Consider the following 144,179-nt stretch of genomic DNA (forward strand, 5'->3'; position numbering starts at 1 on the left):
AGAAAAAGATTTTTTTGAAAAATGCCTAAGCCGCGCGGTCACAATTTCATTAAAAATCGTCCGTTTTCCACTTTGCTCAAAAATGGTGCCAAACTGTTGGAAACTCTCCCCTGAAATGTTTGGCAGTGGAAACGGAAGGCTTTTGATTATAGGCCAAGAAATCAGCCCTCGACTACTTCACCTGCGAAAAAAAAATTCTGAAAAAATCCCTTAGGCGCGCGGTCACAATTTCATCAAAAATCGGCCGTTTTACACTTTGCTCAAAAGTGGTGCAAAACTGTTGCAAACTCTGCCCTGAAAGGTTTGGCGGTGGAAACGGAAGTCTTGTGATCATAGGCCAAGAAATAAACCCTCGAATACTTCACCTACGGAAAATGATTTTTCTGAAAAATCCCTAAGGCGCGCAGTCACACTTTCACAAAAATCGTCCGTTTTCCACTTTGCTCAAAAGTGGCGCCAAAATGTTGCAAACTCTTCCCTGAAAGGTTTGATGGTGAATACGGAAGGCTTTTGATTATAGGCCAAGAAATCAGCCCTCGACTACTTCACCTGCGGAAAAAGATTTTTCTGAAAAATCCCTAAGGCGCGCGGTCACACTTTCATCAAAAATCGGCCGTTTTCCACTTTGCTCAAAAGTGGTGCCAAACTGTTGCAAACTCTCTCCTGAAAGGTTTGGGGGGGAATACGGAAGGCTTTTTATCATAGGCCAAGAAATCAGCCCTCGACTACTTCACCTGTAGAAAAAGATTTTTTTGAAAAATGCTTAAGCCGCGCGGTCACAATTTCATCAAAAATCGGCCGTTTTCCACCTTGCTCAAAAATGGTGCCAAACTGTTGCAAACTCTCCCCTGAAACGTTTCGCGCTGGAAACGGAAGTCTTTTGATCATAGGCCAAGAAATAAACCCTCGACTACTTCAACTGCGGAAAAAAAATTCTGAAAAAATCCCTTAGGCGCGCGGTCACAATTTCATTAAAAATCGTCCGTTTTCCACTTTGCTCAAAAATGGTGCCAAACTGTTGCAAACTCTCCCCTGAAGGGTTTGGCAGTGGAAATGGAAGGCTTTTGATTATAGGCCAGGAAATCAGCCCTCGACTACTTCACCTGCGGAAAAAGTTTTTTCTGAAAAATCCCTAAGGCACGCGGTCACACTTTCATCAAAAATCGTCCGTTTTCCACTTTGCTCAAAAATGGTGCCAAACTGTTGCAATCTCTCTCCTGAAAGGTTTGGCGGTGGAAACGGAAGTCTTTTGATCATAGGCCAAGAAATAAACCCTCGACTACTTCACCTGCGGAAAAAGATTTTTTTGAAAAATCCCTAAGGCACGCAGTCACACTTTCATCAAAAATCGGCCGTTTTCCACTTTGCTCAAAAGTGGTGCCAAACTGTTGCAAACTCTCCCCTGAAAGGTTTGGGGGGGGAATATGGAAGGTTTTTTATCATAGGCCAAGAAATCAGCCCTCAACTACTTCACCTGTAGAAAAAGATTTTTTTGAAAAATGCCTAAGCCGCGCGGTCACAATTTCATTAAAAATCGTCCGTTTTCCACTTTGCTCAAAAATGGTGCCAAACTGTTGGAAACTCTCCCCTGAAATGTTTGGCAGTGGAAACGGAAGGCTTTTGATTATAGGCCAAGAAATCAGCCCTCGACTACTTCACCTGCGGAAAAAGTTTTTTCTGAAAAATCCATAAGCCGCGCGGTCACAATTTCATCAAAAATCGTCCGTTTTCCACTTTGCTCAAAAGTGGTGCCAAACTGTAGCAAACTCTCCCCTGAAAGGTTTGGCGGTTTAAACGGGTTGCTTTTGATCATAGGCCAAGAAATCAGCCCTCGACTACTTCACCTGCGAAAAATGATTTTTTTAAAAAATCCCTAAGGCGCGCAGTCACACTTTCATCAAAAATCGTCCGTTTTCCACTTTGCTCAAAAATGGTGCCAAACTGTTGCAAACTCTTCCCTGAAAGGTTTGGCGGGGAATACGGAAGGCTTTTGATCATAGGCCAAGAAATCAGCCCTCGACTACTTCACCTGCGAAAAAAAAATTCTGAAAAAATTCCTTAGGCGCGCGGTGACAATTTCATTAAAAATTGTCCATGTTCCACTTTGCTCAAAAATTGTGCCAAACTGTTGCAAACTCTCCCCTGAAAGGTTTGGCGGTGAACACAGAAGGCTTTTGATTATAGGTCAAGAAATCAGCCCTCGACTACTTCACCTGCGAAAAATGGTTTTTTTGAAAAATCCCTAAGGCGCGCGGTCACACTTTCATCAAAAATCGTCCGTTTTCCACTTTGCTCAAAAGTGGTGCCAAACTGTTGCAAAGTCTCCCCTGAAAGGTTTGGCGGTGGAAACGGAAGTCTTTTGATCATAGGCCAAGTAATCAGCCCTCGACTACTTCACCTGCGGCAGAAAAAAATCTGAAAAAATCCCTAAGGCGCGCGGTCACAATTTCATAAAAAATCGGCCGTTTTCCACTTTGCTCAAAAATGGTGCCAAACTGTTGCAAACTCTCCCCTGAAAGGTTTGGCGGTGGAAACGGGAGGCTTTTGATCATAGGCCAAGTAATCAGCCCTCCACTACTTCACCTGCGGAAAATGATTTTTCTGAAAAATCCCAAAGGCGCGCGGTCACAATTTCATCAGAAATCGGCCGTTTTCCACTTTGCTCAAAAGTGGTGCCAAACTGTTGCAAACTCTCCCCTGTAAGGTTTGGCGGTGGAAACGGAAGTCTTTTTATCATAGGCCAAGAAATCAGCCCTCGACTACTTCACCTGCGGAAAAAGATTTTTCTGAAAAATCACTAAGGCGCGCGGTCACACTTTCATCAAAAATCGGCCGTTTTCCGCTTTGCTCAAAAATGGTGCCAAACTGTTGCAAACCCTTCCCTGAAAGGTTTGGCGGTGAATACGGAAGGCTTTTGATCATAGTTCAAGAAATCAGCCCTCGACTACTTCACCTGCGGAAAATGATTTTTCTGAAAAATCCCTAAGTCGCGCGGTCACAATTTCATGAGAAATCGGCCGTTTTCCACTTTGCTCAAAAGTGGTGCCAAACTGTTGCAAACTCTTCCCTGAAAGGTTTGGCGGTGGAAACGGAAGGCTTTTGATCATATGCCAGGAAATCAGCCCTCGACTACTTCACCTGCGAAAAAAAATTCTGAAAAAATTCCTTAGGCGCGCGGTGACAATTTCATTAAAAATCGTCCATTTTCCACTTTGCTCAAAAGTGGTGCCAAACTGTTGCAAACTCTACCCTGAAAGGTATGGCGGTGGAAGCGGATTGCTTTTGATCATAGCCCAAGAAATCAGCCCTCGACTACTTCACCTGCGGAAAAAGATTTTTTTGAAAAATCCCTAAGCCGCGCGGTCACAATTTCACAAAAAATCGGCCGTTTTCCACTTTGCTCAAAAATGGTGCCAAACTGTTGCAAACTCTCCCCTGAAAGGTTTGGCAGTGGAAACGGAAGACTTTTGATTATAGGCCAAGAAATCAGCCCTCGACTACTTCACCTGCGGAAAAAGTTTTTTCTGAAAAATCCCTAAGCCGCGCGGTCACAATTTCATCAAAAATCGACAGTTTTCCACTTTGCTCCAAAATGGTGCCAAACTGTTGCAAACTCTCTCCTGAAAGGTTTGGCGGTGGAATACGGAAGGCGTTTGATCAAAAGCCAAGAAATCAGTCCTCGACTACTTCACCTGCGGAAAAGACTTTTCTGAAATATCCCTAAGGTGCGCGGTCACAATTTTATCAAAAATCGGCCGTTTTCCACTTTGCTCAAAAAAGGCGCCAAACTGTTGCAAACTCTCCCTTGAAAGGTTTCGCGATGGAAACGGAAGTCTTTTGATCATAGGCCAAGAAATAAACCCTCGACTACTTCACCTGCGGAAAATGATTGTTCTGAAAAATCCCTAAGGCGCGCCGTCACACTTTCCTCAAAAATCGGCCATTTTCCACTTTGCTCAAAAGTGGCGCCAAACTGTTGCAAACTCTCCCCTGAAAGGTTTGGCGGTGGAAACGGATTGCTTTTGATCATAGGCCAAGAAATCAGCCCTCGACTACTTCACCTGCGGAAAAAGATTTTTCTGAAAAATCCCTAAGGTGCGCGGTCACACTTTCATCAAAAATCGTCCGTTTTCCACTTTGCTCAAAAATGGTGCCAAACTGTTGCAAACTCTTCCCTGAAAGGTTTAACGGTGAATACGGAAGGCTTTTGATCATAGGCCAAGAAATCAGCCCTCGACTACTTCACCTGCGCAAAAAGATTTTTCTGAAAAATCCCTAAGGCGCACGGTCACAATTTCATCAGAAATCGGCCATTTTCCACTTTGCTCAAAAGTGGTGCCAAACTGTTGCAAACTCTCCCCTGAAAGGTTTGGCGGTTTAAACGGGTTGCTTTTGATTATAGGCCAAGAAATCAGCCCTCGACTACTTCACCTGCGAAAAAAAAATTCTGAAAAAATCCCTTAGGCGCGCGGTCACAATTTCATTAAAAATCGTCCATTTTCCACTTTGCTCAAAAATGGTGCCAAACGGTTGCAAACTCTTCCCTGAAAAGTTTGGCGGGGAATTCGGAAGGCTTTTGATCATAGGCCAAGAAATCAGCCCTCGAGTACTTCACCTGTAGAAAAAGATTTTTTTGAAAAATCCCTAAACCGCGCGGTCACAATTTCATCAAAAATCGGCCGTTTTACACTTTGCTCAAAAATGGTGCAAAACTGTTGCAAATGCTCCCCTGAAAGGTTTGCGGATGGAAAAGGAAGTATTTTGAACATAGGCCAAGAAATAAACCTTCGACTACTTCACCTGCGTAAAATGATTTTTCTGAAAAATCCCTAAGGCGCGCGGTCACACTTTCATTAAAAATCGTCCGTTTTCCACTTTGCTCCCAAATGGTGTCAAACTGTTGCAAACTCTCCCCTGAAAGGTTTGGCAGTGGAAACCGAATGCTTTTGATTATAGGCCAAGAAATCAGCCCTCGACTACTTCACCTGCGGAAAAAGTTTTTTCTGAAAAATCCCTAAGGCGCGCGGTCACAATTTCATCAAAAATCGGCAGTTTTCCACTTTGCTCAAAAATAGTGCCAAACTGTTGCAAACTCTCTCCTGAAAGGTTTGGCGGTGGAATACGGAAGGCGTTTGATCATAAGCCAAGAAATCAGTCCTCGACTACTTCACCTGCGGAAAAGATTTTTCTGAAAAATCCCTAAGGTGCGCGGTCACAATTTTATCAAAAATCGGCCGTTTTCCACTTTGCTCAAAAAAGGCGCCAAACTGTTGCAAACTCTCCCTTGAAAGGTTTCGCGGTTGAAACGGAAGTCTTTTGATCATAGGCCAAGAAATAAACCCTCGACTACTTTACCTGCGTAAAATGATTGTTCTGAAAAATTCCTAAGGCGAGCGGTCACACTTTCATCAAAAATCGGCCATTTTCCACTTTGCTCAAAAGTGGCGCCAAGCTGTTGCAAACTCTCCCCTGAAAGGTTTGGCGGTGGAAACGGATTGCTTTTGATCATAGGCCAAGAAATCAGCCCTCGACTACTTCACCTGCGGAAAAAGATTTTTCTGAAAAATCCCTAAGGTGCGCGGTCACACTTTCATCAAAAATCGTCCGTTTTCCACTTTGCTCAAAAATGGTGCCAAACTGTTGCAAACTCTTCCCTGAAAAGTTTGGCGGTGAATACGGAAGGCTTTTGATCATAGGCCAAGAAATCAGCCCTCGACTACTTCACCTGCGGAAAAAGATTTTTCGAAAAATCCCTAAGGCGCGCGGTCACACTTTCATCAAAAATCGTCCGTTTTCCACTTTGCTCAAAAGTGGTGCCAAACTGTTGCAAATTCTCCCCTGAAAGGTTTGGCGGTGGAAACGGAAGTCTTTTGAGCATAGGCCAAGTAATCAGCCCTCGACTACTTCACCTGCGGGAAAAAAAAATCTGAAAAAATCCCTAAGGCGCGCGGTCACAATTTCATTAAAAATCGGCCGTTTTCCACTTTGCTCAAAAATGGTACCAAACTGTTGCAAACTCTGCCCTGAAAGCTTTCGCGGTGGAAACGGAAATCATTTGATCATAGTCCAAGAAATAAACCCTCGACTACTTCACCTGCGAAATAAAAATTCTGAAAAAATCCCTTAGGCGTGCGGTCACAATTTCATTAAAAATCGTCCGTTTTCCACTTTGCTCAAAAATTGTGCCAAACTGTTGCAAACTATTCCCTGAAAGGTTTGGCGGGGAATACGGAAGGCTTTTGATCATAGGCCAAGAAATCAGCCCTCGACTACTTCACCTGTAGAAAAAGATTTTTTTGAAAAATCCCTAAGCCGCGCGGTCACAATTTTATCAAAAATCGGCCGTTTTACACTTTGCTCAAAAATGGTGCCAAACTGTTGCAAACTCTCCCCTGAAAGGTTTGCGGATGGAAAAGGAAGTATTTTGAACATAGGCCAAGAAATAAACCCTCGACTACTTCACCTGCGGAAAATGATTTTTCTGAAAAATCCCTAAGGCGCGCGGTCACACTTTCATCAAAAATCTGCCCTTTTCCCACTTTGCTCTAAAGTGGTGCCAAACTGTTGCAACCTGTCCCCTGAAAGGTTTGGCGGTGGAAACGGAAGTCTTTTGATCATAGGCAAAGAAATCAGCCCTCGACTAATTCACCTACGGAAAAAAAATTCTGAAAAAATCCCTTAGGCGCGCGGTCACAATTTCATTAAAAATCGTCCGTTTTCCACTTTGCTCAAAAATGGTTCCAAACTGTTGCAAACTCTCCCCTGAAAGGTTTGGCAGTGGAAACGGAAGACTTTTGATTATAGGCCAAGAAATCAGCCCTCGACTACTTCACCTGCGGAAAAAGTTTTTTCTGAAAAATCCCTAAGCCGCGCGGTCACAATTTCATCAAAAATCGACAGTTTTCCACTTTGCTCCAAAATGGTGCCAAACTGTTGCAAACTCTCTCCTGAAAGGTTTGGCGGTGGAATACGGATTGCTTTTGATCATAGGCCAAGAAATCAGCCCTCGACTACTTCACCTGCGGAAAAAGATTTTTCTGAAAAATCCGTAAGGCGCACGGTCACAATTTCATCAGAAATCGGCCGTTTTCCACTTTGCTCAAAAGTGGTGCCAAACTGTTGCAAACTCTCCCCTGAAAGGTTTGGCGGTTTAAACGGGTTGCTTTTGATCATAGGCCAAGAAATCAGCCCTCGACTACTTCACCTGCGGAAAAAAAATTCTGAAAAAATCCCTTAGGCGCGCGGTCACAATTTCATTAAAAATCGGCCGTTTTCCACTATGCTCAAAAATGGTGCCAAACTGTTGCAAACTCTTCCCAGAAAGGTTTAACGGTGAATACGGAAGGCTTTTGATCATAGGCCAAGAAATCAGACCTCGACTACTTCACCTGCGCAAAAAGATTTTTCTGAAAAATCCCTAAGGCGCACGGTCACAATTTCATCAGAAATCGGCCGTTTTCCACTTTGCTCAAAAGTGGTGCCAAACTGTTGCAAACTCTCCCCTGAAAGGTTTGGCGGTTTAAACGGGTTGCTTTTGATCATAGGCCAAGAAATCAGCCCTCGAGTACTTCACCTGTAGAAAAAGATTTTTTTGAAAAATCCCTAAACCGCGCGGTCACAATTTCATCAAAAATCGGCCGTTTTACACTTTGCTCAAAAATGGTGCAAAACTGTTGCAAACGCTCCCCTGAAAGGTTTGCGGATGGAAAAGGAAGTATTTTGAACATAGGCCAAGAAATAAACCTTCGACTACTTCACCTGCGTAAAATGATTTTTCTGAAAAATCCCTAAGGCGCGCGGTCACACTTTCATTAAAAATCGTCCGTTTTCCACTTTGCTCCCAAATGGTGTCAAACTGTTGCAAACTCTCCCCTGAAAGGTTTGGCAGTGGAAACGGAATGCTTTTGATTATAGGCCAAGAAATCAGCCCTCGACTACTTCACCTGCGGAAAAAGTTTTTTCTGAAAAATCCCTAAGGCGCGCGGTCACAATTTCATCAAAAATCGGCAGTTTTCCACTTTGCTCAAAAATAGTGCCAAACTGTTGCAAACTCTCTCCTGAAAGGTTTGGCGGTGGAATACGGAAGGCGTTTGATCATAAGCCAAGAAATCAGTCCTCGACTACTTCACCTGCGGAAAAGATTTTTCTGAAAAATCCCTAAGGTGCGCGGTCACAATTTTATCAAAAATCGGCCGTTTTCCACTTTGCTCAAAAAAGGCGCCAAACTGTTGCAAACTCTCCCCTGAAAGGTTTGGCAGTGGAAACGGAAGACTTTTGATTATAGGCCAAGAAATCAGCCCTCGACTACTTCACCTGCGGAAAAAGTTTTTTCTGAAAAATCCCTAAGCCGCGCGGTCACAATTTCATCAAAAATCGACAGTTTTCCACTTTGCTCCAAAATGGTGCCAAACTGTTGCAAACTCTCTCCTGAAAGGTTTGGCGGTGGAATACGGAAGGCGTTTGATCATAAGCCAAGAAATCAGTCCTCGACTACTTCACCTGCGGAAAAGACTTTTCTGAAATATCCCTAAGGTGCGCGGTCACAATTTTATCAAAAATCGGCCGTTTTCCACTTTGCTCAAAAAAGGCGCCAAACTGTTGCAAACTCTCCCTTGAAAGGTTTCGCGATGGAAACGGAAGTCTTTTGATCATAGGCCAAGAAATAAACCCTCGACTACTTCACCTGCGGAAAATGATTGTTCTGAAAAATCCCTAAGGCGCGCTGTCACACTTTCCTCAAAAATCGGCCATTTTCCACTTTGCTCAAAAGTGGCGCCAAACTGTTGCAAACTCTCCCCTGAAAGGTTTGGCGGTGGAAACGGATTGCTTTTGATCATAGGCCAAGAAATCAGCCCTCGACTACTTCACCTGCGGAAAAAGATTTTTCTGAAAAATCCCTAAGGCGCACGGTCACAATTTCATCAGAAATCGGCCGTTTTCCACTTTGCTCAAAAGTGGTGCCAAACTGTTGCAAACTCTCCCCTGAAAGGTTTGGCGGTTTAAACGGGTTGCTTTTGATCATAGGCCAAGAAATCAGCCCTCGACTACTTCACCTGCGGAAAAAAAATTCTGAAAAAATCCCTTAGGCGCGCGGTCACAATTTCATTAAAAATCGGCCGTTTTCCACTATGCTCAAAAATGGTGCCAAACTGTTGCAAACTCTTCCCAGAAAGGTTTAACGGTGAATACGGAAGGCTTTTGATCATAGGCCAAGAAATCAGACCTCGACTACTTCACCTGCGCAAAAAGATTTTTCTGATAAATCCCTAAGGCGCACGGTCACAATTTCATCAGAAATCGGCCGTTTTCCACTTTGCTCAAAAGTGGTGCCAAACTGTTGCAAACTCTCCCCTGAAAGGTTTGGCGGTTTAAACGGGTTGCTTTTGATCATAGGCCAAGAAATCAGCCCTCGAGTACTTCACCTGTAGAAAAAGATTTTTTTGAAAAATCCCTAAACCGCGCGGTCACAATTTCATCAAAAATCGGCCGTTTTACACTTTGCTCAAAAATGGTGCAAAACTGTTGCAAACGCTCCCCTGAAAGGTTTGCGGATGGAAAAGGAAGTATTTTGAACATAGGCCAAGAAATAAACCTTCGACTACTTCACCTGCGTAAAATGATTTTTCTGAAAAATCCCTAAGGCGCGCGGTCACACTTTCATTAAAAATCGTCCGTTTTCCACTTTGCTCCCAAATGGTGTCAAACTGTTGCAAACTCTCCCCTGAAAGGTTTGGCAGTGGAAACGGAATGCTTTTGATTATAGGCCAAGAAATCAGCCCTCGACTACTTCACCTGCGGAAAAAGTTTTTTCTGAAAAATCCCTAAGGCGCGCGGTCACAATTTCATCAAAAATCGGCAGTTTTCCACTTTGCTCAAAAATAGTGCCAAACTGTTGCAAACTCTCTCCTGAAAGGTTTGGCGGTGGAATACGGAAGGCGTTTGATCATAAGCCAAGAAATCAGTCCTCGACTACTTCACCTGCGGAAAAGATTTTTCTGAAAAATCCCTAAGGTGCGCGGTCACAATTTTATCAAAAATCGGCCGTTTTCCACTTTGCTCAAAAAAGGCGCCAAACTGTTGCAAACTCTCCCTTGAAAGGTTTCGCGGTTGAAACGGAAGTCTTTTGATCATAGGCAAAGAAATAAACCCTCGACTACTTTACCTGCGTAAAATGATTGTTCTGAAAAATTCCTAAGGCGCGCGGTCACACTTTCATCAAAAATCGGCCATTTTCCACTTTGCTCAAAAGTGGCGCCAAACTGTTGCAAAATCTCCCCTGAAAGGTTTGGCGGTGGAAACGGATTGCTTTTGATCATAGGCCAAGAAATCAGCCCTCGACTACTTCACCTGCGGAAAAAGATTTTTCTGAAAAATCCCTAAGGTGGGCGGTCACACTTTCATCAAAAATCGTCCGTTTTCCACTTTGCTCAAAAGTGGTGCCAAACTGTTGCAAACTCTCCCCTGAAAGGTTTGGCGGTGGAAACGGAAGGCTTTTGATCATAGGCCAGGAAATCAGCCCTCCACTACTTCACCTGCGGAAAACGATTTTTCTGAAAAATCCCTAAGGCGCGCGGTCACACTTTCATCAAAAATCGTCCGTTTTCCACTTTGCTCAAAAGTGGTGCCAAACTGTTGCAAACTCTCCCCTGAAAGGTTTGGCGGTGGACACGGAAGGCTTTTGATCATAGGCCAAGAAATCAGCCCTCGACCACTTCACCTGCAGAAAACGATTTTTCTGAAAAATCCCTAAGGCGCGCGGTCACAATTTCATCAAAAATCGGCCGTTTTCCACTTTGCTCAAAAATGGTGCCAAACTGTTGCAAACTCTTCCCAGAAAGATTTAACGGTGAATACGGAAGGCTTTTGATCATAGGCCAAGAAATCAGCCCTCGACTACTTCACCTGCGCAAAAAGATTTTTCTGAAAAATCCCTAAGGCGCACGGTCACAATTTCATCAGAAATCGGCCGTTTTCCACTTTGCTCAAAAGTGGTGCCAAACTGTTGCAAACTCTCCCCTGAAAGGTTTGGCGGTTTAAACGGGTTGCTTTTGATCATAGGCCAAGAAATCAGCCCTCGACTACTTCACCTGCGGAAAAAAAATTCTGAAAAAATCCCTTAGGCGCGCGGTCACAATTTCATTAAAAATCGGCCGTTTTCCACTATGCTCAAAAATGGTGCCAAACTGTTGCAAACTCTTCCCAGAAAGGTTTAACGGTGAATACGGAAGGCTTTTGATCATAGGCCAAGAAATCAGACCTCGACTACTTCACCTGCGCAAAAAGATTTTTCTGAAAAATCCCTAAGGCGCACGGTCACAATTTCATCAGAAATCGGCCGTTTTCCACTTTGCTCAAAAGTGGTGCCAAACTGTTGCAAACTCTCCCCTGAAAGGTTTGGCGGTTTAAACGGGTTGCTTTTGATCATAGGCCAAGAAATCAGCCCTCGAGTACTTCACCTGTAGAAAAAGATTTTTTTGAAAAATCCCTAAACCGCGCGGTCACAATTTCATCAAAAATCGGCCGTTTTACACTTTGCTCAAAAATGGTGCAAAACTGTTGCAAACGCTCCCCTGAAAGGTTTGCGGATGGAAAAGGAAGTATTTTGAACATAGGCCAAGAAATAAACCTTCGACTACTTCACCTGCGTAAAATGATTTTTCTGAAAAATCCCTAAGGCGCGCGGTCACACTTTCATTAAAAATCGTCCGTTTTCCACTTTGCTCCCAAATGGTGTCAAACTGTTGCAAACTCTCCCCTGAAAGGTTTGGCAGTGGAAACGGAATGCTTTTGATTATAGGCCAAGAAATCAGCCCTCGACTACTTCACCTGCGGAAAAAGTTTTTTCTGAAAAATCCCTAAGGCGCGCGGTCACAATTTCATCAAAAATCGGCAGTTTTCCACTTTGCTCAAAAATAGTGCCAAACTGTTGCAAACTCTCTCCTGAAAGGTTTGGCGGTGGAATACGGAAGGCGTTTGATCATAAGCCAAGAAATCAGTCCTCGACTACTTCACCTGCGGAAAAGATTTTTCTGAAAAATCCCTAAGGTGCGCGGTCACAATTTTATCAAAAATCGGCCGTTTTCCACTTTGCTCAAAAAAGGCGCCAAACTGTTGCAAACTCTCCCCTGAAAGGTTTGGCAGTGGAAACGGAAGACTTTTGATTATAGGCCAAGAAATCAGCCCTCGACTACTTCACCTGCGGAAAAAGTTTTTTCTGAAAAATCCCTAAGCCGCGCGGTCACAATTTCATCAAAAATCGACAGTTTTCCACTTTGCTCCAAAATGGTGCCAAACTGTTGCAAACTCTCTCCTGAAAGGTTTGGCGGTGGAATACGGAAGGCGTTTGATCATAAGCCAAGAAATCAGTCCTCGACTACTTCACCTGCGGAAAAGACTTTTCTGAAATATCCCTAAGGTGCGCGGTCACAATTTTATCAAAAATCGGCCGTTTTCCACTTTGCTCAAAAAAGGCGCCAAACTGTTGCAAACTCTCCCTTGAAAGGTTTCGCGATGGAAACGGAAGTCTTTTGATCATAGGCCAAGAAATAAACCCTCGACTACTTCACCTGCGGAAAATGATTGTTCTGAAAAATCCCTAAGGCGCGCTGTCACACTTTCCTCAAAAATCGGCCATTTTCCACTTTGCTCAAAAGTGGCGCCAAACTGTTGCAAACTCTCCCCTGAAAGGTTTGGCGGTGGAAACGGATTGCTTTTGATCATAGGCCAAGAAATCAGCCCTCGACTACTTCACCTGCGGAAAAAGATTTTTCTGAAAAATCCCTAAGGCGCACGGTCACAATTTCATCAGAAATCGGCCGTTTTCCACTTTGCTCAAAAGTGGTGCCAAACTGTTGCAAACTCTCCCCTGAAAGGTTTGGCGGTTTAAACGGGTTGCTTTTGATCATAGGCCAAGAAATCAGCCCTCGACTACTTCACCTGCGGAAAAAAAATTCTGAAAAAATCCCTTAGGCGCGCGGTCACAATTTCATTAAAAATCGGCCGTTTTCCACTATGCTCAAAAATGGTGCCAAACTGTTGCAAACTCTTCCCAGAAAGGTTTAACGGTGAATACGGAAGGCTTTTGATCATAGGCCAAGAAATCAGACCTCGACTACTTCACCTGCGCAAAAAGATTTTTCTGATAAATCCCTAAGGCGCACGGTCACAATTTCATCAGAAATCGGCCGTTTTCCACTTTGCTCAAAAGTGGTGCCAAACTGTTGCAAACTCTCCCCTGAAAGGTTTGGCGGTTTAAACGGGTTGCTTTTGATCATAGGCCAAGAAATCAGCCCTCGAGTACTTCACCTGTAGAAAAAGATTTTTTTGAAAAATCCCTAAACCGCGCGGTCACAATTTCATCAAAAATCGGCCGTTTTACACTTTGCTCAAAAATGGTGCAAAACTGTTGCAAACGCTCCCCTGAAAGGTTTGCGGATGGAAAAGGAAGTATTTTGAACATAGGCCAAGAAATAAACCTTCGACTACTTCACCTGCGTAAAATGATTTTTCTGAAAAATCCCTAAGGCGCGCGGTCACACTTTCATTAAAAATCGTCCGTTTTCCACTTTGCTCCCAAATGGTGTCAAACTGTTGCAAACTCTCCCCTGAAAGGTTTGGCAGTGGAAACGGAATGCTTTTGATTATAGGCCAAGAAATCAGCCCTCGACTACTTCACCTGCGGAAAAAGTTTTTTCTGAAAAATCCCTAAGGCGCGCGGTCACAATTTCATCAAAAATCGGCAGTTTTCCACTTTGCTCAAAAATAGTGCCAAACTGTTGCAAACTCTCTCCTGAAAGGTTTGGCGGTGGAATACGGAAGGCGTTTGATCATAAGCCAAGAAATCAGTCCTCGACTACTTCACCTGCGGAAAAGATTTTTCTGAAAAATCCCTAAGGTGCGCGGTCACAATTTTATCAAAAATCGGCCGTTTTCCACTTTGCTCAAAAAAGGCGCCAAACTGTTGCAAACTCTCCCTTGAAAGGTTTCGCGGTTGAAACGGAAGTCTTTTGATCATAGGCAAAGAAATAAACCCTCGACTACTTTACCTGCGTAAAATGATTGTTCTGAAAAATTCCTAAGGCGCGCGGTCACACTTTCATCAAAAATCGGCCATTTTCCACTTTGCTCAAAAGTGGCGCCAAACTGTTGCAAAATCTCCCCTGAAAGGTTTGGCGGTGGAAACGGATTGCTTTTGATCATAGGCCAAGAAATCAGCCCTCGACTACTTCACCTGCGGAAAAAGATTTTTCTGAAAAATCCCTAAGGTGGGCGGTCACACTTTCATCAAAAATCGTCCGTTTTCCACTTTGCTCAAAAGTGGTGCCAAACTGTTGCAAACTCTCCCCTGAAAGGTTTGGCGGTGGAAACGGAAGGCTTTTGATCATAGGCCAGGAAATCAGCCCTCCACTACTTCACCTGCGGAAAACGATTTTTCTGAAAAATCCCTAAGGCGCGCGGTCACACTTTCATCAAAAATCGTCCGTTTTCCACTTTGCTCAAAAGTGGTGCCAAACTGTTGCAAACTCTCCCCTGAAAGGTTTGGCGGTGGACACGGAAGGCTTTTGATCATAGGCCAAGAAATCAGCCCTCGACCACTTCACCTGCAGAAAACGATTTTTCTGAAAAATCCCTAAGGCGCGCGGTCACAATTTCATCAAAAATCGGCCGTTTTCCACTTTGCTCAAAAATGGTGCCAAACTGTTGCAAACTCTTCCCAGAAAGATTTAACGGTGAATACGGAAGGCTTTTGATCATAGGCCAAGAAATCAGCCCTCGACTACTTCACCTGCGCAAAAAGATTTTTCTGAAAAATCCCTAAGGCGCACGGTCACAATTTCATCAGAAATCGGCCGTTTTCCACTTTGCTCAAAAGTGGTGCCAAACTGTTGCAAACTCTCCCCTGAAAGGTTTGGCGGTTTAAACGGGTTGCTTTTGATCATAGGCCAAGAAATCAGCCCTCGAGTACTTCACCTGTAGAAAAAGATTTTTTTGAAAAATCCCTAAACCGCGCGGTCACAATTTCATCAAAAATCGGCCGTTTTACACTTTGCTCAAAAATGGTGCAAAACTGTTGCAAACGCTCCCCTGAAAGGTTTGCGGATGGAAAAGGAAGTATTTTGAACATAGGCCAAGAAATAAACCTTCGACTACTTCACCTGCGTAAAATGATTTTTCTGAAAAATCCCTAAGGCGCGCGGTCACACTTTCATTAAAAATCGTCCGTTTTCCACTTTGCTCCCAAATGGTGTCAAACTGTTGCAAACTCTCCCCTGAAAGGTTTGGCAGTGGAAACGGAATGCTTTTGATTATAGGCCAAGAAATCAGCCCTCGACTACTTCACCTGCGGAAAAAGTTTTTTCTGAAAAATCCCTAAGGCGCGCGGTCACAATTTCATCAAAAATCGGCAGTTTTCCACTTTGCTCAAAAATAGTGCCAAACTGTTGCAAACTCTCTCCTGAAAGGTTTGGCGGTGGAATACGGAAGGCGTTTGATCATAAGCCAAGAAATCAGTCCTCGACTACTTCACCTGCGGAAAAGATTTTTCTGAAAAATCCCTAAGGTGCGCGGTCACAATTTTATCAAAAATCGGCCGTTTTCCACTTTGCTCAAAAAAGGCGCCAAACTGTTGCAAACTCTCCCTTGAAAGGTTTCGCGGTTGAAACGGAAGTCTTTTGATCATAGGCCAAGAAATAAACCCTCGACTACTTTACCTGCGTAAAATGATTGTTCTGAAAAATTCCTAAGGCGCGCGGTCACACTTTCATAAAAAATCGGCCATTTTCCACTTTGCTCAAAAGTGGCGCCAAACTGTTGCAAAATCTCCCCTGAAAGGTTTGGCGGTGGAAACGGATTGCTTTTGATCATAGGCCAAGAAATCAGCCCTCGACTACTTCACCTGCGGAAAAAGATTTTTCTGAAAAATCCCTAAGGTGCGCGGTCACACTTTCATCAAAAATCGTCCGTTTTCCACTTTGCTCAAAAGTGGTGCCAAACTGTTGCAAACTCTCCCCTGAAAGGTTTGGCGGTGGAAACGGAAGGCTTTTGATCATAGGCCAGGAAATCAGCCCTCCACTACTTCTCCTGCGAAAAAAAAATTCTGAAAAAATCCCTTAGGCGCGTGGTCACAATTTCATTTAAAATCGTCCATTTTCCACTTTGCTCAAAAATAGTGCCAAACTGTTGCAAACTCTCTCCTGAAAGGTTTGGCGGTGGAATACGGAAGGCGTTTGATCATAAGCCAAGAAATCAGTCCTCGACTACTTCACCTGCGGAAAAGATTTTTCTGAAAAATCCCTAAGGTGCGCGGTCACAATTTTATCAAAAATCGGCCGTTTTCCACTTTGCTCAAAAAAGGCGCCAAACTGTTGCAAACTCTCCCTTGAAAGGTTTCGCGGTTGAAACGGAAGTCTTTTGATCATAGGCCAAGAAATAAACCCTCGACTACTTTACCTGCGTAAAATGATTGTTCTGAAAAATTCCTAAGGCGCGCGGTCACACTTTCATCAAAAATCGGCCATTTTCCACTTTGCTCAAAAGTGGCGCCAAACTGTTGCAAAATCTCCCCTGAAAGGTTTGGCGGTGGAAACGGATTGCTTTTGATCATAGGCCAAGAAATCAGCCCTCGACTACTTCACCTGCGGAAAAAGATTTTTCTGAAAAATCCCTAAGGTGCGCGGTCACACTTTCATCAAAAATCGTCCGTTTTCCACTTTGCTCAAAAGTGGTGCCAAACTGTTGCAAACTCTCCCCTGAAAGGTTTGGCGGTGGAAACGGAAGGCTTTTGATCATAGGCCAGGAAATCAGCCCTCCACTACTTCACCTGCGGAAAAAGATTTTTCTGAAAAATCCCTAAGGCGCGCGGTCACACTTTCATCAAAAATCTTCCGTTTTCCACTTTGCTCAAAAGTGGTGCCAAGCTGTTGCAAACTCTCCCCTGAAAGGTTTGGCGGTGGACACGGAAGGCTTTTGATCATAGGCCAAGAAATCAGCCCTCGACCACTTCACCTGCAGAAAACGATTTTTCTGAAAAATCCCTAAGGCGCGCGGTCACTATTTCATCAAAAATCGGCCGTTTTCCACTTTGCTCAAAAATGGTGCCAAACTGTTGCAAACTCTCCCCTGAAAGGTTTGGCGGTGGTAACGGAAATCTTTTGATCATAGGCCAAGAAATCAACCCTCGACTACTTCACCTGCAGAAAATGATTTTTCTGAAAAATCACTAAGGCGCGCGGTCACACTTTCATCAAAAATCGTCCGTTTTCCACTTTGCTCAAAAATGGTGCCAAACTGTTGCAAACTCTCCCCTGAAAGTTTTGGCGGTGGAAACGGAAGTCTTTTGATCATAGGTGAAGAAATCAGCCCTAGACTACTTCACCTGTGAAAAAAAAAATTCTGAAAAAAACCCTTAGCCGCGCGGACACAATTTCATCAAAAATCGGCCGTTTTCCACTTTGCTCAAAAATGGTGCTAAACGGTTGCAAACTCTCCCCTGAAAGGTTTGGCGGTGGAAACGGAAGTCTTTTGATCATAGGCCAAGAAATCAACCCTTGACTACTTCACCTGTGGAAAATGATTTTTCTGAAAAATCACTAAGGCGCGCGGTCACAATTTCATCAAAAATCAGCCGTTTTCCACTTTGCTCAAAAATGGTGCCAAACTGTTGCAAACTCTCCCCTGAAAGGTTTGGCGGTGGAAACGGAAGTCTTTTGATCATGTGCCAAGAAATCAGCCCTCGACTACTTCACCTGTGAAAAAAAAAAATTATGAAAAAATCCCTAAGCCGTGCGGTCACAATTTCATCAAAAATCGGCTGTTTTCCACTTTGTTCAAAAATGGTGCCAAACTGTTGCAAACTCTCCCCTGAAAGGTTTGGCAGTGGAAACGGAAGTCTTTTGACCATAGGACAATTAATCAACCCTCGACTACTTCACCTGTGGAAAATGATTTTTCTGAAAAATCACTAAGGAGCGCGGTCACAATTTCATAAAAAATCGGCCGTTTTCCACTTTGCTCAAAAATGGTGACAAACTGTTGCAAACTCTCCCCTGAAAGGTTTGGCGGTGGAAAAGGAAGTCTTTTGATCATAGGCCAAGAAATAAACCCTCGACTACTTCACCTGCAGAAAATGATTTTTCTGAAAAATCACTAAGGCGCGCGGTCACACTTTCATCAAAAATCGGTTGTTTTCCACTTTGCTCAAAAATGGTGCCAAATTGTTGCAAACTCTTCCCTGAAAGGTTTGGCGGTGGAAACTGAAGTCTTTTGATCATAGGCCAAGAAATAAACCCTCGACTACTTCACCTGCGGAAAATGATTTTACTGAAATATCATTAAGGCGCGCGGTCACACTTTCATCAAAAATCGGCCATTTTCCACTTTGCTCAAAAATAGTGCCAAATTGTTGCAAACTGTCCCCTGAAAGGCTTCGCAGTGGAAACGGAAGTCTTTTGATCATAGGCCAAGAAATGAGCCCGCGACTACTTCACCTGCGAAAAATTATTTTTCTGAAAAATCACTAAGGCGCGCGGTCACAATTTCATCAAAAATCAGCCGTTTTCCACTTTTCCCAAAAGTGGTGCCAAACTGTTGCAAACTCTCCCCTGAAATGCTTGGCGGTGGAAACGGAAGTCTTTTGATCATAGGCCAAGAAATCAGCCCTCGACTACTTCACCTGAGGAAAAATATTTTTCTGAAAAATCCCTAAGGCGCGCGGTCACAATTTCATCAAAAATCGGCCGTTTCCCACTTTGCTCAAAAATGGTGCCAAACTGTTGCAAACTCTCCCCTGAAAGGTTTGGCGGTGGAAACGGAAGAATTTTGATAATAGGCGAAGAAATCAGCCCTAGACTACTTCACCTGTGAAAAAAAAAATTCTGAAAAAATCCCTAAGCCGCGATGTCACAATTTCATAAAAAATCGGCCGTTTTCCACTTTGTTCAAAAATGGTGCCAAACTGTTGCAAACTCTCCCCTGAAAGGTTTGGCAGTCGAAACGGAAGTCTTTTGACCATAGGACAATTAATCAACCCTCGACTACTTCACCTGCGGAAAATGATTTTTCTGAAAAACCACTAAGGAGCGCGGTCACAATTTCATCAAAAATTGTCCGTTTTCCACTTTGCTCAAAAATGGTGCCAAACTGTTGCAAACTCTCCCCTGAAAGGTTTGGCAGTGGAAACGGAAGTCTTTTGAACATAGGACAATTAATCAACCCTCGACTACTTCACCTGCGGAAAATGATTTTTCTGAAAAATCACTAAGGCGCGCGGTCACACTTTCATCAAAAATCGTCCGTTTTCCAATTTGCTCAAAAATGGTGCCAAAATGTTGCAAACTCTCCCCTGAAGGGTTTGGCGGTTAATACGGAAGGCTTTTGATCATAGGCCAAGAAATCAGCCCTCGACTACTTCACCTGCGAAAAAAAAATTCTGAAAAAATCCCTAAGGCGCGCGGTCACAATTTCATCATAAATCGTCCGTTTTCCACTTTGTTCAAAAATGGTGCCAAACTGTTGCAAACTCTTCCATGAAAGGTTTGGCGTGGAATATGGAAGGAGTTTGATCATAGGCCAACAAATCTGCCCTCGACTACTTCACCTGTGGAAAAAGATTTTTCTGAAAAATCCCTAAGGCGCGCGGTCACACTTTCATCCTAAATCAGCCGTTTTTCACTTTGCTCAAAAATGGTGCCAAACTGTTGCAAACTCTTCCCTGAAAGGTTTGGCGGTGGAAACGGAACTCTTTTTATCACAGGCGAAGAAATCAGCCCTCGACTATTTCACCAGCGGGGAAAAAAAATCTGAAAAAATCCCTAAGGCGCGCGGTCACGATTTCATGAAAAATCAGCCGTTTTCCACTTTGTTCAAAAATGGTGCCAAACTGTTGCAAACTCTCCGCTGACAGGTTTGGCGGTGGAAACGGAAGTCTTTTTATCATAGGCCAAGAAATAATCCCTCGACAACTTCACCTGCAGAAAATGATTTTTCTGAAAAATCCCTAAGGCGCGCAGTGACAGTTTCATAAAAAATCGGCCATTTTCCACTTTGCTCAAAAGTGGTGCCAAACTGTTGCAAACTCTCCCCTGAAAGGTTTGGCGGTGGAAACGGAAGGCTTTTGATCATAGGCCAAGAAATCAGCCCTCGACTACTTCACCTGCGGAAAAAGATTTTTCTGAAAAATCATTAAGGCGCGCGGTCACAGTTTCATCAAAAATCGTCCGTTTTCCACTTTGCTCAAAAATGGTGCCAAACTGTTGCAAACTCTTCCCTGAAAGGTTTGGCGGTTAATACGGAAGGCTTTTGATCATAGGCCAAGAAATCAGCCCTCGACTACTTCACCTGTGGAAAATGATTTTTCTGAAAAATCGCTAAGGAGCGCGGTCACAATTTCATAAAAAATCGGCCGTTTTCCACTTTGCTCAAAAATGGTGACAAACTGTTGCAAACTCTCCCCTGAAAGGTTTGGCGGTGGAAAAGGAAGTCTTTTGATCATAGGCCAAGAAATAAACCCTCGACTACTTCACCTGCAGAAAATGATTTTTCTGAAAAATCACTAAGGCGCGCGGTCACACTTTCATCAAAAATCGGTTGTTTTCCACTTTGCTCAAAAATGGTGCCAAATTGTTGCAAACTCTTCCCTGAAAGGTTTGGCGGTGGAAACTGAAGTCTTTTGATCATAGGCCAAGAAATAAACCCTCGACTACTTCACCTGCGGAAAATGATTTTACTGAAATATCATTAAGGCGCGCGGTCACACTTTCATCAAAAATCGGCCATTTTCCACTTTGCTCAAAAATAGTGCCAAATTGTTGCAAACTGTCCCCTGAAAGGTTTGGCAGTGGAAACGGAAGTCTTTTGATCATAGGCCAAGAAATGAGCCCGCGACTACTTCACCTGCGAAAAATGATTTTTCTGAAAAATCACTAAGGCGCGCGGTCACAATTTCATCAAAAATCAGCCGTTTTCCACTTTGCCCAAAAGTGGTGCCAAACTGTTGCAAACTCTCCCCTGAAATGCTTGGCGGTGGAAACGGAAGTCTTTTGATCATAGGCCAAGAAATCAGCCCTCGACTACTTCACCTGTGAAAAAAAAAATTCTGAAAAAATCCCTAAGCCGCGATGTCACAATTTCATCAAAAATCGGCCGTTTTCCACTTTGTTCAAAAATGGTGCCAAACTGTTGCAAACTCTCCCCTGAAAGGTTTGGCAGTGGAAACGGAAGTCTTTTGACCATAGGACAATTAATCAACCCTCGACTACTTCACCTGCGGAAAATGATTTTTCTGAAAAACCACTAAGGAGCGCGGTCACAATTTCATCAAAAATTGTCCGTTTTCCACTTTGCTCAAAAATGGTGCCAAACTGTTGCAAACTCTCCCCTGAAAGGTTTGGTGGGGATACGGAAGGCTTTTGATCATAGGCCAAGAAATCAGCCCTCGACTACTTCACCTGCGGAAAAATATTTTTCTGAAAAATCCCTAAGGCGCGCGGTCACAATTTCATCAAAAATCGGACGTTTTCCACTTTGCTCAAAAATGGTGATAAACTGTTGCAAACTCTCCCCTGAAAGGTTTGGCGGTGGAAACAGAGGTCTTTTGATAATAGGCGAAGAAATCAGCCCTAGACTACTTCACCTGTGGAAAAAAAAATTCTGAAAAAATCCCTAAGCCGCGCGGTCACAATTTCATCAAAAATCGGCCGTTTTCCACTTTGCTCAAAAATGGTGCCAAACGGTTGCAAACTCTCCCCTGAAATGCTTGGCGGTGGAAACGGAAGTCTTTTGACCATAGGCCAAGAAATCAGCCCTCAACTACTTCACCTGCGAAAAACGATTTTTCTGAAAAATCCCTAAGGCTCTCCGTAACAATTTCATCAAAAATCGGCCGTTTTCCACTTTGCTCAAAAATGGTGCCAAACTGTTGCAAACTCTCCCCTGAAAGGTTTGGCGGTGGAAACGGAAGTCTTTTCATCATAGGCCAAGAAATCAACCCTTGACTACTTCACCTGTGGAAAATGATTTTTCTGAAAAATCACTAAGGCGCGAGGTCACAATTTCATCAAAAATCGGCCGTTTTCCACTTTGCTCAAAAATGGTGCCAAACTGTTGTAAACTCTCCCCTGAAAGGTTTGGCGGTGGAAACGGAAGTCTTTTGATCATGTGCCAAGAAATCAGCCCTCGACTACTTCACCTGTGAAAAAAAAAAATTCTGAAAAAATCCCTAAGCTACGCGGTCACAATTTCATCAAAAATCGGCCGTTTTCCACTTTGCTCAAAAATGGTGCCAAACTGTTGCAAACTCACCCCTGAAAGGTTTGGCAGTGGAAACGGAAGTCTTTTGACCATAGGACAATTAATCAACCCTCGACTACTTCACCTGCGGAAAATGATTTTACTGAAATATCATTAAGGCGCGCGGTCACACTTTCATCAAAAATCGGCCATTTTCCACTTTGCTCAAAAATAGTGCCAAATTGTTGCAAACTGTCCCCTGAAAGGTTTGGCAGTGGAAACGGAAGTCTTTTGATCATAGGCCAAGAAATGAGCCCGCGACTACTTCACCTGCGAAAAATGATTTTTCTGAAAAATCACTAAGGCGCGCGGTCACAATTTCATCAAAAATCAGCCGTTTTCCACTTTGCCCAAAAGTGGTGCCAAACTGTTGCAAACTCTCCCCTGAAATGCTTGGCGGTGGAAACGGAAGTCTTTTGATCATAGGCCAAGAAATCAGCCCTCGACTACTTCACCTGTGAAAAAAAAAATTCTGAAAAAATCCCTAAGCCGCGATGTCACAATTTCATCAAAAATCGGCCGTTTTCCACTTTGTTCAAAAATGGTGCCAAACTGTTGCAAACTCTCCCCTGAAAGGTTTGGCAGTGGAAACGGAAGTCTTTTGACCATAGGACAATTAATCAACCCTCGACTACTTCACCTGCGGAAAATGATTTTTCTGAAAAACCACTAAGGAGCGCGGTCACAATTTCATCAAAAATTGTCCGTTTTCCACTTTGCTCAAAAATGGTGCCAAACTGTTGCAAACTCTCCCCTGAAAGGTTTGGTGGGGATACGGAAGGCTTTTGATCATAGGCCAAGAAATCAGCCCTCGACTACTTCACCTGCGGAAAAATATTTTTCTGAAAAATCCCTAAGGCGCGCGGTCACAATTTCATCAAAAATCGGACGTTTTCCACTTTGCTCAAAAATGGTGATAAACTGTTGCAAACTCTCCCCTGAAAGGTTTGGCGGTGGAAACAGAGGTCTTTTGATAATAGGCGAAGAAATCAGCCCTAGACTACTTCACCTGTGGAAAAAAAAATTCTGAAAAAATCCCTAAGCCGCGCGGTCACAATTTCATCAAAAATCGGCCGTTTTCCACTTTGCTCAAAAATGGTGCCAAACGGTTGCAAACTCTCCCCTGAAATGCTTGGCGGTGGAAACGGAAGTCTTTTGACCATAGGCCAAGAAATCAGCCCTCAACTACTTCACCTGCGAAAAACGATTTTTCTGAAAAATCCCTAAGGCTCTCCGTAACAATTTCATCAAAAATCGGCCGTTTTCCACTTTGCTCAAAAATGGTGCCAAACTGTTGCAAACTCTCCCCTGAAAGGTTTGGCGGTGGAAACGGAAGTCTTTTCATCATAGGCCAAGAAATCAACCCTTGACTACTTCACCTGTGGAAAATGATTTTTCTGAAAAATCACTAAGGCGCGAGGTCACAATTTCATCAAAAATCGGCCGTTTTCCACTTTGCTCAAAAATGGTGCCAAACTGTTGTAAACTCTCCCCTGAAAGGTTTGGCGGTGGAAACGGAAGTCTTTTGATCATGTGCCAAGAAATCAGCCCTCGACTACTTCACCTGTGAAAAAAAAAAATTCTGAAAAAATCCCTAAGCTACGCGGTCACAATTTCATCAAAAATCGGCCGTTTTCCACTTTGCTCAAAAATGGTGCCAAACTGTTGCAAACTCACCCCTGAAAGGTTTGGCAGTGGAAACGGAAGTCTTTTGACCATAGGACAATTAATCAACCCTCGACTACTTCACCTGTGGAAAATGATTTTTCTGAAAAATCACTAAGGAGCGCGGTCACAATTTCATCAAAAATCGGCCGTTTTCCACTTTGCTCAAAAATGGTGACAAACTGTTGCAAACTCTCCCCTGAAAGGTTTGGTAGTGGAAACGGAAGTCTTTTGACCATAGGACAATGAATCAACCCTCGACTACTTCACCTGCGAAAAATGATTTTTCTGAAAAATCACTAAGGCGCGCGGTCACAATTTCATCAAAAATCGGCCGTTTTCCACTTTGCCCAAAAGTGGTGCCTAACTGTTGCAAACTCTCCCCTGAAAGGTTTGGCGGTGGAAACGGAAGTCTTTTGATCATTGGCCAAGTAATCATCGCTCGACTACTTCACCTGCGGAAAAAAAAAATCTGAAAAAATCCCTAAGGCGCACGGTCACAATTTCATCAAAAATCGGCCGTTTTCCACTTTGCTCAAAAATGGTGCCAAACTGTTGCAAACTCTCCCCTGAAAGGTTTGGCGGTGGAAACGGAAGTCTTTTGATCATAGGCCAAGAAATCAGCCCTCAACTACTTCACCTGCGAAAAACGATTTTTCTGAAAAATCCCTAAGGCTCGCGGTCGCAATTTCATCAAAAATCGGCCGTTTTCCACTTTGCTCAAAAATGGTGCCAAACTGTTGCAAACTCTCCCCTGAAAGGTTTGGCGGTGGAAACGGAAGTCTTTTGATCATAGGCCAAGAAATCAACCCTTGACTACTTCACCTGTGGAAAATGATTTTTCTGAAAAATCACTAAGGCGCGCGGTCACAATTTCATCAAAAATCAGCCGTTTTCCACTTTGCTCAAAAATGGTGCCAAACTGTTGCAAACTCTCCCCTGAAAGGTTTGGCGGTGGAAACGGAAGTCTTTTGATCATGTGCCAAGAAATCAGCCCTCGACTACTTCACCTGTGAAAAAAAAAATTATGAAAAAATCCCTAAGCCGTGCGGTCACAATTTCATCAAAAATCGGCTGTTTTCCACTTTGTTCAAAAATGGTGCCAAACTGTTGCAAACTCTCCCCTGAAAAGTTTGGCAGTGGAAACGGAAGTCTTTTGACCATAGGACAATTAATCAACCCTCGACTACTTCACCTGTGGAAAATGATTTTTCTGAAAAATCACTAAGGAGCGCGGTCACAATTTCATAAAAAATCGGCCGTTTTCCACTTTGCTCAAAAATGGTGACAAACTGTTGCAAACTCTCCCCTGAAAGGTTTGGCGGTGGAAAAGGAAGTCTTTTGATCATAGGCCAAGAAATAAACCCTCGACTACTTCACCTGCAGAAAATGATTTTTCTGAAAAATCACTAAGGCGCGCGGTCACACTTTCATCAAAAATCGGTTGTTTTCCACTTTGCTTAAAAATGGTGCCAAATTGTTGCAAACTCTTCCCTGAAAGGTTTGGCGGTGGAAACTGAAGTCTTTTGATCATAGGCCAAGAAATAAACCCTCGACTACTTCACCTGCGGAAAATGATTTTTCTGAAATATCATTAAGGCGCGCGGTCACACTTTCATCAAAAATCGGCCATTTTCCACTTTGCTCAAAAATAGTGCCAAATTGTTGCAAACTGTCCCCTGAAAGGTTTGGCAGTGGAAACGGAAGTCTTTTGATCATAGGCCAAGAAATCAGCCAGCGACTACTTCACCTGCGAAAAATGATTTTTCTGAAAAATCACTAAGGCGCGCGGTCACAATTTCATCAAAAATCGGCCGTTTTCCACTTTGCCCAAAAGTGGTGCCAAACTGTTGCAAACTCTCCCCTGAAATGCTTGGCGGTGGAAACGGAAGTCTTTTGATCATAGGCCAAGAAATCAGCCCTCGACTACTTCACCTGAGGAAAAATATTTTTCTGAAAAATCCCTAAGGCGCGCGGTCACAATTTCATCAAAAATCGGCCGTTTCCCACTTTGCTCAAAAATGGTGCCAAACTGTTGCAAACTCTCCCCTGAAAGGTTTGGCGGTGGAAACGGAAGAATTTTGATAATAGGCGAAGAAATCAGCCCTAGACTACTTCACCTGTGAAATAAAAAATTCTGAAAAAATCCCTAAGCCGCGATGTCACAATTTCATCAAAAATCGGCCGTTTTCCACTTTGTTCAAAAATGGTGCCAAACTGTTGCAAACTCTCCCATGAAAGGTTTGGTAGTGGAAACGGAAGTCTTTTGACCATAGGACAATTAATCAACCCTCGACTACTTCACCTGCGGAAAATGATTTTTCTGAAAAACCACTAAGGAGCGCGGTCACAATTTCATCAAAAATTGTCCGTTTTCCACTTTGCTCAAAAATGGTGCCAAACTGTTGCAAACTCTCCCCTGAAAGGTTTGGCAGTGGAAACGGAAGTCTTTTGACCATAGGACAATTAATCAACCCTCGACTACTTCACCTGCGGAAAATGATTTTTCTGAAAAATCACTAAGGCGCGCGGTCACACTTTCATCAAAAATCGTCCGTTTTCCAATTTGCTCAAAAATGGTGCCAAAATGTTGCAAACTCTCCCCTGAAGGGTTTGGCGGAGGACACGGAAGTCTTTTGATCATAGGCCAAGTAATCAGCGCTCGACTACTTCACCTGCGGAAAAAAAAAATCTGAAAAAATCCCTAAGGCGCACGGTCACAATTTCATAAAAAATCGGCCGTATTCCACTTTGCTCAAAAATGGTGCCAAACTGTTGCAAACTCTCCCCTGAAAGGTTTGGCGGTGGAAACGGAAGTCTTTTGACCATAGGACAATTAATCAACCCTCGACTACTTCACCTGCGGAAAATGATTTTTCTGAAAAATCACTAAGGCGCGCGGTCACAATTTCATCAAAAATCGTCCGTTTGGGACTTTGCTCACAAAAGGTGCCAAACTGTTGCAAACTCTTCCCTGAAAGGTTTGGTGGGGATACGGAAGGCTTTTGATCATAGGCCAAGAAATCAGCCCTCGACTACTTCATCTGTGGAAAAAGATTTTTTTGAAAAATCCCTAAGGGACGCGGTCACAATTTCATAAAAAATCGGCCGTTTTCCACTTTGCTCAAAAATGGTGCCAAACTGTTGCAAACTCTCCCCTGAAATGCTTGGCGGTGGAAACGGAAGTCTTTTGATCATAGGCCAAGAAATCAGCCCTCGACTACTTCACCTGCGGAAAAATATTTTTCTGAAAAATCCCTAAGGCGCGCGGTCACAATTTCATCAAAAATCGGACGTTTTCCACTTTGCTCAAAAATGGTGCCAAACGGTTGCAAACTCTCCCCTGAAATGCTTGGCGGTGGAAACGGAAGTCTTTTGACCATAGGCCAAGAAATCAGCCCTCAACTACTTCACCTGCGAAAAACGATTTTTCTGAAAAATCCCTAAGGCTCTCCGTAACAATTTCATCAAAAATCGGCCGTTTTCCACTTTGCTCAAAAATTGTGCCAAACTGTTGCAAACTCTCCCCTGAAAGGTTTGGCGGTGGAAACGGAAGTCTTTTGATCATAGGCCAAGAAATCAACCCTTGACTACTTCACCTGTGGAAAATGATTTTTCTGAAAAATCACTAAGGCGCGAGGTCACAATTTCATCAAAAATCGGCCGTTTTCCACTTTGCTCAAAAATGGTGCCAAACTGTTGTAAACTCTCCCCTGAAAGGTTTGGCGGTGGAAACGGAAGTCTTTTGATCATGTGCCAAGAAATCAGCCCTCGACTACTTCACCTGTGAAAAAAAAAAATTCTGAAAAAATCCCTAAGCCACGCGGTCACAATTTCATCCAAAATCGGCCGTTTTCCACTTTGCTCAAAAATGGTGCCAAACTGTTGCAAACTCACCCCTGAAAGGTTTGGCAATGGAAACGGAAGTCTTTTGATCATAGGCCAAGAAATCAGCCCTCGACTACTTCACCTGCGAAAAATGATTTTTCTGAAAATTCACTAAGGCGCGCGGTCACAATTTCATCAAAAATCGGCCGTTTTCCACTTTGCCCAAAAGTGGTGCCTAACTGTTGCAAACTCTCCCCTGAAAGGTTTGGCGGTGGAAACGGAAGTCTTTTGATCATTGGCCAAGTAATCAGCGCTCGACTACTTCACCTGCGGAAAAAAAAAATCTGAAAAAATCCCTAAGGCGCACGGTCACAATTTCATCAAAAATCGGCCGTTTTCCACTTTGCTCAAAAATGTTGCCAAACTGTTGCAAACTCTCCCCTGAAAGGTTGGGCGGTGGAAACGGAAGTCTTTTGATCATAGGCCAAGAAATCAGCCCTCAACTACTTCACCTGCGAAAAACGATTTTTCTGAAAAATCCCTAAGGCTCGCGGTCGCAATTTCATCAAAAATCGGCCGTTTTCCACTTTGCTCAAAAATGGTGCCAAACTGTTGCAAACTCTCCCCTTAAAGGTTTGGCGGTGGAAACGGAAGTCTTTTCATCATAGGCCAAGAAATCAACCCTTGACTACTTCACCTGTGGAAAATGATTTTTCTGAAAAATCACTAAGGCGCGCGGTCACAATTTCATCAAAAATCAGCCGTTTTCCACTTTGCTCAAAAATGGTGCCAAACTGTTGCAAACTCTCCCCTGAAAGGTTTGGCGGTGGAAACGGAAGTCTTTTGATCATGTGCCAAGAAATCAGCCCTCGACTACTTCACCTGTGAAAAAAAAAAATTCTGAAAAAATCCCTAAGCCAAGCGGTCACAATTTCATCAAAAATCGGCCGTTTTCCACTTTGTTCAAAAATGGTGCCAAACTGTTGCAAACTCTCCCCTGAAAGGTTTGGTAGTGGAAACGGAAGTCTTTTGACCATAGGACAATTAATCAACCCTCGACTACTTCACCCGCGGAAAATGATTTTTCTGAAAAACCACTAAGGAGCGCGGTCACAATTTCATCAAAAATTGTCCCTTTTCCACTTTGCTCAAAAATGGTGCCAAACTGTTGCAAACTCTTCCCTGAAAGGTTTGGCGGTGGAAACGGAAGTCTTTTGATCATAGGCCAAGAAATCAGCCCTAGACTACTTCACCTGAGGAAAAATATTTTTCTGAAAAATCACTAAGCCGCGATGTCACAATTTCATCAAAAATCGGCCGTTTTCCACTTTGTTCAAAAATGGTGCCAAACTGTTGCAAACTCTCCCCTGAAAGGTTTGGCAGTGGAAACGGAAGTCTTTTGACCATAGGACAATTAATCAACCCTCGACTACTTCACCTGCGGAAAATGATTTTTCTGAAAAATCACTAAGGAGCGCGGTCAAAATTTCATCAAAAATTGTCCGTTTTCCACTTTGCTCAAAAATGGTGCCAAAATGTTGCAAACTCTTCCCTGAAAGGTTTGGCGGTGGAAACGGAAGTCTTTTGATCATAGGCCAAGAAATCAACCCTCGACTACTTCACCTGCAGAAAATGATTTTTCTGAAAAATCACTAAGGCGCGCGGTCACACTTTCATCAAAAATCGTCCGTTTTCCAATTTGCTCAAAAATGGTGCCAAATTGTTGCAAACTCTCCCCTGAAATGCTTGGCGGTGGAAACGGAAGTCTTTTGATCATAGGCCAAGAAATCAGCGCTCGACTACTTCACCTGAGGAAAAATATTTTTCTGAAAAATCCCTAAGGCGCGCGGTCACAATTTCATCAAAAATCGGCCGTTTCCCACTTTGCTCAAAAATGGTGCCAAACGGTTGCAAACTCTCCCCTGAAAGGTTTGGCGGTGGAAACGGAAGTCTTTTGATAATAGGCGAAGAAATCAGCCCTAGACTACTTCACCTGTGGAAAAAAAAATTCTGAAAAAATCCCTAAGCCGCGATGTCACAATTTCATCAAAAATCGGCCGTTTTCCACTTTGTTCAAAAATGGTGCCAAACTGTTGCAAACTCTCCCCTGAAAGGTTTGGCAGTGGAAACGGAAGTCTTTTGACCATAGGACAATTAATCAACCCTCGACTACTTCAGCTGCGGAAAATGATTTTTCTGAAAAATCCCTAAGGCTCTCGGTCACAATTTCATCAAAAATCAGCCGTTTTCCACTATGCTCAAAAATGGTGCCAAACTGTTGCAAACTCTCCCCTGAAAGATTTGGCGGTGGAAACGGAAGTCTTTTGATCATGTGCCAAGAAATCAGCCCTCGACTACTTCACCTGTGAAAAAAAAAAATTCTGAAAAAATCCCTAAGGCGCGCGGTCACAATTTCATCAAAAATCGGCCGTTTTCCACTTTGCTCAAAAATGGTGCCAAACTGTTGCAAACTCACCCCTGAAAGGTTTGGCAATGGAAATGGAAGTCTTTTGACCATAGGACAATTAATCAACACTCGACTACTTCACCTGTGGAAAAATATTTTTCTGAAAAATCACTAAGGAGCGCGGTCACAATTTCATCAAAAATTGTCCCTTTTCCACTTTGCTCAAAAATGGTGCCAAACTGTTGCAAACTCTTCCCTGAAAGGTTTGGCGGTGGAAACGGAAGTCTTTTGATCATAGGCCAAGAAATCAACCCTTGACTACTTCACCTGTGGAAAATGATTTTTCTGAAAAATCACTAAGGCGCGCGGTCACAATTTCATCAAAAATCAGCCGTTTTCCACTTTGCTCAAAAATGGTGCCAAACTGTTGCAAACTCTCCCCTGAAAGGTTTGGCGGTGGAAACGGAAGTCTTTTGATCATGTGCCAAGAAATCAGCCCTCGACTACTTCACCTGTGAAAAAAAAAATTCTGAAAAAATCCCTAAGCCGCGCGGTCACAATTTCATCAAAAATCGGCCGTTTTCCACTTTGTTCAAAAATGGTGCCAAACTGTTGCAAACTCTCCCCTGAAAGGTTTGGCAGTGGAAACGGAAGTCTTTTGACCATAGGACAATTAATCAACCCTCGACTACTTCACCTGCGGAAAATGATTTTTCTGAAAAATCACTAAGGCGCGCGGTCACACTTTCATCAAAAATCGTCCGTTTTCCAATTTGCTCAAAAATGGTGCCAAACTGTTGCAAACTCTCCCCTGAAAGGTTTGGCGGTGGACACGGAAGGCTTTTGATCATAGGCCAAGAAATCAGCCCTCAACTACTTCACCTGTGGAAAATGATTTTTCTGAAAAATCACTAAGGCGCGCGGTCACAATTTCATCAAAAATCAGCCGTTTTCCACTTTGCTCAAAAATGGTGCCAAACTGTTGCAAACTCTCCCCTGAAAGGTTTGGCGGTGGAAACGGAAGTCTTTTGATCATGTGCCAAGAAATAAACCCTCGACTACTTCACCTGCGGAAAATGATTTTTCTGAAATATCATTATGGCGCACGGTCACACTTTCATCAAAAATCGGCCATTTTCCACTTTGCTCAAAAATAGTGCCAAATTGTTGCAAACTCTCCCCTGAAAGGTTTGGCAGTGGAAACGGAAGTCTTTTGATCATAGGCCAAGAAATCAGCCCTCGACTACGTCACCTGCGAAAAATGATTTTTCTGAAAAATCACTAAGGCGCGCGGTCACAATTTCATCATAAATCGGCCGTTTTCCACTTTGCCCAAAAGTGGTGCCAAATTGTTGCAAACTCTCCCCTGAAATGCTTGGCGGTGGAAACGGAAGTCTTTTGATCATAGGCCAAGAAATCAACCCTTGACTACTTCACCTGCGGAAAATGATTTTTCTGAAAAATCACTAAGGCGCGCGGTCACAATTTCATCAAAAATCAGCCGTTTTCCACTTTGCTCAAAAATGGTGCCAAACTGTTGCAAACTCTCCCCTGAAAGGTTTGGCGGTGGAAACGGAAGTCTTTTGACCATAGGACAATTAATCAACCCTCGACTACTTCACCTGCGGAAAATGATTTTTCTGAAAAATCACTAAGGAGCGCGGTCAAAATTTCATCAAAAATTGTCCGTTTTCCACTTTGCTCAAAAATGGTGCCAAAATGTTGCAAACTCTTCCCTGAAAGGTTTGGCGGTGGAAACGGAAGTCTTTTGATCATAGGCCAAGAAATCAACCCTCGACTACTTCACCTGCAGAAAATGATTTTTCTGAAAAATCACTAAGGCGCGCGGTCACACTTTCATCAAAAATCGTCCGTTTTCCAATTTGCTCAACAATGGTGCCAAATTGTTGCAAACTCTCCCCTGAAATGCTTGGCGGTGGAAACGGAAGTCTTTTGATCATAGGCCAAGAAATCAGCGCTCGACTACTTCACCTGAGGAAAAATATTTTTCTGAAAAATCCCTAAGGCGCGCGGTCACAATTTCATAAAAAATCGGCCGTTTCCCACTTTGCTCAAAAATGGTGCCAAACGGTTGCAAACTCTCCCCTGAAAGGTTTGGCGGTGGAAACGGAAGTCTTTTGATAATAGGCGAAGAAATCAACCCTTGACTACTTCACCTGTGGAAAATGATTTTTCTGAAAAATCACTAAGGCGCGCGGTCACAATTTCATCAAAAATCAGCCGTTTTCCACTTTGCTCAAAAATGGTGCCAAACTGTTGCAAACTCTCCCCTGAAAGGTTTGGCGGTGGAAACGGAAGTCTTTTGATCATGTGCCAAGAAATCAGCCCTCGACTACTTCACCTGTGAAAAAAAAAATTCTGAAAAAATCCCTAAGCCGCGCGGTCACAATTTCATCAAAAATCGGCCGTTTTCCACTTTGTTCAAAAATGGTGCCAAACTGTTGCAAACTCTCCCCTGAAAGGTTTGGCAGTGGAAACGGAAGTCTTTTGACCATAGGACAATTAATCAACCCTCGACTACTTCACCTGCGGAAAATGATTTTTCTGAAAAATCACTAAGGCGCGCGGTCACACTTTCATCAAAAATCGTCCGTTTTCCAATTTGCTCAAAAATGGTGCCAAACTGTTGCAAACTCTCCCCTGAAAGGTTTGGCGGTGGACACGGAAGGCTTTTGATCATAGGCCAAGAAATCAGCCCTCAACTACTTCACCTGTGGAAAATGATTTTTCTGAAAAATCACTAAGGCGCGCGGTCACAATTTCATCAAAAATCAGCCGTTTTCCACTTTGCTCAAAAATGGTGCCAAACTGTTGCAAACTCTCCCCTGAAAGGTTTGGCGGTGGAAACGGAAGTCTTTTGATCATGTGCCAAGAAATCAGCCCTCGACTACTTCACCTGTGAAAAAAAAAAATTCTGAAAAAATCCCTAAGCCGCGCGGTCACAATTTCATCAAAAATCGGCCGTTTTCCACTTTGTTCAAAAATGGTGCCAAACTGTTGCAAACTCTCCCCTGAAAGGTTTGGCAGTGGAAACAGAAGTCTTTTGACCATAGGACAATTAATCAACCCTCGACTACTTCACCTGCGGAAAATGATTTTTCTGAAAAATCCCTAAGGCGCGCGGTCACACTTTCATCAAAAATCGGCCGTTTTCCACTTTGTTCAAAAATGGTGCCAAACTGTTGCAAACTCTCCCCTGAAAGGTTTGGCGGTGGAAACGGAAGTCTTTTGATCATAGGCCAAGAAATCAACCCTTGACTACTTCACCTGTGGAAAATGATTTTTCTGAAAAATCCCTAAGGCGCGCGGTCACAATTTCATCAAAAATCGGCCGTTTCCCACTTTGCTCAAAAATGGTGCCAAACGGTTGCAAACTCTCCCCTGAAAGGTTTGGCGGTGGAAACGGAAGTCTTTTGATAATAGGCGAAGAAATCAGCCCTAGACTACTTCACCTGTGAAAAAAAAAATTCTGAAAAAATCCCTAAGCCGCGATGTCACAATTTCATCAAAAATCGGCCGTTTTCCACTTTGTTCAAAAATGGTGCCAAACTGTTGCAAACTCTCCCCTGAAAGGTTTGGCAGTGGAAACGGAAGTCTTTTGACCATAGGACAATTAATCAACCCTCGACTACTTCACCTGCGGAAAATGATTTTTCTGAAAAATCCCTAAGGCGCGCGGTCACAATTTCATCAAAAATCGGCCGTTTCCCACTTTGCTCAAAAATGGTGCCAAACGGTTGCAAACTCTCCCCTGAAAGGTTTGGCGGTGGAAACGGAAGTCTTTTGATCATGTGCCAAGAAATCAGCCCTCGACTACTTCACCTGTGAAAAAAAAAAATTCTGAAAAAATCCCTAAGCCGCGCGGTCACAATTTCATCAAAAATCGGCCGTTTTCCACTTTGTTCAAAAATGGTGCCAAACTGTTGCAAACTCTCCCCTGAAAGGTTTGGCAGTGGAAACGGAAGTCTTTTGACCATAGGACAATTAATCAACCCTCGACTACTTCACCTGCGGAAAATGATTTTTCTGAAAAATCACTAAGGCGCGCGGTCACACTTTCATCAAAAATCGTCCGTTTTCCAATTTGCTCAAAAATGGTGCCAAACTGTTGCAAACTCTCCCCTGAAAGGTTTGGCGGTGGACACGGAAGGCTTTTGATCATAGGCCAAGAAATCAGCCCTCAACTACTTCACCTGCGAAAACCGATTTTTCTGAAAAATCCCTAAGGCGCGCGGTCACAATTTCATCAAAAATCGGCCGTTTTCCATGTTGCTCAAAAATGGTGCCAAACTGTTGCAAACTCTCCCCTGAAAGGTTTGGCGGTGGAAACGGAAGTCTTTTGATCATAGGCCAAGAAATCAACCCTTGACTACTTCACCTGTGGAAAATGATTTTTCTGAAAAATCACTAAGGCGCGCGGTCACAATTTCATCAAAAATCAGCCGTTTTCCACTTTGCTCAAAAATGGTGCCAAACTGTTGCAAACTCTCCCCTGAAAGGTTTGGCGGTGGAAACGGAAGTCTTTTGATCATGTGCCAAGAAATCAGCCCTCGACTACTTCACCTGTGAAAAAAAAAAATTCTGAAAAAATCCCTAAGCCGCGCGGTCACAATTTCATCAAAAATCGGCCGTTTTCCACTTTGTTCAAAAACGGTGCCAAATTGTTGCAAACTCTCCCCTGAAAGGTTTGGCAGTGGAAACGGAAGTCTTTTGACCATAGGACAATTAATCAACCCTCGACTACTTCACCTGCGGAAAATGATTTTTCTGAAAAATCCCTAAGGCGCGCGGTCACACTTTCATCAAAAATCGGCCGTTTTCCACTTTGTTCAAAAATGGTGCCAAACTGTTGCAAACTCTCCCCTGAAAGGTTTGGCGGTGGAAATGGAAGTCTTTTGATCATAGGCCAAGAAATCAACCCTTGACTACTTCACCTGTGGAAAATGATTTTTCTGAAAAATCACTAAGGCGCGCGGTCACAATTTCATCAAAAATCGGCCGTTTCCCACTTTGCTCAAAAATGGTGCCAAACGGTTGCAAACTCTCCCCTGAAAGGTTTGGCGGTGGAAACGGAAGTCTTTTGATAATAGGCGAAGAAATCAGCCCTAGACTACTTCACCTGTGAAAAAAAAAATTCTCAAAAAATCCCTAAGCCGCGATGTCACAATTTCATCAAAAATCGGCCGTTTTCCACTTTGTTCAAAAATGGTGCCAAACTGTTGCAAACTCTCCCCTGAAAGGTTTGGCAGTGGAAACGGAAGTCTTTTGACCATAGGACAATTAATCAACCCTCGACTACTTCACCTGCGGAAAATGATTTTTCTGAAAAATCCCTAAGGCGCGCGGTCACAATTTCATCAAAAATCGGCCGTTTTCCATGTTGCTCAAAAATGGTGCCAAACTGTTGCAAACTCTCCCCTGAAAGGTTTGGCGGTGGAAACGGAAGTCTTTTGATCATGTGCCAAGAAATCAGCCCTCGACTACTTCACCTGTGAAAAAAAAAAATTCTGAAAAAATCCCTAAGGCGCACGGTCACAATTTCATCAAAAATCGGCCGTTTTCCACTTTGCTCAAAAATGGTGCCAAACTGTTGCAAACTCTCCCCTGAAAGGTTTGGCGGTGGACACGGAAGGCTTTTGATCATAGGCCAAGAAATCAGCCCTCAACTACTTCACCTGCGAAAACCGATTTTTCTGAAAAATCCCTAAGGCGCGCGGTCACAATTTCATCAAAAATCGGCCGTTTTCCATGTTGCTCAAAAATGGTGCCAAACTGTTGCAAACTCTCCCCTGAAAGGTTTGGCGGTGGAAACGGAAGTCTTTTGATCATAGGCCAAGAAATCAACCCTTGACTACTTCACCTGCGGAAAATGATTTTTCTGAAAAATCACTAAGGCGCGCGGTCACAATTTCATCAAAAATCAGCCGTTTTCCACTTTGCTCAAAAATGGTGCCAAACTGTTGCAAACTCTCCCCTGAAAGGTTTGGCGGTGGACACGGAAGGCTTTTGATCATAGGCCAAGAAATCAGCCCTCAACTACTTCACCTGCGAAAACCGATTTTTCTGAAAAATCCCTAAGGCGCGCGGTCACAATTTCATCAAAAATCGGCCGTTTTCCATGTTGCTCAAAAATGGTGCCAAACTGTTGCAAACTCTCCCCTGAAAGGTTTGGCGGTGGAAACGGAAGTCTTTTGATCATGTGCCAAGAAATCAGCCCTCGACTACTTCACCTGTGAAAAAAAAAAATTCTGAAAAAATCCCTAAGCCGCGCGGTCACAATTTCATCAAAAATCGGCCGTTTTCCACTTTGTTCAAAAATGGTGCCAAACTGTTGCAAACTCTCCCCTGAAAGGTTTGGCAGTGGAAACGGAAGTCTTTTGACCATAGGACAATTAATCAACCCTCGACTACTTCACCTGCGGAAAATGATTTTTCTGAAAAATCACTAAGGAGTGCGGTCACAATTTCATCAAAAATCGGCCGTTTTCCACTTTGTTCAAAAATGGTGCCAAACTGTTGCAAACTCTCCCCTGAAAGGTTTGGCGGTGGAAACGGAAGTCTTTTGATCATAGTCCAAGAAATCAACCCTTGACTACTTCACCTGTGGAAAATGATTTTTCTGAAAAATCACTAAGGCGCGCGGTCACAATTTCATCAAAAATCAGCCGTTTTCCACTTTGCTCAAAAATGGTGCCAAACTGTTGCAAACTCTCCCCTGAAAGGTTTGGCGGTGGAAACGGAAGTCTTTTGATCATGTGCCAAGAAATCAGCCCTCGACTACTTCACCTGTCAAAAAAAAAAATTCTGAAAAAATTCCTAAGCCGCGCGGTCACAATTTCATCAAAAATCGGCCGTTTTCCACTTTGTTCAAAAATGGTGCCAAACTGTTGCAAACTCTCCCCTGAAAGGTTTGGCAGTGGAAACGGAAGTCTTTTGACCATAGGACAATTAATCAACCCTCGACTACTTCAGCTGCGGAAAATGATTTTTCTGAAAAATCACTAAGGAGCGCGGTCACAATTTCATCAAAAATTGTCCGTTTTCCACTTTGCTCAAAAATGGTGCCAAAATGTTGCAAACTCTTCCCTGAAAAGTTTGGCGGTGGAAACGGAAGTCTTTTGATCATAGGCCAAGAAATCAACCCTCGACTACTTCACCTGCAGAAAATGATTTTTCTGAAAAATCACTAAGGCGCGCGGTCACACTTTCATCAAAAATCGTCCGTTTTCCAATTTGCTCAAAAATGGTGCTAAATTGTTGCAAACTCTCCCCTGAAATGCTTGGCGGTGGAAACGGAAGTCTTTTGATCATAGGCCAAGAAATCAGCGCTCGACTACTTCACCTGAGGAAAAATATTTTTCTGAAAAATCCCTAAGGCGCGCGGTCACAATTTCATCAAAAATCGGCCGTTTCCCACTTTGCTCAAAAATGGTGCCAAACGTTGGAAACTCTCCCCTGAAAGGTTTGGCGGTGGAAACGGAAGTCTTTTGATAATAGGCGAAGAAATCAGCCCTAGACTACTTCACCTGTGAAAAAAAAAATTCTGAAAAAATCCCTAAGCCGCGATGTCACAATTTCATCAAAAATCGGCCGTTTTCCACTTTGTTCAAAAATGGTGCCAAACTGTTGCAAACTCTCCCCTGAAAGGTTTGGCAGTGGAAACGGAAGTCTTTTGACCATAGGACAATTAATCAACCCTCGACTACTTCAACTGCGGAAAATGATTTTTCTGAAAAATCACTAAGGAGCGCGGTCACAATTTCATCAAAAATTGTCCCTTTTCCACTTTGCTCAAAAATGGTGCCAAACTGTTGCAAACTCTTCCCTGAAAGGTTTGGCGGTGGAAACGGAAGTCTTTTGATCATAGGCCAAGAAATCAACCCTTGACTACTTCACCTGTGGAAAATGATTTTTTCTGAAAAATCACTAAGGCGCGCGGTCACAATTTCATCAAAAATCAGCCGTTTTCCACTTTGCTCAAAAATAGTGCCAAACTGTTGCAAACTCTCCCCTGAAAGGTTTGGCAGTGGAAACGGAAGTCTTTTGACCATAGGACAATTAATCAACCCTCGACTACTTCACCTGCGGAAAATGATTTTTCTGAAAAATCACTAAGGAGTGCGGTCACAATTTCATCAAAAATCGGCCGTTTTCCACTTTGTTCAAAAATGGTGCCAAACTGTTGCAAACTCTCCCCTGAAAGGTTTGGCGGTGGAAACGGAAGTCTTTTGATCATAGTCCAAGAAATCAACCCTCGACTACTTCACCTGCGGAAAATGATTTATCTGAAAAATCCCTAAGGCGCGCGGTCACAATTTCATCAAAAATCGGCCGTTTTCCATGTTGCTCAAAAATGGTGCCAAACTGTTGCAAACTCTCCCCTGAAAGGTTTGGCGGTGGAAACGGAAGTCTTTTGATCATAGGCCAAGAAATCAACCCTTGACTACTTCACCTGTGGAAAATGATTTTTCTGAAAAATCACTAAGGCGGGCGGTCACAATTTCATCAAAAATCAGCCGTTTTCCACTTTGCTCAAAAATGGTGCCAAACTGTTGCAAACTCTCCCCTGAAAGGTTTGGCGGTGGAAACGGAAGTCTTTTGATCATGTGCCAAGAAATCAGCCCTCGACTACTTCACCTGTGAAAAAAAAAAATTCTGAAAAAATCCCTAAGCCGCGCGGTCACAATTTCATCAAAAATCGGCCGTTTTCCACTTTGTTCAAAAATGGTGCCAAACTGTTGCAAACTCTCCCCTGAAAGGTTTGGCAGTGGAAACGGAAGTCTTTTGACCATAGGACAATTAATCAACCCTCGACTACTTCACCTGCGGAAAATGATTTTTCTGAAAAATCACTAAGGAGTGCGTTCACAATTTCATCAAAAATCGGCCGTTTTCCACTTTGTTCAAAAATGGTGCCAAACTGTTGCAAACTCTCCCCTGAAAGGTTTGGCGGTGGAAACGGAAGTCTTTTGATCATAGGCCAAGAAATCAACCCTTGACTACTTCACCTGTGGAAAATGATTTTTCTGAAAAATCCCTAAGGCGCGCGGTCACAATTTCATCAAAAATCAGCCGTTTTCCACTTTGCTCAAAAATGGTGCCAAACTGTTGCAAACTCTCCCCTGAAAGGTTTGGCGGTGGAAACGGAAGTCTTTTGATCATGTGCCAAGAAATCAGCCCTCGACTACTTCACCTGTGAAAAAAAAAAATTCTGAAAAAATCCCTAAGCCGCGCGGTCACAATTTCATCAAAAATCGGCCGTTTTCCACTTTGTTCAAAAATGGTGCCAAACTGTTGCAAACTCTCCCCTGAAAGGTTTGGCAGTGGAAACGGAAGTCTTTTGACCATAGGACAATTAATCAACCCTCGACTACTTCACCTGCGGAAAATGATTTTTCTGAAAAATCACTAAGGCGCGCGGTCACACTTTCATCAAAAATCGTCCGTTTTCCAATTTGCTCAAAAATGGTGCCAAACTGTTGCAAACTCTCCCCTGAAAGGTTTGGCGGTGGACACGGAAGGTTTTTGATCATAGGCCAAGAAATCAGCCCTCAACTACTTCACCTGCGAAAACCGATTTTTCTGAAAAATCCCTAAGGCGCGCGGTCACAATTTCATCAAAAATCGGCCGTTTTCCATGTTGCTCAAAAATGGTGCCAAACTGTTGCAAACTCTCCCCTGAAAGGTTTGGCGGTGGAAACGGAAGTCTTTTGATCATAGGCCAAGAAATCAACCCTTGACTACTTCACCTGTGGAAAATGATTTTTCTGAAAAATCACTAAGGCGCGCGGTCACAATTTCATCAAAAATCAGCCGTTTTCCACTTTGCTCAAAAATGGTGCCAAACTGTTGCAAACTCTCCCCTGAAAGGTTTGGCGGTGGAAACGGAAGTCTTTTGATCATGTGCCAAGAAATCAGCCCTCGACTACTTCACCTGTGAAAAAAAAAATTCTGAAAAAATCCGTAAGCCGCGCGGTCACAATTTCATCAAAAATCGGCCGTTTTCCACTTTGTTCAAAAATGGTGCCAAACTGTTGCAAACTCTCCCCTGAAAGGTTTGGCAGTGGAAACGGAAGTCTTTTGACCATAGGACAATTAATCAACCCTCGACTACTTCACCTGCGGAAAATGATTTTTCTGAAAAATCACTAAGGAGTGCGGTCACAATTTCATCAAAAATCGGCCGTTTTCCACTTTGTTCAAAAATCGTGCCAAACTGTTGCAAACTCTCCCCTGAAAGGTTTGGCGGTGGAAACGGAAGTCTTTTGATCATAGTCCAAGAAATCAGCCCTCGACTACTTCACCTGTCAAAAAAAAAAATTCTGAAAAAATCCCTAAGCCGCGCGGTCACAATTTCATCAAAAATCGGCCGTTTTCCACTTTGTTCAAAAATGGTGCCAAACTGTTGCAAACTCTCCCCTGAAAGGTTTGGCAGTGGAAACGGAAGTCTTTTGACCATAGGACAATTAATCAACCCTCGACTACTTCACCTGCGGAAAATGATTTTTCTGAAAAATCACTAAGGAGGAAAAATCACAATTTCATCAAAAATTGTCCGTTTTCCACTTTGCTCAAAAATGGTGCCAAACTTTTGCAAACTCTCCCCTGAAAGGGTTCGCGGTGGAAACGGAAAACTTTGGATCATAGGCCAAGAAATCAGCCCTCGACTACTTCACCTGCGAAAAATGATTTTTCTGAAAAATCCCTAAGGCGCGTGCTCACAATTTCATCAAAAATCGGCCGTTTTCCCACTTTGCCCAAAAGTGGTGCCAAACTGTTGCAAACTCTCCCCTGAATGGTTTGGCGGTGGAAACGGAAGTCTTTTGATCATAGGCCAAGAAATCAACCCTCGACTACTTCACCTGTGAAAAAAAAAATTCTGAAAAAATCCCTAAGGCGCGCGGTCACAATTTCATCAAAAATCGTCTGTTTGGGACTTTGCTCACAAAAGGTGCCAAACTGTTGCAAACTCTTCCCTGAAAGGTTTGGTGGGGAATACGGAAGGCTTTTGATCATAGGCCAAGAAATCAGCCCTCGACTACTTCATCTGTGGAAAAGATTTTTTTGAAAAATCACTAAGGCGCGCGGTCACAATTTCATCAAAAATCGGCCGTTTTCCACTTTGCTCAAAAATGGTGCCAAACTGTTGCAAACTCTCCCCTGAAAGGTTTGGCGGTGGAAACGGAAGTCTTTTGATAATAGGCGAAGAAATCAGCCCTAGACTACTTCACCTGTGAAAAAAAAATTCTGAAAAAATCCCTAAGCCGCGCGGTCACAATTTCATCAAAAATCGGCCATTTTCCACTTTGCTCAAAAATGGTGCCAAACGGTTGCAAACTCTCCCCTGAAAAGTTTGGTGGTGGAAACGGAATTCTTTTGATCATAGGCCAAGAAATCAGCCCTCAACTACTTCACCTGCGAAAAACGATTTTTCTGAAAAATCCCTAAGGCTCGCGGTCACAATTTCATCAAAAATCGGCAGTTTTCCACTTTGCTCAAAAATGGTGCCAAACTGTTACAAACTCGCCCCTGAAAGGTTTGGCGGTGGAAACGGAAGTCTTTTGATCATAGGACAATTAATCAACCCTCGACTACTTCACCTGCGGAAAATGATTTTTCTGAAAAATCACTAAGGCGCGCGGTCACACTTTCATCAAAAATCGTCCGTTTTCCAATTTGCTCAGAAATGGTGCCAAACTGTTGCAAACTCTCCCCTGAAAGGTTTGGCGGTGGACACGGAAGGCTTTTGATCATAGGCCAAGAAATCAGCCCTCAACTACTTCACCTGCGAAAAACGATTTTTCTGAAAAATCCCTAAGGCTCGCGGTCACAATTTCATCAAAAATCGGCCGTTTTCCACTTTGCTCAAAAATGGTGCCAAACTGTTACAAACTCGCCCCTGAAAGGTTTGGCGGTGGAAACGGAAGTCTTTTGACTATAGGACAGTTAATCAAACCTCGACTACTTCACCTGCGGAAAATGATTTTTCTGAAAAATCACTAAGGAGCGCAGTCACAATTTCATCAAAAAATCAGCCGTTTTCCACTTTGCTCAAAAATGGTGCCAAACTGTTGCAAACTCTCCCCTGAAAGGTTTGGCGGTGGAAACGGAAGTCTTTTGATCATAGGCCAAGAAATAAACCCTCGACTACTTCACCTGCGGAAAATGATTTTTCTAAAATATCACTAAGGCGCGCGGTCACAATTTCATAAAAAATCGGCCGTTTTCCACTTTGCTCAAAGATAGTGCCAAATTGTTTCAAACTCTCCCCTGAAAGGTTTGGCAGTGGAAACGGAAGTCTTTTGATCATAGGCCAAGAAATCAGCCCTCGACTACTTCACCTGCGAAAAATGATTTTTCTGAAAAATCACTAAGGCGCGTGCTCACAATTTCATCAAAAATCGGCCGTTTTCCACTTTGCCCAAAAGTGGTGCCAAACTGTTGCAAACTCTCCCCTGAATGGTTTGGCGGTGGAAACGGAAGTCTTTTGATCATAGGCCAAGTAATCAGCGCTCGACTACTTCACCTGCGGAAAAAAAAATTCTGAAAAAATCCCTAAGGCGCACGGTCACAATTTCATCAAAAATCAGCCATTTTACACTTTGCTCAAAAATGGTGCCAAACTGTTGCAAACTCTCCCCTGAAAGGTTTGGCGGTGGAAACGGAAGTCTTTTGATCATAGGCCAAGAAATCAACCCTCGACTACTTCACCTGTGAAAAAAAAAATTCTGAAAAAATCCCTAAGGCGCGCGGTCACAATTTCATCAAAAATCGTCCGTTTGGGACTTTGCTCACAAAAGGTGCCAAACTGTTGCAAACTCTTCCCTGAAAGGTTTGGTGGGGAATACGGAAGGCTTTTGATCATAGGCCAAGAAATCAGCCCTCGACTACTTCATCTGTGGAAAAAGATTTTTTTGAAAAATCACTAAGGCGCGCGGTCACAATTTCATCAAAAATCGTCCGTTTTCCAATTTGCTCAGAAATGGTGCCAAACTGTTGCAAACTCTCCCCTGAAAGGTTTGGCGGTGGACACGGAAGGCTTTTGATCATAGGCCAAGAAATCAGCCCTCAACTACTTCACCTGCGAAAAACGATTTTTCTGAAAAAATCCCTAAGCCGCGCGGTCACAATTTCATCAAAAATCGGCCGTTTTCCACTTTGTTCAAAAATGGTGCCAAACTGTTGCAAACTCTCCCCTGAAAGGTTTGGCAGTGGAAACGGAAGTCTTTTGATCATAGGCCAAGAAATCAACCCTTGACTACTTCACCTGTGGAAAATGATTTTTCTGAAAAATCACTAAGGCGCGCGGTCACAATTTCATCAAAAATCAGCCGTTTTCCACTTTGCTCAAAAATGGTGCCAAACTGTTGCAAACTCTCCCCTGAAAGGTTTGGCGGTGGAAACGGAAATCTTTTGATAATAGGCGAAGAAATCAGCCCTAGACTACTTCACCTGTGAAAAAAAAATTCTGAAAAAATCCCTAAGCCGCGCGGTCACAATTTCATCAAAAATCGGCCGTTTTCCACTTTGCTCAAAAATGGTGCCAAACGGTTGCAAACTCTCCCCTGAAAAGTTTGGTGGTGGAAACGGAATTCTTTTGATCATAGGCCAAGAAATCAGCCCTCAACTACTTCACCTGCGAAAAACGATTTTTCTGAAAAATCCCTAAGGCTCGCGGTCACAATTTCATCAAAAATCGGCAGTTTTCCACTTTGCTCAAAAATGGTGCCAAACTGTTACAAACTCGCCCCTGAAAGGTTTGGCGGTGGAAACGGAAGTCTTTTGACTATAGGACAATTAATCAAACCTCGACTACTTCACCTGCGGAAAATGATTTTTCTGAAAAATCACTAAGGAGCGCAGTCACAATTTCATCAAAAATCAGCCGTTTTCCACTTTGCTCAAAAATGGTGCCAAACTGTTGCAAACTCTCCCCTGAAAGGTTTGGCGGTGGAAACGGAAGTCTTTTGATCATAGGCCAAGAAATCAACCCTGGACTACTTCACCTGCAGAAAATGATTTTTCTGAAAAATCACTAAGGCGCGCGGTCACACTTTCATCAAAAATCGTCCGTTTTCCACTTTGCTCAAAAATGGTGCCAAACTGTTGCAAACTCTTCCCTGAAAGGTTTGGCGGTGGAAACTGAAGTCTTTTGATCATAGGACAATTAATCAACCCTCGACTACTTCACCTGCGGAAAATGATTTTTCTGAAAAATCACTAAGGCGCGCGGTCACACTTTCATCAAAAATCGTCCGTTTTCCAATTTGCTCAGAAATGGTGCCAAACTGTTGCAAACTCTCCCCTGAAAGGTTTGGCGGTGGACACGGAAGGCTTTTGATCATAGGCCAAGAAATCAGCCCTCAACTACTTCACCTGCGAAAAACGATTTTTCTGAAAAATCCCTAAGGCTCGCGGTCACAATTTCATCAAAAATCGGCCGTTTTCCACTTTGCTCAAAAATGGTGCCAAACTGTTACAAACTCGCCCCTGAAAGGTTTGGCGGTGGAAACGGAAGTCTTTTGACTATAGGACAATTAATCAAACCTCGACTACTTCACCTGCGGAAAATGATTTTTCTGAAAAATCACTAAGGAGCGCAGTCACAATTTCATCAAAAATCAGCCGTTTTCCACTTTGCTCAAAAATGGTGCCAAACTGTTGCAAACTCTCCCCTGAAAGGTTTGGCGGTGGAAACGGAAGTCTTTTGATCATAGGCCAAGAAATCAGCCCTCGACTACTTCACCTGCGAAAAATGATTTTTCTGAAAAATCACTAAGGCGCGTGCTCACAATTTCATCAAAAATCGGCCGTTTTCCACTTTGCCCAAAAGTGGTGCCAAACTGTTGCAAACTCTCCCCTGAATGGTTTGGCGGTGGAAACGGAAGTCTTTTGATCATAGGCCAAGTAATCAGCGCTCGACTACTTCACCTGCGGAAAAAAAAATTCTGAAAAAATCCCTAAGGCGCACGGTAACAATTTCATCAAAGATCAGCCATTTTACACTTTGCTCAAAAATGGTGCCAAACTGTTGTAAACTCTCCCCTGAAAGGTTTGGCGGTGGAAACGGAAGTCTTTTGATCATAGGCCAAGAAATCAACCCTCGACTACTTCACCTGTGAAAAAAAAAATTCTGAAAAAATCCCTAAGGCGCGCGGTCACAATTTCATCAAAAATCGTCCGTTTGGGACTTTGCTCACAAAAGGTGCCAAACTGTTGCAAACTCTTCCCTGAAAGGTTTGGTGGGGAATACGGAAGGCTTTTGATCATAGGCCAAGAAATCAGCCCTCGACTACTTCATCTGTGGAAAAAGATTTTTTTGAAAAATCACTAAGGCGCGCGGTCACAATTTCATCAAAAATCGTCCGTTTTCCAATTTGCTCAGAAATGGTGCCAAACTGTTGCAAACTCTCCCCTGAAAGGTTTGGCGGTGGACACGGAAGGCTTTTGATCATAGGCCAAGAAATCAGCCCTCAACTACTTCACCTCCGAAAAACGATTTTTCTGAAAAATCCCTAAGGCTCGCGGTCACAATTTCATCAAAAATCGGCCGTTTTCCACTTTGCTCAAAAATGGTGCCAAACTGTTACAAACTCTCCCCTGAAAGGTTTGGCGGTGGAAACGGAAGTCCTTTGACCATAGGACAATTAATCAAACCTCGACTACTTCACCTGCGGAAAAGGATTTTTCTGAAAAATCACAAAGGAGCGCGGTCACAATTTCATCAAAAATCAGCCGTTTTCCACTTTGCTCAAAAATGGTGCCAACCTGTTGCAAACTCTCCCCTGAAAGGTTTGGCGGTGGAAACGGAAGTCTTTTGATCATAGGCCAAGAAATCAGCCCTCGACTACTTCACCTGTGAAAAAAAAAAATTCTGAAAAAATCCCTAAGCCGCGCGGTCACAATTTCATCAAAAATCGGCCGTTTTCCACTTTGTTCAAAAATGGTGCCAAACTGTTGCAAACTCTCCCCTGAAAGGTTTGGCGGTGGAAACGGAAGTCTTTTCATCATAGGCCAAGAAATCAACCCTCGACTACTTCACCTGCAGAAAATGATTTTTCTGAAAAATCACTAAGGCGCGCGGTCACACTTTCATCAAAAATCGTCCGTTATCCACTTTGCTCAAAAATGGTGCCAAACTGTTGCAAACTCTTCCCTGAAAGGTTTGGCGGTGGAAACTGAAGTCTTTTGATCATAGGCCAAGAAATAAACCCTCGACTACTTCACCTGCGGAAAAATATTTTTCTGAAAAATCCCTAAGGCGCGCGGTCACAATTTCATCAAAAATCTGCCGTTTCCCACTTTGCTCAAAAATGGTGCTAAACTGTTGCAAACTCTCCCCTGAAAGGTTTGGCGGTGGAAACGGAAGTCTTTTGATAATAGGCGAAGAAATCAGCCCTAGACTACTTCACCTGTGAAAAAAAAAATTCTGAAAAAATCCCTAATCCGCGCGGTCACAATTTCATCAAAAATCGGCCGTTTTCCACTTTGCTCAAAAATGGTGCCAAACGGTTGCAAATTCTCCCCTGAAAAGTTTGGCGGTAGAAACGGAAGTCTTTTGACCATAGGACAATTAATCAACCCTCGACTACTTCACCTGCGGAAAATGATTTTTGTGAAAAATCACTAAGGCGCGCGGTTACACTTTCATCAAAAATCGTCCGTTTTCCAATTTGCTCAAAAATGGTGCCAAACTGTTGCAAACTCTCCCCTGAAAGGTTTGGCGGTGGACACGGAAGGCTTTTGATCATAGGCCAAGAAATCAGCCCTCAACTACTTCACCTGCGAAAAACGATTTTTCTGAAAAATCCCTAAGGCTCGCGGTCACAATTTCATCAAAAATCGGCCGTTTTCCACTTTGCTCAAAAATGGTGCCAAACTGTTACAAACTCTCCCCTGAAAGGTTTGGCGGTGGAAACGGAAGTCTTTTGACCATAGGACAATTAATCAAACCTCGACTACTTCACCTGCGGAAAAGTATTTTTCTGAAAAATCACAAAGGAGCGCGGTCACAATTTCATCAAAAATCAGCCGTTTTCCACTTTGCTCAAAAATGGTGCCAACCTGTTGCAAACTCTCCCCTGAAAGGTTTGGCGGTGGAAACGGAAGTCTTTTGATCATAGGCCAAGAAATCAGCCCTCGACTACTTCACCTGTGAAAAAAAAAAATTCTGAAAAAATCCCTAAGCCGCGCGGTCACAATTTCATCAAAAATCGGCCGTTTTCCACTTTGTTCAAAAATGGTGCCAAACTGTTGCAAACTCTCCCCTGAAAGGTTTGGCGGTGGAAACGGAAGTCTTTTCATCATAGGCCAAGAAATCAACCCTCGACTACTTCACCTGCAGAAAATTATTTTTCTGAAAAATCACTAAGGCGCGCGGTCACACTTTCATCAAAAATCGTCCGTTATCCACTTTGCTCAAAAATGGTGCCAAACTGTTGCAAACTCTTCCCTGAAAGGTTTGGCGGTGGAAACTGAAGTCTTTTGATCAAAGGCCAAGAAATAAACCCTCGACTACTTCACCTGCGGAAAAATATTTTTCTGAAAAATCCCTAAGGCGCGCGGTCACAATTTCATCAAAAATCTGCCGTTTCCCACTTTGCTCAAAAATGGTGCTAAACTGTTGCAAATTCTCCCCTGAAAGGTTTGGCGGTGGAAACGGAAGTCTTTTGATAATAGGCGAAGAAATCAGCCCTAGACTACTTCACCTGTGAAAAAAAAAATTCTGAAAAAATCCCTAAGCCGCGCGATCACAATTTCATCAAAAATCGGCCGTTTTCCACTTTGCTCAAAAATGGTGCCAAACGGTTGCAAATTCTCCCCTGAAAAGTTTGGCGGTAGAAACAGAAGTCTTTTGACCATAGGACAATTAATCAACCCTCGACTACTTCACCTGCGGAAAATGATTTTTGTGAAAAATCACTAAGGCGCGCGGTTACACTTTCATCAAAAATCGTCCGTTTTCCAATTTGCTCAAAAATGGTGCCAAACTGTTGCAAACTCTCCCCTGAAAGGTTTGGCGGTGGACACGGAAGGCTTTTGATCATAGGCCAAGAAATCAGCCCTCAACTACTTCACCTGCGAAAAACGATTTTTCTGAAAAATCCCTAAGGCGCGCGGTCACAATTTCATCAAAAATCGGCCGTTTTCCACTTTGCTCAAAAATGGTGCCAAACTGTTGCAAACTCTCCCCTGAAAGGTTTGGCGGTGGAAACGGAAGTCTTTTGATCATAGGCCAAGAAATCAACCCTTGACTACTTCACCTGTGGAAAATGATTTTTCTGAAAAATCACTAAGGCGCGCGGTCACAATTTCATCAAAAATCAGCCGTTTTCCACTTTGCTGAAAAATGGTGCCAAACTGTTGCAAACTCTCCCCTGAAAGGTTTGGCGGTGGAAACGGAAGTCTTTTGATCATGTGCCAAGAAATCAGCCCTCGACTACTTCACCTGTCAAAAAAAAAAATTCTGAAAAAATCCCTAAGCCGCGCGGTCACAATTTCATCAAAAATCAGCCGTTTTCCACTTTGCTCAAAAATGGTGCCAAACTGTTGCAAACTCTCCCCTGAAAGGTTTGGCAGTGGAAACGGAAGTCTTTTGACCATAGGACAATTAATCAACCCTCGACTATTTCACCTGCGGAAAATGATTTTTCTGAAAAATCACTAAGGAGGAAAAATCACAATTTCATCAAAAATTGTCCGTTTTCAACTTTGCTCAAAAATGGTGCCAAACTGTTGCAAACTCTCCCCTGAAAGATTTGGCAGTGGAAACGGAAGTCTTTAGACCATAAGACAATCAACCCTCGACTACTTCACCTGCGGAAAATGATTTTTCTGAAAAATCACAAAGGAGCGCGGTCACAATTTCATCAAAAATCAGCCGTTTTCCACTTTGCTCAAAAATGGTGCCAACCTGTTGCAAACTCTCCCCTGAAAGGTTTGGCGGTGGAAACGGAAGTCTTTTGATCATAGGCCAAGAAATCAGCCCTCGACTACTTCACCTGTGAAAAAAAAAAATTCTGAAAAAATCCCTAAGCCGCGCGGTCACAATTTCATCAAAAATCGGCCGTTTTCCACTTTGTTCAAAAATGGTGCCAAACTGTTGCAAACTCTCCCCTGAAAGGTTTGGCGGTGGAAACGGAAGTCTTTTCATCATAGGCCAAGAAATCAACCCTCGACTACTTCACCTGCAGAAAATGATTTTTCTGAAAAATCACTAAGGCGCGCGGTCACACTTTCATCAAAAATCGTCCGTTATCCACTTTGCTCAAAAATGGTGCCAAACTGTTGCAAACTCTTCCCTGAAAGGTTTGGCGGTGGAAACTGAAGTCTTTTGATCAAAGGCCAAGAAATAAACCCTCGACTACTTCACCTGCGGAAAAATATTTTTCTGAAAAATCCCTAAGGCGCGCGGTCACAATTTCATCAAAAATCTGCCGTTTCCCACTTTGCTCAAAAATGGTGCTAAACTGTTGCAAATTCTCCCCTGAAAGGTTTGGCGGTGGAAACGGAAGTCTTTTGATAATAGGCGAAGAAATCAGCCCTAGACTACTTCACCTGTGAAAAAAAAAATTCTGAAAAAATCCCTAAGCCGCGCGGTCACAATTTCATCAAAAATCGGCCGTTTTCCACTTTGCTCAAAAATGGTGCCAAACGGTTGCAAATTCTCCCCTGAAAAGTTTGGCGGTAGAAACAGAAGTCTTTTGACCATAGGACAATTAATCAACCCTCGACTACTTCACCTGCGGAAAATGATTTTTGTGAAAAATCACTAAGGCGCGCGGTTACACTTTCATCAAAAATCATCCGTTTTCCAATTTGCTCAAAAATGGTGCCAAACTGTTGCAAACTCTCCCCTGAAAGGTTTGGCGGTGGACACGGAAGGCTTTTGATCATAGGCCAAGAAATCAGCCCTCAACTACTTCACCTGCGAAAAACGATTTTTCTGAAAAATCCCTAAGGCGCGCGGTCACAATTTCATCAAAAATCGGCCGTTTTCCACTTTGCTCAAAAATGGTGCCAAACTGTTGCAAACTCTCCCCTGAAAGGTTTGGCGGTGGAAACGGAAGTCTTTTGATCATAGGCCAAGAAATCAACCCTTGACTACTTCACCTGTGGAAAATGATTTTTCTGAAAAATCACTAAGGCGCGCGGTCACAATTTCATCAAAAATCAGCCGTTTTCCACTTTGCTCAAAAATGGTGCCAAACTGTTGCAAACTCTCCCCTGAAAGGTTTGGCGGTGGAAACGGAAGTCTTTTGATCATGTGCCAAGAAATCAGCCCTCGACTACTTCACCTGTCAAAAAAAAAAAATTCTGAAAAAATCCCTAAGCCGCGCGGTCACAATTTCATCAAAAATCAGCCGTTTTCCACTTTGCTCAAAAATGGTGCCAAACTGTTGCAAACTCTCCCCTGAAAGGTTTGGCAGTGGAAACGGAAGTCTTTTGACCATAGGACAATTAATCAACCCTCGACTACTTCACCTGCGGAAAATGATTTTTCTGAAAAATCACTAAGGAGGAAAAATCACAATTTCATCAAAAATTGTCCGTTTTCAACTTTGCTCAAAAATGGTGCCAAACTGTTGCAAACTCTCCCCTGAAAGATTTGGCAGTGGAAACGGAAGTCTTTAGACCATAAGACAATCAACCCTCGACTACTTCACCTGCGGAAAATGATTTTTCTGAAAAATCACTAAGGAGCGCGGTCACAATTTCATCAAAAATCGGCCGTTTTCCACTTTGCTCAAAAATGGTGCCAAACTGTTGCAAACTCTCCCCTGAAAGGTTTGGCGGTGGAAACGGAAGTCTTTTGAACATAGGCCAAGAAATCAACCCTCGACTACTTCACCTGCAGAAAATGATTTTTCTGAAAAATCACTAAGGCGCGCGGTCACACTTTCATCAAAAATCGTCCGTTTTCCACTTTGCTCAAAAATGGTGCCAAACTCTTGCAAACTCTTCCCTGAAAGGTTTGGCGGTGGAAACTGAAGTCTTTTGATCATAGGCCAAGAAATAAACCCTCGACTACTTCACCTGCGGAGAAAGATTTTTCTGAAAAATCCCTAAGGCGCGCGGTCACAATTTCATCCAAAATCGGCCGTTTTCTACTTTGCTCAAAACTGGTGCCAAACTGTTTCAAAATCTCCGCTGAAAGGTTTGGCGGTGGAAATGGAATGCTTTGGATCATAGGCCAAGAAATCAGCCGTCGACTACTTCACCTGCGGAAAAAGATTTTTCTGAAAAATCCCTAAGCCGCGCGGTCACAATTTCATCAAAAATCGGCCGTTTTCCACTTTGTTCAAAAATGGTGCCAAATTGTTGCAACCTCTCCCCTGAAAGTTTGGCGGTGGAAACAGAAGGCTTTGGATCATAGCCCAAGAAATCAGCCCTCCACTACTTCACCTGCGAATAAAAAAAATTCTGAAAAAATCCCTAAGGCGCGCGGTCACAATTTCATCAAAAATCGGCCGTTTTCCACTTTGCTCAAAAATCGTGCCAAACTGTTGCAAACTCTCCCCTGAAAGGGTTGGCGTTGGAAACGGAAAACTTTGGATCATGTGCCAAGAAATCAGCCCTCGACTACTTCACCTGAGGAAAAAGATTTTTGTGAAAAATCCCTAAGGCGCCAGGTCAAAATTTCATGCAAAATCGGCCGTTTTCCACTTTGCTCAAAAATGGTGCCAAACTGTTGCAAACTCTCCCCTGAAAGGGATGGCGGTGGAAACGGAAGGCTTTGGATCATAGGCCAAGAAATCAGACCTCGACTACTTCACCTGCGGAAAAAGATTTTTCTGAAAAATCCCTAAGCCGCGCTGTCACAATTTCATCCAAAATCGGCCGTTTTCCACTTTGCTCAAAAATGGTGCCAAACTGTTGCAAACTCTCCCCTGAAAGGGTTGGCGGTGGAAACGGAAAACTTTTGATCATAGGAAAGAAATCAGCCCCCGACTACTTCACCTGCGGAAAAAGATTTTTCTGAAAATTCCCTAAGCCGCGCAGTCACAATTTGATCAAAAATCGAACGTTTTCCACTTTGCTCAAAAATGGTGCCAAACTGTTGCAAACTCTCCCCTGAAAGGTTTGGTGGTGGAAACGGAAGGCTTTTGATCATAGGCCACGAAATCAGCTCTCCACTACTTCACCTGCGGAGAAAGATTTTTCTGAAAAATCCCTAAGCCGCGCGGTCACAATTTCATCCAAAATCGGCCGTTTTCCACTTTGCTCAAAACTGGTGCCAAACTGTTGCAAACTCTCCCCTGAAAGGGTTGGCGGTCGAAACGGAAAATTTTTGATCATAGGCCAAGAAATCAGACCTCGACAACTTCACCTGCGGAGAAAGATTTTTCTGAAAAATCCGTAAGGCGCGCGGTCACAATTTCATAAAAAATCGGCCGTTTTCCACTTTTCTCAAAAATGGTGCCAAACAGTTGCAAACTCTCCCCTGAAAGGTTTGGCGGTGGAAACGGAAGGCTTTTGATCATAGGCCAAGAAATCAGCCCTCAACAACTTCACCTGCGGAGAAAAATTTTTCTGAAAAATCCCTAAGGCGCGCGGTCACAATTTCATAAAAAATCGGCCGTTTTCCACTTTGCTCAAAAATGGTGCCAAAGTGTTGCAACCTCTCCCCTGAAAGGTTTAGCGGTGGAAACGGAACGCTTTTGATCATAGGCGAAGAAATCAGCCCTCGACAACTTCACCTGCCGAGAAAGATTTTTCTGAAAAATCCGTAAGGCGCGTAGTCACAATTTCATCAAAAATCGGCTGTTTTCTACTTTGCTCAAAAATGGTGCCAAACTGTGGAAAAATCTCCCCTGAAAGGTTTGGCGGTGGAAACGGAAAACTTTGGATCATAGGCCAAGAAATCAGCCCTCGACTACTTTAGCTGCGGAAAAAAGATTTTTCTGAAAAATCCCTAAGCCGCGCCGTCACAATTTCATCCAAAATCGGCCGTTTTCCACTTTGTTCAAAAATGATGCCAAACTGTTGCAACCTCTCCCCTGAAAGGGTTGGCGGTGGAAACGGAAAACTTTCGATCATAGGCCAAGAAATCAGCCCTCGACTACTTTAGCTGCGGAAAAAAGATTTTTCTGAAAAATCCCTAAGCCGCGCCGTCACAATTTCATCCAAAATCGGCCGTTTTCTACTTTGCTCAAAAATGGTGCGAAACTGTTGCAAAATCTCCCCTGAAAGGTTTGGAGGTGGAAATGGAAGGCTTTTGATCATAGGCCAAGAAATCAGCCGTCGACTACTTCACCTGCAGAAAAAGATTTTTCTGAAAAATCCCTAAGCCGCGCGGTCAGAATTTCATCCAAAATCGGCCGTTTTCCTCTTTGCTCAAAAATGGTGCCAAACTGTTGCAAACTCTCCCCTGAAAGGGTTGGCGGTGGAAACGGAAAACTTTTGATCATAGGCCAAGAAATCAGCCATCGACTACTTCACCTGCGGAAAAAGATTTTTCTGAAAAATCCCTAAGCCGCGCTGTCACAATTTCATCAAAAATCGGCCGTTTTCCACTTTGCTCAAAAATGGTGCCAAACTGTTGCAAACTCTCCCCTGAAAGGGTTGGCGGTGGAAACGAAAAACTTTTGATCATAGGAAAGAAATCAGCCCTCGACTACTTCAGCTGCGGAAAAAGATTTTTCTGAAAAATCCCTAAGCCGCGCGGTCACAATTTGATCAAAAATCGAACGTTTTCCACTTTGTTCAAAAATGGTGCCAAACTGTTGCAAACTCTTCCCTGAAAGGTTCGGCGGTGGAAACGGAAGGCTTTTGATCATAGGCCAAGAAATCAGCCCTCGACAACTTCACCTGCCGAGAAAGATTTTTCTGAAAAATCAGTAAGGCGCGCGGTCACAATTTCATCCAAAATCGGCCCTTTTCTACTTTGCTCAAAAATGGTGCCAAACTGTTGAAAATCTCCCCTGAAAGGTTTGGCGGTGCAAATGGAAGGCTTTTGATCATAGGCCAAGAAATCAGCCGTCGACTACTTCACCTGCGGAAAAAGATTTTTCTGAAAAATCCCTAAGCCGCGCGGTCACAATTTGATCAAAAATCGAACGTTTTCCACTTTGTTCAAAAATGGTGCCAAACTGTTGCAAACTCTTCCCTGAAAGGTTCGGCGGTGGAAACGGAAGGCTTTTGATCATAGGCCAAGAAATCAGCCCTCCACTGCTTCACCTGCGGAAAAAGATTTTTCTGAAAATTCCCGAAGCCGCGCAGTCACAATTTGATCAAAAATCGAACGTTTTCCACTTTGCTCAAAAATGGTGCCAAACTGTTGCAAACTCTCCCCTGAAAGGTTTGGTGGTGGAAACGGAAGGCTTTTCATCATAGGCCACGAAATCAGCTCTCCACTACTTCACCTGCGGAGAAAGATTTTTCTGAAAAATCCCTAAGCCGCGCGGTCACAATTTCATCCAAAATCGGCCGTTTTCCACTTTGCTCAAAACTGGTGCCAAACTGTTGCAAACTCTCCCCTGAAAGGGTTGGCGGTCGAAACGGAAAATTTTTGATCATAGGCCAAGAAATCAGACCTCGACAACTTCACCTGCGGAGAAAGATTTTTCTGAAAAATCCGAAAGGCGCGCGGTCACAATTTCATAAAAAATCGGCCGTTTTCCACTTTGCTCAAAAATGGTGCCAAACAGTTGCAAACTCTCCCCTGAAAGGTTTGGCGGTGGAAACGGAAGGCTTTTGATCATAGGCCAAGAAATCACCCCTCAACAACTTCACCTGCGGAGAAAAATTTTTCTGAAAAATCCCTAAGGCGCGCGGTCACAATTTCATAAAAAATCGGCCGTTTTCCACTTTGCTCAAAAATGGTGCCAAACTGTTGCAACCTCTCCCCTGAAAGGTTTAGCGGTGGAAACGGAACGCTTTTGATCATAGGCGAAGAAATCAGCCCTCGAATACTGTACCTGCGGAAAAAGATTTTTCTGAAAAATCCCTAAGCCGCGCGGTCACAATTTCATCCAAAATCGGCCGTTTTCCACTTTGTTCAAAAATGGTGCCAAACTGTTGCAACCTCTCCCCTGAAAGGGTTGGCGGTGGAAACGGAAAACTTTCGATCATAGGTCAAGAAATCAGCCCTCGACTACTTTAGCTGCGGAAAAAAGATTTTTCTGAAAAATCCCTAAGCCGCGCCGTCACAATTTCATCCAAAATCGGCCGTTTTCTACTTTGCTCAAAAATGGTGCCAAACAGTTGCAAACTCTCCCCTGAAAGGGTTGGCGGTGGAAACGGAAGGCTTTTGATCATAGGCCAAGAAATCAGCCCTCAACAACTTCACCTGCGGAGAAAAATTTTTCTGAAAAATCCCTAAGGCGCGCGGTCACAATTTCATAAAAAATCGGCTGTTTTCCACTTTGCTCAAAAATGGTGCCAAACTGTGGAAAAATCTCCCCTGAAAGGTTTGGCGGTGGAAACGGAAAACTTTGGATCATAGGTCAAGAAATCAGCCCTCTAATACTTTACCAGCGGAAAAAGATTTTTCTGAAAAATCCCTAAGCCGCGCGGTCACAATTTCATCCAAAATCGGCCGTTTTCCACTTTGTTCAAAAATGGTGCCAAACTCTTGCAACCTCTCCCCTGAAAGGGTTGGCGGTGGAAACGGAAAATTTTCGATCATAGGCCAAGAAATCAGCCCTCGACTACTTTAGCTGCGGAAAAAAGATTTTTCTGAAAAATCCCTAAGCCGCGCCGTCACAATTTCAAAAAAAATCGGCCGTTTTCCACTTTGTTCAAAAATGGTGCCAAACTGTTGCAACCTCTCCCCTGAAAGTTTGGCAGTGGAAACGGAGGCTTTGGATCATAGGCCAAGAAATCAGCCCTCCACTACTTCACCTGCGAATAAAAAAAATTCTGAAAAAATCCCTAAGGCGCGTGGTCACAATTTCATCAAAAATCAGCAGTGTTCCACTTTGCTCAAAAATGGTGCCAAACTGTTGCAAACTCTCTCCTGAAAGGTTTGGCGGTGGAAACGGAAGGCTTTTGATCATAGGTCAAGAAATCAGCCCTCGACAACTTCACCTGCAGAGAAAGATTTTTCTGAAAAATCCCTAAGGCGCGCGGTCACAATTTCATCCAAAATCGGCCATTTTCTACTTTGCTCAAAAATGGTGCCAAACTGTTGCAAAATCTCCCCTGAATGGTTTGGAGGTGGAAATGGAAGGCTTTTGATCATAGACCAAGAAATCAGCCGGCGACTACTTCACCTGCGGAAAAAGATTTTTCTGAAAAATCCCTAAGCCGCGCGGTCACAATTTCATCCAAATCGGCCGTTTTCCACTTTGCTCAAAAATGGTGCCAAACTGTTGCAACCTCTCCCCTGAAGGTTTGGCGGTGGAAACGGAAGGCTTCGGATCATAGGCCAAGAAATCAGCCCTCCACTACTTCACCTGCGAATAAAAAAAATTCTGAAAAAAATCCCTAAGGCGCGTGGTCACAATTTCATCAAAACCGGCCGTTTTCCACTTTGCTCAAAATGGTGCCAAACTGTTGCAAACTCTACCCTGAAAGGGTTGGCGGTGGAAACGGAAGGCTTTTGATCATAGGCCAAGAAATCAGCCGTCGACAACTTCACCTGCGGAGACAGATTTTTATGAAAAATCCCTAAGGTGCGCGGTCACAATTTCATCAAAAATCGTCCGTTTTCCACTTTGCTCAAAAATGGTGCCAAACTGTTGCAAACTCTCCCCTGAAAGGTTTGGCGGTGGAAACGGAACGCTTTTGATAATAGGCCAAGTAATCAGCCCTTGACAACTTCACCTGCGGAGAAGATTTTTATGTAAAATACGTAAGGCGCGCGGTCACAATTTCATCCAAAATCGGCCGTTTTCTACTTTGCTCAAAATGTTGCCAAACTGTTGAAAAATCTCTCCTGAAAGGTGTGGCGGTGGAAACGGAAAACTTTGGATCAAGGGCAAGAGATCAGCCCTCGACTACTTTACCTGCGGAAAAAGATTTTTCTGAAAAATCCCTAAGCCGCGCGGTCACAATTTCATCAAAAATCGGCCGTTTTCCACTTTCCTCAAAAATGGTGCCAAACTGTTGCAAACTCTCCCCTGAAAGGTTTGGCGGTGGAAACGGAAGGCTTTGGATCATAGGCCAAGAAATCAGCCCTTTACTACTTCACCTGCGGAAAAAGATTTTTCTGAAAATTCCCTAAGCCGCGGGGTCAGAATTTGATCAAAAATCAGCGTTTTTCCACTTTGCTCAAAAATGGTGCCAAACTGTTGCAAACTCTCCCCTGAAAGGGTTGGCGGTGGAAACGGAAGGATTTTGATCATAGGCCAAGAAATCTGCCCTCGACTACTTCACCTGCGGAGAAAGATTTTTTTTGAAAAATCCCTAAGCCGCGCGGTCACAATTTCATAAAAAATCGCCCGTTTTCCACTTTGCTCAAAAAATGGTGCCAAACTATTGCAAACTCTCCCTTGAAAGGGTTTGCGGCGGAAACGGAAAACTTTGGATCATAGGCCAAGAAATCAGCCCTCGACTACTTTACCTGCGGAAAACGTTATTTCTGAAAAATCCCTAAGCCGCGCGGTCACAATTTCATCCAAAATCGGCCGTTTTCCACTTTGTTCAAAAATGGTGCCAAACTGTTGCAACCTCTCCCCTGAAAGGTTTGGCGGTGGAAACGGAAGTCTTTTGACCATAGGACAATTAATCAACCCTCGACTACTTCACCTGCGGAAATAGATTTTTCTGAAAAATGCCTAAGGCGCGCGGTCACAATTTCATCAAAAATCTTCTGTTTTCCACTTTGCTCAAAAATTGAGACAAACTGTTGCAAACTCTCCCCTGCACGGTTTGACGGTGGAAACGGAAGGCTTTTGATCATAGGCCAGGAAATCTGCCCTCGACTACTTCACCTGCGGAAAAAAAATTCTGAAAAATCCCTAAGCCACGCGGTCACAATTTCATCAAATATCGTCCTTTTTCCACTTTGCTCAAAAATGGTGCCAAACTGTTGCAAACTCTCCCTGAAAAGTTTGGCGGTGGAAACGGAAGGCTTTTGATCATAGGCCAAGAAATCAGCCCTCGACTACTTCACCTGAGGAAAAAGATTTTTGTGAAAAATCCCTAAGGCGACAGGTCAAAAATTTCATCAAAAATCGGCCGTTTTCCACTTTGCTCAAAAATGGTGCCAAACTGTTGCAACCTCTCCCCTGAAAGGTTTGGCGGTGGAATACGGAAGACGTTTGATCATAGGCCAAGAAATCAGTCCTCGACTACTTCACCTGCAGAAAAAGTTTTTTCTGAAAAATCCCTAAGGTGCGCGGTCACAATTTCATCCAAAATCGGCCGTTTTCTACTTTGCTTAAAAATGGTGCCAAACTGTTTCAAAATCTTTTTTTTTTAATCATATTTATTAAAATTTCCAATAATAACAGAATAAAGAATATAGAAAAGATAAAGAAAAAGAAAAGAAAGAAAAGAGACCAATTTTAAACCCTTATGTTCATAACCTTCTTTCTGGGACTCCCTCCTTCCCCTCCCGACTGTATTCCCCTTTCCCTACGTTGGTTCCACAAGTTCTCATTCCCAATTTAACCTAATATGTTATGCCTAATAGCCAATTTAAATTACAATCTTAACATCACTCCTCACCTTTAACAAAATAAAACAAAGATTTTTTTCCCCAAAATCTACCCCGTTTCCTTCCACGAATTCCCCCTTTTCTTTTTTTTTTCCAAAACTTGTTAAATCAAAATACCAAAGTTATATATAAAGAAAAAAAAAAAAAATTTAAAAGATAGAAAATAGAAGAAGATTCCAAAAGTTGATTACATAGCCTTTGGATTCTAGAATTCCCCCTCCCTTCCCCGGTTTAGATTCCCTATGTCCATCAGTCTGTATGTTGTCGGCCTGGAGGTCTCAAGTCCACAGCCAAACTTTCTCAATTCATCTTGCCGGTTTTCTTTAAATTTACTTATTTTGATAATATTTAATTTCAAAAGTCCAGTCTAATCGAGGCCTTTAATTTCCCTTGATCATTGTTACTCCTCCCATTGTTCTTGCCGTGGCGTAGTTGGTCCTTTACTCTTTTGTTTCTTACTTTCTCAGGTTTCTGTCTTGTTCAGCTGCAAAACCATTCTTATTCTGAAATCTAGTATCTCTACAGAGGTTTGTTATTCAGGAGCTTACTTAAATAGAAAGATTCTATTGTGTTGTCACCTCTGTAGACAAAACAAATATTTCAGTTTTGCTACTTTCCCAGGAGCTAAGACCAGTAATACACATCCCAGAGTAGTTTTCCATATACGCCGCTTGTAATGTCCCAAAGCCCCTCTAGAGGGATTACAATAACTTTGTGTCCTCTCATCCAAAAGTCAAATTGTTGTTTCTTTTTCCATCCGACATTTTGTATCCATATTTATATCCAATTGTATCAAAATCAACCAGCAAAATACTTGTAGCAAAGTCCTCTTTATATTCTCAAGATTTGACAGCTACTTTGACAGCTGTCAAACTCTCCATCTCTCTCCGCCAGGTTCTCTGAATCGCCCCGGTTCCCGGGGGGGGGGTTGCCTTTTCCCTCTCACCCTCGACTCTCCTCCAGCACAATTCTTGTGATGATTCCATCGTGGAATTTGGTATTTTTAGTCAGCAATAAACTTCAGAATTGATCTTGGTTTCTCAGTCCTTGTTTTAGCATGTTTACAATCAGGGAGGGGACTGACTTCCTTTTTAGATCCCCCCCGCTCGTGCCGAATCCGAAAAAAAAAATTCCTTTTTTTCCCCCTCCTTTTGTACCCGGTTACCCAATTACTCACGGGTTTTTGTTAAATGTCCGAATTTCAAATGGAAGAAGCCAGCGCTCTCCGACGAATGGCATGCGGCTGCACTCGGCAGGGGAAGCGATAGACTCAAAGTACCACGCCACTCCCAGGCACCCGATCCGTAGCCTTTAAAAAGGCTCCTTCACGAGTCGGGAGGGCGCTGACGGTACCAGCCGAGTCCCCATGTCCACGGGCCCCGTGCCCGTGGTTTTTAAGGGTCCCCGCGTCGCCGGCGCGGTAGGACCCAGCCCCTGCCGAGCCGGCTCCCTCCGGAGCTCGGAGGGAGTCCGCCATTCGGCGATGGCGCCAACCCGGAAGTCCCAAACTGTTTCAAAATCTCCCCTGAAAGGTTTGGCGGTGGAAATGGAAGGCTTTTGATCATAGGCCAAGAAATCAGCCCTCCACTACTTCACCTGCGGAAAAAGATTTTTCTGAAAAATCCCTAAGCCGCGCTGTCACAATTTCATCAAAAATCGGCCGTTTTCCACTTTGCTCAAAAATGGTGCCAAACTGTTGCAAACTCTCCCCTGAAAGGGTTGGCGGTGGAAACGAAAAACTTTTGATCATAGGAAAGAAATCAGCCCTCGACTACTTCAGCTGCGGAAAAAGATTTTTCTGAAAAATCCCTAAGCCGCGCGGTCACAATTTGATCAAAAATCGAACGTTTTCCACTTTGTTCAAAAATGGTGCCAAACTGTTGCAAACTCTTCCCTGAAAGGTTCGGCGGTGGAAACGGAAGGCTTTTGATCATAGGCCAAGAAATCAGCCCTCCACTGCTTCACCTGCGGAAAAAGATTTTTCTGAAAATTCCCGAAGCCGCGCAGTCACAATTTGATCAAAAATCGAACGTTTTCCACTTTGCTCAAAAATGGTGCCAAACTGTTGCAAACTCTCCCTGAAAGGTTTGGTGGTGGAAACGGAAGGCTTTTCATCATAGGCCACGAAATCAGCTCTCCACTACTTCACCTGCGGAGAAAGATTTTTCTGAAAAATCCCTAAGCCGCGCGGTCACAATTTCATCCAAAATCGGCCGTTTTCCACTTTGCTCAAAACTGGTGCCAAACTGTTGCAAACTCTCCCCTGAAAGGGTTGGCGGTCGAAACGGAAAATTTTTGATCATAGGCCAAGAAATCAGACCTCGACAACTTCACCTGCGGAGAAAGATTTTTCTGAAAAATCCGAAAGGCGCGCGGTCACAATTTCATAAAAAATCGGCCGTTTTCCACTTAGCTCAAAAATGGTGCCAAACAGTTGCAAACTCTCCCCTGAAAGGTTTGGCGGTGGAAACGGAAGGCTTTTGATCATAGGCCAAGAAATCACCCCTCAACAACTTCACCTGCGGAGAAAAATTTTTCTGAAAAATCCCTAAGGCGCGCGGTCACAATTTCATAAAAAATCGGCCGTTTTCCACTTTGCTCAAAAATGGTGCCAAACTGTTGCAACCTCTCCCCTGAAAGGTTTAGCGGTGGAAACGGAACGCTTTTGATCATAGGCGAAGAAATCAGCCCTCGAATACTGTACCTGCGGAAAAAGATTTTTCTGAAAAATCCCTAAGCCGCGCGGTCACAATTTCATCCAAAATCGGCCGTTTTCCACTTTGTTCAAAAATGGTGCCAAACTGTTGCAACCTCTCCCCTGAAAGGGTTGGCGGTGGAAACGGAAAACTTTCGATCATAGGTCAAGAAATCAGCCCTCGACTACTTTAGCTGCGGAAAAAAGATTTTTCTGAAAAATCCCTAAGCCGCGCCGTCACAATTTCATCCAAAATCGGCCGTTTTCTACTTTGCTCAAAAATGGTGCCAAACAGTTGCAAACTCTCCCCTGAAAGGGTTGGCGGTGGAAACGGAAGGCTTTTGATCATAGGCCAAGAAATCAGCCCTCAACAACTTCACCTGCGGAGAAAAATTTTTCTGAAAAATCCCTAAGGCGCGCGGTCACAATTTCATAAAAAATCGGCTGTTTTCCACTTTGCTCAAAAATGGTGCCAAACTGTGGAAAAATCTCCCCTGAAAGGTTTGGCGGTGGAAACGGAAAACTTTGGATCATAGGTCAAGAAATCAGCCCTCTAATACTTTACCAGCGGAAAAAGATTTTTCTGAAAAATCCCTAAGCCGCGCGGTCACAATTTCATCCAAAATCGGCCGTTTTCCACTTTGTTCAAAAATGGTGCCAAACTCTTGCAACCTCTCCCCTGAAAGGGTTGGCGGTGGAAACGGAAAATTTTCGATCATAGGCCAAGAAATCAGCCCTCGACTACTTTAGCTGCGGAAAAAAGATTTTTCTGAAAAATCCCTAAGCCGCGCCGTCACAATTTCAAAAAAAATCGGCCGTTTTCCACTTTGTTCAAAAATGGTGCCAAACTGTTGCAACCTCTCCCCTGAAAGTTTGGCAGTGGAAACGGAAGGCTTTGGATCATAGGCCAAGAAATCAGCCCTCCACTACTTCACCTGCGAATAAAAAAAATTCTGAAAAAATCCCTAAGGCGCGTGGTCACAATTTCATCAAAAATCAGCAGTGTTCCACTTTGCTCAAAAATGGTGCCAAACTGTTGCAAACTCTCTCCTGAAAGGTTTGGCGGTGGAAACGGAAGGCTTTTGATCATAGGTCAAGAAATCAGCCCTCGACAACTTCACCTGCAGAGAAAGATTTTTCTGAAAAATCCCTAAGGCGCGCGGTCACAATTTCATCCAAAATCGGCCATTTTCTACTTTGCTCAAAAATGGTGCCAAACTGTTGCAAAATCTCCCCTGAATGGTTTGGAGGTGGAAATGGAAGGCTTTTGATCATAGACCAAGAAATCAGCCGGCGACTACTTCACCTGCGGAAAAAGATTTTTCTGAAAAATCCCTAAGCCGCGCGGTCACAATTTCATCCAAAATCGGCCGTTTTCCACTTTGCTCAAAAATGGTGCCAAACTGTTGCAACCTCTCCCCTGAAAGGTTTGGCGGTGGAAACGGAAGGCTTCGGATCATAGGCCAAGAAATCAGCCCTCCACTACTTCACCTGCGAATAAAAAAAATTCTGAAAAAATCCCTAAGGCGCGTGGTCACAATTTCATCAAAAACCGGCCGTTTTCCACTTTGCTCAAAAATGGTGCCAAACTGTTGCAAACTCTACCCTGAAAGGGTTGGCGGTGGAAACGGAAGGCTTTTGATCATAGGCCAAGAAATCAGCCGTTGACAACTTCACCTGCGGAGACAGATTTTTATGAAAAATCCCTAAGGTGCGCGGTCACAATTTCATCAAAAATCGTCCGTTTTCCACTTTGCTCAAAAATGGTGCCAAACTGTTGCAAACTCTCCCCTGAAAGGTTTGGCGGTGGAAACGGAACGCTTTTGATAATAGGCCAAGTAATCAGCCCTTGACAACTTCACCTGCGGAGAAAGATTTTTATGTAAAATACGTAAGGCGCGCGGTCACAATTTCATCCAAAATCGGCCGTTTTCTACTTTGCTCAAAAATGTTGCCAAACTGTTGAAAAATCTCTCCTGAAAGGTGTGGCGGTGGAAACGGAAAACTTTGGATCAAGGGCAAGAGATCAGCCCTCGACTACTTTACCTGCGGAAAAAGATTTTTCTGAAAAATCCCTAAGCCGCGCGGTCACAATTTCATCAAAAATCGGCCGTTTTCCACTTTCCTCAAAAATGGTGCCAAACTGTTGCAAACTCTCCCCTGAAAGGTTTGGCGGTGGAAACGGAAGGCTTTGGATCATAGGCCAAGAAATCAGCCCTTTACTACTTCACCTGCGGAAAAAGATTTTTCTGAAAATTCCCTAAGCCGCGGGGTCAGAATTTGATCAAAAATCAGCGTTTTCCACTTTGCTCAAAAATGGTGCCAAACTGTTGCAAACTCTCCCCTGAAAGGGTTGGCGGTGGAAACGGAAGGATTTTGATCATAGGCCAAGAAATCTGCCCTCGACTACTTCACCTGCGGAGAAAGATTTTTTTTGAAAAATCCCTAAGCCGCGCGGTCACAATTTCATAAAAAATCGCCCGTTTTCCACTTTGCTCAAAAATGGTGCCAAACTATTGCAAACTCTCCCTTGAAAGGGTTGGCGGCGGAAACGGAAAACTTTGGATCATAGGCCAAGAAATCAGCCCTCGACTACTTTACCTGCGGAAAACGTTATTTCTGAAAAATCCCTAAGCCGCGCGGTCACAATTTCATCCAAAATCGGCCGTTTTCCACTTTGTTCAAAAATGGTGCCAAACTGTTGCAACCTCTCCCCTGAAAGGTTTGGCGGTGGAAACGGAAGTCTTTTGACCATAGGACAATTAATCAACCCTCGACTACTTCACCTGCGGAAATAGATTTTTCTGAAAAATGCCTAAGGCGCGCGGTCACAATTTCATCAAAAATCTTCTGTTTTCCACTTTGCTCAAAAATTGAGACAAACTGTTGCAAACTCTCCCCTGCACGGTTTGACGGTGGAAACGGAAGGCTTTTGATCATAGGCCAGGAAATCTGCCCTCGACTACTTCACCTGCGGAAAAAAAATTCTGAAAAATCCCTAAGCCACGCGGTCACAATTTCATCAAATATCGTCCTTTTTCCACTTTGCTCAAAAATGGTGCCAAACTGTTGCAAACTCTCCCCTGAAAAGTTTGGCGGTGGAAACGGAAGGCTTTTGATCATAGGCCAAGAAATCAGCCCTCGACTACTTCACCTGAGGAAAAAGATTTTTGTGAAAAATCCCTAAGGCGACAGGTCAAAATTTCATCAAAAATCGGCCGTTTTCCACTTTGCTCAAAAATGGTGCCAAACTGTTGCAACCTCTCCCCTGAAAGGTTTGGCGGTGGAATACGGAAGACGTTTGATCATAGGCCAAGAAATCAGTCCTCGACTACTTCACCTGCAGAAAAAGTTTTTTCTGAAAAATCCCTAAGGTGCGCGGTCACAATTTCATCCAAAATCGGCCGTTTTCTACTTTGCTTAAAAATGGTGCCAAACTGTTTCAAAATCTTTTTTTTTTAATCATATTTATTAAAATTTCCAATAATAACAGAATAAAGAATATAGAAAAGATAAAGAAAAAGAAAAGAAAGAAAAGAGACCAATTTTAAACCCTTATGTTCATAACCTTCTTTCTGGGACTCCCTCCTTCCCCTCCCGACTGTATTCCCCTTTCCCTACGTTGGTTCCACAAGTTCTCATTCCCAATTTAACCTAATATGTTATGCCTAATAGCCAATTTAAATTACAATCTTAACATCACTCCTCACCTTTAACAAAATAAAACAAAGATTTTTTTCCCCAAAATCTACCCCGTTTCCTTCCACGAATTCCCCCTTTTCTTTTTTTTTTCCAAAACTTGTTAAATCAAAATACCAAAGTTATATATAAAGAAAAAAAAAAAAATTTAAAAGATAGAAAATAGAAGAAGATTCCAAAAGTTGATTACATAGCCTTTGGATTCTAGAATTCCCCCTCCCTTCCCCGGTTTAGATTCCCTATGTCCATCAGTCTGTATGTTGTCGGCCTGGAGGTCTCAAGTCCACAGCCAAACTTTCTCAATTCATCTTGCCGGTTTTCTTTAAATTTACTTATTTTGATAATATTTAATTTCAAAAGTCCAGTCTAATCGAGGCCTTTAATTTCCCTTGATCATTGTTACTCCTCCCATTGTTCTTGCCGTGGCGTAGTTGGTCCTTTACTCTTTTGTTTCTTACTTTCTCAGGTTTCTGTCTTGTTCAGCTGCAAAACCATTCTTATTCTGAAATCTAGTATCTCTACAGAGGTTTGTTATTCAGGAGCTTACTTAAATAGAAAGATTCTATTGTGTTGTCACCTCTGTAGACAAAACAAATATTTCAGTTTTGCTACTTTCCCAGGAGCTAAGACCAGTAATACACATCCCAGAGTAGTTTTCCATATACGCCGCTTGTAATGTCCCAAAGCCCCTCTAGAGGGATTACAATAACTTTGTGTCCTCTCATCCAAAAGTCAAATTGTTGTTTCTTTTTCCATCCGACATTTTGTATCCATATTTATATCCAATTGTATCAAAATCAACCAGCAAAATACTTGTAGCAAAGTCCTCTTTATATTCTCAAGATTTGACAGCTACTTTGACAGCTGTCAAACTCTCCATCTCTCTCCGCCAGGTTCTCTGAATCGCCCCGGTTCCCGGGGGGGGGGTTGCCTTTTCCCTCTCACCCTCGACTCTCCTCCAGCACAATTCTTGTGATGATTCCATCGTGGAATTTGGTATTTTTAGTCAGCAATAAACTTCAGAATTGATCTTGGTTTCTCAGTCCTTGTTTTAGCATGTTTACAATCAGGGAGGGGACTGACTTCCTTTTTAGATCCCCCCCGCTCGTGCCGAATCCGAAAAAAAAAATTCCTTTTTTTTCCCCTCCTTTTGTACCCGGTTACCCAATTACTCACGGGTTTTTGTTAAATGTCCGAATTTCAAATGGAAGAAGCCAGCGCTCTCCGACGAATGGCATGCGGCTGCACTCGGCAGGGGAAGCGATAGACTCAAAGTACCACGCCACTCCCAGGCACCCGATCCGTAGCCTTTAAAAAGGCTCCTTCACGAGTCGGGAGGGCGCTGACGGTACCAGCCGAGTCCCCATGTCCACGGGCCCCGTGCCCGTGGTTTTTAAGGGTCCCCGCGTCGCCGGCGCGGTAGGACCCAGCCCCTGCCGAGCCGGCTCCCTCCGGAGCTCGGAGGGAGTCCGCCATTCGGCGATGGCGCCAACCCGGAAGTCCCAAACTGTTTCAAAATCTCCCCTGAAAGGTTTGGCGGTGGAAATGGAAGGCTTTTGATCATAGGCCAAGAAATCAGCCCTCCACTACTTCACCTGCGGAAAAAGATTTTTCTGAAAAATCCCTAAGCCGCGCTGTCACAATTTCATCAAAAATCGGCCGTTTTCCACTTTGCTCAAAAATGGTGCCAAACTGTTGCAAACTCTCCCCTGAAAGGGTTGGCGGTGGAAACGAAAAACTTTTGATCATAGGAAAGAAATCAGCCCTCGACTACTTCAGCTGCGGAAAAAGATTTTTCTGAAAAATCCCTAAGCCGCGCGGTCACAATTTGATCAAAAATCGAACGTTTTCCACTTTGTTCAAAAATGGTGCCAAACTGTTGCAAACTCTTCCCTGAAAGGTTCGGCGGTGGAAACGGAAGGCTTTTGATCATAGGCCAAGAAATCAGCCCTCGACAACTTCACCTGCCGAGAAAGATTTTTCTGAAAAATCAGTAAGGCGCGCGGTCACAATTTCATCCAAAATCGGCCCTTTTCTACTTTGCTCAAAAATGGTGCCAAACTGTTGAAAATCTCCCCTGAAAGGTTTGGCGGTGCAAATGGAAGGCTTTTGATCATAGGCCAAGAAATCAGCCGTCGACTACTTCACCTGCGGAAAAAGATTTTTCTGAAAAATCCCTAAGCCGCGCGGTCACAATTTGATCAAAAATCGAACGTTTTCCACTTTGTTCAAAAATGGTGCCAAACTGTTGCAAACTCTTCCCTGAAAGGTTCGGCGGTGGAAACGGAAGGCTTTTGATCATAGGCCAAGAAATCAGCCCTCCACTGCTTCACCTGCGGAAAAAGATTTTTCTGAAAATTCCCGAAGCCGCGCAGTCACAATTTGATCAAAAATCGAACGTTTTCCACTTTGCTCAAAAATGGTGCCAAACTGTTGCAAACTCTCCCCTGAAAGGTTTGGTGGTGGAAACGGAAGGCTTTTCATCATAGGCCACGAAATCAGCTCTCCACTACTTCACCTGCGGAGAAAGATTTTTCTGAAAAATCCCTAAGCCGCGCGGTCACAATTTCATCCAAAATCGGCCGTTTTCCACTTTGCTCAAAACTGGTGCCAAACTGTTGCAAACTCTCCCCTGAAAGGGTTGGCGGTCGAAACGGAAAATTTTTGATCATAGGCCAAGAAATCAGACCTCGACAACTTCACCTGCGGAGAAAGATTTTTCTGAAAAATCCGAAAGGCGCGCGGTCACAATTTCATAAAAAATCGGCCGTTTTCCACTTAGCTCAAAAATGGTGCCAAACAGTTGCAAACTCTCCCCTGAAAGGTTTGGCGGTGGAAACGGAAGGCTTTTGATCATAGGCCAAGAAATCACCCCTCAACAACTTCACCTGCGGAGAAAAATTTTTCTGAAAAATCCCTAAGGCGCGCGGTCACAATTTCATAAAAAATCGGCCGTTTTCCACTTTGCTCAAAAATGGTGCCAAACTGTTGCAACCTCTCCCCTGAAAGGTTTAGCGGTGGAAACGGAACGCTTTTGATCATAGGCGAAGAAATCAGCCCTCGAATACTGTACCTGCGGAAAAAGATTTTTCTGAAAAATCCCTAAGCCGCGCGGTCACAATTTCATCCAAAATCGGCCGTTTTCCACTTTGTTCAAAAATGGTGCCAAACTGTTGCAACCTCTCCCCTGAAAGGGTTGGCGGTGGAAACGGAAAACTTTCGATCATAGGTCAAGAAATCAGCCCTCGACTACTTTAGCTGCGGAAAAAAGATTTTTCTGAAAAATCCCTAAGCCGCGCCGTCACAATTTCATCCAAAATCGGCCGTTTTCTACTTTGCTCAAAAATGGTGCCAAACAGTTGCAAACTCTCCCCTGAAAGGGTTGGCGGTGGAAACGGAAGGCTTTTGATCATAGGCCAAGAAATCAGCCCTCAACAACTTCACCTGCGGAGAAAAATTTTTCTGAAAAATCCCTAAGGCGCGCGGTCACAATTTCATAAAAAATCGGCTGTTTTCCACTTTGCTCAAAAATGGTGCCAAACTGTGGAAAAATCTCCCCTGAAAGGTTTGGCGGTGGAAACGGAAAACTTTGGATCATAGGTCAAGAAATCAGCCCTCTAATACTTTACCAGCGGAAAAAGATTTTTCTGAAAAATCCCTAAGCCGCGCGGTCACAATTTCATCCAAAATCGGCCGTTTTCCACTTTGTTCAAAAATGGTGCCAAACTCTTGCAACCTCTCCCCTGAAAGGGTTGGCGGTGGAAACGGAAAATTTTCGATCATAGGCCAAGAAATCAGCCCTCGACTACTTTAGCTGCGGAAAAAAGATTTTTCTGAAAAATCCCTAAGCCGCGCCGTCACAATTTCAAAAAAAATCGGCCGTTTTCCACTTTGTTCAAAAATGGTGCCAAACTGTTGCAACCTCTCCCCTGAAAGTTTGGCAGTGGAAACGGAAGGCTTTGGATCATAGGCCAAGAAATCAGCCCTCCACTACTTCACCTGCGAATAAAAAAAATTCTGAAAAAATCCCTAAGGCGCGTGGTCACAATTTCATCAAAAATCAGCAGTGTTCCACTTTGCTCAAAAATGGTGCCAAACTGTTGCAAACTCTCTCCTGAAAGGTTTGGCGGTGGAAACGGAAGGCTTTTGATCATAGGTCAAGAAATCAGCCCTCGACAACTTCACCTGCAGAGAAAGATTTTTCTGAAAAATCCCTAAGGCGCGCGGTCACAATTTCATCCAAAATCGGCCATTTTCTACTTTGCTCAAAAATGGTGCCAAACTGTTGCAAAATCTCCCCTGAATGGTTTGGAGGTGGAAATGGAAGGCTTTTGATCATAGACCAAGAAATCAGCCGGCGACTACTTCACCTGCGGAAAAAGATTTTTCTGAAAAATCCCTAAGCCGCGCGGTCACAATTTCATCCAAAATCGGCCGTTTTCCACTTTGCTCAAAAATGGTGCCAAACTGTTGCAACCTCTCCCCTGAAAGGTTTGGCGGTGGAAACGGAAGGCTTCGGATCATAGGCCAAGAAATCAGCCCTCCACTACTTCACCTGCGAATAAAAAAAATTCTGAAAAAATCCCTAAGGCGCGTGGTCACAATTTCATCAAAAACCGGCCGTTTTCCACTTTGCTCAAAAATGGTGCCAAACTGTTGCAAACTCTACCCTGAAAGGGTTGGCGGTGGAAACGGAAGGCTTTTGATCATAGGCCAAGAAATCAGCCGTCGACAACTTCACCTGCGGAGACAGATTTTTATGAAAAATCCCTAAGGTGCGCGGTCACAATTTCATCAAAAATCGTCCGTTTTCCACTTTGCTCAAAAATGGTGCCAAACTGTTGCAAACTCTCCCCTGAAAGGTTTGGCGGTGGAAACGGAACGCTTTTGATAATAGGCCAAGTAATCAGCCCTTGACAACTTCACCTGCGGAGAAAGATTTTTATGTAAAATACGTAAGGCGCGCGGTCACAATTTCATCCAAAATCGGCCGTTTTCTACTTTGCTCAAAAATGTTGCCAAACTGTTGAAAAATCTCTCCTGAAAGGTGTGGCGGTGGAAACGGAAAACTTTGGATCAAGGGCAAGAGATCAGCCCTCGACTACTTTACCTGCGGAAAAAGATTTTTCTGAAAAATCCCTAAGCCGCGCGGTCACAATTTCATCAAAAATCGGCCGTTTTCCACTTTCCTCAAAAATGGTGCCAAACTGTTGCAAACTCTCCCCTGAAAGGTTTGGCGGTGGAAACGGAAGGCTTTGGATCATAGGCCAAGAAATCAGCCCTTTACTACTTCACCTGCGGAAAAAGATTTTTCTGAAAATTCCCTAAGCCGCGGGGTCAGAATTTGATCAAAAATCAGCGTTTTCCACTTTGCTCAAAAATGGTGCCAAACTGTTGCAAACTCTCCCCTGAAAGGGTTGGCGGTGGAAACGGAAGGATTTTGATCATAGGCCAAGAAATCTGCCCTCGACTACTTCACCTGCGGAGAAAGATTTTTTTTGAAAAATCCCTAAGCCGCGCGGTCACAATTTCATAAAAAATCGCCCGTTTTCCACTTTGCTCAAAAATGGTGCCAAACTATTGCAAACTCTCCCTTGAAAGGGTTGGCGGCGGAAACGGAAAACTTTGGATCATAGGCCAAGAAATCAGCCCTCGACTACTTTACCTGCGGAAAACGTTATTTCTGAAAAATCCCTAAGCCGCGCGGTCACAATTTCATCCAAAATCGGCCGTTTTCCACTTTGTTCAAAAATGGTGCCAAACTGTTGCAACCTCTCCCCTGAAAGGTTTGGCGGTGGAAACGGAAGTCTTTTGACCATAGGACAATTAATCAACCCTCGACTACTTCACCTGCGGAAATAGATTTTTCTGAAAAATGCCTAAGGCGCGCGGTCACAATTTCATCAAAAATCTTCTGTTTTCCACTTTGCTCAAAAATTGAGACAAACTGTTGCAAACTCTCCCCTGCACGGTTTGACGGTGGAAACGGAAGGCTTTTGATCATAGGCCAGGAAATCTGCCCTCGACTACTTCACCTGCGGAAAAAAAATTCTGAAAAATCCCTAAGCCACGCGGTCACAATTTCATCAAATATCGTCCTTTTTCCACTTTGCTCAAAAATGGTGCCAAACTGTTGCAAACTCTCCCCTGAAAAGTTTGGCGGTGGAAACGGAAGGCTTTTGATCATAGGCCAAGAAATCAGCCCTCGACTACTTCACCTGAGGAAAAAGATTTTTGTGAAAAATCCCTAAGGCGACAGGTCAAAATTTCATCAAAAATCGGCCGTTTTCCACTTTGCTCAAAAATGGTGCCAAACTGTTGCAACCTCTCCCCTGAAAGGTTTGGCGGTGGAATACGGAAGACGTTTGATCATAGGCCAAGAAATCAGTCCTCGACTACTTCACCTGCAGAAAAAGTTTTTTCTGAAAAATCCCTAAGGTGCGCGGTCACAATTTCATCCAAAATCGGCCGTTTTCTACTTTGCTTAAAAATGGTGCCAAACTGTTTCAAAATCTTTTTTTTTTAATCATATTTATTAAAATTTCCAATAATAACAGAATAAAGAATATAGAAAAGATAAAGAAAAAGAAAAGAAAGAAAAGAGACCAATTTTAAACCCTTATGTTCATAACCTTCTTTCTGGGACTCCCTCCTTCCCCTCCCGACTGTATTCCCCTTTCCCTACGTTGGTTCCACAAGTTCTCATTCCCAATTTAACCTAATATGTTATGCCTAATAGCCAATTTAAATTACAATCTTAACATCACTCCTCACCTTTAACAAAATAAAACAAAGATTTTTTTCCCCAAAATCTACCCCGTTTCCTTCCACGAATTCCCCCTTTTCTTTTTTTTTTCCAAAACTTGTTAAATCAAAATACCAAAGTTATATATAAAGAAAAAAAAAAAAAATTTAAAAGATAGAAAATAGAAGAAGATTCCAAAAGTTGATTACATAGCCTTTGGATTCTAGAATTCCCCCTCCCTTCCCCGGTTTAGATTCCCTATGTCCATCAGTCTGTATGTTGTCGGCCTGGAGGTCTCAAGTCCACAGCCAAACTTTCTCAATTCATCTTGCCGGTTTTCTTTAAATTTACTTATTTTGATAATATTTAATTTCAAAAGTCCAGTCTAATCGAGGCCTTTAATTTCCCTTGATCATTGTTACTCCTCCCATTGTTCTTGCCGTGGCGTAGTTGGTCCTTTACTCTTTTGTTTCTTACTTTCTCAGGTTTCTGTCTTGTTCAGCTGCAAAACCATTCTTATTCTGAAATCTAGTATCTCTACAGAGGTTTGTTATTCAGGAGCTTACTTAAATAGAAAGATTCTATTGTGTTGTCACCTCTGTAGACAAAACAAATATTTCAGTTTTGCTACTTTCCCAGGAGCTAAGACCAGTAATACACATCCCAGAGTAGTTTTCCATATACGCCGCTTGTAATGTCCCAAAGCCCCTCTAGAGGGATTACAATAACTTTGTGTCCTCTCATCCAAAAGTCAAATTGTTGTTTCTTTTTCCATCCGACATTTTGTATCCATATTTATATCCAATTGTATCAAAATCAACCAGCAAAATACTTGTAGCAAAGTCCTCTTTATATTCTCAAGATTTGACAGCTACTTTGACAGCTGTCAAACTCTCCATCTCTCTCCGCCAGGTTCTCTGAATCGCCCCGGTTCCCGGGGGGGGGGTTGCCTTTTCCCTCTCACCCTCGACTCTCCTCCAGCACAATTCTTGTGATGATTCCATCGTGGAATTTGGTATTTTTAGTCAGCAATAAACTTCAGAATTGATCTTGGTTTCTCAGTCCTTGTTTTAGCATGTTTACAATCAGGGAGGGGACTGACTTCCTTTTTAGATCCCCCCCGCTCGTGCCGAATCCGAAAAAAAAAATTCCTTTTTTTTCCCCTCCTTTTGTACCCGGTTACCCAATTACTCACGGGTTTTTGTTAAATGTCCGAATTTCAAATGGAAGAAGCCAGCGCTCTCCGACGAATGGCATGCGGCTGCACTTGGCAGGGGAAGCGATAGACTCAAAGTACCACGCCACTCCCAGGCACCCGATCCGTAGCCTTTAAAAAGGCTCCTTCACGAGTCGGGAGGGCGCTGACGGTACCAGCCGAGTCCCCATGTCCACGGGCCCCGTGCCCGTGGTTTTTAAGGGTCCCCGCGTCGCCGGCGCGGTAGGACCCAGCCCCTGCCGAGCCGGCTCCCTCCGGAGCTCGGAGGGAGTCCGCCATTCGGCGATGGCGCCAACCCGGAAGTCCCAAACTGTTTCAAAATCTCCCCTGAAAGGTTTGGCGGTGGAAATGGAAGGCTTTTGATCATAGGCCAAGAAATCAGCCCTCCACTACTTCACCTGCGGAAAAAGATTTTTCTAAAAAATCCCTAAGGCGCGCGGTCACGATTTCATCCAAAATCGGCCGTTTTCTACTTTGCTCAAAAATGGTGCCAAACTGTTGCAAACTGTCCCCTGAAAGGGTTGGCGGTGGAAACGGAAAACTTTGGATCATAGGCCAAGAAATCAGCCCTCGACTACTTTACCTGCGGAAAAAGATTTTTCTGAAAAATCCCTAAGCCGCGCGGTCACAATTTCATCCAAAATCGGCCGTTTTCCACTTTGTTCAAAAATGGTGCCAAACTGTTGCAACCTCTACCCTGAAAGGTTTGGCGATGGAAACGGAAGGCTTTGGATCATAGGCCAAGAAATCAGCCCTCGACAACTTCACCTGCTGAGAAAGATTTTAGGAAAAATCCCAAGGCGCGCGGTCACAATTTCATCCAAAATCGGCCGTTTTATACTTTGCTCAAAAATGGTGCCAAACTGTTGCAAAATCTCCCCTGAAAGGTTTGGCGGTGTAAATGGAAGGCTTTTGATCATAGGCCAAGAAATCAGCCCTCGACTACTTCACCTGCGGATAAAGATTTTTCTGAAAAATTCCTAAGCCGCGCGGTCACAATTTCATCAAAAATCGGCCGTTTTCCACCTTGCTCTAAAATGGTGCCAAACTGTTGCAATCTCTCCCCTGAAAGGTTTGGCGGTGGAAACGGAAGGCTTTGGATCACAGGCCAAGAAATCAGCTCTCGACTACTTCACCTGTGGAGAATGATTTTTCTGAAAAATCCCTAAGGCGCGCGGTCACAATTTCATCCAAAATTGGCCGTTTTCTACTTTGCTCAAAAATGGTGCCAAACTGTTGCAACCTCTACCCTGAAAGGTTTGGCGGTGGAAACGGAAAACTTTGGATGATAGGCCAAGAAATCAGCCCTCGACTACTTTACCTGCGGAAAAAGATTTTTCTGAAAAATCCCTAAGCCGCGCTGTCACAATTTCATCCAAAATCGGCCGTTTTCCACTTTGTTCAAAAATGGTGCCAAACTGTTGCAACCTCTACCCTGAAAGGTTTGGCGGTGGAAACGGAAGGCTTTGGATCATAGGCCAAGAAATCAGCCCTCGACAACTTCACCTGCTGAGAAAGATTTTAGGAAAAATCCCAAGGCGCGCGGTCACAATTTCATCCAAAATCGGCCGTTTTATACTTTGCTCAAAAATGGTGCCAAACTGTTGCAAAATCTCCCCTGAAAGGTTTGGCGGTGTAAATGGAAGGCTTTTGATCATAGGCCAAGAAATCAGCCCTCGACTACTTCACCTGCGGATAAAGATTTTTCTGAAAAATTCCTAAGCCGCGCGGTCACAATTTCATCAAAAATCGGCCGTTTTCCACCTTGCTCTAAAATGGTGCCAAACTGTTGCAATCTCTCCCCTGAAAGGTTTGGCGGTGGAAACGGAAGGCTTTGGATCACAGGCCAAGAAATCAGCTCTCGACTACTTCACCTGTGGAGAATGATTTTTCTGAAAAATCCCTAAGGCACGCGGTCACAATTTCATCCAAAATTGGCCGTTTTCTACTTTGCTCAAAAATGGTGCCAAACTGTTGCAACCTCTACCCTGAAAGGTTTGGCGGTGGAAACGGAAAACTTTGGATGATAGGCCAAGAAATAAGCCCTCGACTACTTTACCTGCGGAAAAAGATTTTTCTGAAAAATCCCTAAGCTGCGCTGTCACAATTTCATCAAAAATCGGCCGTTTTCCACTTTGTTCAAAAATGGTGCCAAACTGTTGCAACCTCTCCCCTGAAGGGTTTGGCGGTGGAAACGGAAAACTTTCGATCATAGGCCAAGAAATCAGCCCTCGACTACTTTAGCTGCGGAAAAAAGATTTTTCTGAAAAATCCCTAAGCCGCGCCGTCACAATTTCATCCAAAATCGGCCGTTTTCTACTTTGCTCAAAAATGGTGCGAAGCTGTTGCAAAATCTCCCCTGAAAGGTTTGGAGGTGGAAATGGAAGGCTTTTGATCATAGGCCAAGAAATCAGCCGTCGACTACTTCACCTGCAGAAAAAGATTTTTCTGAAAAATCCCTAAGCCGCGCGGTCACAATTTCATCAAAAATCGGCCGTTTTCCACCTTGCTCTAAAATGGTGCCAAACTGTTGCAAACTCTCCCCTGAAAGGTTTGGCGGTGGAAACGGAGGTCTTTTGATAATAGGCGAAGAAATCAGCCCTAGACTACTTCACTTGTGGAAAAAAAAATTCTGAAAAAATCCCTAAGCCGCGCGGTCACAATTTCATCAAAAATCGGCCGTTTTCCACTTTGCTCAAAAATGGTGCCAAACGGTTGCAAACTCTCCGCTGAAATGCTTGGCGGTGGAAACGGAAGTCTTTTGACCATAGGCCAAGAAATCAGCCCTCAACTACTTCACCTGCGAAAAACGATTTTTCTGAAAAATCCCTAAGGCTCTCCGTAACAATTTCATCAAAAATCGGCCGTTTTCCACTTTGCTCAAAAATGGTGCCAAACTGTTGCAAACTCTCCCCTGAAAGGTTTGGCGGTGGAAACGGAAGTCTTTTCATCATAGGCCAAGAAATCAACCCTTGACTACTTCACCTGTGGAAAATGATTTTTCTGAAAAATCACTAAGGCGTGAGGTCACAATTTCATCAAAAATCGGCCGTTTTCCACTTTGCTCAAAAATGGTGCCAAACTGTTGTAAACTCTCCCCTGAAAGGTTTGGCGGTGGAAACGGAAGTCTTTTGATCATGTGCCAAGAAATCAGCCCTCGACTACTTCACCTGTGAAAAAAAAAAATTCTGAAAAAATCCCTAAGCCACGCGGTCACAATTTCATCAAAAATCGGCCGTTTTCCACTTTGCTCAAAAATGGTGCCAAACTGTTGCAAACTCACCCCTGAAAGGTTTGGCAGTGGAAACGGAAGTCTTTTGACCATAGGACAATTAATCAACCCTCGACTACTTCACCTGTGGAAAATGATTTTTCTGAAAAATCACTAAGGAGCGCGGTCACAATTTCATCAAAAATCGGCCGTTTTCCACTTTGCTCAAAAATGGTGACAAACTGTTGCAAACTCTCCCCTGAAAGGTTTGGTAGTGGAAACGGAAGTCTTTTGACCATAGGACAATGAATCAACCCTCGACTACTTCACCTGCGAAAAATGATTTTTCTGAAAAATCACTAAGGCGCGCGGTCACAATTTCATCAAAAATCGGCCGTTTTCCACTTTGCCCAAAAGTGGTGCCTAACTGTTGCAAACTCTCCCCTGAAAGGTTTGGCGGTGGAAACGGAAGTCTTTTGATCATTGGCCAAGTAATCAGCGCTCGACTACTTCACCTGCGGAAAAAAAAAATCTGAAAAAATCCCTAAGGCGCACGGTCACAATTTCATCAAAAATCGGCCGTTTTCCACTTTGCTCAAAAATGGTGCCAAACTGTTGCAAACTCTCCCCTGAAAGGTTTGGCGGTGGAAACGGAAGTCTTTTGATCATAGGCCAAGAAATCAGCCCTCAACTACTTCACCTGCGAAAAACGATTTTTCTGAAAAATCCCTAAGGCTCGCGGTCGCAATTTCATCAAAAATCGGCCGTTTTCCACTTTGCTCAAAAATGGTGCCAAACTGTTGCAAACTCTCCCCTGAAAGGTTTGGCGGTGGAAACGGAAGTCTTTTGATCATAGGCCAAGAAATCAACCCTTGACTACTTCACCTGTGGAAAATGATTTTTCTGAAAAATCACTAAGGCGCGCGGTCACAATTTCATCAAAAATCAGCCGTTTTCCACTTTGCTCAAAAATGGTGCCAAACTGTTGCAAACTCTCCCCTGAAAGGTTTGGCGGTGGAAACGGAAGTCTTTTGATCATGTGCCAAGAAATCAGCCCTCGACTACTTCACCTGTGAAAAAAAAAATTATGAAAAAATCCCTAAGCCGTGCGGTCACAATTTCATCAAAAATCGGCTGTTTTCCACTTTGTTCAAAAATGGTGCCAAACTGTTGCAAACTCTCCCCTGAAAAGTTTGGCAGTGGAAACGGAAGTCTTTTGACCATAGGACAATTAATCAACCCTCGACTACTTCACCTGTGGAAAATGATTTTTCTGAAAAATCACTAAGGAGCGCGGTCACAATTTCATAAAAAATCGGCCGTTTTCCACTTTGCTCAAAAATGGTGACAAACTGTTGCAAACTCTCCCCTGAAAGGTTTGGCGGTGGAAAAGGAAGTCTTTTGATCATAGGCCAAGAAATAAACCCTCGACTACTTCACCTGCAGAAAATGATTTTTCTGAAAAATCACTAAGGCGCGCGGTCACACTTTCATCAAAAATCGGTTGTTTTCCACTTTGCTCAAAAATGGTGCCAAATTGTTGCAAACTCTTCCCTGAAAGGTTTGGCGGTGGAAACTGAAGTCTTTTGATCATAGGCCAAGAAATAAACCCTCGACTACTTCACCTGCGGAAAATGATTTTTCTGAAATATCATTAAGGCGCGCGGTCACACTTTCATCAAAAATCGGCCATTTTCCACTTTGCTCAAAAATAGTGCCAAATTGTTGCAAACTGTCCCCTGAAAGGTTTGGCAGTGGAAACGGAAGTCTTTTGATCATAGGCCAAGAAATCAGCCCGCGACTACTTCACCTGCGAAAAATGATTTTTCTGAAAAATCACTAAGGCGCGCGGTCACAATTTCATCAAAAATCGGCCGTTTTCCACTTTGCCCAAAAGTGGTGCCAAACTGTTGCAAACTCTCCCCTGAAATGCTTGGCGGTGGAAACGGAAGTCTTTTGATCATAGGCCAAGAAATCAGCCCTCGACTACTTCACCTGAGGAAAAATATTTTTCTGAAAAATCCCTAAGGCGCGCGGTCACAATTTCATCAAAAATCGGCCGTTTCCCACTTTGCTCAAAAATGGTGCCAAACTGTTGCAAACTCTCCCCTGAAAGGTTTGGCGGTGGAAACGGAAGAATTTTGATAATAGGCGAAGAAATCAGCCCTAGACTACTTCACCTGTGAAATAAAAAATTCTGAAAAGATCCCAAAGCCGCGATGTCACAATTTCATCAAAAATCGGCCGTTTTCCACTTTGTTCAAAAATGGTGCCAAACTGTTGCAAACTCTCCCATGAAAGGTTTGGTAGTGGAAACGGAAGTCTTTTGACCATAGGACAATTAATCAACCCTCGACTACTTCACCTGCGGAAAATGATTTTTCTGAAAAACCACTAAGGAGCGCGGTCACAATTTCATCAAAAATTGTCCGTTTTCCACTTTGCTCAAAAATGGTGCCAAACTGTTGCAAACTCTCCCCTGAAAGGTTTGGCAGTGGAAACGGAAGTCTTTTGACCATAGGACAATTAATCAACCCTCGACTACTTCACCTGCGGAAAATGATTTTTCTGAAAAATCACTAAGGCGCGCGGTCACACTTTCATCAAAAATCGTCCGTTTTCCAATTTGCTCAAAAATGGTGCCAAAATGTTGCAAACTCTCCCCTGAAGGGTTTGGCGGTGGACACGGAAGTCTTTTGATCATAGGCCAAGTAATCAGCGCTCGACTACTTCACCTGCGGAAAAAAAAAATCTGAAAAAATCCCTAAGGCGCACGGTCACAATTTCATAAAAAATCGGCCGTATTCCACTTTGCTCAAAAATGGTGCCAAACTGTTGCAAACTCTCCCCTGAAAGGTTTGGCGGTGGAAACGGAAGTCTTTTGACCATAGGACAATTAATCAACCCTCGACTACTTCACCTGCGGAAAATGATTTTTCTGAAAAATCACTAAGGCGCGCGGTCACAATTTCATCAAAAATCGTCCGTTTGGGACTTTGCTCACAAAAGGTGCCAAACTGTTGCAAACTCTTCCCTGAAAGGTTTGGTGGGGATACGGAAGGCTTTTGATCATAGGCCAAGAAATCAGCCCTCGACTACTTCATCTGTGGAAAAAGATTTTTTTGAAAAATCCCTAAGGGACGCGGTCACAATTTCATAAAAAATCGGCCGTTTTCCACTTTGCTCAAAAATGGTGCCAAACTGTTGCAAACTCTCCCCTGAAATGCTTGGCGGTGGAAACGGAAGTCTTTTGATCATAGGCCAAGAAATCAGCCCTCGACTACTTCACCTGCGGAAAAATATTTTTCTGAAAAATCCCTAAGGCGCGCGGTCACAATTTCATCAAAAATCGGACGTTTTCCACTTTGCTCAAAAATGGTGCCAAACGGTTGCAAACTCTCCCCTGAAATGCTTGGCGGTGGAAACGGAAGTCTTTTGACCATAGGCCAAGAAATCAGCCCTCAACTACTTCACCTGCGAAAAACGATTTTTCTGAAAAATCCCTAAGGCTCTCCGTAACAATTTCATCAAAAATCGGCCGTTTTCCACTTTGCTCAAAAATTGTGCCAAACTGTTGCAAACTCTCCCCTGAAAGGTTTGGCGGTGGAAACGGAAGTCTTTTGATCATAGGCCAAGAAATCAACCCTTGACTACTTCACCTGTGGAAAATGATTTTTCTGAAAAATCACTAAGGCGCGAGGTCACAATTTCATCAAAAATCGGCCGTTTTCCACTTTGCTCAAAAATGGTGCCAAACTGTTGTAAACTCTCCCCTGAAGGGTTTGGCGGTGGACACGGAAGTCTTTTGATCATAGGCCAAGTAATCAGCGCTCGACTACTTCACCTGCGGAAAAAAAAAATCTGAAAAAATCCCTAAGGCGCACGGTCACAATTTCATAAAAAATCGGCCGTATTCCACTTTGCTCAAAAATGGTGCCAAACTGTTGCAAACTCTCCCCTGAAAGGTTTGGCGGTGGAAACGGAAGACTTTTGACCATAGGACAATTAATCAACCCTCGACTACTTCACCTGCGGAAAATGATTTTTCTGAAAAATCACTAAGGCGCGCGGTCACAATTTCATCAAAAATCGTCCGTTTGGGACTTTGCTCACAAAAGGTGCCAAACTGTTGCAAACTCTTCCCTGAAAGGTTTGGTGGGGATACGGAAGGCTTTTGATCATAGGCCAAGAAATCAGCCCTCGACTACTTCATCTGTGGAAAAAGATTTTTTTGAAAAATCCCTAAGGGACGCGGTCACAATTTCATAAAAAATCGGCCGTTTTCCACTTTGCTCAAAAATGGTGCCAAACTGTTGCAAACTCTCCCCTGAAATGCTTGGCGGTGGAAACGGAAGTCTTTTGATCATAGGCCAAGAAATCAGCCCTCGACTACTTCACCTGCGGAAAAATATTTTTCTGAAAAATCCCTAAGGCGCGCGGTCACAATTTCATCAAAAATCGGACGTTTTCCACTTTGCTCAAAAATGGTGCCAAACGGTTGCAAACTCTCCCCTGAAATGCTTGGCGGTGGAAACGGAAGTCTTTTGACCATAGGCCAAGAAATCAGCCCTCAACTACTTCACCTGCGAAAAACGATTTTTCTGAAAAATCCCTAAGGCTCTCCGTAACAATTTCATCAAAAATCGGCCGTTTTCCACTTTGCTCAAAAATTGTGCCAAACTGTTGCAAACTCTCCCCTGAAAGGTTTGGCGGTGGAAACGGAAGTCTTTTGATCATAGGCCAAGAAATCAACCCTTGACTACTTCACCTGTGGAAAATGATTTTTCTGAAAAATCACTAAGGCGCGAGGTCACAATTTCATCAAAAATCGGCCGTTTTCCACTTTGCTCAAAAATGGTGCCAAACTGTTGTAAACTCTCCCCTGAAAGGTTTGGCGGTGGAAACGGAAGTCTTTTGATCATGTGCCAAGAAATCAGCCCTCGACTACTTCACCTGTGAAAAAAAAAAATTCTGAAAAAATCCCTAAGCCACGCGGTCACAATTTCATCCAAAATCGGCCGTTTTCCACTTTGCTCAAAAATGGTGCCAAACTGTTGCAAACTCACCCCTGAAAGGTTTGGCAATGGAAACGGAAGTCTTTTGATCATAGGCCAAGAAATCAGCCCTCGACTACTTCACCTGCGAAAAATGATTTTTCTGAAAATTCACTAAGGCGCGCGGTCACAATTTCATCAAAAATCGGCCGTTTTCCACTTTGCCCAAAAGTGGTGCCTAACTGTTGCAAACTCTCCCCTGAAAGGTTTGGCGGTGGAAACGGAAGTCTTTTGATCATTGGCCAAGTAATCAGCGCTCGACTACTTCACCTGCGGAAAAAAAAAATCTGAAAAAATCCCTAAGGCGCACGGTCACAATTTCATCAAAAATCGGCCGTTTTCCACTTTGCTCAAAAATGGTGCCAAACTGTTGCAAACTCTCCCCTGAAAGGTTTGGCGGTGGAAACGGAAGTCTTTTGATCATAGGCCAAGAAATCAACCCTTGACTACTTCACCTGTGGAAAATGATTTTTCTGAAAAATCACTAAGGCGCGCGGTCACAATTTCATCAAAAATCAGCCGTTTTCCACTTTGCTCAAAAATGGTGCCAAACTGTTGCAAACTCTCCCCTGAAAGGTTTGGCGGTGGAAACGGAAGTCTTTTGATCATGTGCCAAGAAATCAGCCCTCGACTACTTCACCTGTGAAAAAAAAAAATTCTGAAAAAATCCCTAAGCCACGCGGTCACAATTTCATCAAAAATCGGCCGTTTTCCACTTTGTTCAAAAATGGTGCCAAACTGTTGCAAACTCTCCCCTGAAAGGTTTGGTAGTGGAAACGGAAGTCTTTTGACCATAGGACAATTAATCAACCCTCGACTACTTCACCCGCGGAAAATGATTTTTCTGAAAAACCACTAAGGAGCGCGGTCACAATTTCATCAAAAATTGTCCGTTTTCCACTTTGCTCAAAAATGGTGCCAAACTGTTGCAAACTCTCCCCTGAAAGGTTTGGCAGTGGAAACGGAAGTCTTTTGACCATAGGACAATTAATCAACCCTCGACTACTTCACCTGCGGAAAATGATTTTTCTGAAAAATCACTAAGGCGCGCGGTCACACTTTCATCAAAAATCGTCCGTTTTCCAATTTGCTCAAAAATGGTGCCAAACTGTTGCAAACTCTCCCCTGAAAGGTTTGGCAGTGGAAACGGAAGTCTTTTGACCATAGGACAATTAATCAACCCTCGACTACTTCACCTGCGGAAAATGATTTTTCTGAAAAATCACTAAGGCGCGCGGTCACAATTTCATCAAAAATCGTCCGTTTGGGACTTTGCTCACAAAAGGTGCCAAACTGTTGCAAACTCTTCCCTGAAAGGTTTGGTGGGGATACGGAAGGCTTTTGATCATAGGCCAAGAAATCAGCCCTCGACTACTTCATCTGTGGAAAAAGATTTTTTTGAAAAATCCCTAAGGGACGCGGTCACAATTTCATAAAAAATCGGCCGTTTTCCACTTTGGTCAAAAATGGTGCCAAACTGTTGCAAACTCTCCCCTGAAATGCTTGGCGGTGGAAACGGAAGTCTTTTGATCATAGGCCAAGAAATCAGCCCTCGACTACTTCACCTGCGGAAAAAAAAAAATTCTGAAAAAATCCCTAAGGCGCGCGGTCACAATTTCATCAAAAATCGGACGTTTTCCACTTTGCTCAAAAATGGTGCTAAACTGTTGCAAACTCTCCCCTGAAAGGTTTGGCGGTGGAAACGGAGGTCTTTTGATAATAGGCGAAGAAATCAGCCCTAGACTACTTCACCTGTGAAAAAAAAAATTCTGAAAAAATCCCTAAGCCGCGCGGTCACAATTTCATCAAAAATCGGCCGTTTTCCACTTTGCTCAAAAATGGTGCCAAACGGTTGCAAACTCTCCCCTGAAATGCTTGGCGGTGGAAACGGAAGTCTTTTGACCATAGGCCAAGAAATCAGCCCTCAACTACTTCACCTGCGAAAAACGATTTTTCTGAAAAATCCCTAAGGCTCGCGGTCGCAATTTCATCAAAAATCGGCCGTTTTCCACTTTGCTCAAAAATGGTGCCAAACTGTTGCAAACTCTCCCCTGAAAGGTTTGGCGGTGGAAACGGAAGTCTTTTGATCATAGGCCAAGAAATCAACCCTTGACTACTTCACCTGTGGAAAATGATTTTTCTGAAAAATCACTAAGGCGCGCGGTCACAATTTCATCAAAAATCAGCCGTTTTCCACTTTGCTCAAAAATGGTGCCAAACTGTTGCAAACTCTCCCCTGAAAGGTTTGGCGGTGGAAACGGAAGTCTTTTGATCATGTGCCAAGAAATCAGCCCTCGACTACTTCACCTGTGAAAAAAAAAAATTCTGAAAAAATCCCTAAGCCACGCGGTCACAATTTCATCAAAAATAGGCCGTTTTCCACTTTGTTCAAAAATGGTGCCAAACTGTTGCAAACTCTCCCCTGAAAGGTTTGGTAGTGGAAACGGAAGTCTTTTGACCATAGGACAATTAATCAACCCTCGACTACTTCACCCGCGGAAAATGATTTTTCTGAAAAACCACTAAGGAGCGCGGTCACAATTTCATCAAAAATTGTCCGTTTTCCACTTTGCTCAAAAATGGTGCCAAACTGTTGCAAACTCTCCCCTGAAAGGTTTGGCAGTGGAAACGGAAGTCTTTTGACCATAGGACAATTAATCAACCCTCGACTACTTCACCTGCGGAAAATGATTTTTCTGAAAAATCACTAAGGCGCGCGGTCACACTTTCATCAAAAATCGTCCGTTTTCCAATTTGCTCAAAAATGGTGCCAAAATGTTGCAAACTCTCCCCTGAAGGGTTTGGCGGTGTACACGGAAGTCTTTTGATCATAGGCCAAGTAATCAGCGCTCGACTACTTCACCTGCGGAAAAAAAAAATCTGAAAAAATCCCTAAGGCGCACGGTCACAATTTCATAAAAAATCGGCCGTATTCCACTTTGCTCAAAAATGGTGCCAAACTGTTGCAAACTCTCCCCTGAAAGGTTTGGCGGTGGAAACGGAAGTCTTTTGACCATAGGACAATTAATCAACCCTCGACTACTTCACCTGCGGAAAATGATTTTTCTGAAAAATCACTAAGGCGCGCGGTCACAATTTCATCAAAAATCGTCCGTTTGGGACTTTGCTCACAAAAGGTGCCAAACTGTTGCAAACTCTTCCCTGAAAGGTTTGGTGGGGATACGGAAGGCTTTTGATCATAGGCCAAGAAATCAGCCCTCGACTACTTCATCTGTGGAAAAAGATTTTTTTGAAAAATCCCTAAGGGACGCGGTCACAATTTCATAAAAAATCGGCCGTTTTCCACTTTGGTCAAAAATGGTGCCAAACTGTTGCAAACTCTCCCCTGAAATGCTTGGCGGTGGAAACGGAAGTCTTTTGATCATAGGCCAAGAAATCAGCCCTCGACTACTTCACCTGCGGAAAAAAAAAAATTCTGAAAAAATCCCTAAGGCGCGCGGTCACAATTTCATCAAAAATCGGACGTTTTCCACTTTGCTCAAAAATGGTGCTAAACTGTTGCAAACTCTCCCCTGAAAGGTTTGGCGGTGGAAACGGAGGTCTTTTGATAATAGGCGAAGAAATCAGCCGTAGACTACTTCACCTGTGAAAAAAAAAATTCTGAAAAAATCCCTAAGCCGCGCGGTCACAATTTCATCAAAAATCGGCCGTTTTCCACTTTGCTCAAAAATGGTGCCAAACGGTTGCAAACTCTCCCCTGAAATGCTTGGCGGTGGAAACGGAAGTCTTTTGACCATAGGCCAAGAAATCAGCCCTCAACTACTTCACCTGCGAAAAACGATTTTTCTGAAAAATCCCTAAGGCTCTCCGTAACAATTTCATCAAAAATCGGCCGTTTTCCACTTTGCTCAAAAATTGTGCCAAACTGTTGCAAACTCTCCCCTGAAAGGTTTGGCGGTGGAAACGGATGTCTTTTGATCATAGGCCAAGAAATCAACCCTTGACTACTTCACCTGTGGAAAATGATTTTTCTGAAAAATCACTAAGGCGCGAGGTCACAATTTCATCAAAAATCGGCCGTTTTCCACTTTGCTCAAAAATGGTGCCAAACTGTTGTAAACTCTCCCCTGAAAGGTTTGGCAGTGGAAACGGAAGTCTTTTGATCATGTGCCAAGAAAACAGCCCTCGACTACTTCACCTGTGAAAAAAAAAAATTCTGAAAAAATCCCTAAGCCACGCGGTCACAATTTCATCAAAAATCGGCCGTTTTCCACTTTGCTCAAAAATGGTGCCAAACTGTTGCAAACTCACCCCTGAAAGGTTTGGCAATGGAAATGGAAGTCTTTTGACCATAGGACAATTAATCAACCCTCGACTACTTCACCTGTGGAAAATGATTTTTCTGAAAAATCACTAAGGAGCGCGGTCACAATTTCATCAAAAATCGGCCGTTTTCCACTTTGCTCAAAAATGGTGACAAACTGTTGCAAACTCTCCCCTGAAAGGTTTGGCAGTGGAAACGGAAGTCTTTTGATCATAGGCCAAGAAATCAGCCCTCGACTACTTCACCTGCGAAAAATGATTTTTCTGAAAATTCACTAAGGCGCGCGGTCACAATTTCATCAAAAATCGGCCGTTTTCCACTTTGCTCAAAAATGGTGCTAAACGGTTGCAAACTCTCCCCTGAAAAGTTTGGCGGTGGAAACGGAAGTCTTTTGACCATAGGACAATGAATCAACCCTCGACTACTTCACCTGCGAAAAATGATTTTTCTGAAAAATCACTAAGGCGCGCGGTCACAATTTCATCAAAAATCGGCCGTTTTCCACTTTGCCCAAAAGTGGTGCCTAACTCTTGCAAACTCTCCCCTGAAAGGTTTGGCGGTGGAAACGGAAGTCTTTTGATCATTGGCCAAGTAATCAGCGCTCGACGACTTCACCTGCGGGAAAAAAAAAATCTGAAAAAATCCCTAAGGCGCACGGTCACAATTTCATCAAAAATCGGCCGTTTTCCACTTTGCTCAAAAATGGTGCCAAACTGTTGCAAACTCTCCCCTGAAAGGTTTGGCGGTGGAAACGGAAGTCTTTTGATCATAGGCCAAGAAATCAGCCCTCAAGTACTTCACCTGCGAAAAACGATTTTTCTGAAAAATCCCTAAGGCTCGCGGTCGCAATTTCATCAAAAATCAGCCGTTTTCCACTTTGCTCAAAAATGGTGCCAAACTGTTGCAAACTCTCCCCTGAAAGGTTTGGCGGTGGAAACGGAAGTCTTTTGATCATAGGCCAAGAAATCAACCCTTGACTACTTCACCTGTGGAAAATGATTTTTCTGAAAAATCACTAAGGCGCGCGGTCACAATTTCATCAAAAATCAGCCGTTTTCCACTTTGCTCAAAAATGGTGCCAAACTGTTGCAAACTCTCCCCTGAAAGGTTTGGCGGTGGAAACGGAAGTCTTTTGATCATGTGCCAAGAAATCAGCCCTCGACTACTTCACCTGTGAAAAAAAAAAATTCTGAAAAAATCCCTAAGTCACGCGGTCACAATTTCATCAAAAATCGGCCGTTTTCCACTTTGCTCAAAAATGGTGCCAAACTGTTGCAAACTCACCCCTGAAAGGTTTGGCAATGGAAATGGAAGTCTTTTGACCATAGGACAATTAATCAACCCTCGACTACTTCACCTGTGGAAAATGATTTTTCTGAAAAATCACTAAGGAGCGCGGTCACAATTTCATCAAAAATCGGCCGTTTTCCACTTTGCTCAAAAATGGTGCTAAACGGTTGCAAACTCTCCCCTGAAAAGTTTGGCGGTGGAAACGGAAGTCTTTTGACCATAGGACAATGAATCAACCCTCGACTACTTCACCTGCGAAAAATGATTTTTCTGAAAAATCACTAAGGCGCGCGGTCACAATTTCATCAAAAATCGGCCGTTTTCCACTTTGCCCAAAAGTGGTGCCTAACCCTTGCAAACTCTCCCCTGAAAGGTTTGGCGGTGGAAACGGAAGTCTTTTGATCATTGGCCAAGTAATCAGCGCTCGACGACTTCACCTGCGGGAAAAAAAAATCTGAAAAAATCCCTAAGGCGCACGGTCACAATTTCATCAAAAATCGGCCGTTTTCCACTTTGCTCAAAAATGGTGCCAAACTGTTGCAAACTCTCCCCTGAAAGGTTTGGCGGTGGAAACGGAAGTCTTTTGATCATAGGCCAAGAAATCAGCCCTCAAGTACTTCACCTGCGAAAAACGATTTTTCTGAAAAATCCCTAAGGCTCGCGGTCGCAATTTCATCAAAAATCAGCCGTTTTCCACTTTGCTCAAAAATGGTGCCAAACTGTTGCAAACTCTCCCCTGAAAGGTTTGGCGGTGGAAACGGAAGTCTTTTGATCATAGGCCAAGAAATCAACCCTTGATTACTTCACCTGTGGAAAATGATTTTTCTGAAAAATCACTAAGGCGCGCGGTCACAATTTCATCAAAAATCAGCCGTTTTCCACTTTGCTCAAAAATGGTGCCAAACTGTTGCAAACTCTCCCCTGAAAGGTTTGGCGGTGGAAACGGAAGTCTTTTGATCATGTGCCAAGAAATCAGCCCTCGACTACTTCACCTGTGAAAAAAAAAAATTCTGAAAAAATCCCTAAGTCACGCGGTCACAATTTCATCAAAAATCGGCCGTTTTCCACTTTGCTCAAAAATGGTGCCAAACTGTTGCAAACTCACCCCTGAAAGGTTTGGCAATGGAAATGGAAGTCTTTTGACCATAGGACAATTAATCAACCCTCGACTACTTCACCTGTGGAAAATGATTTTTCTGAAAAATCACTAAGGAGCGCGGTCACAATTTCATCAAAAATCGGCCGTTTTCCACTTTGCTCAAAAATGGTGCTAAACGGTTGCAAACTCTCCCCTGAAAAGTTTGGCGGTGGAAACGGAAGTCTTTTGACCATAGGACAATGAATCAACCCTCGACTACTTCACCTGCGAAAAATGATTTTTCTGAAAAATCACTAAGGCGCGCGGTCACAATTTCATCAAAAATCGGCCGTTTTCCACTTTGCCCAAAAGTGGTGCCTAACTCTTGCAAACTCTCCCCTGAAAGGTTTGGCGGTGGAAACGGAAGTCTTTTGATCATTGGCCAAGTAATCAGCGCTCGACGACTTCACCTGCGGGAAAAAAAAATCTGAAAAAATCCCTAAGGCTCGCGGTCGCAATTTCATCAAAAATCAGCCGTTTTCCACTTTGCTCAAAAATGGTGCCAAACTGTTGCAAACTCTCCCCTGAAAGGTTTGGCGGTGGAAACGGAAGTCTTTTGATCATAGGCCAAGAAATCAACCCTTGACTACTTCACCTGTGGAAAATGATTTTTCTGAAAAATCACTAAGGCGCGCGGTCACAATTTCATCAAAAATCAGCCGTTTTCCACTTTGCTCAAAAATGGTGCCAAACTGTTGCAAACTCTCCCCTGAAAGGTTTGGCGGTGGAAACGGAAGTCTTTTGATCATGTGCCAAGAAATCAGCCCTCGACTACTTCACCTGTGAAAAAAAAAAATTCTGAAAAAATCCCTAAGTCACGCGGTCACAATTTCATCAAAAATCGGCCGTTTTCCACTTTGCTCAAAAATGGTGCCAAACTGTTGCAAACTCACCCCTGAAAGGTTTTGGCAATGGAAATGGAAGTCTTTTGACCATAGGACAATTAATCAACCCTCGACTACTTCACCTGTGGAAAATGATTTTTCTGAAAAATCACTAAGGAGCGCGGTCACAATTTCATCAAAAATCGGCCGTTTTCCACTTTGCTCAAAAATGGTGCTAAACGGTTGCAAACTCTCCCCTGAAAAGTTTGGCGGTGGAAACGGAAGTCTTTTGACCATAGGACAATGAATCAACCCTCGACTACTTCACCTGCGAAAAATGATTTTTCTGAAAAATCACTAAGGCGCGCGGTCACAATTTCATCAAAAATCGGCCGTTTTCCACTTTGCCCAAAAGTGGTGCCTAACCCTTGCAAACTCTCCCCTGAAAGGTTTGGCGGTGGAAACGGAAGTCTTTTGATCATTGGCCAAGTAATCAGCGCTCGACGACTTCACCTGCGGGAAAAAAAAATCTGAAAAAATCCCTAAGGCGCACGGTCACAATTTCATCAAAAATCGGCCGTTTTCCACTTTGCTCAAAAATGGTGCCAAACTGTTGCAAACTCTCCCCTGAAAGGTTTGGCGGTGGAAACGGAAGTCTTTTGATCATAGGCCAAGAAATCAGCCCTCAAGTACTTCACCTGCGAAAAACGATTTTTCTGAAAAATCCCTAAGGCTCGCGGTCGCAATTTCATCAAAAATCAGCCGTTTTCCACTTTGCTCAAAAATGGTGCCAAACTGTTGCAAACTCTCCCCTGAAAGGTTTGGCGGTGGAAACGGAAGTCTTTTGATCATAGGCCAAGAAATCAACCCTTGATTACTTCACCTGTGGAAAATGATTTTTCTGAAAAATCACTAAGGCGCGCGGTCACAATTTCATCAAAAATCAGCCGTTTTCCACTTTGCTCAAAAATGGTGCCAAACTGTTGCAAACTCTCCCCTGAAAGGTTTGGCGGTGGAAACGGAAGTCTTTTGATCATGTGCCAAGAAATCAGCCCTCGACTACTTCACCTGTGAAAAAAAAAAATTCTGAAAAAATCCCTAAGTCACGCGGTCACAATTTCATCAAAAATCGGCCGTTTTCCACTTTGCTCAAAAATGGTGCCAAACTGTTGCAAACTCACCCCTGAAAGGTTTGGCAATGGAAATGGAAGTCTTTTGACCATAGGACAATTAATCAACCCTCGACTACTTCACCTGTGGAAAATGATTTTTCTGAAAAATCACTAAGGAGCGCGGTCACAATTTCATCAAAAATCGGCCGTTTTCCACTTTGCTCAAAAATGGTGCTAAACGGTTGCAAACTCTCCCCTGAAAAGTTTGGCGGTGGAAACGGAAGTCTTTTGACCATAGGACAATGAATCAACCCTCGACTACTTCACCTGCGAAAAATGATTTTTCTGAAAAATCACTAAGGCGCGCGGTCACAATTTCATCAAAAATCGGCCGTTTTCCACTTTGCCCAAAAGTGGTGCCTAACTCTTGCAAACTCTCCCCTGAAAGGTTTGGCGGTGGAAACGGAAGTCTTTTGATCATTGGCCAAGTAATCAGCGCTCGACGACTTCACCTGCGGGAAAAAAAAATCTGAAAAAATCCCTAAGGCGCACGGTCACAATTTCATCAAAAATCGGCCGTTTTCCACTTTGCTCAAAAATGGTGCCAAACTGTTGCAAACTCTCCCCTGAAAGGTTTGGCGGTGGAAACGGAAGTCTTTTGATCATAGGCCAAGAAATCAACCCTTGACTACTTCACCTGTGGAAAATGATTTTTCTGAAAAATCACTAAGGCGCGCGGTCACAATTTCATCAAAAATCAGCCGTTTTCCACTTTGCTCAAAAATGGTGCCAAACTGTTGCAAACTCTCCCCTGAAAGGTTTGGCGGTGGAAACGGAAGTCTTTTGATCATGTGCCAAGAAATCAGCCCTCGACTACTTCACCTGTGAAAAAAAAAAAATTCTGAAAAAATCCCTAAGTCACGCGGTCACAATTTCATCAAAAATCGGCCGTTTTCCACTTTGCTCAAAAATGGTGCCAAACTGTTGCAAACTCACCCCTGAAAGGTTTGGCAATGGAAATGGAAGTCTTTTGACCATAGGACAATTAATCAACCCTCGACTACTTCACCTGTGGAAAATGATTTTTCTGAAAAATCACTAAGGAGCGCGGTCACAATTTCATCAAAAATCGGCCGTTTTCCACTTTGCTCAAAAATGGTGACAAACTGTTGCAAACTCTCCCCTGAAAGGTTTGGCAGTGGAAACGGAAGTCTTTTGATCATAGGCCAAGAAATCAGCCCTCGACTACTTCACCTGCGAAAAATGATTTTTCTGAAAATTCACTAAGGCGCGCGGTCACAATTTCATCAAAAATCGGCCGTTGTCCACTTTGCCCAAAAGTGGTGCCAAACTGTTGCAAACTCTCCCCTGAAATGCTTGGCGGTGGAAACGGAAGTCTTTTGATCATAGGCCAAGAAATCAGACCTCGACTACTTCACCTGAGGAAAAATATTTTTCTGAAAAATCCCTAAGGCGCGCGGTCACAATTTCATCAAAAATCGGCCGTTTCCCACTTTGCTCAAAAATGGTGCCAAACTGTTGCAAACTCTCCCCTGAAAGGTTTGGCGGTGGAAACGGAAGTCTTTTGATAATAGGCGAAGAAATCAGCCCTAGACTACTTCACCTGTGAAAAAAAAATTCTGAAAAAATCCCTAAGCCGCGATGTCACAATTTCATCAAAAATCGGCCGTTTTCCACTTTATTCAAAAATGGTGCCAAACTGTTGCAAACTCTCCCCTGAAAGGTTTGGCAGTGGAAACGGAAGTCTTTTGACCATAGGACAATTAATCAACCCTCGACTACTTCACCTGCGGAAAATGATTTTTCTGAAAAACCACTAAGGAGCGCGGTCACAATTTCATCAAAAATTGTCCGTTTTCCACTTTGCTCAAAAATGGTGCCAAACGGTTGCAAACTCTCCCCTTAAAGGTTTGGCGGTGGAAACGGAAGTCTTTTGACCATAGGACAATTAATCAACCCTCGACTTCTTCACCTGCGGAAAATGATTTTTCTGAAAAATCACTAAGGCGCGCGGTCACACTTTCATCAAAAATCGTCCGTTTTCCAATTTGCTCAAAAATGGTGCCAAAATGTTGCAAACTCTCCCCTGAAGGGTTTGGCGGTGGACACGGAAGTCTTTTGATCATAGGCCAAGTAATCAGCGCTCGACTACTTCACCTGCGGAAAAAAAAATTCTGAAAAAATCCCTAAGGCGCGCGGTCACAATTTCATCAAAAATCGTCCGTTTGGGACTTTGCTCACAAAAGGTGCCAAACTGTTGCAAACTCTTCCCTGAAAGGTTTGGTGGGGATACGGAAAGCTTTTGATCATAGGCCAAGAAATCAGCCCTCGACTACTTCATCTGTGGAAAAAGATTTTTTTGAAAAATCCCTAAGGCACGCGGTCACAATTTCATAAAAAATCGGCCGTTTTCCACTTTGCTCAAAAATGGTGCCAAACTGTTGCAAACTCTCCCCTGAAATGCTAGGCGGTGGAAACAGAAGTCTTTTGATCATAGGCCAAGAAATCAGCCCTCGACTACTTCACCTGCAGAAAAATATTTTTCTGAAAAATCCCTAAGGCGCGCGGTCACAATTTCATCAAAAATCGGACGTTTTCCACTTTGCTCAAAAATGGTGCTAAACTGTTGCAAACTCTCCCCTGAAAGGTTTGGCGGTGGAAACGGAGGTCTTTTGATAATAGGCGAAGAAATCAGCCCTAGACTACTTCACCTGTGGAAAAAAAAATTCTGAAAAAATCCCTAAGCCGCGCGGTCACAATTTCATCAAAAATTGGCCGTTTTCCACTTTGCTCAAAAATGGTGCCAAACTGTTGCAAACTCTCCCCTGAAAAGTTTGGCGGTGGAAACGGAAGTCTTTTGACCATAGGACAATTAATCAACCCTCGACTACTTCACCTGCGGAAAATGATTTTTCTGAAAAATCCCTAAGGCTCTCGGTCACAATTTCATCAAAAATCAGCCGTTTTCCACTATGCTCAAAAATGGTGCCAAACTGTTGCAAACTCTCCCCTGAAAGATTTGGCGGTGGAAACGGAAGTCTTTTGATCATGTGCCAAGAAATCAGCCCTCGACTACTTCACCTGTGAAAAAAAAAAATTCTGAAAAAATCCCTAAGCCGCGCGGTCACAATTTCATCAAAAATCGCCCGTTTTCCACTTTGCTCAAAAATGGTGCCAAACTGTTGCAAACTCACCCCTGAAAGGTTTGGCAATGGAAATGGAAGTCTTTTGACCATAGGACAATTAATCAACACTCGACTACTTCACCTGTGGAAAATGATTTTTCTGAAAAACCACTAAGGAGCGCGGTCACAATTTCATCAAAAATCGGCCATTTTCCACTTTGCTCAAAAATGGTGACAAACTGTTGCAAACTCTCCCCTGAAAGGTTTGGCGGTGGAAACGGAAGTCTTTTGATCATAGGCCAAGAAATCAACCCTCGACTACTTCACTTGCAGAAAATGATTTTTCTGAAAAATGACTAAGGCGCGCGGTCACACTTTCATCAAAAATCGGTTGTTTTCCACTTTGCTCAAAAATGGTGCCAAATTGTTGCAAACTCTTCCCTGAAAGGTTTGGCGGTGGAAACTGAAGTCTTTTGATCATAGGCCAAGAAATAAACCCTCGACTACTTCACCTGCGGAAAATGATTTTTCTGAAATATCATTATGGCGCACGGTCACAATTTCATCAAAAATTGTCCGTTTTCCACTTTGCTCAAAAATGGTGCCAAAATGTTGCAAACTCTTCCCTGAAAGGTTTGGCGGTGGAAACGGAAGTCTTTTGATCATAGGCCAAGAAATCAACCCTCGACTACTTCACCTGCAGAAAATGATTTTTCTGAAAAATCACTAAGGCGCGCGGTCACACTTTCATCAAAAATCGTCCGTTTTCCAATTTGCTCAAAAATGGTGCTAAATTGTTGCAAACTCTCCCCTGAAATGCTTGGCGGTGGAAACGGAAGTCTTTTGATCATAGGCCAAGAAATCAGCGCTCGACTACTTCACCTGAGGAAAAATATTTTTCTGAAAAATCCCTAAGGCGCGCGGTCACAATTTCATCAAAAATCGGCCGTTTCCCACTTTGCTCAAAAATGGTGCCAAACGGTTGCAAACTCTCCCCTGAAAGGTTTGGCGGTGGAAACGGAAGTCTTTTGATAATAGGCGAAGAAATCAGCCCTAGACTACTTCACCTGTGAAAAAAAAAATTTTGAAAAAATCCCTAAGCCGCGATGTCACAATTTCATCAAAAATCGGCCGTTTTCCACTTTGTTCAAAAATGGTGCCAAACTGTTGCAAACTCTCCCCTGAAAGGTTTGGCAGTGGAAACGGAAGTCTTTTGACCATAGGACAATTAATCAACCCTCGACTACTTCAGCTGCGGAAAATGATTTTTCTGAAAAATCACTAAGGAGCGCGGTCACAATTTCATCAAAAATTGTCCCTTTTCCACTTTGCTCAAAAATGGTGCCAAACTGTTGCAAACTCTTCCCTGAAAGGTTTGGCGGTGGAAACGGAAGTCTTTTGATCATAGGCCAAGAAATCAACCCTTGACTACTTCACCTGTGGAAAATGATTTTTCTGAAAAATCACTAAGGCGCGCGGTCACAATTTCATCAAAAATCAGCCGTTTTCCACTTTGCTCAAAAATAGTGCCAAACTGTTGCAAACTCTCCCCTGAAAGGTTTGGCGGTGGAAACGGAAGTCTTTTGATCATGTGCCAAGAAATCAGCCCTCAACTGCTTCACCTGTGAAAAAAAAAAATTCTGAAAAAATCCCTAAGCCGCGCGGTCACAATTTCATCAAAAATCGGCCGTTTTCCACTTTGTTCAAAAATGGTGCCAAACTGTTGCAAACTCTCCCCTGAAAGGTTTGGCAGTGGAAACGGAAGTCTTTTGACCATAGGACAATTAATCAACCCTCGACTACTTCACCTGCGGAAAATGATTTTTCTGAAAAATCCCTAAGGCGCGCGGTCACAATTTCATCAAAAATCGGCCGTTTTCCATGTTGCTCAAAAATGGTGCCAAACTGTTGCAAACTCTCCCCTGAAAGGTTTGGCGGTGGAAACGGAAGTCTTTTGATCATAGGCCAAGAAATCAACCCTTGACTCCTTCACCTGTGGAAAATGATTTTTCTGAAAAATCACTAAGGCGCGCGGTCACAATTTCATCAAAAATCAGCCGTTTTCCACTTTGCTCAAAAATGGTGCCAAACTGTTGCAAACTCTCCCCTGAAAGGTTTGGCGGTGGAAACGGAAGTCTTTTGATCATGTGCCAAGAAATCAGCCCTCGACTACTTCACCTGTGAAAAAAAAAAATTCTGAAAAAATCCCTAAGCCGCGCGGTCACAATTTCATCAAAAATCGGCCGTTTTCCACTTTGTTCAAAAATGGTGCCAAACTGTTGCAAACTCTCCCCTGAAAGGTTTGGCAGTGGAAACGGAAGTCTTTTGACCATAGGACAATTAATCAACCCTCGACTACTTCACCTGCGGAAAATGATTTTTCTGAAAAATCACTAAGGAGTGCGGTCACAATTTTCATCAAAAATCGGCCGTTTTCCACTTTGTTCAAAAAATGGTGCCAAACTGTTGCAAACTCTCCCCTGAAAGGTTTGGCGGTGGAAAACGGAAGTCTTTTGATCATAGGCCAAGAAATCAACCCTTGACTACTTCACCTGTGGAAAATGATTTTTCTGAAAAATCCCTAAGGCGCGCGGTCACAATTTCATCAAAAATCAGCCGTTTTCCACTTTGCTCAAAAATGGTGCCAAACTGTTGCAAACTCTCCCCTGAAAGGTTTGGCGGTGGAAACGGAAGTCTTTTGATCATGTGCCAAGAAATCAGCCCTCGACTACTTCACCTGTGAAAAAAAAAAAATTCTGAAAAAATCCCTAAGCCGCGCGGTCACAATTTCATCAAAAATCGGCCGTTTTCCACTTTGTTCAAAAATGGTGCCAAACTGTTGCAAACTCTCCCCTGAAAGGTTTGGCAGTGGAAACGGAAGTCTTTTGACCATAGGACAATTAATCAACCCTCGACTACTTCACCTGCGGAAAATGATTTTTCTGAAAAATCACTAAGGAGGAAAAATCACAATTTCATCAAAAATTGTCCGTTTTCCACTTTGCTCAAAAATGGTGCCAAACTTTTGCAAACTCTCCCCTGAAAGGGTTCGCGGTGGAAACGGAAAACTTTGGATCATAGGCCAAGAAATCAGCCCTCGACTACTTCACCTGCGAAAAATGATTTTTCTGAAAAAATCCCTAAGGCGCGTGCTCACAATTTCATCAAAAATCGGCCGTTTTCCACTTTGCCCAAAAGTGGTGCCAAACTGTTGCAAACTCTCCCCTGAATGGTTTGGCGGTGGAAACGGAAGTCTTTTGATCATAGGCCAAGAAATCAACCCTCGACTACTTCACCTGTGAAAAAAAAAATTCTGAAAAAATCCCTAAGGCGCGCGGTCACAATTTCATCAAAAATCGTCCGTTTGGGACTTTGCTCACAAAAGGTGCCAAACTGTTGCAAACTCTTCCCTGAAAGGTTTGGTGGGGAATACGGAAGGCTTTTGATCATAGGCCAAGAAATCAGCCCTCGACTACTTCATCTGTGGAAAAAGATTTTTTTTGAAAAATCACTAAGGCGCGCGGTCACAATTTCATCAAAAATCGGCCGTTTTCCACTTTGCTCAAAAATGGTGCCAAACTGTTGCAAACTCTCCCCTGAAAGGTTTGGCGGTGGAAACGGAAGTCTTTTGATAATAGGCGAAGAAATCAGCCCTAGACTACTTCACCTGTGAAAAAAAAATTCTGAAAAAATCCCTAAGCCGCGCGGTCACAATTTCATCAAAAATCGGCCGTTTTCCACTTTGCTCAAAAATGGTGCCAAACGGTTGCAAACTCTCCCCTGAAAAGTTTGGTGGTGGAAACGGAATTCTTTTGATCATAGGCCAAGAAATCAGCCCTCAACTACTTCACCTGCGAAAAACGATTTTTCTGAAAAATCCCTAAGGCTCGCGGTCACAATTTCATCAAAAATCGGCAGTTTTCCACTTTGCTCAAAAATGGTGCCAAACTGTTACAAACTCGCCCCTGAAAGGTTTGGCGGTGGAAACGGAAGTCTTTTGACTATAGGACAATTAATCAAACCTCGACTACTTCACCTGCGGAAAATGATTTTTCTGAAAAATCACTAAGGAGCGCAGTCACAATTTCATCAAAAATCAGCCGTTTTCCACTTTGCTCAAAAATGGTGCCAAACTGTTGCAAACTCTCCCCTGAAAGGTTTGGCGGTGGAAACGGAAGTCTTTTGATCATAGGCCAAGAAATCAACCCTGGACTACTTCACCTGCAGAAAATGATTTTTCTGAAAAATCACTAAGGCTCGCGGTCACACTTTCATCAAAAATCGTCCGTTTTCCACTTTGCTCAAAAATGGTGCCAAACTGTTGCAAACTCTTCCCTGAAAGGTTTGGCGGTGGAAACGGAAGTCTTTTGATCATAGGACAATTAATCAACCCTCGACTACTTCACCTGCGGAAAATGATTTTTCTGAAAATCACTAAGGCGCGCGGTCACACTTTCATCAAAAATCGTCCGTTTTCCAATTTGCTCAGAAATGGTGCCAAACTGTTGCAAACTCTCCCCTGAAAGGTTTGGCGGTGGACACGGAAGGCTTTTGATCATAGGCCAAGAAATCAGCCCTCAACTACTTCACCTGCGAAAAACGATTTTTCTGAAAAATCCCTAAGGCTCGCGGTCACAATTTCATCAAAAATCGGCCGTTTTCCACTTTGCTCAAAAATGGTGCCAAACTGTTACAAACTCGCCCCTGAAAGGTTTGGCGGTGGAAACGGAAGTCTTTTGACTATAGGACAGTTAATCAAACCTCGACTACTTCACCTGCGGAAAATGATTTTTCTGAAAAATCACTAAGGAGCGCAGTCACAATTTCATCAAAAATCAGCCGTTTTCCACTTTGCTCAAAAATGGTGCCAAACTGTTGCAAACTCTCCCCTGAAAGGTTTGGCGGTGGAAACGGAAGTCTTTTGATCATAGGCCAAGAAATAAACCCTCGACTACTTCACCTGCGGAAAATGATTTTTCTAAAATATCACTAAGGCGCGCGGTCACAATTTCATAAAAAATCGGCCGTTTTCCACTTTGCTCAAAGATAGTGCCAAATTGTTTCAAACACTCCCCTGAAAGGTTTGGCAGTGGAAACGGAAGTCTTTTGATCATAGGCCAAGAAATCAGCCCTCGACTACTTCACCTGCGAAAAATGATTTTTCTGAAAAATCACTAAGGCGCGTGCTCACAATTTCATCAAAAATCGGCCGTTTTCCACTTTGCCCAAAAGTGGTGCCAAACTGTTGCAAACTCTCCCCTGAATGGTTTGGCGGTGGAAACGGAAGTCTTTTGATCATAGGCCAAGTAATCAGCGCTCGACTACTTCACCTGCGGAAAAAAAAATTCTGAAAAAATCCCTAAGGCGCACGGTCACAATTTCATCAAAAATCAGCCATTTTACACTTTGCTCAAAAATGGTGCCAAACTGTTGCAAACTCTCCCCTGAAAGGTTTGGCGGTGGAAACGGAAGTCTTTTGATCATAGGCCAAGAAATCAACCCTCGACTACTTCACCTGTGAAAAAAAAAATTCTGAAAAAATCCCTAAGGCGCGCGGTCACAATTTCATCAAAAATCGTCCGTTTGGGACTTTGCTCACAAAAGGTGCCAAACTGTTGCAAACTCTTCCCTGAGGTTTGGTGGGGAATACGGAAGGCTTTTGATGATAGGCCAAGAAATCAGCCCTCGACTACTTCATCTGTGGAAAAAGATTTTTTTGAAAAATCACTAAGGCGCGCGGTCACAATTTCATCAAAAATCGTCCGTTTTCCAATTTGCTCAGAAATGGTGCCAAACTGTTGCAAACTCTCCCCTGAAAGGTTTGGCGGTGGACACGGAAGGCTTTTGATCATAGGCCAAGAAATCAGCCCTCAACTACTTCACCTGCGAAAAACGATTTTTCTGAAAAAATCCCTAAGCCGCGTGGTCACAATTTCATCAAAAATCGGCCGTTTTCCACTTTGTTCAAAAAATGGTGCCAAACTGTTGCAAACTCTCCCCTGAAAGGTTTGGCAGTGGAAACGGAAGTCTTTTGATCATAGGCCAAGAAATCAACCCTTGACTACTTCACCTGTGGAAAATGATTTTTCTGAAAAATCACTAAGGCGCGCGGTCACAATTTCATCAAAAATCAGCCGTTTTCCACTTTGCTCAAAAATGGTGCCAAACTGTTGCAAACTCTCCCCTGAAAGGTTTGGCGGTGGAAACGGAAGTCTTTTGATAATAGGCGAAGAAATCAGCCCTAGACTACTTCACCTGTGAAAAAAAAAATTCTGAAAAAATCCCTAAGCCGCGCGGTCACAATTTCATCAAAAATCGGCCGTTTTCCACTTTGCTCAAAAATGGTGCCAAACGGTTGCAAACTCTCCCCTGAAAAGTTTGGTGGTGGAAACGGAATTCTTTTGATCATAGGCCAAGAAATCAGCCCTCAACTACTTCACCTGCGAAAAACGATTTTTCTGAAAAATCCCTAAGGCTCGCGGTCACAATTTCATCAAAAATCGGCAGTTTTCCACTTTGCTCAAAAATGGTGCCAAACTGTTACAAACTCGCCCCTGAAAGGTTTGGCGGTGGAAACGGAAGTCTTTTGACTATAGGACAATTAATCAAACCTCGACTACTTCACCTGTGGAAAATGATTTTTCTGAAAAATCACTAAGGAGCGCAGTCACAATTTCATCAAAAATCAGCCGTTTTCCACTTTGCTCAAAAATGGTGCCAAACTGTTGCAAACTCTCCCCTGAAAGGTTTGGCGGTGGAAACGGAAGTCTTTTGATCATAGGCCAAGAAATCAACCCTGGACTACTTCACCTGCAGAAAATGATTTTTCTGAAAAATCACTAAGGCGCGCGGTCACACTTTCATCAAAAATCGTCCGTTTTCCACTTTGCTCAAAAATGGTGCCAAACTGTTGCAAACTCTTCCCTGAAAGGTTTGGCGGTGGAAACTGAAGTCTTTTGATCATAGGCCAAGAAATAAACCCTCGACTGCTTCACCTGCGGAAAATGATTTTTCTAAAATATCACTAAGGCGCGCGGTCACAATTTCATAAAAAATCGGCCGTTTTCCACTTTGCTCAAAGATAGTGCCAAATTGTTTCAAACACTCCCCTGAAAGGTTTGGCAGTGGAAACGGAAGTCTTTTGATCATAGGCCAAGAAATCAGCCCTCGACTACTTCACCTGCGAAAAATGATTTTTCTGAAAAATCACTAAGGCGCGTGCTCACAATTTCATCAAAAATCGGCCGTTTTCCACTTTGCCCAAAAGTGGTGCCAAACTGTTGCAAACTCTCCCCTGAATGGTTTGGCGGTGGAAACGGAAGTCTTTTGATCATAGGCCAAGTAATCAGCGCTCGACTACTTCACCTGCGGAAAAAAAAATTCTGAAAAAATCCCTAAGGCGCACGGTCACAATTTCATCAAAAATCAGCCATTTTACACTTTGCTCAAAAATGGTGCCAAACTGTTGCAAACTCTCCCCTGAAAGGTTTGGCGGTGGAAACGGAAGTCTTTTGATCATAGGCCAAGAAATCAACCCTCGACTACTTCACCTGTGAAAAAAAAAATTCTGAAAAAATCCCTAAGGCGCGCGGTCACAATTTCATCAAAAATCGTCCGTTTGGGACTTTGCTCACAAAAGGTGCCAAACTGTTGCAAACTCTTCCCTGAAAGGTTTGGTGGGGAATACGGAAGGCTTTTGATGATAGGCCAAGAAATCAGCCCTCGACTACTTCATCTGTGGAAAAAGATTTTTTTGAAAAATCACTAAGGCGCGCGGTCACAATTTCATCAAAAATCGTCCGTTTTCCAATTTGCTCAGAAATGGTGCCAAACTGTTGCAAACTCTCCCCTGAAAGGTTTGGCGGTGGACACGGAAGGCTTTTGATCATAGGCCAAGAAATCAGCCCTCAACTACTTCACCTGCGAAAAACGATTTTTCTGAAAAAATCCCTAAGCCGCGTGGTCACAATTTCATCAAAAATCGGCCGTTTTCCACTTTGTTCAAAAATGGTGCCAAACTGTTGCAAACTCTCCCCTGAAAGGTTTGGCAGTGGAAACGGAAGTCTTTTGATCATAGGCCAAGAAATCAACCCTTGACTACTTCACCTGTGGAAAATGATTTTTCTGAAAAATCACTAAGGCGCGCGGTCACAATTTCATCAAAAATCAGCCGTTTTCCACTTTGCTCAAAAATGGTGCCAAACTGTTGCAAACTCTCCCCTGAAAGGTTTGGCGGTGGAAACGGAAGTCTTTTGATAATAGGCGAAGAAATCAGCCCTAGACTACTTCACCTGTGAAAAAAAAATTCTGAAAAAATCCCTAAGCCGCGCGGTCACAATTTCATCAAAAATCGGCCGTTTTCCACTTTGCTCAAAAATGGTGCCAAACGGTTGCAAACTCTCCCCTGAAAAGTTTGGTGGTGGAAACGGAATTCTTTTGATCATAGGCCAAGAAATCAGCCCTCAACTACTTCACCTGCGAAAAACGATTTTTCTGAAAAATCCCTAAGGCTCGCGGTCACAATTTCATCAAAAATCGGCAGTTTTCCACTTTGCTCAAAAATGGTGCCAAACTGTTACAAACTCGCCCCTGAAAGGTTTGGCGGTGGAAACGGAAGTCTTTTGACTATAGGACAATTAATCAAACCTCGACTACTTCACCTGTGGAAAATGATTTTTCTGAAAAATCACTAAGGAGCGCAGTCACAATTTCATCAAAAATCAGCCGTTTTCCACTTTGCTCAAAAATGGTGCCAAACTGTTGCAAACTCTCCCCTGAAAGGTTTGGCGGTGGAAACGGAAGTCTTTTGATCATAGGCCAAGAAATCAACCCTGGACTACTTCACCTGCAGAAAATGATTTTTCTGAAAAATCACTAAGGCGCGCGGTCACACTTTCATCAAAAATCGTCCGTTTTCCACTTTGCTCAAAAATGGTGCCAAACTGTTGCAAACTCTTCCCTGAAAGGTTTGGCGGTGGAAACTGAAGTCTTTTGATCATAGGCCAAGAAATAAACCCTCGACTGCTTCACCTGCGGAAAATGATTTTTCTAAAATATCACTAAGGCGCGCGGTCACAATTTCATAAAAAATCGGCCGTTTTCCACTTTGCTCAAAGATAGTGCCAAATTGTTGCAAACTCTCCCCTGAAAGGTTTGGCAGTGGAAACGGAAGTCTTTTGATCATAGGCCAAGAAATCAGCCCTCGACTACTTCACCTGCGAAAAATGATTTTTCTGAAAAATCACTAAGGCGCGTGCTCACAATTTCATCAAAAATCGGCCGTTTTCCACTTTGCCCAAAAGTGGTGCCAAACTGTTGCAAACTCTCCCCTGAATGGTTTGGCGGTGGAAACGGAAGTCTTTTGATCATAGGCCAAGTAATCAGCGCTCGACTACTTCACCTGCGGAAAAAAAAATTCTGAAAAAATCCCTAAGGCGCACGGTAACAATTTCATCAAAAATCAGCCATTTTACACTTTGCTCAAAAATGGTGCCAAACTGTTGCAAACTCTCCCCTGAAAGGTTTGGCGGTGGAAACGGAAGTCTTTTGATCATAGGCCAAGAAATCAACCCTCGACTACTTCACCTGTGAAAAAAAAAATTCTGAAAAAATCCCTAAGGCGCGCGGTCACAATTTCATCAAAAATCGTCCGTTTGGGACTTTGCTCACAAAAGGTGCCAAACTGTTGCAAACTCTTCCCTGAAAGGTTTGGTGGGGAATACGGAAGGCTTTTGATCATAGGCCAAGAAATCAGCCCTCGACTACTTCATCTGTGGAAAAAGATTTTTTTGAAAAATCACTAAGGCGCGCGGTCACAATTTCATCAAAAATCGTCCGTTTTCCAATTTGCTCAGAAATGGTGCCAAACTGTTGCAAACTCTCCCCTGAAAGGTTTGGCGGTGGACACGGAAGGCTTTTGATCATAGGCCAAGAAATCAGCCCTCAACTACTTCACCTGCGAAAAACGATTTTTCTGAAAAATCCCTAAGGCTCGCGGTCACAATTTCATCAAAAATCGGCCGTTTTCCACTTTGCTCAAAAATGGTGCCAAACTGTTACAAACTCTCCCCTGAAAGGTTTGGCGGTGGAAACGGAAGTCTTTTGACCATAGGACAATTAATCAAACCTCGACTACTTCACCTGCGGAAAAGGATTTTTCTGAAAAATCACAAAGGAGCGCGGTCACAATTTCATCAAAAATCAGCCGTTTTCCACTTTGCTCAAAAATGGTGCCAACCTGTTGCAAACTCTCCCCTGAAAGGTTTGGCGGTGGAAACGGAAGTCTTTTGATCATAGGCCAAGAAATCAGCCCTCGACTACTTCACCTGTGAAAAAAAAAATTCTGAAAAAATCCCTAAGCCGCGCGGTCACAATTTCATCAAAAATCGGCCGTTTTCCACTTTGTTCAAAAATGGTTCCAAACTGTTGCAAACTCTCCCCTGAAAGGTTTGGCGGTGGAAACGGAAGTCTTTTCATCATAGGCCAAGAAATCAACCCTCGACTACTTCACCTGCAGAAAATGATTTTTCTGAAAAATCACTAAGGCGCGCGGTCACACTTTCATCAAAAATCGTCCGTTATCCACTTTGCTCAAAAATGGTGCCAAACTGTTGCAAACTCTTCCCTGAAAGGTTTGGCGGTGGAAACTGAAGTCTTTTGATCAAAGGCCAAGAAATAAACCCTCGACTACTTCACCTGCGGAAAAATATTTTTCTGAAAAATCCCTAAGGCGCGCGGTCACAATTTCATCAAAAATCTGCCGTTTCCCACTTTGCTCAAAAATGGTGCTAAACTGTTGCAAACTCTCCCCTGAAAGGTTTGGCGGTGGAAACGGAAGTCTTTTGATAATAGGCAAAGAAATCAGCCCTAGACTACTTCACCTGTGAAAAAAAAAATTCTGAAAAAATCCCTAATCCGCGCGGTCACAATTTCATCAAAAATCGGCCGTTTTCCACTTTGCTCAAAAATGGTGCCAAACGGTTGCAAATTCTCCCCTGAAAAGTTTGGCGGTAGAAACGGAAGTCTTTTGACCATAGGACAATTAATCAACCCTCGACTACTTCACCTGCGGAAAATGATTTTTGTGAAAAATCACTAAGGCGCGCGGTTACACTTTCATCAAAAATCGTCCGTTTTCCAATTTGCTCAAAAATGGTGCCAAACTGTTGCAAACTCTCCCCTGAAAGGTTTGGCGGTGGACACGGAAGGCTTTTGATCATAGGCCAAGAAATCAGCCCTCAACTACTTCACCTGCGAAAAACGATTTTTCTGAAAAATCCCTAAGGCTCGCGGTCACAATTTCATCAAAAATCGGCCGTTTTCCACTTTGCTCAAAAATGGTGCCAAACTGTTACAAACTCTCCCCTGAAAGGTTTGGCGGTGGAAACGGAAGTCTTTTGACCATAGGACAATTAATCAAACCTCGACTACTTCACCTGCGGAAAAGTATTTTTCTGAAAAATCACAAAGGAGCGCGGTCACAATTTCATCAAAAATCAGCCGTTTTCCACTTTGCTCAAAAATGGTGCCAACCTGTTGCAAACTCTCCCCTGAAAGGTTTGGCGGTGGAAACGGAAGTCTTTTGATCATAGGCCAAGAAATCAGCCCTCGACTACTTCACCTGTGAAAAAAAAAAATTCTGAAAAAATCCCTAAGCCGCGCGGTCACAATTTCATCAAAAATCGGCCGTTTTCCACTTTGTTCAAAAATGGTGCCAAACTGTTGCAAACTCTCCCCTGAAAGGTTTGGCGGTGGAAACGGAAGTCTTTTCATCATAGGCCAAGAAATCAACCCTCGACTACTTCACCTGCAGAAAATTATTTTTCTGAAAAATCACTAAGGCGCGCGGTCACACTTTCATCAAAAATCGTCCGTTATCCACTTTGCTCAAAAATGGTGCCAAACTGTTGCAAACTCTTCCCTGAAAGGTTTGGCGGTGGAAACTGAAGTCTTTTGATCAAAGGCCAAGAAATAAACCCTCGACTACTTCACCTGCGGAAAAATATTTTTCTGAAAAATCCCTAAGGCGCGCGGTCACAATTTCATCAAAAATCTGCCGTTTCCCACTTTGTTCAAAAATGGTGCTAAACTGTTGCAAATTCTCCCCTGAAAGGTTTGGCGGTGGAAACGGAAGTCTTTTGATAATAGGCGAAGAAATCAGCCCTAGACTACTTCACCTGTGAAAAAAAAAATTCTGAAAAAATCCCTAAGCCGCGCGGTCACAATTTCATCAAAAATCGGCCGTTTTCCACTTTGCTCAAAAATGGTGCCAAACTGTTGCAAACTCTCCCCTGAAAAGTTTGGCGGTAGAAACAGAAGTCTTTTGACCATAGGACAATTAATCAACCCTCGACTACTTCACCTGCGGAAAATGATTTTTGTGAAAAATCACTAAGGCGCGCGGTTACACTTTCATCAAAAATCGTCCGTTTTCCAATTTGCTCAAAAATGGTGCCAAACTGTTGCAAACTCTCCCCTGAAAGGTTTGGCGGTGGACACGGAAGGCTTTTGATCATAGGCCAAGAAATCAGCCCTCAACTACTTCACCTGCGAAAAACGATTTTTCTGAAAAATCCCTAAGGCGCGCGGTCACAATTTCATCAAAAATCGGCCGTTTTCCACTTTGCTCAAAAATGGTGCCAAACTGTTGCAAACTCTCCCCTGAAAGGTTTGGCGGTGGAAACGGAAGTCTTTTGATCATAGGCCAAGAAATCAACCCTTGACTACTTCACCTGTGGAAAATGATTTTTCTGAAAAATCACTAAGGCGCGCGGTCACAATTTCATCAAAAATCAGCCGTTTTCCACTTTGCTCAAAAATGGTGCCAAACTGTTGCAAACTCTCCCCTGAAAGGTTTGGCGGTGGAAACGGAAGTCTTTTGATCATGTGCCAAGAAATCAGCCCTCGACTACTTCACCTGTCAAAAAAAAAAATTCTGAAAAAATCCCTAAGCCGCGCGGTCACAATTTCATCAAAAATCAGCCGTTTTCCACTTTGCTCAAAAATGGTGCCAAACTGTTGCAAACTCTCCCCTGAAAGGTTTGGCAGTGGAAACGGAAGTCTTTTGACCATAGGACAATTAATCAACCCTCGACTACTTCACCTGCGGAAAATGATTTTTCTGAAAAATCACTAAGGAGGAAAAATCACAATTTCATCAAAAATTGTCCGTTTTCAACTTTGCTCAAAAATGGTGCCAAACTGTTGCAAACTCTCCCCTGAAAGATTTGGCAGTGGAAACGGAAGTCTTTAGACCATAAGACAATCAACCCTCGACTACTTCACCTGCGGAAAATGATTTTTCTGAAAAATCACTAAGGAGCGCGGTCACAATTTCATCAAAAATCGGCCGTTTTCCACTTTGCTCAAAAATGGTGCCAAACTGTTGCAAACTCTCCCCTGAAAGGTTTGGCGGTGGAAACGGAAGTCTTTTGAACATAGGCCAAGAAATCAACCCTCGACTACTTCACCTGCAGAAAATGATTTTTCTGAAAAATCACTAAGGCGCGCGGTCACACTTTCATCAAAAATCGTCCGTTTTCCACTTTGCTCAAAAATGGTGCCAAACTCTTGCAAACTCTTCCCTGAAAGGTTTGGCGGTGGAAACGGAAGTCTTTTGATCATAGGCCAAGAAATAAACCCTCGACTACTTCACCTGCGGAGAAAGATTTTTCTGAAAAATCCCTAAGGCGCGCGGTCACAATTTCATCCAAAATCGGCCGTTTTCTACTTTGCTCAAAACTGGTGCCAAACTGTTTCAAAATCTCCGCTGAAAGGTTTGGCGGTGGAAATGGAATGCTTTGGATCATAGGCCAAGAAATCAGCCGTCGACTACTTCACCTGCGGAAAAAGATTTTTCTGAAAAATCCCTAAGCCGCGCGGTCACAATTTCATCAAAAATCGGCCGTTTTCCACTTTGTTCAAAAATGGTGCCAAATTGTTGCAACCTCTCCCCTGAAAGTTTGGCGGTGGAAACAGAAGGCTTTGGATCATAGCCCAAGAAATCAGCCCTCCACTACTTCACCTGCGAATAAAAAAAATTCTGAAAAAATCCCTAAGGCGCGCGGTCACAATTTCATCAAAAATCGGCCGTTTTCCACTTTGCTCAAAAATCGTGCCAAACTGTTGCAAACTCTCCCCTGAAAGGGTTGGCGTTGGAAACGGAAAACTTTGGATCATGTGCCAAGAAATCAGCCCTCGACTACTTCACCGGAGGAAAAAGATTTTTGTGAAAAATCCCTAAGGCGCCAGGTCAAAATTTCATCCAAAATCGGCCGTTTTCCACTTTGCTCAAAAATGGTGCCAAACTGTTGCAAACTCTCCCCTGAAAGGGATGGCGGTGGAAACGGAAGGCTTTGGATCATAGGCCAAGAAATCAGACCTCGACTACTTCACCTGCGGAAAAAGATTTTTCTGAAAAATCCCTAAGCCGCGCTGTCACAATTTCATCCAAAATCGGCCGTTTTCCAGTTTGCTCAAAAATGGTGCCAAACTGTTGCAAACTCTCCCCTAAAAGGGTTGGCGGTGGAAACGGAAAACTTTTGATCATAGGAAAGAAATCAGCCCCCGACTACTTCACCTGCGGAAAAAGATTTTTCTGAAAATTCCCTAAGCCGCGCAGTCACAATTTGATCAAAAATCGAACGTTTTCCACTTTGCTCAAAAATGGTGCCAAACTGTTGCAAACTCTCCCCTGAAAGGTTTGGTGGTGGAAACGGAAGGCTTTTGATCATAGGCCACGAAATCAGCTCTCCACTACTTCACCTGCGGAGAAAGATTTTTCTGAAAAATCCCTAAGCCGCGCGGTCACAATTTCATCCAAAATCGGCCGTTTTCCACTTTGCTCAAAACTGGTGCCAAACTGTTGCAAACTCTCCCCTGAAAGGGTTGGCGGTCGAAACGGAAAATTTTTGATCATAGGCCAAGAAATCAGACCTCGACAACTTCACCTGCGGAGAAAGATTTTTCTGAAAAATCCGTAAGGCGCGCGGTCACAATTTCATAAAAAATCGGCCGTTTTCCACTTTTCTCAAAAATGGTGCCAAACAGTTGCAAACTCTCCCCTGAAAGGTTTGGCGGTGGAAACGGAAGGCTTTTGATCATAGGCCAAGAAATCAGCCCTCAACAACTTCACCTGCGGAGAAAAATTTTTCTGAAAAATCCCTAAGGCGCGCGGTCACAATTTCATAAAAAAACGGCCGTTTTCCACTTTGCTCAAAAATGGTGCCAAAGTGTTGCAACCTCTCCCCTGAAAGGTTTAGCGGTGGAAACGGAACGCTTTTGATCATAGGCGAAGAAATCAGCCCTCGACAACTTCACCTGCCGAGAAAGATTTTTCTGAAAAATCCGTAAGGCGCGTAGTCACAATTTCATCAAAAATCGGCTGTTTTCTACTTTGCTCAAAAATGGTGCCAAACTGTGGAAAAATCTCCCCTGAAAGGTTTGGCGGTGGAAACGGAAAACTTTGGATCATAGGCCAAGAAATCAGCCCTCGAATACTGTACCTGCGGAAAAAGATTTTTCGGAAAAATCCCTAAGCCGCGCGGTCACAATTTCATCCAAAATCGGCCGTTTTCCACTTTGTTCAAAAATGATGCCAAACTGTTGCAACCTCTCCCCTGAAAGGGTTGGCGGTGGAAACGGAAAACTTTCGATCATAGGCCAAGAAATCAGCCCTCGACTACTTTAGCTGCGGAAAAAAGATTTTTCTGAAAAATCCCTAAGCCGCGCCGTCACAATTTCATCCAAAATCGGCCGTTTTCTACTTTGCTCAAAAATGGTGCGAAACTGTTGCAAAATCTCCCCTGAAAGGTTTGGAGGTGGAAATGGAAGGCTTTTGATCATAGGCCAAGAAATCAGCCGTCGACTACTTCACCTGCGGAAAAAGATTTTTCTGAAAAATCCCTAAGCCGCGCGGTCAGAATTTCATCCAAAATCGGCCGTTTTCCTCTTTGCTCAAAAATGGTGCCAAACTGTTGCAAACTCTCCCCTGAAAGGGTTGGCGGTGGAAACGGAAAACTTTTGATCATAGGCCAAGAAATCAGCCATCGACTACTTCACCTGCGGAAAAAGATTTTTCTGAAAAATCCCTAAGCCGCGCTGTCACAATTTCATCAAAAATCGGCCGTTTTCCACTTTGCTCAAAAATGGTGCCAAACTGTTGCAAACTCTCCCCTGAAAGGGTTGGCGGTGGAAACGAAAAACTTTTGATCATAGGAAAGAAATCAGCCCTCGACTACTTCAGCTGCGGAAAAAGATTTTTCTGAAAAATCCCTAAGCCGCGCGGTCACAATTTGATCAAAAATCGAACGTTTTCCACTTTGTTCAAAAATGGTGCCAAACTGTTGCAAACTCTTCCCTGAAAGGTTCGGCGGTGGAAACGGAAGGCTTTTGATCATAGGCCAAGAAATCAGCCCTCCACTACTTCACCTGCGGAGAAAGATTTTTCTGAAAAATCCCTAAGCCGCGCGGTCACAATTTCATCCAAAATCGGCCGTTTTCCACTTTGCTCAAAAATGGTGCCAAACTGTTGCAAACTCTCCCCTGAAAGGGTTGGCGGTGGAAACGGAACGCTTTTGATCATAGGTCAAGAAATCAGCACTCGACAACTTCACCTGCCGAGAAAGATTTTTCTGAAAAATCAGTAAGGCGCGCGGTCACAATTTCATCCAAAATCGGCCCTTTTCTACTTTGCTCAAAAATGGTGCCAAACTGTTGAAAATCTCCCCTGAAAGGTTTGGCGGAGCAAATGGAAGGCTTTTGATCATAGGCCAAGAAATCAGCCGTCGACTACTTCACCTGCGGAAAAAGATTTTTCTGAAAAATCCCTAAGCCGCGCGGTCACAATTTGATCAAAAATCGAACGTTTTCCACTTTGTTCAAAAATGGTGCCAAACTGTTGCAAACTCTTCCCTGAAAGGTTCGGCGGTGGAAACGGAAGGCTTTTGATCATAGGCCAAGAAATCAGCCCTCCACTGCTTCACCTGCGGAAAAAGATTTTTCTGAAAATTCCCGAAGCCGCGCAGTCACAATTTGATCAAAAATCGAACGTTTTCCACTTTGCTCAAAAATGGTGCCAAACTGTTGCAAACTCTCCCCTGAAAGGTTTGGTGGTGGAAACGGAAGGCTTTTCATCATAGGCCACGAAATCAGCTCTCCACTACTTCACCTGCGGAGAAAGATTTTTCTGAAAAATCCCTAAGCCGCGCGGTCACAATTTCATCCAAAATCGGCCGTTTTCCACTTTGCTCAAAACTGGTGCCAAACTGTTGCAAACTCTCCCCTGAAAGGGTTGGCGGTCGAAACGGAAAATTTTTGATCATAGGCCAAGAAATCAGACCTCGACAACTTCACCTGCGGAGAAAGATTTTTCTGAAAAATCCGAAAGGCGCGCGGTCACAATTTCATAAAAAATCGGCCGTTTTCCACTTTGCTCAAAAATGGTGCCAAACAGTTGCAAACTCTCCCCTGAAAGGTTTGGCGGTGGAAACGGAAGGCTTTTGATCATAGGCCAAGAAATCACCCCTCAACAACTTCACCTGCGGAGAAAAATTTTTCTGAAAAATCCCTAAGGCGCGCGGTCACAATTTCATAAAAAATCGGCCGTTTTCAACTTTGATCAAAAATGGTGCCAAACTGTTGCAACCTCTCCCCTGAAAGGTTTAGCGGTGGAAACGGAACGCTTTTGATCATAGGCGAAGAAATCAGCCCTCGAATACTGTACCTGCGGAAAAAGATTTTTCTGAAAAATCCCTAAGCCGCGCGGTCACAATTTCATCCAAAATCGGCCGTTTTCCACTTTGTTCAAAAATGGTGCCAAACTGTTGCAACCTCTCCCCTGAAAGGGTTGGCGGTGGAAACGGAAAACTTTCGATCATAGGTCAAGAAATCAGCCCTCGACTACTTTAGCTGCGGAAAAAAGATTTTTCTGAAAAATCCCTAAGCCGCGCCGTCACAATTTCATCCAAAATCGGCCGTTTTCTACTTTGCTCAAAAATGGTGCCAAACAGTTGCAAACTCTCCCCTGAAAGGGTTGGCGGTGGAAACGGAAGGCTTTTGATCATAGGCCAAGAAATCAGCCCTCAACAACTTCACCTGCGGAGAAAAATTTTTCTGAAAAATCCCTAAGGCGCGCGGTCACAATTTCATAAAAAATCGGCTGTTTTCCACTTTGCTCAAAAATGGTGCCAAACTGTGGAAAAATCTCCCCTGAAAGGTTTGGCGGTGGAAACGGAAAACTTTGGATCATAGGTCAAGAAATCAGCCCTCTAATACTTTACCAGCGGAAAAAGATTTTTCTGAAAAATCCCTAAGCCGCGCGGTCACAATTTCATCCAAAATCGGCCGTTTTCCACTTTGTTCAAAAATGGTGCCAAACTCTTGCAACCTCTCCCCTGAAAGGGTTGGCGGTGGAAACGGAAAATTTTCGATCATAGGCCAAGAAATCAGCCCTCGACTACTTTAGCTGCGGAAAAAAGATTTTTCTGAAAAATCCCTAAGCCGCGCCGTCACAATTTCAAAAAAAATCGGCCGTTTTCCACTTTGTTCAAAAATGGTGCCAAACTGTTGCAACCTCTCCCCTGAAAGGTTTGGCGGTGGAAACGGAAGGCTTCGGATCATAGGCCAAGAAATCAGCCCTCCACTACTTCACCTGCGAATAAAAAAAATTCTGAAAAAATCCCTAAGGCGCGTGGTCACAATTTCATCAAAAACCGGCCGTTTTCCACTTTGCTCAAAAATGGTGCCAAACTGTTGCAAACTCTACCCTGAAAGGGTTGGCGGTGGAAACGGAAGGCTTTTGATCATAGGCCAAGAAATCAGCCGTCGACAACTTCACCTGCGGAGACAGATTTTTATGAAAAATCCCTAAGGTGCGCGGTCACAATTTCATCAAAAATCGTCCGTTTTCCACTTTGCTCAAAAATGGTGCCAAACTGTTGCAAACTCTCCCCTGAAAGGTTTGGCGGTGGAAACGGAACGCTTTTGATAATAGGCCAAGTAATCAGCCCTTGACAACTTCACCTGCGGAGAAAGATTTTTATGTAAAATACGTAAGGCGCGCGGTCACAATTTCATCCAAAATCGGCCGTTTTCTACTTTGCTCAAAAATGTTGCCAAACTGTTGAAAAATCTCTCCTGAAAGGTGTGGCGGTGGAAACGGAAAACTTTGGATCAAGGGCAAGAGATCAGCCCTCGACTACTTTACCTGCGGAAAAAGATTTTTCTGAAAAATCCCTAAGCCGCGCGGTCACAATTTCATCAAAAATCGGCCGTTTTCCACTTTCCTCAAAAATGGTGCCAAACTGTTGCAAACTCTCCCCTGAAAGGTTTGGCGGTGGAAACGGAAGGCTTTGGATCATAGGCCAAGAAATCAGCCCTTTACTACTTCACCTGCGGAAAAAGATTTTTCTGAAAATTCCCTAAGCCGCGGGGTCAGAATTTGATCAAAAATCAGCGTTTTCCACTTTGCTCAAAAATGGTGCCAAACTGTTGCAAACTCTCCCCTGAAAGGGTTGGCGGTGGAAACGGAAGGATTTTGATCATAGGCCAAGAAATCTGCCCTCGACTACTTCACCTGCGGAGAAAGATTTTTTTTGAAAAATCCCTAAGCCGCGCGGTCACAATTTCATAAAAAATCGCCCGTTTTCCACTTTGCTCAAAAATGGTGCCAAACTATTGCAAACTCTCCCTTGAAAGGGTTGGCGGCGGAAACGGAAAACTTTGGATCATAGGCCAAGAAATCAGCCCTCGACTACTTTACCTGCGGAAAACGTTATTTCTGAAAAATCCCTAAGCCGCGCGGTCACAATTTCATCCAAAATCGGCCGTTTTCCACTTTGTTCAAAAATGGTGCCAAACTGTTGCAACCTCTCCCCTGAAAGGTTTGGCGGTGGAAACGGAAGTCTTTTGACCATAGGACAATTAATCAACCCTCGACTACTTCACCTGCGGAAATAGATTTTTCTGAAAAATGCCTAAGGCGCGCGGTCACAATTTCATCAAAAATCTTCTGTTTTCCACTTTGCTCAAAAATTGAGACAAACTGTTGCAAACTCTCCCTGCACGGTTTGACGGTGGAAACGGAAGGCTTTTGATCATAGGCCAGGAAATCTGCCCTCGACTACTTCACCTGCGGAAAAAAAAATTCTGAAAAATCCCTAAGCCACGCGGTCACAATTTCATCAAATATCGTCCTTTTTCCACTTTGCTCAAAAATGGTGCCAAACTGTTGCAAACTCTCCCCTGAAAAGTTTGGCGGTGGAAACGGAAGGCTTTTGATCATAGGCCAAGAAATCAGCCCTCGACTACTTCACCTGAGGAAAAAGATTTTTGTGAAAAATCCCTAAGGCGACAGGTCAAAATTTCATCAAAAATCGGCCGTTTTCCACTTTGCTCAAAAATGGTGCCAAACTGTTGCAACCTCTCCCCTGAAAGGTTTGGCGGTGGAATACGGAAGACGTTTGATCATAGGCCAAGAAATCAGTCCTCGACTACTTCACCTGCAGAAAAAGTTTTTTCTGAAAAATCCCTAAGGTGCGCGGTCACAATTTCATCCAAAATCGGCCGTTTTCTACTTTGCTTAAAAATGGTGCCAAACTGTTTCAAAATCTTTTTTTTTTAATCATATTTATTAAAATTTCCAATAATAACAGAATAAAGAATATAGAAAAGATAAAGAAAAGAAAAGAAAGAAAAGAGACCAATTTTAAACCCTTATGTTCATAACCTTCTTTCTGGGACTCCCTCCTTCCCCTCCCGACTGTATTCCCCTTTCCCTACGTTGGTTCCACAAGTTCTCATTCCCAATTTAACCTAATATGTTATGCCTAATAGCCAATTTAAATTACAATCTTAACATCACTCCTCACCTTTAACAAAATAAAACAAAGATTTTTTTCCCCAAAATCTACCCCGTTTCCTTCCACGAATTCCCCCTTTTCTTTTTTTTTTCCAAAACTTGTTAAATCAAAATACCAAAGTTATATATAAAGAAAAAAAAAAAATTTAAAAGATAGAAAATAGAAGAAGATTCCAAAAGTTGATTACATAGCCTTTGGATTCTAGAATTCCCCCTCCCTTCCCCGGTTTAGATTCCCTATGTCCATCAGTCTGTATGTTGTCGGCCTGGAGGTCTCAAGTCCACAGCCAAACTTTCTCAATTCATCTTGCCGGTTTTCTTTAAATTTACTTATTTTGATAATATTTAATTTCAAAAGTCCAGTCTAATCGAGGCCTTTAATTTCCCTTGATCATTGTTACTCCTCCCATTGTTCTTGCCGTGGCGTAGTTGGTCCTTTACTCTTTTGTTTCTTACTTTCTCAGGTTTCTGTCTTGTTCAGCTGCAAAACCATTCTTATTCTGAAATCTAGTATCTCTACAGAGGTTTGTTATTCAGGAGCTTACTTAAATAGAAAGATTCTATTGTGTTGTCACCTCTGTAGACAAAACAAATATTTCAGTTTTGCTACTTTCCCAGGAGCTAAGACCAGTAATACACATCCCAGAGTAGTTTTCCATATACGCCGCTTGTAATGTCCCAAAGCCCCTCTAGAGGGATTACAATAACTTTGTGTCCTCTCATCCAAAAGTCAAATTGTTGTTTCTTTTTCCATCCGACATTTTGTATCCATATTTATATCCAATTGTATCAAAATCAACCAGCAAAATACTTGTAGCAAAGTCCTCTTTATATTCTCAAGATTTGACAGCTACTTTGACAGCTGTCAAACTCTCCATCTCTCTCCGCCAGGTTCTCTGAATCGCCCCGGTTCCCGGGGGGGGGGGTTGCCTTTTCCCTCTCACCCTCGACTCTCCTCCAGCACAATTCTTGTGATGATTCCATCGTGGAATTTGGTATTTTTAGTCAGCAATAAACTTCAGAATTGATCTTGGTTTCTCAGTCCTTGTTTTAGCATGTTTACAATCAGGGAGGGGACTGACTTCCTTTTTAGATCCCCCCCGCTCGTGCCGAATCCGAAAAAAAAAATTCCTTTTTTTTCCCCTCCTTTTGTACCCGGTTACCCAATTACTCACGGGTTTTTGTTAAATGTCCGAATTTCAAATGGAAGAAGCCAGCGCTCTCCGACGAATGGCATGCGGCTGCACTCGGCAGGGGAAGCGATAGACTCAAAGTACCACGCCACTCCCAGGCACCCGATCCGTAGCCTTTAAAAAGGCTCCTTCACGAGTCGGGAGGGCGCTGACGGTACCAGCCGAGTCCCCATGTCCACGGGCCCCGTGCCCGTGGTTTTTAAGGGTCCCCGCGTCGCCGGCGCGGTAGGACCCAGCCCCTGCCGAGCCGGCTCCCTCCGGAGCTCGGAGGGAGTCCGCCATTCGGCGATGGCGCCAACCCGGAAGTCCCAAACTGTTTCAAAATCTCCCCTGAAAGGTTTGGCGGTGGAAATGGAAGGCTTTTGATCATAGGCCAAGAAATCAGCCCTCCACTACTTCACCTGCGGAAAAAGATTTTTCTAAAAAATCCCTAAGGCGCGCGGTCACGATTTCATCCAAAATCGGCCGTTTTCTACTTTGCTCAAAAATGGTGCCAAACTGTTGCAAACTGTCCCCTGAAAGGGTTGGCGGTGGAAACGGAAAACTTTGGATCATAGGCCAAGAAATCAGCCCTCGACTACTTTACCTGCGGAAAAAGATTTTTCTGAAAAATCCCTAAGCCGCGCGGTCACAATTTCATCCAAAATCGGCCGTTTTCCACTTTGTTCAAAAATGGTGCCAAACTGTTGCAACCTCTACCCTGAAAGGTTTGGCGATGGAAACGGAAAGCTTTGGATCATAGGCCAAGAAATCAGCCCTCGACAACTTCACCTGCTGAGAAAGATTTTAGGAAAAATCCCAAGGCGCGCGGTCACAATTTCATCCAAAATCGGCCGTTTTATACTTTGCTCAAAAATGGTGCCAAACTGTTGCAAAATCTCCCCTGAAAGGTTTGGCGGTGTAAATGGAAGGCTTTTGATCATAGGCCAAGAAATCAGCCCTCGACTACTTCACCTGCGGATAAAGATTTTTCTGAAAAATTCCTAAGCCGCGCGGTCACAATTTCATCAAAAATCGGCCGTTTTCCACCTTGCTCTAAAATGGTGCCAAACTGTTGCAATCTCTCCCCTGAAAGGTTTGGCGGTGGAAACGGAAGGCTTTGGATCACAGGCCAAGAAATCAGCTCTCGACTACTTCACCTGTGGAGAATGATTTTTCTGAAAAATCCCTAAGGCGCGCGGTCACAATTTCATCCAAAATTGGCCGTTTTCTACTTTGCTCAAAAATGGTGCCAAACTGTTGCAACCTCTACCCTGAAAGGTTTGGCGGTGGAAACGGAAAACTTTGGATGATAGGCCAAGAAATCAGCCCTCGACTACTTTACCTGCGGAAAAAGATTTTTCTGAAAAATCCCTAAGCTGCGCTGTCACAATTTCATCAAAAATCGGCCGTTTTCCACTTTGTTCAAAAATGGTGCCAAACTGTTGCAACCTCTCCCCTGAAGGGTTTTGCGGTGAAAACGGAAGGCTTTGGATCATAGGCCAAAAAATCAGCCCTCGACAACTTCACCTGCGGAGAAAAATTTTCTGAAAAATCCCAAGGCGCGCGGTCACAATTTCATCCAAAATTGGCCGTTTTCTACTTTGCTCAAAAATGGTGCCAAACTGTTGCAAAATCTCCCCTGAAAGGTTTGGCAGTGGAAATGGAAGGCTTTTGATCATAGGCCAAGAAATCAGCCCTCGACTACTTCACCTGCGGATAAAGATTTTTCTGAAAAATTCCTAAGCCGCGCGGTCACAATTTCATCAAAAATCGGCCGTTTTCCACCTTGCTCTAAAATGGTGCCAAACTGTTGCAACCTCTCCCCTGAAAGGTTTGGCGGTGGAAACGGAAGGCTTTGGATCACAGGCCAAGAAATCAGCTCTCGACTACTTCACCTGTGGAGAATGATTTTTCTGAAAAATCCGTAAGGCGCGCGGTCACAATTTCATCCAAAATCGACCGTTTTCTACTTTGCTCAAAAATGGTGCCAAACTGTTGCAACCTCTACCCTGAAAGGTTTGGCGGTGGAAACGGAAAACTTTGGATCATAGGCTAAGAAATCAGCCCTCGACTACTTTACCTGCGGAAAAAGATTTTTCTGAAAAATCCCTAAGCTGCGCTGTCACAATTTCATCAAAAATCGGCCGTTTTCCACTTTGTTCAAAAATGGTGCCAAACTGTTGCAACCTCTCCCCTGAAGGGTTTGGCGGTGAAAACGGAAGGCTTTGGATCATAGGCCAAAAAATCAGCCCTCGACAACTTCACCTGCGGAGAAAAATTTTCTGAAAAATCCCAAGGCGCGCGGTTACAATTTCATCCAAAATCGGCCGTTTTCTACTTTGCTCAAAAATGGTGCCAAACTGTTGCAAAATCTCCCCTGAAAGGTTTGGCAGTGGAAATGGAAGGCTTTTGATCATAGGCCAAGAAATCAGCCCTCGACTACTTCACCTGCGGAAAAAGATTTTTCTGAAAAATCCCTAAGCCGCGCGGTCACAATTTCATCCAAAATCGGCCGTTTTCCACTTTGTTCAAAAATGGTGCCAAACTGCTGCAACCTCTCCCCTGAAAGGTTTGGCGGTGGAAACGGAAGGCTTTGGATCATAGGCCAAGAAATCAGCCCTCCACTACTTCACCTGAGAATAAAAAAAATTCTGAAAAAATCCCTAAGGCGCGCGTTCACAATTTCATAAAAAATCGGCCGTTTTCCACTTTGCTCAAAATGGTTGCAAACTGTTGCCAACTCTCCCCTGAAAGGGTTGGCGGTGGAAACGGAAAACTTTGGACCATAGGCCAAGAAATCAGCCCTCGACTACTTCACCTGCGTAAAAAGATTTTTCTGAAAAATCCCTAAGCCACGCGGTTACAATGTCATCAAAAATCGGCCGTTTTCCACTTTGCTCAAAAATGGTGCCAAACTGTTGCAAACTCTCCCCTGAAAGGTTTGGTGGTGGAAAGGGAAGGCTTTGGATCATAGGCCAAGAAATCAGCCCTCGACTACTTCACCTGCAGAAAAAGGATTTTTCTGAAAAATTCCTAAGCCGCGCGGTCACAATTTCATCAAAAATCGGCCGTTTTTCCACCTTGCTCTAAAATGGTGCCAAACTGTTGCAACCTCTCCCCTGAAAGGTTTGGCGGTGGAAACGGAAGGCTTTTGATCCTAGGCCAAGAAATCAGCTCTCAACTACTTTACCTGCGGAAAATGATTTTCTGAAAAATCCCGAAGCCGCGCGGTCACAATTTCATCAAAAATCGGCCGTTTTCCACTTTGTTCAAAAATGGTGCCAAACTGTTGCAACCTCTCCCCTGAAAGGTTTGGTGGTGGAAACGGAAGGCTTTGGATCATAGGCCAAGAAATCAGCCCTCCACTACTTCACCTGTGGAGAATGATTTTTCTGAAAAATCCCTAAGGAGGGCGGTCACAATTTCATCCAAAATCGGCCGTTTTCTACTTTGCTCAAAAATGGTGCCAAACTGTTGCAACCTGTCCCCTGAAAGGTTTGGCTGTGGAAACGGAAGGCTTTGGATCATAGGCCAAGAAATCAGCCCTCCACTACTTCACCTGCGAATTAAAAAAATTCTGAAAAAATCCCTAAGGAGCGCGGTCAAAAATTCATCAAAAATCGGCCGTTTTCTACCTTGTTAAAAAATGGAGCCAAACTGTTGCAAACTATCCCCTGAAAGGTTTGGCGGTGGAAATGGAAGGCTTTTGATCATAGGCCAAGAAATCAGCCCTCGACTACTTCACCTGCGGAAAAAGATTTTTCTGAAAAATCCCTAAGCCGCGCGGTCAAAATTTCATCCAAAATCGGCCGTTTTCCACTTTGTTCAAAAATGGTGCCAAACTGTTGCAACCTCTCCCCTGAAAGGTTGGGCGGTGGAAAGGGAAGGCTTTGGATCATAGGACAAGAAATCAGCCTTCGACAACTTCACCTGCGGAGAAAGATTTTCTGAAAAATCCCAAGGCGCGCGGTCACACTTTCATCCAAAATCGGCCGTTTTCTACTTTGCTCAAAAATGGTGCCAAACTGTTGCAAAATCTCCCCTGAAAGGTTTGGCGGTGGAAATGGAAGGCTTTTGATCATAGGCCAAGAAATCAGCCCTCGACTACTTCACCTGCGGAAAAAGATTTTTCTGAAAAATCCCTAAGCCGCGCGGTCAAAATTTCATCCAAAATCGGCCGTTTTCCACTTTGTTCAAAAATGGTGCCAAACTGTTGCAACCTCTACCCTGAAAGGTTTGGCGGTGGAAACGGAAGGCTTTGGATCATAGGCCAAGAAATCAGCCCTCGACAACTTCACCTGCTGAGAAAGATTTTAGGAAAAATCCCAAGGCGCGCGGTCACAATTTCATCCAAAATCGGCCGTTTTATACTTTGCTCAAAAATGGTGCCAAACTGTTGCAACCTCTACCCTGAAAGGTTTGGCGGTGGAAACGGAAAACTTTGGATGATAGGCCAAGAAATCAGCCCTCGACTACTTTACCTGCGGAAAAAGATTTTTCTGAAAAATCCCTAAGCTGCGCTGTCACAATTTCATCAAAAATCGGCCGTTTTCCACTTTGTTCAAAAATGGTGCCAAACTGTTGCAACCTCTCCCCTGAAGGGTTTGGCGGTGAAAACGGAAGGCTTTGGATCATAGGCCAAAAAATCAGCCCTCGACAACTTCACCTGCGGAGAAAAATTTTCTGAAAAATCCCAAGGCGCGCGGTCACAATTTCATCCAAAATCGGCCGTTTTCTACTTTGCTCAAAAATGGTGCCAAACTGTTGCAAAATCTCCCCTGAAAGGTTTGGCAGTGGAAATGGAAGGCTTTTGATCATAGGCCAAGAAATCAGCCCTCGACTACTTTACCTGCGGAAAAAGATTTTTCTGAAAAATCCCTAAGCTGCGCTGTCACAATTTCATCAAAAATCGGCCGTTTTCCACTTTGTTCAAAAATGGTGCCAACTGTTGCAAACTCTCCCCTGAAAGGTTTGGTGGTGGAAACGGGAAGGCTTTGGATCATAGGCCAAGAAATCAGCCCTCGACTACTTCACCTGCGGAAAAAGATTTTTTTGAAAAATTCCTAAGCCGCGCGGTGACAATTTCATCAAAAATCGGCCGTTTTCCACCTTGCTCTAAAATGGTGCCAAACTGTTGCAACCTCTCCCCTGAAAGGTTTGGTGGTGGAAACGGAAGGCTTTGGATCATAGGCCAAGAAATCAGCCCTCCACTACTTTCACCTGTGGAGAATGATTTTTCTGAAAAAATCCCTAAGGAGCGCGGTCAAAAATTCATCAAAAATCGGCCGTTTTCTACCTTGTTAAAAAATGGAGCCAAACTGTTGCAAACTATCCCCTGAAAGGTTTGGCGGTGGAAATGGAAGGCTTTTGATCATAGGCCAAGAAATCAGCCCTCGACTACTTCACCTGCGGCGAAAACGGAAAACTTTGGATCATAGGCCAAGAAATCAGCCCTCGACTACTTTACCTGCGGAAAAAGATTTTTCTGAAAAATCCCTAAGCTGCGCTGTCACAATTTCATCAAAAATCGGCCGTTTTCCACTTTGTTCAAAAATGGTGCCAAACTGTTGCAACCTCTCCCCTGAAGGGTTTGGCGGTGAAAACGGAAGGCTTTGGATCATAGGCCAAAAAATCAGCCCTCGACAACTTCACCTGCGGAGAAAAATTTTCTGAAAAATCCCAAGGCGCGCGGTCACAATTTCATCCAAAATCGGCCGTTTTCTACTTTGCTCAAAAATGGTGCCAAACTGTTGCAAAATCTCCCCTGAAAGGTTTGGCAGTGGAAATGGAAGGCTTTTGATCATAGGCCAAGAAATCAGCCCTCGACTACTTTACCTGCGGAAAAAGATTTTTCTGAAAAATCCCTAAGCTGCGCTGTCACAATTTCATCAAAAATCGGCCGTTTTCCACTTTGTTCAAAAATGGTGCCAAACTGCTGCAACCTCTCCCCTGAAAGGTTTGGCGGTGGAAACGGAAGGCTTTGGATCATAGGCCAAGAAATCAGCCCTCCACTACTTCACCTGCGAATAAAAAAAATTCTGAAAAAATCCCTAAGGCGCGCGTTCACAATTTCATAAAAAATCGGCCGTTTTCCACTTTGCTCAAAAATGGTTGCAAACTGTTGCCAACTCTCCCCTGAAAGGGTTGGCGGTGGAAACGGAAAACTTTGGACCATAGGCCAAGAAATCAGCCCTCGACTACTTCACCTGCGTAAAAAGATTTTTCTGAAAAATCCCTAAGCCACGCGGTTACAATGTCATCAAAAATCGGCCGTTTTCCACTTTGCTCAAAAATGGTGCCAAACTGTTGCAAACTCTCCCCTGAAAGGTTTGGTGGTGGAAACGGAAGGCTTTGGATCATAGGCCAAGAAATCAGCCCTCGACTACTTCACCTGCGGAAAAAGATTTTTCTGAAAAATTCCTAAGCCGCGCGGTGACAATTTCATCAAAAATCGGCCGTTTTCCACCTTGCTCTAAAATGGTGCCAAACTGTTGCAACCTCTCCCCTGAAAGGTTTGGTGGTGGAAACGGAAGGCTTTGGATCATAGGCCAAGAAATCAGCCCTCCACTACTTCACCTGTGGAGAATGATTTTTCTGAAAAAATCCCTAAGGAGCGCGGTCAAAAATTCATCAAAAATCGGCCGTTTTCTACCTTGTTAAAAAATGGAGCCAAACTGTTGCAAACTATCCCCTGAAAGGTTTGGCGGTGGAAATGGAAGGCTTTTGATCATAGGCCAAGAAATCAGCCCTCGACTACTTCACCTGCGGCGAAAACGGAAAACTTTGGATCATAGGCCAAGAAATCAGCCCTCAACTACTTTACCTGCGGAAAAAGATTTTTCTGAAAAATCCCTAAGCCGCGCGGTCACAATTGCATCAAAAATCGGCCGTTTTCCACTTTGTTCAAAAATGGTGCCAAACTGTTGCAACCTCTCCCCTGAAAGGTTGGGCGGTGGAAAGGGAAGGCTTTGGATCATAGGACAAGAAATCAGCCTTCGACAACTTCACCTGCGGAGAAAGATTTTCTGAAAAATCCCAAGGCGCGCGGTCACACTTTCATCCAAAATCGGCCGTTTTCTACTTTGCTCAAAAATGGTGCCAAACTGTTGCAAAATCTCCCCTGAAAGGTTTGGCGGTGGAAATGGAAGGCTTTTGATCATAGGCCAAGAAATCAGCCCTCGACTACTTCACCTGCGGAAAAAGATTTTTCTGAAAAATTCCTAAGCCGCGCGGTCACAATTTCATCAAAAATCGGCCGTGTTCCACCTTGCTCTAAAATGGTGCCAAACTGTTGCAACCTCTCCCCTGAAAGGTTTGGCGGTGGAAACGGAAGGCTTTTGATCATAGGCCAAGCAATCAGCCCTCGACTACTTCACCTGCGGAAAAAGATTTTTCTGAAAAATCCCTAAGCTGCGCGGTCACAATTTCATCAAAAATCGGCCGTTTTCCACTTTGTTCAAAAATGGTGCCAAACTGTTGCAACCTCTCCCCTGAAAGGTTTGGCGGTGGAAACGGAAGGCTTTGGATCATAGGCCAAGAAATCAGCCCTCGACAACTTCACCTGCGGAGAAAGATTTTCTGAAAAATCCCAAGGCGCGCGGTCACAATATCATCCAAAATCGGCCGTCTTCTACTTTGCTCAAAAGTGGTGCCAAACTGTTGCAAACTCTCCCCTGAAAGGGTTCGCGGTGGAAACGGAAAACTTTGGATCATAGGCCAAGAAATCAGCCCTCGACTACTTTACCTGTGGAAAAAGATTTTTCTGAAAAATCCCTAAGCTGCGTGGTCACAATTTCATCAAAAATCGGCCGTTTTCCACTTTGTTCAAAAATGGTGCCAAACTGTTGCAACCTCTCCCCTGAAAGGTTTGGCGGTGGAAACGGAAGGCTTTGGATCATAGGCCAAGAAATCAGCCCTCGACAACTTCACCTGCGGAGAAAGATTTTCTGAAAAATCCCAAGGCGCGCGGTCACAATTTCATCAAAAATCGGCCGTTTTCTACTTTCCTCAAAAATGGTGCCAATCTGTTGCAAAATCTCCCCTGAAAGGTTTGGCGGTGGAAATGGAAGGCTTTTGATCATAGGCCAAGAAATCAGCCCTCGACTACTTCACCTGCGGAAAAAGATTTTTCTGAAAAATTCCTAAGCCGCGCCGTCACAATTTCATCAAAAATTGGCCGTTTTCCACCTTGCTCTAAAATGGTGCCAAACTGTTGCAACCTCTCCCCTGAAAGGTTTGGCGGTGGAAACGGAAGGCTTTTGATCATAGGCCAAGAAATCAGCCCTCGACTACTTGACCTGCGGAAAAAGATTTTTCTGAAAAATCCCTAAGCTGCGCGGTCACAATTACATCAAAAATCGGCCGTTTTCCACTTTGTTCAAAAATGGTGCCAAACTGTTGCAACCTCTCCCCTGAAAGGTTTGGCGGTGGAAACGGAAGGCTTTGGATCATAGGCCAAGAAATCAGCCCTCGACAACTTCACCTGCGGAGAAAGATTTTCTGAAAAATCCCAAGGCGCGCGGTCACAATTTCATCCAAAATCGGCCGTTTTGAACTTTGCTCAAAAATGGTGCCAAACTGTTGCAAAATCTCCCCTGAAAGGTTTGGCGGTGGAAACGGAAGGCTTTGGATCATAGGCCAAGGAATCAGCCCTCGACTACTTCACCTGCGGAAAAAGATTTTTCTGAAAAATTCCTAAGCCGCGCGGTGACAATTTCATCAAAAATCGGCCGTTTTCCACCTTGCTCTAAAATGGTGCCAAACTGTTGCAACCACTCCCCTGAAAGGTTTGGCGGTGGAAACGGAAGGCTTTTGATCATAGGCCAAGAAATCAGCTCTCAACTACTTTACCTGCGGAAAAAGATTTTTCTGAAAAATCCCGAAGCCGCGCGGTCACAATTTCATCAAAAATCGGCCGTTTTCCACTTTGTTCAAAAATGGTGCCAAACTGTTGCAACCTCTCCCCTGAAAGGTTTGGTGGTGGAAACGGAAGGCTTTGGATCATAGGCCAAGAAATCAGCCCTCCACTACTTCACCTGTGGAGAATGATTTTTCTGAAAAAATCCCAAAGGAGCGCGGTCAAAAATTCATCAAAAATCGGCCGTTTTCTACCTTGTTAAAAAATGGAGCCAAACTGTTGCAAACTATCCCCTGAAAGGTTTGGCGGTGGAAATGGAAGGCTTTTGATCATAGGCCAAGAAATCAGCCCTCGACTACTTCACCTGCGGCGAAAACGGAAAACTTTGGATCATAGGCCAAGAAATCAGCCCTCAACTACTTTACCTGCGGAAAAAGATTTTTCTGAAAAATCCCTAAGCCGCGCGGTCACAATTGCATCAAAAATCGGCCGTTTTCCACTTTGTTCAAAAATGGTGCCAAACTGTTGCAACCTCTCCCCTGAAAGGTTGGGCGGTGGAAAGGGAAGGCTTTGGATCATAGGACAAGAAATCAGCCTTCGACAACTTCACCTGCGGAGAAAGATTTTCTGAAAAATCCAAAGGCGCGCGGTCACACTTTCATCCAAAATCGGCCGTTTTCTACTTTGCTCAAAAATGGTGCCAAACTGTTGCAAAATCTCCCCTGAAAGGTTTGGCGGTGGAAATGGAAGGCTTTTGATCATAGGCCAAGAAATCAGCCCTCGACTACTTCACCTGCGGAAAAAGATTTTTCTGAAAAATTCCTAAGCCGCGCGGTCACAATTTCATCAAAAATCGGCTCTGTTCCACCTTGCTCTAAAATGGTGCCAAACTGTTGCAACCTCTCCCCTGAAAGGTTTGGCGGTGGAAACGGAAGGCTTTTGATCATAGGCCAAGCAATCAGCCCTCGACTACTTCACCTGCGGAAAAAGATTTTTCTGAAAAATCCCTAAGCTGCGCGGTCACAATTTCATCAAAAATCGGCCGTTTTCCACTTTGTTCAAAAATGGTGCCAAACTGTTGCAACCTCTCCCCTGAAAGGTTTGGCGGTGGAAACGGAAGGCTTTGGATCATAGGCCAAGAAATCAGCCCTCGACAACTTCACCTGCGGAGAAAGATTTTCTGAAAAATCCCAAGGCGCGCGGTCACAATATCATCCAAAATCGGCCGTCTTCTACTTTGCTCAAAAGTGGTGCCAAACTGTTGCAAACTCTCCCCTGAAAGGGTTCGCGGTGGAAACGGAAAACTTTGGATCATAGGCCAAGAAATCAGCCCTCGACTACTTTACCTGTGGAAAAAGATTTTTCTGAAAAATCCCTAAGCTGCGTGGTCACAACGTGGTTCACAATTTCATCAAAAATCGGCCGTTTTCCACTTTGTTCAAAATGGTGCCAAACTGTTGCAACCTCTCCCCTGAAAGGTTTGGCGTTGGAAACGGAAGGCTTTGGATCATAGGCCAAGAAATCAGCCCTCGACAACTTCACCTGCAGAGAAAGATTTTCTGAAAAATCCCAAGGCGCGCGGTCACAATTTCATCAAAAATCGGCCGTTTTCTACTTTCCTCAAAAATGGTGCCAATCTGTTGCAAAATCTCCCTGAAAGGTTTGGCGGTGGAAATGGAAGGCTTTTGATCATAGGCCAAGAAATCAGCCCTCGACTACTTCACCTGCGGAAAAAGATTTTTCTGAAAAATTCCTAAGCCGCGCCGTCACAATTTCATCAAAAATCGGCCGTTTTCCACCTTGTTAAAAAATCTGTTGCAACCTCTCCCCTGAAAGGTTTGGCAGTGGAAACGGAAGGCTTTTGATCATAGGCCAAGCAATCAGCCCTCGACTACTTCACCTGCGGAAAAAGATTTTTCTAAAAAATCCCTAAGCTGCGCGGTCACAATTTCATCAAAAATCGGCCGTTTTCCACTTTGTTCAAAAATGGTGCCAAACTGTTGCAACCTCTCCCCTGAAAGGTTTGGCGGTGGAAACGGAAGGCTTTGGATCATAGGCCAAGAAATCAGCCCTCGACAACTTCACCTGCGGAGAAAGATTTTCTGAAAAATCCCAAGGCGCGCGGTCACAATATCATCCAAAATCGGCCGTTTTCTACTTTGCTCAAAAATGGTGCCAAACTGTTGCAACCTCTCCCCTGAAAGGTTTGGCGGTGGAAACGGAAAACTTTGGATCATAGGCCAAGCAATCAGCCCTCGACTACTTTACCTGCGGAAAAAGATTTTTCTGAAAAATCCCTAAGCCGCGCGGTCACAATTTCATCAAAAATCGTCCGTTTTCCACCTTGCTCTAAAATGGTGCCAAACTGTTGCAACCTCTCCCCTGAAAGGTTTGGCGGTGGAAACGGAAGGCTTTGGATCATAGGCCAAGAAATCAGCCCTCGACAACTTCACCTGCGGAGAAAGATTTTCTGAAAAATCCCAAGGCGCGCGGTCACAATTTCATCCAAAATCGGCCGTTTTCTACTTTGCTCAAAAATGGTGCCAAACTGTTGCAAAATCTCCCCTGAATGGTTTGGCGGTGGAAATGGAAGGCTTTTTGATCATAGGCCAAGAAATCAGCCCTCGACTACTTTACCTGCGGAAAAAGATTTTTCTGAAAAATCCCTAAGCTGCGCGGTCACAATTTCACCAAAAATCAGCCGTTTTCCACTTTGCTCAAAAATGGTGCCAAACTGTTGCAACCTCTCCCCTGAAAGGTTTGGGTGTGGAAACGGAAGGTTTTGGATCATAGGCCAAGAAATCAGACCTCCACTACTTCACCTGCGAATTAAAAAAATTCTGAAAAAATCCCTAAGGCGCGCGGTCACAATATCATCCAAAATCGGCCGTCTTCTACTTTGCTCAAAAATGGTGCCAAACTGTTGCAAACTCTCCCCTGAAAGGGTTCGCTGTGGAAACGGAAAACTTTGGATCATAGGCCAAGAAATCAGCCCTCGACTACTTTACCTGTGGAAAAAGATTTTTCTGAAAAATCCCTAAGCTGCGTGGTCACAATTTCATCAAAAATCGGCCGTTTTCCACTTTGTTCAAAAATGGTGCCAAACTGTTGCAACCTCTCCCCTGAAAGGTTTGGCGGTGGAAACGGAAGGCTTTGGATCATAGGCCAAGAAATCAGCCCTCGACAACTTCACCTGCGGAGAAAGATTTTCTGAAAAATCCCAAGGCGCGCGGTCACAATTTCATCAAAAATCGGCCGTTTTCTACTTTCCTCAAAAATGGTGCCAATCTGTTGCAAAATCTCCCTGAAAGGTTTGGTGGTGGAAATGGAAGGCTTTTGATCATAGGCCAAGAAATCAGCCCTCGACTACTTCACCTGCGGAAAAAGATTTTCTGAAAAATTCCTAAGCCGCGCCGTCACAATTTCATCAAAAATCGGCCGTTTTCCACCTTGCTCTAAAATGGTGCCAAACTGTTGCAACCTCTCCCCTGAAAGGTTTGGCGGTGGAAACGGAAGGCTTTTGATCATAGGCCAAGAAATCAGCCCTCGACTACTTCACCTGCGGAAAAAGATTTTTCTGAAAAATCCCTAAGCTGCACGGTCACAATTACATCAAAAATCGGCCGTTTTCCACTTTGTTCAAAAATGGTGCCAAACTATTGCAACCTCTCCCCTGAAAGGTTTGGCGGTGGAAACGGAAGGCTTTGGATCATAGGCCAAGAAATCAGCCCTCGACAACTTCACCTGCGGAGAAAGATTTTCTGAAAAATCCCAAGGCGCGCGGTCACAATTTCATCCAAAATCGGCCGTTTTCTACTTTGCTCAAAAATGGTGCCAAACTGTTGCAAAATCTCCCCTGAATGGTTTGGCGGTGGAAATGGAAGGCTTTTGATCATAGGCCAAGAAATCAGCCCTCGACTACTTTACCTGCGGAAAAAGATTTTTCTGAAAAATCCCTAAGCTGCGCGGTCACAATTTCACCAAAAATCAGCCGTTTTCCACTTTGCTCAAAAATGGTGCCAAACTGTTGCAACCTCTCCCCTGAAAGGTTTGGGTGTGGAAACGGAAGGTTTTGGATCATAGGCCAAGAAATCAGCCCTCCACTACTTCACCTGCGAATTAAAAAAATTCTGAAAAAATCCCTAAGGCGCGCGGTCACAATATCATCCAAAATCGGCCGTCTTCTACTTTGCTCAAAAATGGTGCCAAACTGTTGCAAACTCTCCCCTGAAAGGGTTCGCGGTGGAAACGGAAAACTTTGGATCATAGGCCAAGAAATCAGCCCTCGACTACTTTACCTGTGGAAAAAGATTTTTCTGAAAAATCCCTAAGCTGCGTGGTCACAATTTCATCAAAAATCGGCCGTTTTCCACTTTGTTCAAAAATGGTGCCAAACTGTTGCAACCCCTCCCCTGAAAGGTTTGGCGGTGGAAACGGAAGGCTTTGGATCATAGGCCAAGAAATCAGCCCTCGACAACTTCACCTGCGGAGAAAGATTTTCTGAAAAATCCCAAGGCGCGCGGTCACAATTTCATCAAAAATCGGCCGTTTTCTACTTTCCTCAAAAATGGTGCCAATCTGTTGCAAAATCTCCCCTGAAAGGTTTGGTGGTGGAAATGGAAGGCTTTTGATCATAGGCCAAGAAATCAGCCCTCGACTACTTCACCTGCGGAAAAAGATTTTTCTGAAAAATTCCTAAGCCGCGCCGTCACAATTTCATCAAAAATCGGCCGTTTTCCACCTTGCTCTAAAATGGTGCCAAACTGTTGCAACCTCTCCCCTGAAAGGTTTGGCGGTGGAAACGGAAGGCTTTTGATCATAGGCCAAGAAATCAGCCCTCGACTACTTCACCTGCGGAAAAAGATTTTTCTGAAAAATCCCTAAGCTGCACGGTCACAATTACATCAAAAATCGGCCGTTTTCCACTTTGTTCAAAAATGGTGCCAAACTATTGCAACCTCTCCCCTGAAAGGTTTGGCGGTGGAAACGGAAGGCTTTGGATCATAGGCCAAGAAATCAGCCCTCGACAACTTCACCTGCGGAGAAAGATTTTCTGAAAAATCCCAAGGCGCGCGGTCACAATTTCATCCAAAATCGGCCGTTTTCTACTTTGCTCAAAAATGGTGCCAAACTGTTGCAAAATCTCCCCTGAAAGGTTTGGCGGTGGAAACGGAAGGCTTTGGATCATAGGCTAAGAAATCAGCCCTCGACAACTTCACCTGCGGAGAAAGATTTTCTGAAAAATCCCAAGGCGCGCGGTCACAATTTCATCAAAAATCGGCCGTTTTCTACTTTGCTCAAAAATGGTGCCAAACTGTTGCAACCTGTCCCCTGAAAGTTTGGCGGTGGAAACGGAAGGCTTTGGATCATAGGCCAAGAAATCAGCCCTCGACTACTTTACCTGCGGAAAAAGATTTTTCTGAAAAATCCCTAAGCCGCGTGATCACAATTTCATCCAAAATCGGCCGTTTTCCACTTTGTTCAAAAATGGTGCCAAACTGTTGCAACCTCTCCCCTGAAAGGTTTGGCGGTGGAAACGGAAGGCTTTGGATCATAGGCCAAGAAATCAGCCCTCGACAACTTCACCTGCGGAGAAAGATTTTCTGAAAAATCCCAAGGCGCGCGGTCACAATTTCATCCAAAATTGGCCGTTTTCTACTTTGCTCAAAAATGGTGCCAAACTGTTGCAAAATCTCCCCTGAAAGGTTTGGCGGTGGAAATGGAAGGCTTTTGATCATAGGCCAAGAAATCAGCCCTCGACTACTTCACCTGCGGAGAAAACGGAAAACTTTGGATCATAGGCCAAGAAATCAGCCCTCAACTACTTTACCTGCGGAAAAAGATTTTTCTGAAAAATCCCAAAGCCGCGCGGTCACAATTTCATCAAAAATCGGCCGTTTTCCACTTTGTTCAAAAATGGTGCCAAACTGTTGCAACCTCTCTCCTGAAAGGTTTGGCGGTGGAAACGGAAGGCTTTGGATCATAGGCCAAGAAATCAGCCCTCAACAACTTCACCTGCGGAGAAAGATTTTCTGAAAAATCCCAAGGCGCGAGGTCACAATTTCATCCAAAATCGGCCGTTTTCTACTTTGCTCAAAAATGGTGCCAAACTGTTGCAAAATCTCCCCTGAAAGGTTTGGCGGTGGAAATGGAAGGCTTTTGATCATAGGCCAAGAAATCAGCCCTCGACTACTTCACCTGCGGAAAAAGATTTTTCTGAAAAATTCCTAAGCCGCGCGGTCACAATTTCATCAAAAATCGGCCGTTTTCCACCTTGCTCTAAAATGGTGTCAAACTGTTGCAACCTCTCCCCTGAAAGGTTTGGCGGTGGAAACGGAAGGCTTTTGATCATAGGCCAAGCAATCAGCCCTCGACTACTTCACCTGCGGAAAAAGATTTTTCTGAAAAATCCCTAAGCTGCGCGATCAGAATTTCATCAAAAAATGGGCCGTTTTCCACTTTGTTCAAAAATGGTGCCAAACTGTTGCAACCTCTCCCCTGAAAGGTTTGGCGGTGGAAACGGAAGGCTTTGGATCATAGGCCAAGAAATCAGCCCTCGACAACTTCACCTGCGGAGAAAGATTTTCTGAAAAATCCCTAAGCCGCGCGGTCACAATTTCATCAAAAATCAGCCGTTTTCCACTTTGCTCAAAAATGGTGCCAAACTGTTGCAACCTCTCCCCTGAAAGGTTTGGCTGTGGAAACGGAAGGTTTTGGATCATAGGCCAAGAAATCAGCCCTCCACTACTTCACCTGCGAATTAAAAAAATTCTGAAAACATCCCTAAGGCGCGCGGTCACAATTTCATCAAAAATCGGCCGTTTTCCACTTTGTTCAAAAATGGTGCCAAACTGTTGCAACCTCTCCCCTGAAAGGTTTGGCGGTGGAAACGGAAGGCTTTGGATCATAGGCCAAGAAATCAGCCCTCAACAACTTCACCTGCGGAGAAAGATTTTCTGAAAAATCCCAAGGCGCGCGGTCACAATATCATCCAAAATCGGCCGTCTTCTACTTTGCTCAAAAATGGTGCCAAACTGTTGCAAACTCTCCCCTGAAAGGGTTCGCGGTGGAAACGGAAAACTTTGGATCATAGGCCAAGAAATCAGCCCTCGACTACTTTACCTGTGGAAAAAGATTTTTCTGAAAAATCCCTAAGCTGCGTGGTCACAATTTCATCAAAAATCGGCCGTTTTCCACTTTGTTCAAAAATGGTGCCAAACTGTTGCAACCTCTCCCCTGAAAGGTTTGGCGGTGGAAACGGAAGGCTTTGGATCATAGGCCAAGAAATCAGCCCTCGACAACTTCACCTGCGGAGAAAGATTTTCTGAAAAATCCCAAGGCGCGCGGTCACAATTTCATCCAAAATCGGCCGTTTTCTACTTTCCTCAAAAATGGTGCCAATCTGTTGCAAAATCTACCGTGAAAGGTTTGGCGGTGGAAATGGAAGGCTTTTGATCATAGGCCAAGAAATCAGCCCTCGACTACTTCACCTGCGGAAAAAGATTTTTCTGAAAAATTCCTAAGCCGCGCCGTCACAATTTCATCAAAAATCGGCCGTTTTCCACCTTGCTCTAAAATGGTGCCAAACTGTTGCAACCTCTCCCCTGAAAGGTTTGGCGGTGGAAACGGAAGGCTTTTAATCATAGGCCAAGAAATCAGCCCTCGACTACTTGACCTGCGGAAAAAGATTTTTCTGAAAAATCCCTAAGCAGCGCGGTCACAATTACATCAAAAATCGGCCGTTTTCCACTTTGTTCAAAAATGGTGCCAAACTGTTGCAAACTCTCCTCTGAAAGGTTTGGCGGTGGAAACGGAAGGCTTTGGATCATAGGCCAAGAAATCAGCCCTCGACAACTTCACATGCGGAGAAAGATTTTCTGAAAAATCCCAAGGCGCGCGGTCACAATTTCATCAAAAATCGGCCGTTTTCTACTTTGCTCAAAAATGGTGCCAAACTGTTGCAAACTCTCCCCTGAAAGGGTTGGCGGTGGAAACGGAAAACTTTGGATCATAGGCCAAGAAATCAGCCCTCGACTACTTTACCTGCGGAAAAAGATTTTTCTGAAAAATCCCTAAGCTGCGCGGTTACAATTTCATCAAAAATCGGCCGTTTTCCACTTTGTTCAAAAATGGTGCCAAACTGTTGCAACCTGTCCCCTGAAAGTTTGGCGGTGGAAACGGAAGGCTTTGGATCATAGGCCAAGAAATCAGCCCTCGACTACTTTACCTGCGGAAAAAGATTTTTCTGAAAAATCCCTAAGCCGCGCGATCACAATTTCATCCAAAATCGGCCGTTTTCCACTTTGTTCAAAAATGGTGCCAAACTGTTGCAACCTCTCCCCTGAAAGGTTTGGCGGTGGAAACGGAAGGCTTTGGATCATAGGCCAAGAAATCAGCCCTCGACAACTTCACCTGCGGAGAAAGATTTTCTGAAAAATCCCAAGGCGCGCGGTCACAATTTCATCCAAAATTGGCCGTTTTCTACTTTGCTCAAAAATGGTGCCAAACTGTTGCAAAATCTCCCCTGAAAGGTTTGGCGGTGGAAATGGAAGGCTTTTGATCATAGGCCAAGAAATCAGCCCTCGACTACTTCACCTGCGAAGAAAACGGAAAACTTTGGATCATAGGCCAAGAAATCAGCCCTCAACTACTTTACCTGCGGAAAAAGATTTTTCTGAAAAATCCCAAAGCCGCGCGGTCACAATTTCATCAAAAATCGGCCGTTTTCCACTTTGTTCAAAAATGGTGCCAAACTGTTGCAACCTCTCTCCTGAAAGGTTTGGCGGTGGAAACGGAAGGCTTTGGATCATAGGCCAAGAAATCAGCCCTCGACAACTTCACCTGCGGAGAAAGATTTTCTGAAAAATCCCAAGGCGCGCGGTCACAATTTCATCCAAAATCGGCCGTTTTCTACTTTGCTCAAAAATGGTGCCAAACTGTTGCAAAATCTCCCCTGAAAGGTTTGGTGGTGGAAATGGAAGGCTTTTGATCATAGGCCAAGAAATCAGCCCTCGACTACTTCACCTGCGGAAAAAGATTTTTCTGAAAAATTCCTAAGCCGCGCGGTCACAATTTCATCAAAAATCGGCCGTTTTCCACCTTGCTCTAAAATGGTGTCAAACTGTTGCAACCTCTCCCCTGAAAGGTTTGGCGGTGGAAACGGAAGGCTTTTGATCATAGGCCAAGCAATCAGCCCTCGACTACTTCAACTGCGGAAAAAGATTTTTCTGAAAAATCCCTAAGCTGCGCGGTCACAATTTCATCAAAAATCGGCCGTTTTCCACTTTGTTCAAAAATGGTGCCAAACTGTTGCAACCTCTCCCCTGAAAGGTTTGGCGGTGGAAATGGAAGGCTTTGGATCATAGGCCAAGAAATCAGCCCTCGACAACTTCACCTGCGGAGAAAGATTTTCTGAAAAATCCCAAGGCGCGCGGTCACAATATCATCCAAAATCGGCCGTTTTCTACTTTGCTCAAAAATGGTGCCAAACTGTTGTAAACTCTCCCCTGAAAGGTTTGGCGGTGGAAACGGAAGGCTTTGGATCATAGGCCAAGAAATCAGCCCTCGACTACTTTACCTGCGGAAAAAGATTTTTCTGAAAAATCCCTAAGCCGCGCGGTCACAATTTCATCAAAAATCGTCCGTTTTCCAACTTGCTCTAAAATGGTGCCAAACTGTTGCAACCTCTCCCCTGAAAGGTTTGGCGGTGGAAACGGAAGGCTTTGGATCATAGGCCAAGAAATCAGCCCTCGACAACTTCACCTGCGGAGAAAGATTTTCTGAAAAATCCCAAGGCGCGCGGTCACAATTTCATCCAAAATCGGCCGTTTTCTACTTTGCTCAAAAATGGTGCCAAACTGTTGCAAAATCTCCCCTGAATGGTTTGGCGGTGGAAATGGAAGGCTTTTGATCTTAGGCCAAGAAATCAGCCCTCCACTACTTCACCTGCGGAAAAAGATTTTTCTGAAAAATTCCTAAGTCGCGCGGTCACAATTTCATCAAAAATCGTCCGTTTTCCACCTTGCTCTAAAATGGTGCCAAACTGTTGCAACCTCTCCCCTGAAAGGTTTGGCGGTGGAAACGGAAGGCTTTTGATCACAGGCCAAGAAATCAGCTCTCAACTTCTTCACCTGCGGAGAAAGATTTTTCTGAAAAATCCCTAAGGCGCGCGGTCACAATTTCATCCAAAATCGGCCGTTTTCTACTTTGCTCAAAAATGGTGCCAAACTGTTGCAAACTCTCCCCAAAAAGGGTTGGCGGTGGAAACGGAAGGCTTTGGATCATAGGACAAGAAATCAGCCCTCGACTACTTCACCTGCGGAAAAAGATTTATCTGAAACATCCCTAAGCCGCGCGGTCACAATTTCATCAAAAATCAGCCGTTTTCCACTTTGCTCAAAAATGGTGCCAAACTGTTGCAACCTCTCCCCTGAAAGGTTTGGCTGTGGAAACGGAAGGTTTTGGATCATAGGCCAAGAAATCAGCCCTCCACTACTTCACCTGCGAATTAAAAAAATTCTGAAAAAATCCCTAAGGCGCGCGGTCACAATTTCATCAAAAATCGGCCGTTTTCCACTTTGTTCAAAAATGGTGCCAAACTGTTGCAAACTCTCCCCTGAAAGGTTTGGCGGTGGAAACGGAAAACTTTGGATCATAGGCCAAGAAATCAGCCCTCGACTACTTTACCTGCGGAAAAAGGTTTTCTGAAAAATCCCAAGGCGCGCGGTCACAATTTCATCCAAAATCGGCCGTTTTCCACTTTGCTCAAAAATGGTGCCAAACTGTTGCAACCTCTCCCCTGAAAGGTTTGGCGGTGGAAACGGAAGGCTTTTGATCATAGGCCAAGAAATCAGCCCTCGACTACTTCACCTGTGGAGAAAGATTTTCTGAAAAATCCCACGGCGCGCGGTCACAATTTCATCCAAAATCGGCCCTTTTCTACTTTGCTCAAAAATGGTGCCAAACTGTTGAAAATCTCCCCTGAAAGGTTTGGCGGTGGAAATGGAAGGCTTTTGATCATAGGCCAAGAAATCAGCCGTCGACTACTTCACCTGCGGAAAAAGATTTTTCTGAAAAATGCCTAAGCCGCGCGATCACAATTTCATCCAAAATCGGCCGTTTTCCACTTTGTTCAAAAATGGTGCCAAACTGTTGCAACCTCTCCCCTGAAAGGTTTGGCGGTGGAAACGGAAGGCTTTGGATCATAGGCCAAGAAATCAGCCCTCGACAACTTCACCTGCGGAGAAAGATTTTCTGAAAAATCCCAAGGCGCGCGGTCACAATTTCATCCAAAATTGGCCGTTTTCTACTTTGCTCAAAAATGGTGCCAAACTGTTGCAAAATCTCCCCTGAAAGGTTTGGCGGTGGAAATGGAAGGCTTTTGATCATAGGCCAAGAAATCAGCCCTCGACTACTTCACCTGCGGAGAAAACGGAAAACTTTGGATCATAGGCCAAGAAATCAGCCCTCAACTACTTTACCTGCGGAAAAAGATTTTTCTGAAAAATCCCAAAGCCGCGCGGTCACAATTTCATCAAAAATCGGCCGTTTTCCACTTTGTTCAAAAATGGTGCCAAACTGTTGCAACCTCTCTCCTGAAAGGTTTGGCGGTGGAAACGGAAGGCTTTGGATCATAGGCCAAGAAATCAGCCCTCGACAACTTCACCTGCGGAGAAAGATTTTCTGAAAAATCCCAAGGCGCGCGGTCACAATTTCATCCAAAATCGGCCGTTTTCTACTTTGCTCAAAAATGGTGCCAAACTGTTGCAAAATCTCCCCTGAAAGGTTTGGTGGTGGAAATGGAAGGCTTTTGATCATAGGCCAAGAAATCAGCCCTCGACTACTTCACCTGCGGAAAAAGATTTTTCTGAAAAATTCCTAAGCCGCGCGGTCACAATTTCATCAAAAATCGGCCGTTTTCCACCTTGCTCTAAAATGGTGTCAAACTGTTGCAACCTCTCCCCTGAAAGGTTTGGCGGTGGAAACGGAAGGCTTTTGATCATAGGCCAAGCAATCAGCCCTCGACTACTTCACCTGCGGAAAAAGATTTTTCTGAAAAATCCCTAAGCTGCGCGGTCACAATTTCATCAAAAATCGGCCGTTTTCCACTTTGTTCAAAAATGGTGCCAAACTGTTGCAACCTCTCCCCTGAAAGGTTTGGCGGTGGAAACGGAAGGCTTTGGATCATAGGCCAAGAAATCAGCCCTCGACAACTTCACCTGCGGAGAAAGATTTTCTGAAAAATCCCAAGGCGCGCGGTCACAATATCATCCAAAATCGGCCGTTTTCTACTTTGCTCAAAAATGGTGCCAAACTGTTGTAAACTCTCCCCTGAAAGGTTTGGAGGTGGAAACGGAAGGCTTTGGATCATAGGCCAAGAAATCAGCCCTCGACTACTTTACCTGCGGAAAAAGATTTTTCTGAAAAATCCCTAAGCCGCGCGGTCACAATTTCATCAAAAATCGTCCGTTTTCCACCTTGCTCTAAAATGGTGCCAAACTGTTGCAACCTCTCCCCTGAAAGGTTTGGCGGTGGAAACGGAAGGCTTTGGATCATAGGCCAAGAAATCAGCCCTCGACAACTTCACCTGCGGAGAAAGATTTTCTGAAAAATCCCAAGGCGCGCGGTCACAATTTCATCCAAAATCGGCCGTTTTCTACTTTGCTCAAAAATGGTGCCAAACTGTTGCAAAATCTCCCCTGAATGGTTTGGCGGTGGAAATGGAAGGCTTTTGATCTTAGGCCAAGAAATCAGCCCTCCACTACTTCACCTGCGGAAAAAGATTTTTCTGAAAAATTCCTAAGTCGCGCGGTCACAATTTCATCAAAAATCGTCCGTTTTCCACCTTGCTCTAAAATGGTGCCAAACTGTTGCAACCTCTCCCCTGAAAGGTTTGGCGGTGGAAACGGAAGGCTTTGGATCACAGGCCAAGAAATCAGCTCTCAACTTCTTCACCTGCGGAGAAAGATTTTTCTGAAAAATCCCTAAGGCGCGCGGTCACAATTTCATCCAAAATCCGCCGTTTTCTACTTTGCTCAAAAATGGTGCCAAACTGTTGCAAACTCTCCCCAGAAAGGGTTGGCGGTGGAAACGGAAGGCTTTGGATCATAGGACAAGAAATCAGCCCTCGACTACTTCACCTGCGGAAAAAGATTTATCTGAAACATCCCTAAGCCGCGCGGTCACAATTTCATCAAAAATCAGCCGTTTTCCACTTTGCTCAAAAATGGTGCCAAACTGTTGCAACCTCTCCCCTGAAAGGTTTGGCTGTGGAAACGGAAGGTTTTGGATCATAGGCCAAGAAATCAGCCCTCCACTACTTCACCTGCGAATTAAAAAAATTCTGAAAAAATCCCTAAGGCGCGCGGTCACAATTTCATCAAAAATCGGCCGTTTTCCACTTTGTTCAAAAATGGTGCCAAACTGTTGCAAACTCTCCCCTGAAAGGTTTGGCGGTGGAAACGGAAAACTTTGGATCATAGGCCAAGAAATCAGCCCTCGACTACTTTACCTGCGGAAAAAGGTTTTCTGAAAAATCCCAAGGCGCGCGGTCACAATTTCATCCAAAATCGGCCGTTTTCCACTTTGCTCAAAAATGGTGCCAAACTGTTGCAACCTCTCCCCTGAAAGGTTTGGCGGTGGAAACGGAAGGCTTTTGATCATAGGCCAAGAAATCAGCCCTCGACTACTTCACCTGTGGAGAAAGATTTTCTGAAAAATCCCACGGCGCGCGGTCACAATTTCATCCAAAATCGGCCCTTTTCTACTTTGCTCAAAAATGGTGCCAAACTGTTGAAAATCTCCCCTGAAAGGTTTGGCGGTGGAAATGGAAGGCTTTTGATCATAGGCCTAGAAATCAGCCGTCGACTACTTCACCTGCGGAAAAAGATTTTTCTGAAAAATCCCTAAGCCGCGCGGTCACAATTTCATCAAAAATCGGCCGTTTTCCACTTTGCTCAAAAATGGTGTCAAACTGTTGCAAACTCTCCCCTGAAAGGTTTGTCGGTGGAAACGGAAGGCTTTGGATCATAGGCCAAGAAATCAGCCCTCGACAACTTCACCTGCGGAGAAAGATTTTCTGAAAAATCCCAAGGCGCGCGGTCACAATTTCATCCAAAATCGGCTGTTTTCCACTTTGTTCAAAAATGGTGCCAAACTGTTGCAACCTCTCCCCTGAAAAGTTTGGCGGTGGAAACGGAAGGCTTTGGATCATAGGCCAAGAAATCAGCCCTCAACTACTTCACCTGCGGAAGAAGATTTTTCTGAAAAATCCCTAAGCCGCGCGGTCACAATTTCAAAAAAAATCGGCCGTTTTCCACTTTGCTCAAAAATGGTGCCAAACTATTGCAAACTCTCCCCTGAAAGACTTGGCGGTGGAAACGGAAAACTTTGGATCATAGGCCTAGAAATCAGCCCTCGACTACTTTACCTGCGGAAAAAGATTTTTTTGAAAAACCCCTAAGCCGCGCGGTCACAATTTCATCAAAAATCGGTCGTTTTCCACTTTGTTCAAAAATGGTGCCAAACTGTTGCAACCTGTCCCCTGAAAGGTTTGGCGGTGGAAACGGAAGGCTTTGGATCATAGGCCAAGAAATCAGCCCTCGACTACTTCACCTGCGAATAAAAAAAATTCTGAAAAATCCGTAAGCCGCGCGGTCACATTTTGATCAAAAATCGGCCGTTTTCCACTTTGTTCAAAAATGGTGCCAAACTGTTGCAACCTCTCCCCTGAAAGGTTTGGCGGTGGAAACGGAAGGCTTTGGATCATAGTCCAAGAAATCAGCCCTCGACTACTTCACCTGCGGAAAAAGATTTTTCTGAAATATCCCTAAGCCGCGCGGTCACAATTTCATCCAAAATCGGCCGTTTTCCACTTTGCTCAAAAACGGTGCCAAACTGTTGTAAACTCTCCCCTGGAAGGTTTGGCCGTGGAAACGGAAGGCTTTTGATCATAGGCCAAGAAATCAGCCCTCGACTACTTCACCTGCAGAATTATTATTTTTTGAAAAAATCCCTAAGCCGCGCGGTCACATTTTCATCAAAAATCATCCCATTCCCACTTTGCTCAAAAATGGTGCCAAACTGTTGCAGATTCTCCACTGAAATGTTTGGCGGTGGAAATGGAAGGCTTTTGATCATAGGCTAAGAAATCAGCCCTCGACTACTTCACCTGCAGAAAAAGATTTTTCTGAAAAATCCCTAAGGCGCGCGGTCACAATTTCATCAAAAATCGGCCATTTTCCACTTCACTCAAAAATTGTTCCAAACTGTGGCATATTACGTTATCTACCAGTAACTTAGTATTTCATTTATGTAATACAATTTATATACTGCTTGAGTTTAAAAAGAAGAAGAAGCCCTGAAAGCTGTTTACAAAAATAATAAAATAATTATAAGATGATCAACAAAACAGATAAAAACACGTCTGAGTACCGAAGAAGCCTTCTGTTGCCTTATTTGTCCATGCTAACAGAACATCCAGATGACCTCATCTCAGCTGTCCTGTTTAATCTATATTTGCATCATATTTTATGCATGTTAAAAAGTGTAATACAGTACAATCCTCTTTTCTAGTCTCTTATTGGAAGCTGAAAATATCAGATAAAATTTTATTGTTTATTAGACCAATCCCTGTTAAGACCATTCATGAAACATACTGCGTTACAAAAAAAAAATCCTCATCAGGGAACTGAAAAGATCATATTGTAGTTGTGAAATAAAGTTGGTTATTTTAAGAGCATTTTTTCCAAGGTATCTCTTTACAGGGCTTCCTTTAGAATTGCTTATTCCATTTGATTCTTAAGGTGTTGCAAACCTGTAGGTCTCCTGATGTTGTGGAACTACAACTCACATCATCCATGACCATGCTTTATGGGATGGATGGGAGTTGGAGTTGAGCAACCCCTGGAGGGCCACAGGTCTCCTATCAATGGTCTCCATGTTTATGGTCTATATGCTGTTCATCCTATTGTCATCTTCTGGTAGGTAGTGCCCATCAATTTGCACAGCAGATGTGGACGACTTATGCCTTACCCACTGTATCTCTTGTTGTCAGGCTTTAGGGAATTTTATCTCGCCCCCTTCCCCCTCGTGCCAGGCTGCCAGTAATAGACAGACAAGAAGCTCTTATTGATGGCTTTTATGCAATATTCACAGAGAGAGGTTTAGAAATTCTGTCTCTTGGGGTAATGGCGTTGCTTCGAGTAATCTCCTCCCCACCTTCCCTTCTCAGTTGTCACTCCCCTTACTTTGGCTGCTTATGGCCAATTTCCTCTTAGCTCTCTGCTCTCCTACTTTCACTGCTCTCCGGGTTCCAGGAGGAAGGCGGTCTGGAATGTTTTCACATTTGTGAAAAAACCTGAAGCTTTCTTGTCAGGGATTATGGGGAAAGACCTGCCAAAGAAACTTAAAAACATTTTAATGTATGCGACAATGGCAGCAAGAGTCTTAATAGCACAAGGACGGAAGAATGAAGAAACCCCAACGAAAGAACTGTGGCAAGAAAAATTGATGGATTATGCGGAATTGGCAAAACTGACACACAAATTACGTGACAAAAACAACTGTGATTTTAAAGATGAATGGGAACCTTTTACGAAATATCTGAAAAAACAACAATACGAATTGGACTCCTTGGCAGGTTTTGAATAAACATTTACAAAATATTTATGGGTAATATACAGATAGATAAATTGAGGATATTACAATTTCATAACATGCAGATAAAAACATGCAGAGATAGGAGCTGAGGGAAGTCGCAGGGAGGGATTTGGAGGGTGGGCATATGTTCAGGGGGGAGGGGTGGGGAAAAACGGGGGGACAATGTGGATGATGTATTTTTGTTAAAATTATTGTGTTGAAATTCTTAATAATTTTTTTTTTTTTTTTAAAAAAGGAATGCTCTCTAGTGATAAGGCATTAGCCAGCTGTTCTGGCTCTGCTCCTCCCCCCTTTCCCATTCTCCCATTGTTTCCCAGCTTTGCCCCTCTTCTATCTCTGAGCCGCGACCTTCCGCAAACCACTGCTGGAAATCTATACTGACTTCCTCCTTTCTGGAAGGTTCAGGAGAAGGAGGAGGTGGTCTCCACCCTTCCTCCTCAGTCCAGTCCCTGACACTTGTTGATTTTCAGTAGACCAGCAAAGATTTCTGGCTCCCAGTTGTTCTAAAAATATCAACACCTAAATGACACACACTCCCCACTTAGAGTGCTGAAATGAAGAAAAGTGTAGGCAACCAGAAACTGAAAGATTATTAACTCAGCTTGTTTCTGCTACTGAAAATAAAACCCTGTGCTCAGCAGTTGCACCATGTTCTTTAAGTCTAAGTGGATGCCTTTTTCACCTGACTCTACAGGGTGGATCTCAGGCTTGTGGTTTAGGGTTTGCCAGTGAAATGCCTCTCCTCTCCCCCTGATGTTATGGACTCATATTAATCATTGATTATGCTGGCTGGGGCCTGTAGGAGTTGGACTCCAAAACATCTGCAGGGCACTACCTTGGCTATTCCTGTTCTAGTAGAACACAGAGTAGATCCTGTGAGTCCCTCATCTATGGTGTCACATAATTACCATTCCTAAAATTGGTCTGGAAATGGAAGGGATAACATTCTTATGCAGAGCTGCGCATTGCCAGTCTCACTCAGACATACCCACCTGTGCACTGGAGCGCTGCTAAACTTTCTCCGTTCAGCTTTGTATAATGCATTGAGCAGCAGGGAAATTAACAAAGCCCAGTGCCATTTTGCAGGAAGAATTCATTTCTCTCTGTAGGAAAATCAGGGGAAACACCAGATTTGCATTTCTTAGTCTTGACTTCCCCTCATCTGTTCTCTGCAAAAAGCTCCTTTAGGGCAACTCTGATGAATTATTTTTCCCATCTATCCTGACCCTGAAACCTCCACACTATTAGGTATCTCTAACTAGTATTCCTGGGGATGGCAGGGGAGGCAAAATGAACTAGGTCAGAAGCTCAGGGAAGCACTTAAATATAGACATAGGACTGAACCAAGCTGAGGTATACATTCATGTGTGTGTGTGTGTGTGTGTGTGTGTGTGTGTGTGTTTAACTGTGCATGATTTTTATGTCATTTGCAGCATGAGGCATAAATACAAACAGGCTTGTTCAGATCCCTTTATATAGCATCTACATTTCACAAAAGATTGGAGTGGCTGGCACTATCCTCAATTTGGTAAGTTTAATGCTGAAGTGAGTAATTGTAAGTCTTGGAGTACATTTGGTTGTCTTGCTAAATTTGACTCCTGACTTGGTGTAGCCTACGTTTCCAAGCACAATTCAAAGTGTTGGTGCTGACCTTTAAAGCCGTAAACGGCCTCGGTCCAGTATACCTGAAGGAGCGTCTCCACCCCCATCATTCTGCCCGGACACTGAAGTCCAGCACTGAGGGCCTTCTGGCGGTTCCCTGACTGCGAGAAGTGAGGTTACAGGGAAGCAGGCAGAGGGCCTTCTCAGTAGTGGCGCCTGCCCTGTGGAACACCCTCCCACCAGTTGTCAAAGAGAAAAAACAACTGCCAGACTTTTAGAAGACATCTGAAGGCAGCCCTGTTTAGGGAAGCTTTTAATATCTGAAGGACTATTGCATTTTCATACTTGATTGGGAGCTGCCCAGGATGGCTGGGGAAACCCAGCCAGATGGGCGGGGTATAAATAAGTTTTATTATTAGTAGTAGTAGTAGTAGCAGCAGCAAATATAGGATTCATCTTGTCTTGCCAACAAATTGCCTTTTCCTTCACATGAGTACATTAGTAGGAAGGGTCAGAGTAGAGCTCATCTGAGAGAGTCTGCATACCCTCGCAGCTCCATCCCTGCTCCTTGGCAGCCCTGTTCTCAGCCTGGAACAATGCAGAGGCAGCTTCTACACATTCAGAAATGGGCTAGAGGAAAACTTTAAGACTCCATGGGATGGTTGACTGATGGTTTTAACAGGCGGTTTTAACTGTTTGTGGGGCAGATGAATTTCCCCTCCCCTGACATATTTTTATTTTTTAAAATACCAGTTGTACCACTGTAGAAAAATTGTGGCAACAATCCTGCTCCCAAATTTAGGGCCATGCCTATTTCAACGATTGGCCCAGTTTGGGCATAAGAGGAAAGAGAGTGAGTGTAATGACCAGCTGGAATATTTGCAGAGAAGGGCAATCAAGATGATCAAGGGTCTGGAAAGCAAGCCTTATGAGGAATGGTTGAGGGAGTTGGGTATGTTTAGCCTGGATAAGAGGAGACTGGAAGGAGATATGATACCTCTTTTTGAATACTGAAAGGGCTGTCACGTGGAAGAGGGAGCAAACTTGTTTTCTCCCGCTCCCGAGGGTAAGACATGAATCAATGGCTTCAAGTTACAGGAAAGGAGATTCCGACTACATATCAGGAAGAACTTTCTGATGGTACGAGCTGTTCGACTCCCTCAGAAGGTGAAGGACTCTTGGCTTGGATACAGCCACTGCCCCTATACGCAAACAAGTGCTGTTTCATACAAATGGAACATTGTTGGACCTTCTCCCAGTCGTCGGTTAACTGGTGGACGCCTTCAAACGAAAAACCAGTTCTGAGAAGACACTATAAAGGACAACCACAGCTGTAAACATGATGGATTCCACTTGTACTAATAATATTGCACTCAGCTCTAATTCTAATTGCTTTATGAATTGACTAACACCTCTAAAGAATGACTCGTCGGTGAGAACATGAATAGTGCAACCCACAAAATATCTGATTAACACTCCTGGTGGCCGAGTGCATGCGTAGGTGTGCTAAGCTGCTAGAAAGAGAGAACATAGCCAAGACAGCACATGGCGGCCGAGAGCTTTCAAACCCTTGATTTGGATTTCACATACAGAAGACAAGAGTAACAGGTCTCAGCTGACATTCTCAGTTGCTTGTAGCAGAACAGGTAAAAATTGTTACCAGCTGTCTTGTCTGAAATTGACTGTCCTTGATGCTCTGCCCTGGTGGACTGCCATCACCAAAGCAGCCGGCAATATGCTGTTTCTGGCAGAGGCAGCACAGTGTCTTTTTTTATATTGCATGATTTCCCCATTGAGGTGTTC

Source organism: Podarcis pityusensis (assembly GCF_964106645.2).
Source record: "Podarcis pityusensis genome assembly, chromosome: 7".
NCBI classification, from domain to species: domain Eukaryota; kingdom Metazoa; phylum Chordata; class Lepidosauria; order Squamata; family Lacertidae; genus Podarcis; species Podarcis pityusensis.